This window comes from Apium graveolens, chromosome 4 (assembly GCF_009905375.1).
Source record: "Apium graveolens cultivar Ventura chromosome 4, ASM990537v1, whole genome shotgun sequence".
NCBI classification, from domain to species: Eukaryota; Viridiplantae; Streptophyta; class Magnoliopsida; order Apiales; family Apiaceae; genus Apium; species Apium graveolens.
The window spans coordinates 217,978,352-218,122,530 of NC_133650.1; the positions used below are offsets into that span (position 1 = coordinate 217,978,352).

At 35.8% G+C, this 144,179-nt stretch overlaps 5 protein-coding genes across 10 annotated transcripts; 3 read left to right on the top strand and 2 right to left on the bottom strand.

The window, feature by feature from the left end:
• Window positions 1-11,465: 11,465 nt before the first annotated feature.
• LOC141720617 (soluble inorganic pyrophosphatase 4) lies at window positions 11,466-15,488 on the top strand. 2 transcript variants are annotated; one of them, XM_074523124.1, is made up of 9 exons: window positions 11,466-11,624; window positions 12,741-12,885; window positions 12,990-13,018; window positions 13,613-13,678; window positions 13,766-13,873; window positions 14,425-14,490; window positions 14,570-14,690; window positions 14,817-14,898; window positions 15,141-15,488. In XM_074523124.1, exons 2-9 carry the CDS (start codon window positions 12,750-12,752, stop codon window positions 15,181-15,183), a joined length of 651 nt encoding a protein of 216 aa, XP_074379225.1. In that variant the 5' UTR covers window positions 11,466-11,624; window positions 12,741-12,749; the 3' UTR covers window positions 15,184-15,488. The 2 variants fall into 2 exon arrangements, with proteins under 2 accessions (XP_074379225.1, XP_074379224.1); XM_074523123.1 differs by lacking the exon at window positions 11,466-11,624 and adding an exon at window positions 11,692-11,842.
• A 4,066-nt stretch (window positions 15,489-19,554) lies between these two features.
• LOC141720618 (putative pentatricopeptide repeat-containing protein At1g17630) lies at window positions 19,555-51,997 on the bottom strand. 4 transcript variants are annotated; one of them, XM_074523127.1, is made up of 10 exons: window positions 49,664-51,996; window positions 49,333-49,391; window positions 49,073-49,142; window positions 48,571-48,651; window positions 48,397-48,485; window positions 47,677-47,780; window positions 47,480-47,572; window positions 47,042-47,126; window positions 19,993-20,163; window positions 19,555-19,884 (listed from the first exon to the last, which is right to left on the bottom strand). In XM_074523127.1, the coding sequence occupies exon 1, from the start codon at window positions 51,739-51,741 to the stop codon at window positions 49,678-49,680; it is 2,064 nt and encodes a 687-aa protein (XP_074379228.1). In that variant the 5' UTR covers window positions 51,742-51,996; the 3' UTR covers window positions 19,555-19,884; window positions 19,993-20,163; window positions 47,042-47,126; window positions 47,480-47,572; window positions 47,677-47,780; window positions 48,397-48,485; window positions 48,571-48,651; window positions 49,073-49,142; window positions 49,333-49,391; window positions 49,664-49,677. The 4 variants fall into 4 exon arrangements, with proteins under 4 accessions (XP_074379228.1, XP_074379229.1, XP_074379226.1 ...); XM_074523128.1 differs by having other exon boundaries at window positions 49,073-49,333; window positions 49,664-51,997; XM_074523125.1 differs by lacking the exon at window positions 49,333-49,391.
• Window positions 51,998-63,118: 11,121 nt separating this feature from the next.
• LOC141720619 (uncharacterized) lies at window positions 63,119-65,512 on the top strand. Of its 2 annotated transcripts, none has more exons than XM_074523129.1 (3): window positions 63,119-63,710; window positions 64,267-64,719; window positions 64,859-65,512. In XM_074523129.1, the coding sequence occupies exons 2-3, from the start codon at window positions 64,291-64,293 to the stop codon at window positions 65,294-65,296; spliced, it is 867 nt and encodes a 288-aa protein (XP_074379230.1). In that variant the 5' UTR covers window positions 63,119-63,710; window positions 64,267-64,290; the 3' UTR covers window positions 65,297-65,512. The 2 variants fall into 2 exon arrangements, with proteins under 2 accessions (XP_074379230.1, XP_074379231.1); XM_074523130.1 differs by having other exon boundaries at window positions 63,119-63,475.
• Window positions 65,513-70,921: 5,409 nt separating this feature from the next.
• LOC141719367 (secreted RxLR effector protein 161-like) lies at window positions 70,922-71,598 on the top strand. The gene is made up of 2 exons (XM_074521740.1): window positions 70,922-70,925; window positions 71,024-71,598. The coding sequence occupies exons 1-2, from the start codon at window positions 70,922-70,924 to the stop codon at window positions 71,596-71,598; spliced, it is 579 nt and encodes a 192-aa protein (XP_074377841.1).
• Window positions 71,599-73,072: 1,474 nt separating this feature from the next.
• Window positions 73,073-80,329, bottom strand: LOC141720621 (arginine biosynthesis bifunctional protein ArgJ, chloroplastic). Its single transcript, XM_074523132.1, has 17 exons — window positions 80,105-80,329; window positions 79,901-80,035; window positions 79,619-79,742; window positions 79,342-79,415; window positions 79,001-79,045; window positions 78,698-78,748; window positions 78,516-78,584; window positions 78,267-78,325; window positions 78,002-78,071; window positions 77,498-77,578; window positions 77,326-77,412; window positions 76,578-76,700; window positions 76,121-76,183; window positions 75,525-75,602; window positions 74,917-75,062; window positions 74,296-74,366; window positions 73,073-73,427 (listed from the first exon to the last, which is right to left on the bottom strand). Exons 1-17 carry the CDS (start codon window positions 80,159-80,161, stop codon window positions 73,345-73,347), a joined length of 1,416 nt encoding a protein of 471 aa, XP_074379233.1. The 5' UTR covers window positions 80,162-80,329; the 3' UTR covers window positions 73,073-73,344.
• Between the last annotated feature and the right edge of the window lie 63,850 nt (window positions 80,330-144,179).

The window sequence follows — 144,179 nt, forward strand, 5'->3', positions numbered from 1 at the left end:
CCCTATGGTACATTGCAGGACTTGGTTTTGAGATTGAAGAAAGAATCTGTTACTGAAAAACGGTTGGCCAAGTTAGAAGACAGAGTTCAAGTTATTGAAGATTCTGTGGCCACCATTCTTCACAATCAACAATCTCAAACCAGTCTCCTAATGCAGCTGGCAAAAGCACAAGGCTTGACCCCTCTCCTTGATGATAACAAAAAGGGGGAGAGTAAAAGGGAAGGGGAAGGAGAGCCATCTACAAAAGTCAACATATCTAAAGTGCTAGTTCCTGCCATCACTACTTCTCCAATCATTCAAATCAAGGGCAAGCCTGATGGAATTGATTTGATTCAGCTAGCAGCAGCTGAAATTCAAGTGAAAGAACAAAGGAGGAGAATTGATGAAAGGTTGCAACTGTTGTTTGGTTCTACTCAAGACAAATCAACATCTGTGAAATACAGCACAAAAATTGAACCAATCAACATGGAGCTCATGCCAGTAGGGAGTCATAAGGATGGAGAAGCTTCTTCCAAAGAACTACAAGCTATAATTCTCAAGCCCAATGAAAGATCCAATAAGGACTCAACAAAGAATCCTTTAAAAGAAGTGGACTTTCCTCCTCCAAAAGCTGATGAGAACAAGATTTTAGGCAGGAGTATTGCTTATCTCAAAAAGACCATGGATGAGGCTGTAAGGAGAAATAGAGCTATTATCATTAGAGAGGGAAAGAGCATATGTGTGATGCAAGGACATCCCAAATTCTCAATAGCCAAGAAGGAAGAAGACAAGCAATTAAAGGCTGACAAAAGAGCACAAGCAAAGCTTGAACAACAGCTAAAGTCAAGTCTAGTTGAAAAAGAAAAAGGGATTGAAGTCAGGGGTGAAGACAAGACTACAAACCTAGATGAGGTTTTAGGGAGTATATTTGGTGAGAGTGTGGAAGAAAGAGAGGAATGGCAGAAGGGAAACAGAAGAAAGGCCAAGGCACATAGAAGGAGTGGAGATAACACTGAAGTAACCAAATCTATATCTAAACCACTACCTTCCATACCTGAACCCCTTGTTGCTGATCCCACAATAAACATCCATGGTGAACCAATCATTCCAAAAGAGGAACCTATTGATTGGGACACTATCAAATTGCCTACCTTTCTAACCACTCTTCCACTACCAAAGAAACAGAAAAGAAAACCAAAATCTACACCTCCCATAACCTCTAAGAAATTCACTCAAAAACAAAAACCTAAGCCTAAGTCACCCATTTCTAAAGATGATTATGTTCACATCTGTGACATAAAAGAAATTTCAGACATTGAACTCTATCTGGATGAGCTGGAGGATGTAAGGGGAATAGCTGCCTACAGACAGCTACCAGAGAGATTAGTGTTCAGATATAAAGGAGCTGGGGAAAGAACATGGCCTCTCCACAGGATTCTGGATGAAGGCTACTCTACCTTGATTAGAGTCTATTCAGCTATACAAAAGGATTCTGGCTTTACCAGAACTGCCAAGACTGAAATTCTCAACAAGATAGCCAATATAAGGAAAACTTGGAGGGAGCCCAATGCTTTACCTAGGACTTTACTCATTCAAGAAAGGGAAATGAAAATTCACAAATCACCTCATTGGTTGATGGAATTTAGAGATGATAAAGGAGTCAGAAGATTTTTCAGACTTGAAGACCAACTCAAGATTGCCAGCAATGAAACTCTCAAAGAAATGCAATCTAAGTTGGATGTCAGTGTTGAAGATGAAGCTGAATTCTTCAGACAACTCCAACTCCAAATTGAGGAAAATGACAAAAGGCTAGGAAAGAAAACCAGGGAACAAAGAAGAAAAAGATGATTTGCTCAGACTAAAGGAGTGTCCTTGGAAACACTGTAAATCTTCAATTATCTCCTAGTACATACACTTTTGCAGCATTTTTAAATTTCTACTTAGTTTCAATTCATATATCTGTTAAGTGTTTTGTTATCATCAAGTTAACCCTGAATTTATGCCTACAATTCTTATAGACATAAATAGGGGGAGATTGTTAGGAATGTATGTGCATTAGTTTGATGATATGTTTAACAAAATACTTAAGTAGAAATTTAGTGTCTGTAGCCTCAACGGATAAGACCACTTTGGCTATCCGTTGATGGTGTAGCTTTACTTAGAAATAAGTCTAGTGTTGTAGCATATTTCAGTCTCTGTATTTAAAATGTAATTCTTGGAAGTTGAGAGAAACTATGAGTCATGTTGACTACTAGATGATATGCAGATAGGAAGGCCAATTGTAAATACTTCATGCCTTGTAATTTTGTATAAGTGAAGTGGTATCAACGGATGACTTAAAAGACCTTCAACGGATGAGAAGCTAAGCTTCAACGGATGTCTCTAAAGCTTCAACGGATAAAGTCATCAACGGATAACATCCTTCAACGGATGAGTGCATCAACGGATGAAAGCTTCAACGGATAACATCCTTCAACGGATGAGTGCATCAATGTATGAAAGCTTCAACGGATGTTCTGATGATTAGCCGTTGATAAGGGGTAGTTGTACCTACAAACAGAGGCACATGGGTTGATAGAGACAACTGAGATGTGGTAGCCGAATTTCAGGAACAACAGAAAAAGCAGCCGTTCTTCTTTAGTACAAAGATGCAATAGTCAACAAAGTACTGGAGTGAACAGGAAAAGAAGCAAGTGAAGATCTTATTTTATTACTGTATTTTATATTGTTCTTCACTTGTACACTTGGTAACATATAAACCAAGTAGAAGCTAGTAATTAGAAGAGAGATTTTCCAGAGCTGTTAAGAAAAATATTGAGAGAAAATTCATCTAGTTTGTACTAGGATGCAGCTGTGATCAACATTGTTTAATCACAGATTTTCTAAAATACCATCTCTGGTGGAACAACAAATCCACCAGAAAAGTTTTTAAGGTCTGTTGTGTTCTTTACATTTGTGCTTGAATATATATCTGTCTGTATTAGCTTAAAGCAATTCACACACTTGTTCTTCTTGAACACACAACTTTCATAAACTGCTCAAAACTTGAAAAAATTTTGAGATTTACATTCAACCCCCCTTCTGTAAATCTCATTGTTAGTCCACTAGGAATAACAATTATCAAGAGACTCAATTAGAATGAGTTGCAAGTTACTGTCAAGTGAGACTTTCTCCTTATCTGGTTCAGTGTATGTAGATGGATCTTTTGGAGCATGATGACCATTAAAACTACATCACCTTCAGTTGCTTCAGGTACCTTCACCATAGGAATGAAGGGTCCATGTTTGAGAATCTCAAGATACAGTGGATGAGCCATCCTCATAAGCATCATCAGCTTCTTTTTCCTCAGTATATTTTGCTTTGTCAAAGACATGAATTTTGATACTGCTAAGTTTTAGGGATGACAGATTAATCCGATGCGACAAATATCCGATCTGAAACCTGAAATTTTGGATATACTGAACCCGAAATTTTGGATTTGGATTTCAACTATACCGAACCGATACCCAATCCGAAATCTGAAATCCAATCTAAACCCGATCCAAACCCGAAATCCGATTAAAAACCGACACATGTATTATAGATTATATGTAATATTTTAGATGTAATACATATAATTTATAATTTTTATTGTATTATTTGAGTAGTAGTAGATTATTATCAAGATTTTCGACACTTATTTATTGAATTATAACTTTTAATTTCAAAATCAGCTTTTATTATGTAAGATGTACTTTGTATATATTTATACAAAAAAACTAATTTGTGTGAAATACAAAATATTATATTATTAATATATTTTAGATATTACTCACCAGTCACCATGTCAACCCATAATATAATGTATTAAACCACTTATTAGTTAATGTATTTTAATTTTAGCTATCATATAAATATAATTAATAGTGTTTGCATGTATAAATAATATTAAATTTGACTACATTATTCGTAAATTTGGATACCCGAAAAATACCCTATTCGACCTGAAACCCGACGGATTTGGATTTGGATAACTCGAAAATATTTGGATTTGAATTTGAATTTTACAATACCCGATCCGACCTGTTGCCATCCCTACTAAGTTTTTGTGCACTCATACTTCCAAAATCTAATCTTTTTACTTTCAGATTTTGCCCTGATACCACTTGTTAGGTACTAAATGCACGGGCGGGGGGGGGGGGGGGGTAAATGTGTGTTTCTTGATTATTATTTTTTGGACTATGAATTACTTTCAGGAAAATCAACTTTCATGTTCTTAAGGTTTGGAACTCATCAGGCTATGTAAAATTTGTAGTGATAATTAATTGACTGTAAATTACAGAGAAAAATAATTATCAAAACTTACTTGATCTTTATTAAGAATCAAATTAGTTGTGCTACAAATCTGTATTTTTGAAATTTTTAGAACACAGACACTTCTTGAGAGAATACAAGAATTTCTAGATCTGTTTTGTTATTACTCAACATTCACAATTTACAGATTTTGTACTAAAATAGACTAACATATTTTCTAAAGTCCTTTTGTTTATTTATATTTTAAGTGCAACAAATTTGTATATGATCTTCTAGTTCTGTGACCCTCCTTTGTCTAGTTCATTTTAACCCTTGATATTACATTCATCAAGCTGTATTTGTAGACTTTCCATTTTGATTATAAAATGGTTGTTGAAAGATAATCTTGAATCTTAAGGGTTGATGTTTTCTGTAATTCTTGAAGTTGTTATCGAGATCTTCATATTGTATAGAGATTTCCATATCAAGATGTAGAATAGCTTGTCGCTATCTCCAGTTCTCTACATGTATTTTACCTTGTCGATATTTCCACTTCTCTACATGTATTCCGACTTGTCAATATCTCCACTTCTCTACATGTATTTTGACTTGTCGATGTCTCAACGCCTCATGTATTTGACTTATCGATATCTCTACTTCTCTACATGTATTTTGACTTGTCGATATCTCCACTTCTCTACATGTATATTGACTTGTCGATATCTCCACTTCTCTACATACTAAACTGACTTAGCGATATCTCCACTTCTCTATAGGCCAAATTTACTTCTCTACAAGTAAAGTGACTTCTCTACAAGTGAAGTGACTTCTCTACAGGCCAATTTGACTTCTCGATAGACTCATCGATATAACTTGATCTGTGATTTCTTTACATTTGACTTAGAATATTTTTTAATTTAAAGCTTTATTCTTCACCAGGCAGTTCATCTTCATTCTGAGCCATGATCAGGCTTGATCTTCTTCTAGAAATTTATTCATACCATGTTGGTTGTTTACTGAAAAATACTCCAGGCTAGTCTATTCAAACAATTTTACAGTCTCAAAAGACATCATTACAAATTATATAAAATTATAAGCCAACTAAATCTTAAAATTATCAATATGACTTAGAGGTCGTTTGGTTGATAGAGATTTAGATAATGCCTGTACAACGTGGGAAGTTGGTCACCCACCCCAACCTAGGTTAATCACACTTCCCATGTTTTTTTGTTAGGGTCACACTTTACATGTCTGAATATAAAATCAATCCATATATTAAATAATTAAAGCCTAAATTTAAGTTTAAATAAAATATATTTTTATTAAAGTTATATAAAAATTAACAAAACCTTACTCATTATTTTAATAAATTATAGTATAGGTGCTAATAATATTTCATAATATTAATTTTAAAAACCATGTAATAATATATGATATTTAAAATTTTAGTTAGCATACAGGTTTGTAATTAAAAATATAATTGTTTTAATTCAATTTTTATTATTATTCAAATCAACTTATTTTAAAATTTAAAATGTGCATTTATAATTTATTAAAATATTGATTATAATAAAAAAATTCAAGTCATATGTTAAAATACTAGTAATTATATTTTTAATACATTAATAAAAAAATAAATTGAAAAGATACATAACTTTGTATAATTATTTATTTATTTATAAATTTAAAAAAATAAGATAAACAACGAGATATATATTGTAATGAAAAAATAATAATTAATAACACGAAATAATTGTTATGAATAAATAAAATAAGGAAATTAAATAAAACATAAAAATTGAATACATATGAATTACATGTACCTATAAATGTCAATCAAATAAGTTTATTATAGTTTGTCGGAAGTGTAGCTAGAAAGGAAGTACAACTTCCTAGGTAAATTAGCTTATGTGTAAAACCAAACAAGCACTTAGTCTTGTTATATTATGGCATGTCTTGCACAACGGTCCTTATTACATTAATCATCTGATGCTACTTTTAGTTGATATTTGGATAAAATCCCTCTTATACCTATTATGTATAATGATATAATATATCATATCCGACAATTTATTACAAAAGTTGAAATACGCGACAAAAAAAATTAGGTTTGTATTAATATTTTGGGTACACGACACAAAAATACACAATCATGAATCTACATGATTAAGATTAAGTGTCGATTTTGTATTTAGTCTATGAGTACACAAATTACGACATATATATATATATATATATATATATATATATATATATTTGCTTAAATATTAATATTTACAATGAATATGTACTTATAAAAAATATACGCATATTTTTTAAAATAATATTGTATATAAATGTAACTTATTTCTATTTTTATGTTCAATTTTACAAGAAACGATGACATGAAATATTTTGCACGGGTTTCTTCGACTTTCGAGTACACTTTTTGTTATTCTCAAATTTCGGATACACAATTTACATCATTTCAATTCTCGAATACATATTTTGCATTCAAAAAGAGCCCTTCCGTAACGGTATTTAAAATTAATAATTATTCATAAAATATATTTTATTTATCGTAAATAACCCACAATCACTATCTTTAAATACGTTCCGAGTAAATTTCACGGTTCACGCAACAACCTTCAAAAGGCTGCACAAAATACGCTTTTGTTGATGATACATATTTGCGATTCTCAAATTATATCTGTACAAGTTGCACAATTTACAAATTTCACGTATATGTCTTACATTTTAATCCTAAAAAATGGTAGTTTAGTTTTCAATTACATAAAATAAAAATGTAGTTGGACAGTCAACGTACCCACGTCGTTGGATTATTTGACTGGTAAATAGTAGCCGCAGCCTGTCGCTCCTTACAAATGGCACAAGTATCAATATTTTAACCTAGTTCAATTTGATCAAAGGTGGTTTTACTTTTTTTGGGGTAACAGGCATATTTATCACTGTACTCGTTAAAAACTTTCAAGTGGGTCACTAAGTTAAAAAAATTTACAATTACATCACTGAACAGCTAATACCTATCAATTACATCATTGTAGTTGCAAATAATTGTGAGTGACGTTAAAATCCTTGAACTGTTGACGGAGAGCCGTTAATTTTTGCCACATAAGTATCCATGTCAGCAGATTGGGTTGCACAATTATTAACTAAACCCGACTTGGTTAAAACCCCTAAAATAAAACAAACAATTAGCCCCTAAAAGAACAAATATACGGTGACAAAAAGTATGACGAAGAGAGAAAGAACGGCGATCGAGAGAGATGAACAATCAGGATCGAGAGAGATGAATAATCAGAGGGAAATCATGTAAGTTCTCTATCTTTTCGTCATCCTTGCTATTTCTTATGTTTATTTTTGCTTCCAAGCGTGTTTAACCAAGTAATTCTAATTCTACAAAAAAACCTAATTTCATGTAGAACCAGAATTATATGAAACACTGGATGATGATGTATATTATATGTATTGTCTCTTCGTACATATGTATATTATATGTAAATGTACTTTATGTATTTAACAGGGATGAAACTTATTTGGGGAATGGTAAGGAGGGAGGTGATAATGATTTATGGGCTGAAGGTCAAGGTGATAGAGATGATTTATGGGCCGGAGAGAATGATGAAGGTATGTATGAAAGCGAAAGTGATGAAAGTGAATATTCTATAGGAGATGGTAGTGAGTCTGACTTCTCTGATTGTAGAAGAATTAGAGAGGAAGTTAGAAAAGAACAAAAGGCACTGGATGAGGAACTCGACGAAGAAATAAAAAAGAGTTTGCTGAAGTATAAGAATAAGGCTGAAGAATTTGATTCTGATTCTGATTATTATGGTTCTTACAATAGTGAAGATGAAACTGATGAGGATATTGCATATGCCGAGCCCCCTAAATTCAAAAAACAGACAAAGGTGAATGAGGTTTTCAACATGAACACGGCTGGAAAGGATATAAAGTGGGTTCCTGGGCTTATTTTTTGAGACAAAAGTCAAATTAAGGCAACTGTAAGGAACTTTTCAATTGAATCTGGAAGACCACTTAGATATCTAGTTGATGATAAACAGAGGATACAAGTGGCTTGTGCAAAAGGATGTCCCTTCAAAATGTGGATTTCTTACATTCAGATACGTGATTGTTGGCAGATAAAGACTGTAAATGACGTGCATAATTGCATCTACCATTATTCTAACAAACTTGTCACCGTGAAGTACCTAGTAGATGTGTATGGTAATAAGATAAGAAGAAATCCAAGCTGGAAGTTGAAAGAAATGCAAGAAGAATTCAAAAAGGTATTAAAAGAGGGGCGTGTCCTAATAAGCCGGCTAATTATGTTGAAAAAACAACCAAAAAAAGGGATCCAAATAGAAAGACCTTGAATACAGAGGAGGCTGAATTATTTGAAGAAATGAAAAGAGCTCAACAAGAGGTTGAGACTGGTGAAGAATATTTAATGGAGGAGGCCTTCTTTAATGAGACTGGAATAATTGGCCCATCCACAAAAAGCCAGAGGCTTGTTTTTGTAAGTTTTAAAGGGCTATTCCAATTCTTTTTTTTATTTATTCCTATCATTAATATATTTCTAATTATTCTCTCTAAAACAGATGCCCACACCTAATCTTCAAACTGCACATGGAGTTGGTTCCAATCAAGAGGGCCAAGACAGTGATGGCATTCACAGCACCAAGACCCAAAAAGAAGTGAAAAAATGCTAATGAACTTTATTTTAATATTTATGTTCGTGTTTTTTATTGCAATGTCTATGCTAGAACAAGACAATATGACCTAATATTTTGTGACTTTAACTCTTTTGTGATTTGTTCAATGTCTTGAACGGGGGCTTTAAATATTACTATTTTTTATCATTATTTTTGGCCTTTAAATATTGCTTTAAATGTTTATCATATGTGAATAACAAGAAGCAAAAATGAAGAATATGCGCCTGTAAAGGAAAACCCAAAAAATGAAGAAAAAATTTATTAAAAAATTAACCCAAACACACACAGCAATGATGACAAAGAAACATGTAAGAGACTGGGTCGGGTAAAAAAGGTTTTTTCATTTTATTGGATACTTTGCCATGTAATCACTCCAAGTCAGCAAACTGTTAAAAATTGTAACGGGACTGACGGACATGACTAACTTGAAAGTTTTAAGTTGTTCAGTGATGCGATTATAAGGTTTTTTAACTTAGTGACCCACTTGAAAGTTTTTAACGAGTACAGTGATGAATATGCCTATTAACCCTACTTTTTTTTAAGCAGGTGGTTTTAATTTTATAATTTAAAATTAAACATGAAAAGATACAATTTTAAAGGTAATATATATTAAAATGTAAATACACGTAAATATATATTTTATTCTAAATCTGGAATAGTGGATATACATATGTAGGTATGTAAAATTAATCATAAAAGAAATGAGCATATGTATTTTGAATGAAAATGAATAGATAGTGGAAAAAAATAGTTAAATTTACAATTATGTAATGGCAAAAATGTTAGTGTCATTAGAGTTGAAAATTTTATTTTATAAATAAAACCAATCTTTTTGCGCCAAATTATAACAATGATATAGTTATTTTATATTTAAAATTGAACTTGTTCCTAAAGATTTTATGTCACCAATCATAAGAACATATATCATTTTATTCAGTGATATTAACGAGATATTATTTTGATCACTAACATTATATAAATATCAAATAAATAGCTATAAATATGTCTTGAGAATATAAATATTATAATTTATTGAGTTATATATTTTTGTATAATGTTACTGCAATTAAATGAAAAGTTGTGAATTCTAATATTTTAGATAATGGCCCGTAAGGATTAACTCAGTTGATTAAAGATGGATAACTATCCTCTTAGTTACATGTTCGAATCCCACGAGAGAAGAATTTATGATTATTTCTCCCGAATCTGAGCCTGTCGCTCTGCACACCTGAAAGGTAGCGGCTGCGGTTATCTACGATAAAAAAAATTAGATAATGTATATAGATTTAATAAGAACTTTTTACTAATTATTTTAAATTACTAGAATAAAAAATTTTATTTTTGAGTATAGTAGCTTTGAAAAAAATGTATAAAACTCAACAAAAGATAATATTTAATTTTCCGGCACATATTTAAGATATTTATTTGATATTTATATAACTATAATAATTAAAATAACATCTCATTAAAATCAGTAAACGAAATGATATACGATATTCACTTTAATAACCAATTTGATATTAACACTTTATAACAACATGTTCACTTTAATTTTTGCTGAAGTATTCAAATTTCTAAAACAAGTAACTTAACCTATGGGAGTACAAATGATTTATAATGTGAATAAACAACTTAAACTAAAAATGTAAAATGTCAGAATCTCCGAAATCGTTAACGTATATGAGTACAAATGGTTTATAACGTGAATAAACAACTAAAATTGAAAAATAAAAAATGTCATAATCTCCGTTACCAAAATGATTTTCGAATCACGATATGTTACTATATTAGTGGTCAATTTCTTTTAAATGAAATGAACCATCATACATACATAAGAGTCTTATCAATAAAAAGATGTTATATGTTATTTATGAATAAATTTGGAATTTATTTCGAAAATAAATAAATTTAAAATTCTTTTCGGGGTACATAACAATTCTTTTAAAATTTTACTTAAATTATCATTAAAATACACTCTTTACTTGTGTACATTTCTAGGGCATTTTTCTCAAAATATAAATAGTCGAAAGCTAAAATTAAACAGACACGGTCAATCAGTGAGCGGGTGATGACCAAAAATACCATTTTTTAGAAGTTGTAACAAGAATACCACTTTTTGGAGTTTATGACCAAAAATACCCTTCTAATACGCATTTTAGAAATGGGTAAATCTATTACGCATCTGAAAAATAGGTATTACATAAAAAAATTAAAAAAAAAAATGAAAAAAAAAGAGAAGAACATCTGATACGCATGTCACAAATGCGTATCACCAGAATCAAATGGGTGATACGCATTCTGTGAATGCGTATCTTATTTTTTATTTTATTTTTTATTTATTTTTTAATTTTTTTTAATACGAATTACCCATTTTTAAAATGCGTATTAGTATACCCAACTGAAAAATGCATATTAGACGGGTATTTTTGGCCAAAATTTTAAAAAGAAGTATTTTTGTCCCAAATTCTGAAAAAAGAGGTATTTTGTCATTTTTTCTCAGTGAGCGGGAACGTGATTAGTTTAGGGTCATATTCAGCTTCCTCTCTGTTTCCTTGTGTATATAAACACACATCTCTATCACAAAACATACATACACATTCCCTTGATTCTTGTAACTTTCTTTCTCTACAGATCTGTATCTATCTCCTCACATTGTTTCAGGTACTTTCGTTTTCTGTATATACTTGTTAATTTTTTACTCAATCTATTCATCCTTTTAAGCTTGCTTTTGCTCCATTTGTATCTGTTTTTTGGCTTAACATTTCACGCTTTCATTATATACTCCTTCGATTATATGTGTAGATGTACTTGTGTTTACCGAATTACAATTTGTTTATGGAGAGTAGATCATTTCAAATTACGATTCAGCTCGTTGATCGGTGCGAATTAGTATCTTGTACACTTATTAATTTATAGCTTAATTTTTATATTAGTTCAATTAGGCTTTTGTCTAATCATCATTTTAGTCTCAACTCTAATTTCACAAATTTTAGGCTCGTCTTGTTTGACATATTTTAATTTAGAAAATCGGCTAGAGGACTTTGTTACGACTAACTGGTCTCGAATTACATATCCTAGTCGCAGATCTTCCTGAATTGTTCTTATTTACTCCTTATAATATTGCGACAAATTTTAAGTTTCCGCCTGATTCAACTCACTTAATTTGAGTCATATAGATATGATTTAGGCGACTTAAAGTATTGTTTGATACTTGCGGTATAAGTTTGTTAATTCATCCGACGGAGATCATACTAAATAATCAGCTTGTTGATCGGTGCAAATTAGTATCCTGAACTCTTATTAATTTACAGTTTAATTTTTGTATTAGTTCAATTAGGCTTTTGTCTAATCATCACTTAGGCTCATCTCTAATTTCACAAATTTAGGCTCGTCTTTTTAATATATTTTCAAGTTTTAATCTAATAAATTGGTGGAAGCTATTAACTCGTTAGCACCAACTGGTCTTGAATTACACATCCTAGTTGCAGATCTGCTTGAATTTTTCTTATTTACTTTGTATAATATTGTGACATTTTACTTTTCCGCCTTATTGAACTCACATGATTTGAGTCCTATTGACATGATTTAGGTGACGTAAAGCATTGTTTGACCAAACAAGTTTGTTAATCCTTCAGACAGAGATCATACTAAATAATTGGACTCAGAATGTGATCATTAAGCATGTAGATGATTTTGTTGTTTAGTATAGCTGTTAAACGGACCTTGATTTTCATTTTTCTTACACTTATAAGTAGTTGTTTAAACTTCGTTTTGCAGCTTACTATAATGACTCCACCTATCGAAACTCATACCAAAGCAACCATTTCCCACCGTTCTCCACATCCACCTCTCAATGAAAGGATTCTTTCCTCCATGACCAGGAGATCAGTTGCTGCACATCCCTGGCATGATCTTGAGATCGGTATGTTATTTTATTATTATATAAGGCCTTATCCTAGATTATGATTTCTGTTATTGTAATTTATTGATATGCTGATATAGATAATATTTTTTGACTTTTTTCAGGACCTGATGCCCCAGTAATTTTCAACTCTGTAAGTATATAATTCAATTAATGAGAGTATTTTATTAGAATCAGTAATAATATTAACCAGCAACTAAATGAATTTCACAAATTACCTAAAGGCCTAAACTATGGAGATATTCGTGGTTAATGGCTTGATGGACTAGTGTACGATATTTCTTTGAAACTTGGTAAATTGCTGGTTTACGCCTACGGAGTCTAGAGCTTAACCATCTTCAAGCAAACATTTTTTAATTTAGATGGGATTATGAGCCGGGGTGAGTGTTAATGAACAATCCTCGAAACTTCATCTTTAACACAAGAAATCTTCTAATTTTGAATTTTATTTTTGAAGTTAAAGTGTCAGAGTATCGAAAAGGGGATATTTCTATGTGGTCACTACATGTAGTTATTTGGTTCTCTGATTAGATTAAGATTAGCTTTCATTTAAACCCAAGCCAGTATTATGTAATATATAAATTTCTTTGTCCCTGTACATATAAAATGATTAATGATTAGTTCTTAAATGATCTATAGTTAATATATCTATTGCTGTTTGTCAAAATTTGAACCAAACCTATCACCTTATCAAGGTATTTTTTATTTGAATGTTTGATTGATGCAGGTGATTGAAATTAGCAAGGGTAGTAAGGTGAAATATGAACTTGACAAAAAAACTGGCCTTATAAAGGTACCGCACTTAGACATTCAGTTGAATCATGATGCCTTCTCTCTTTAAATATTTTTTCATCACAAGCTTCTAAAAATTTTTGTGCAGGTTGACCGTGTTCTCTACTCATCTGTTGTGTACCCCCATAACTATGGCTTCGTGCCTCGCACTCTCTGCGAGGATAATGACCCTATAGATGTACTGGTTATCATGCAGGTAAACCACCTCTCTGCGCTTCTTAGAAAACTTAGCATTTAACAACTTAAGAAAACTATGTATTCATGTATAGCTGGAGGTACAAATGGTTAAAATTATGTGTGCACCAGAACCATATTTTGAGACTGTAATGATTCTAAGAAACACATAATTAAATGTATGTACCCACACGGCTTATATGTTGCATCCGATTTGTTTAATAAGCCGTGTACTCACAAAACTAATAAATGACCTTCAAAACTGACTTTGAAAATACACCTTCGAAAGTAGTTGTGTTTAACCCATGTCTATTTATATCAGAGGATTGATATTTCTGCAATATTATTTTTTTGAATTTTTTTACAAGTATTAATGATCTTTTGATGATTGGAGTACAAACTAGCAATGCATAAGTTAGAAGGTGCCTATTTGTGGGGAATGACAATACATTTTGTAGAATTATTACTCCCATTTGGAAAACTGAAACTTTACCTGTAAATTTTTGTTATTACTTGCAAGGGTTTAATTTGAAAAAATAATAAAATGCTCACAAGGTTTTTTACTGGATGCAGGAACCAATTCTTCCTGGGTGTTTTCTGAGGGCCAAGGCAATAGGCCTAATGCCCATGATTGATCAGGTCAGTGTTTCTTGAAAGAAAAAACATGTTTCCTTTTCTCATTGGACATATTACAATTGTTCAAAATGCAAAAAAATAGGGAGAAAAAGATGACAAGATAATTGCTGTTTGTGCTGATGATCCTGAGTACAAGGACTACAATGACATCAAGGATCTCCCACCGCATCGTTTAGCTGAAATTCGTCGCTTCTTTGAAGATTGTATCCTTTTACATGTCCTAACAGTAACACGGAGTTGACTGTATATCTATATTGACCTATTACTTGGCAATGAAAAAAAGAAAAGAAATTAGAGTAGTTTTCTCTCAAAATGTAATCACTAATCAGACAAAAAAAATGAGAACAAGGAAGTTGCGGTTGATGATTTTCTGCCTGCCACAAAAGCCTATGAAGCTGTACAGCACTCAATGTAAGCAATGAAATCTTTATCTCTTTCTTTGCCTTTCTAATTATATTTCAGTACCTGGTGTAGCATTTTGGTCCATCTCTTTTTGCAAATACGTGTTTTTTTCCTCTATCATGTTTACTTCATTCTACGTTGCCGAACAAATTTGCCATTCTCATGGATTATAGGTTTTTCTTTCTCTATTTGCCATTCTTCTGAATTAATGATTTCGATCTGAATCAATTACGTTTCAATATTCTTTACAGGAATCTCTATGCTGACTACATTGTAGAGAGTTTGAGACGGTAGTTTCTTCATTTTTGTGCAAATGATCTTAAGTGGAACTTGTAACAGTTGAAAGGGGAAAAATCTGTTCTGTGAGCCCATTCATTTCGAATAGGAGATCTGCCTCTTATTGCTTGTGAAATATTACTTTTTTCTGTTGATTCTTATAGTTGTTTAAGAAATTTGATATGATACATGGTGAAAAACATACCTATACCTTACGAATATAACCCAGGTGCATGTTTCCATTCGACACCTGTGTATATTTTTACTCGTTATAACGTATGTAGTTGACAGAAATGAGCTTATGGTTAAGGGGTTGTCTGGTATTTCCTGTTTTCTTTCGTTTTAATCTTCCGCTTCATTGTCGTGAAAACACACATGATATAATAGCAAAGAGAAATGTTGTTAATTTTCATTTGAATGGAGTTACCTTGTTTCAACTTTCAAGTTCAGTAACTGAATTTTTTAGAAGCTAATGCCCAGAAGATGGTGAGACTTGAGCTGAAATTTTCCTCCAAATTTATAAATGCCAATTGGAAGGAGCGACATGAGTGTGAATTTTTAAAAGTATCCGTAGTGCGAACGTTTTTTCTTCAAACTGCAAACTATCCTGCATATATGGTTTAATTAAATTTCCATTTCCAATTTAAGGTAATTAATCATCTGCTGTAGATGGTCAAAATATCTCTCATCTCTCTTTTATCAGCAATTTCTTTTGTAAAATTACTTTCTTCAAGTACAAGAACTTAGATATCAGCCATGGGAGATGTAGTTACTATATATCTTGCGCTCAGAACTTCCGTCAGAACCAATACATTGTTCAAACATGACCACAGTGGCAAGCATGAACCAATCAATGCCTTAATGGATATGCACACAAAATCCAAATCGACAATACCATTTTCATTAGACTCTCAGTAACCCCATCCCCAATCTTATAATAATAATAATAATAATTATTATTATTATTATTATTATTATTATTATATGCCTCATAGGATTCATCAGACTCGATGCATGGAATTTGGTTCGGTAAAATTCAAATAAAAATAACAATTTCTACATATAAAATTTTACCTATTAAACTAGTAGAGATAGAGATAGGGATACTTGTTCAATTATGTAGGATAGCAGTTTAGATATAATTTAGAAGTGTCTGGAAATAAATAGACCCAAACGGCACCTGAATCAGGATAGGTAACACTATACTTCAAATCAAACGGAAGGCCGGAAAATTTGAGATAATTGTGAAGAGGCAAACAAGAAGTGCAGGCTGTTGGAAGGCCAAAGCAAGCTTTCTAGTTTCTTCATCCCTCCTGCAAAGTATGCATCATAAACACAAGTATTACCTAATGAGCAATTATTTGGACAACCTAGATGTTGGACACTTGACAATGGTGTCAAAAAACAAACCATTTGCATTGGTGCATGCAAGAAAAGGAGTACATGTCATCCCTTGATCATCAACAATTCAACTAAACCATTATAAAGAGTCCATAACAACAATATTTAAAATTGAACATGTAAGCAGTAACCACAAAATCTTTCTCCGATCGATGTTCAAAACTCTAACAGTACTAGTGAGTTGAGTAGTTGAGTTCTGTATATTTTCATATTTAAAAAAGTACTAACATCATATGAAGCATGGCTCTAGCACAGTACAAAGAAAGGTCCCATTAAGGATCTGAAACAACAGATTTAACATGTTTTGTTACTAAATGAAATGTGCATCCCAAGTTATGTAATCAAAATGCATGATATGAATAGCAATGAGTAGTATACTAGTATGCGGAAAGCACAAATTTACTAGTGAACACGGTTCAGAGCTGGTTCATAAAGCAAAATAAGTTCGCGCATTGTAATTAATTTATGCCCATAAAAAATAAAAATGCAATGATTTGTCCTTTCATATACAAGGGAAATAAATTCAAGGGAAATTATCAATAGTATCATTTTATTAATGGCTTTCGTGAGTGGTACTACCGAACCTTTTTGAATTACAGGTAGTACCACTATGTATTTGCCTATTAAATAAAAATAGCAATATATGAAGTAAACTTTTAAAATAATAAGAAATGACATGTAAACAAACTGGAATTCAAAATTCTCGGGATTTTAGCCTTTGCAATAATCTAACTTAATAAAAATAGGGGATCAAAAGACAGGAGTCTCAAAAAACATTAACATCCACATGTGCAAACAAAAAGTGTCATAACAATTGGTTAAGTCTGACAAAAAGCTTAGCGACAAGCATAAATAAAACAAATCTAAAGTTGTTGCTGAAACTGAGATTCTGGGCGCTGTGAACTGTTGGCCTGCGAACTCTGAGTTGTTGCTGCCGCCTTTGCTTGTTTTGCTGCATTAGATTGATCCCTCACTCTAAATTTTGATTTTTAATGACAAGAGTTTCCCACTTACTTGCATCTCCTTCTTTGCTGCATTAGATTGATCCCTCACTCTTTAATTTTTAAGAAAAATGTAAAAAACAGTAGCTCAATTGAAATGGTTTCAGATTCAACAGAAGAACATAAAACCCTTGAGTCTTGATTAGTTTCAACAACTACCCTGGCATGCTGGTAAATGAGTATAAGACTCATCATGACCTCCAAATAGCTTGTCAATGACAGACTTCTTCATGACATATATTGATGCCTGCTTCATGTATACTACATATCTCTGAAATAAGAGCTCATTTAAAGCCTTTCCTATAATGTCAGAATTGGCTCTAATATCCTCCATTAACTTGGCTCCAACCCACATAACATTGCAAATTGGACTGCAAGTCTTCAAACCCCTACAACTATGCTTGTTTGGTTCAATTTTTTTGATGGCCCAAGCAACTCCATTACTTAGCTTGCTGGTATGGAGCCTCCAGTTACACACCTCTGCTGAACAAGTGCATCTATACATCAGCAACAAGAACTGTGATAGCAAAGCTCTCTTATTAATGTCGTATATCACTCCATTTTATATAACCTCTGATAGTATTCATCATCATCATAGTCATCTATAAATTCATGCCACTGCCCAGGCTTCCATATCACTTTGACCTTGACAACTGAGCCATCATCAGCTTCATCATCATGGACATACTCATAGCCCTTCTCTCATCCTACATCATCTTCTGAACTCAGATTTAGGTCATCATCATCAAAATCCTTCTTCCTTTTACTTGATTCCCCCTCTACCTCAGCCTGTTTCTTCATCCCCTCCTTCGTTCCCTCCCTCTTCATTAACTATCACTATTTTCTGAGAATAGCTATACAACCCATATAAATATCAATTCTTTCTCAGAAATCTTCTCAAACATTAAATCTTTATATGTTATGAGGTATCGATAATCCATCTTATAGCAGTATGAGAAGCATGTATAGTGATATTTCAATTTCATACCCAATTTTTTTGCTTCATCTTCATAGTCGATGACAAGGTTCAACATATTACATTTATCGACATCTACCTTAAAATCAATTTCTTTACCCCTCCAATGAAATCTCAAGGTCTTAGTACTATCACCCATACAGCAAATACGTATACATTAATCACTCATTATAAATAAAGAGCGAACATATAGTACCAATATTATTGTGTGCGTATTTGTGTGTGTATAGTAGATTATGTATGAATGCATATCAAACTTCAATTAAGATAGATGTGTGTATATGAATATACATATAAGATAGATGTACATACATGTAATCGACTGATTAAGAACAATGTTGTGATAGAAGAGACTGATTGAGGAGATGGGTTTTTGATCGCTAAAACCCTAAAGAGCGAGACTTTTTCTTGTTCTTGTTTCGTTTTCAATTAACCCCTGTTCCCTTTAGTTAAACAACCCGTATAGGCCTAATTGCATTTTAGCCGTATTTTTATTTATTTTTAAACAAAATACACACTAATTACAGTATTAATAATGTTTACTTAACATTGATTGGACGGAGTGCCTGATTACTTGACTGATTACATTCACAGTGGTACCACCTCTAAGTCAAAGAGGTTCGATGGTACCACTCAGAAAAACCAATAACAAAAGGGTACTTTTGATAATTTCCCTAAATTCAAAATCATAGGATTTAAACATAATAAGAGCCATGCATATTATCAGGATTCTTTGCTTTTGCGCCTATTCAAGCTTAGTTTTGTTTCTTCTGCCAGTTGCGAGCACTGAGAGACGCGAGCGAGTCTGTGTATGCTCCTCACATTCACGAATTATGTTGTACGAACTCACTTTAATTTCAAATGCACACATTTCCCAATAATTACTTTCAGCCGCATGATGAATTTGTGCCATGGTTTCATCTGGAACGTGAACAATTGATACGGGTAGTTATGAGATAATAGTGGTATATTATTTTTAAAATATTAATGAATGACAGTCGGTTAGCTTCCTTGTTGAACAATGTTAAGGGTGTTGTACGATATTCATCCTCAATGCCGAAGACCACTTGTAACTGGACCAAACAAATATTTCTTAGTACCCACATCTGATTCTAACATGCTAATACGAAGAGAGGAGCTTACTTATTTATGCCCAAGCAAGCTGAAGGTAATTGTAAAATAGCATTTACTCCCAGCTGTCAGACGGAGCTCAAATATGCCCTCGAGCAGTGTTCTGAATTATTAACATCTGTTACCGATGTGTGCAAGGATGTGCCTCCTCGGCGCAAATTCTGCAGTAGAATATTCACTCACCATACGAACAGTGCGAGAAATTTTGGGCTGCAAATATAACACCACCCATTTCTTTTGAGGAACTATATTATTTTTGCCTTGCAAAGAAAAAGTACCAGCTGCAAAGTAGTCCTGCAACATTAAAATGATGTTTACCTGAGATTTTTTAACCAACAGCCCAAAGATGACAAGAAAGATAGCTGCATCCCGTGCCACTGCCAGTGAGGCCCGGAACTGGTATGACATGTCTTCCCATAAGATCACTCCCATTTTTTCATTCCTCCTGGGACAAGTTGCAGGGGGTGGTAGGAAAATTTGATAAACTACCTGGCACATGAAAAAAGGAGATAGATTAAAAGAAAGTTATTAGGCTAATAAAACCTGACTGATATAGGGAATGTTTTTAAGGAAAGAGAACAAAGAAGTTATTAGGCTGATAAATCCTGATTTAGGGAATGCAATCAAGAAAATCATATTCACATGATACGTGCTCTGTATAATTGCAATGTAAGCACTTTACATATTCGTTGGCAACTAAATTATATATAACAACCACTGAATTATTAGTCATTTTCCTAATTACCAAAAGTCAATGATGGGTAAAATTAATTGATCTGATAATACTGATTTCGCTAAAATATTATTTGTAAGATATACGTTAGCTAGTCGCAGGTCGACCACAATTACAAAGGATTTTTTAAATCTTGACATGGTTCAACCCAGCTGCTTAGGAGGCGTAGAACAAACCATAAAGTCTCCTAGTTCCTCTGGTATCCCGGAGAAATTCAACATTTTAGCCCTTCCTCCTACACCGGACGGGTTCTCCAAATTTTTGGTCTTCCATTCTTCACTTTGTACATTACAAGTGCAAGTTTAATCTAATACTACCACCTAATATAAGTGCAACTAATGTAATCAAGTATTTGACCTCATTGGGAAATCTAAGAGATAACAGAAAAGGTTGTTACAAGGACTAAGAAATTATAGACAGCTTAGAAGACCTACAAATAAGTTCAACAAACCACCAATAAGCTTGCCTGAGATGGATGCTGATGAAGAGATAATGAAGTTGTGTGCTCTTATGGTAAAATGAATCACAAGGATTGCATACAGAAAATTCAGGAAGGGAAAGAAATTTTCCAGGAAAGGTGCAAGTTCTGATAAGAAGAGTTTCAGAAAATCTGAAGGCAAAGGAGGGAAGTCTGACAAAAGAGATTACACAAATGTCAAATGCTACAACTGTGATGAGAAAGACCACATATCTCCTGATTGCAAGAAAGTGAAGAGTGACAAAGGCAAGGCTCTTGTCACAAAGAAGGAAAGCTGGACAGACACTTCAGATTCTGAAAGTGAGGTGAACTATGCCTTGATGGCAAATGCTGATAGCAGTTCTGATACTGCTGGCCTAAAGGTACCTCAAATTACTTATGCCTTTCATACTGATGATATTACTGAGTTGAGAAGATATCTTAAAACCATGTTCATTAGTTATAGAGATCAAACTTTAACATGTGAAAGATTAACTTCTGAAAATCTTGCTTATAAAAAGAGGAATGATTATTTAGAAAAAGAGTTAGTCATGTTCCATCAAACTCAGAAATGTAGAGATGATGCCTTTTATGTTAGGGATGAAGTGCTTAAAATGAATGAATCTCTAAAAACTGAGTTAGAAATGGAAAGAGGGCTTAGGTTATGGAGATGATAAGAATGATAAGGGAACCGTAGAAACTGAGATTCTGAAATTTTCCAGGAAAGGTGCAAGTTCTGATAAGAAGAGTTTCAGAAAATCTGAAGGCAAAGGAGGGAAGTCTGACAGAGGAGATTACACAAATATCAAATGCTACAACTGTGATGAGAAATGCCACATATCTCCTGATTGCAAGAAAGTGAAGAGTGACAAAGGCAAGGCTCTTGTCACAAAGAAAAAAAGCTGGACAGACACTTCAGATTCTGAAAGTGAGGTGAATTATGCCTTGATGGCAAATGCTGATAGCAGTTCTGAAGCTGCTGAGTTAAAGGTACCTCAAACTACTTATGCCTTTCATACTGATGATATTAATGAGTTGAGAAGATATCTTAAAACCATGTTCATTAGTTATAGAGATCAAACTTTAACATGTGAAAGATTAACTTCTGAAAATCTTGCCTGTAAAAAGAGGAATGATTATTTAGAAAAAGAGTTAGTCATGTTCCATCAAACTCAGAAAGATAGAGATGATGTTTTCTATGTTTGGGATGAAGTACTTAAAATGTATGAATCTCTAAAAACTGAGTTAGAAAAGGAAAGAGAGATTATCAGGACCTGGACTAACTCTGGCAGAACAACTCAGAATTTGTTAAGTAGTGGAAACTGGAAAGAGGGCTTAGGTTATGGAGATGATAAGAATGATAAAAGAACTGTACAAATTAAGCCTATAGTTATTAAACAAAAGCCAAAGGTAAAACCTGTTAAGTTTGTAGCTGAAAAGTCTGATACTGAGAAATCAGAAGTTAAATAGGAATTAACTTCTGACAAACTAAAACAGGAAAAGCCAACTGAAGTTAACGTAGGCTTAATGACAAAGAAGCAGTTTAAGTATAAGCTGAAAGATGTTAAGAATGTAAACAAGGTAAAGTCACCTAGGAAAAATAGGAATGGAAAGGAATGTGTAAATAAAAGTAATGATTTTAAGCCTGTTCCTAATGCTCCTAGAAAAGCATGTCATAACTGTGGAAGTTCTAACCATCTGGCTTCTTTTTGCAGGAAGAATAAAAACATAACCTCCTTACCCTCAAAGTCAGGAGTTAAGAGTCAGTCTGTTAGATATAGGCCACAAAATCCTTGTTTTCATTGTGGTAGTTTATGGCATTCCATTTATACTTGTAAGGAATATCATAGTTTGTACTATGATTATTATCAAATAAAACCTTCTTTAAAGAAAGTTAGCATTGTTCCTTCTAGTGTAAGTTCTGATACAAAGTTTGATAGTGTAAATGCTAATAAAAAAAATGTTAACATAAACTCTGATGCTAAAACCGCTGCAAATATTAACAAACTTAATAAGGCCAAATGATCCAAGCTAGTCTGGGTCCTTAAAACTAATCATTAGTGGTCTTTGTGATTGCAGAGCAACATGTAAAATATCCTAGTTCTGGACAGTGGATGCTCAGGACATATGACTGGAAATAAAGCCCTGCTATCAGACTTTGTGGAGAAAGCTGACCCAAGTGTTTCTTATGGAGATGACAACATTGAAAAAATACTGGGATATGGCAATATCAATCTTGGGAATGTCATCATTAAAGAAGTAGCTCTGGTCTCAGGACTTAAACACAATCTGCCGAGTGTTAGTCAAATCTGTGACAGATTATCATGTGGATTTTTTTGAAGAACACTGTGAAGTTGTAAGCAAATCTACATGCAAAGTTGTTCTGAAATGATACAGACATGGAAATTTTTATCAAGCCAAGCTTTCAACAAGTACTGATGGTTCTACAATCTGTCTGTTAAGTAGAACATCAATTGAAAAAAGCTGGAATTGGCACAAGAACTCTCTCATTTAAATTTCAACAATATAAATGAACTAGTCAAGAAAGATCTTGTGAGAGGACTGCCAAAATCAGTATTTGCTCCTGATGGCCTTTGTGATTCATGTCAGAAGGCTAAGCAAAGAAAATCTTCATTCAAGGGCAAGACTTAATCATCAATTCTTGAGCCTTATCACCTACTACATGTAGATCTATTTGGTCCAGTGAATGTCATGTCTATTGCAAAGAAGAAATATGCTATGGTCATAGTGGATGAGTTCACCAGATACACATGGGTGTATTTCTTTCACACAAAAAGTGAAACTGCATCTATCTTGATTGATCATGTCAAGCAACTGGATAAATTGGTCAAAGATTCAGTGAAGAGTTCTGCAAAGACCATGGAATCAAGCAGGAATTTTCTGCTCCTGGAACTCCACAGCAAAATGCAGTTGTTGAAAGAAAGAATAGAACTCTTATTGAAGCTGCACGGACAATGCTTGATGAAGCAAAGCTACCAACCTATTTTTGGGCTGAAGCTGTGCAGACTGTTTGTTTTACTCAGAATGTTACACTCATTAACAAGAATGGAAAGACACCATATGAGATGGTGAAGAAAAAAAAGCCAAATCTGAAGTATTTTCATGTATTTGGATGCAAGTGTTTTGTTTTTAAAACTCATCCTGAACAGCTATCCAAATTTGATTTAAAAGCTGATGAAAGAATTTTTGTTGGATATCCACTTTCCACAAAAGCCTTCAGAGTCTACAATTTAAGAACAAGGTTTGTTATGGAATCTATCAATGTCTCCTTTGATGACAAGAAGATTACTGAACTTGAAGATTTCAATGATCATGATCAGCTGAGATTTGAAAATGAAGACTTAAATTCTGATACTGAAAATCCTGACAGTCTAAATCCTGATACTGCAAACTCTGATGGATTAAACTCTGATGTTATTGAAACTGTGGTGACTACGCCAAAGGAAGATGTACCTGTGCAGGGGGAGCATACTGAAGATACAACCACATCTCAAGAAGCATCAGAACCTATAACTGGCTCTTCAAGTTCTGATTCATCAAGTTCTGATGAGCCAAGTTCTGATAATTCTGGAAACTCAAATTCTGAAGGATCCAACTCAGAGAGCATAATTTCAGGGGGAGTATCAGAAAATATTGATGAAGATAGCATGGATCATGGGGGAGCATCCAGTTCTAGAGAAAATCTTCCATCTGCAAGGAAGTGGACTAATTCACATACACCTGATTTAATAATTGGAAATCCTGACGCAGGTGTCAGAACTAGAACAACTACTTCAAGTGAATGTCTCTATAATTCTTTTCTTTCTCAGACTGAACCAAAGAAAGTGGAAGAAGCTTTTCAAGATGCTGATTGGGTGCAAGGAATGTAGGAAGAGTTAAATGAATTTGAAAGAAACAAAGTCAGGACCCTAGTGCCAAGACCAAAGAACAGATCTGTTGTTGGTACAAAGTGGGTGTTCAGAAGCAAAACTGATAGTGATGACATAATTACAAGGAATAAAGCAAGACTGGTTGTAAAAGGATTTTCTCAACAGGAGGGAATTGATTATGATGAAACATTTGCACCAGTTGCTAGATTGGAAGCCATAAGGATATTTTTAGCTCCAAGAGCATGGTATGAGGCTTTAGCTCAGTTTGTTCTGGAAAGTGGATTTAACAGAGGAACTATTGACAAAACTCTGTTCTACCTCAACCATGGAAAAGACTTACTTTTGGTGCAGATATATGTTGATGATATCATTTTTGGTTCTATAAATGACAGACTTTGCAAGAAATTTGTCAAACTGATGCAGTCAAGATATCAAATGAGTATGATGGGGGAACTTAACTATTTTCTGAGCCTTCAAGTCAAGCAGAATGAAGAAGACACTTTTATTTGTCAATCCAAGTACACCAGAAATTTGCTGAAGAAATTTGGAATGCAAGATTGTTCAAGTGCATCCACTCCCATGGCCACTGCAATAAAATTGGATAAGGATACTGGTATATCAGTAGATATTACTGATTACAGAGATATGATTGGCTCACTACTCTATCTAACTGCTAATAGACCGGATATCATGTATGCTACCTGTCTTTGTGCAAGATTTCAAGCAGATCCAAGAGAACCTCACTTAACAGTTGTGAAAAGAATTTTCAAGTATCTTAAGGGAACAACTGATCTGGGATTGTGGTATCCCAGAGAATCAGATTTTAAACTAATAGGTTACTCAGATGCAGATTTTGCAGGATGCAAAATTGACAGGAAAAACACAAGTGGGATCTGCCAATTTCTTGGAAGCAGATTGGTTTCTTGGTTTAGCAAGAAACAAAAGTCAATTTCCACATCAACTGCAGAAGCAGAGTATATTGCTGCAGGAAGTTGTTGTGCACAGATTCTTTGGATGAAGAATCAGTTACTGGATTATGGGTTAACATATTTTAAAATCCCTATTTATTGTGATAATCAAAGTGCTATTGCTATGACAGGTAATCCAGTTCAACACTCAATGACCAAGCACATCAGCATTAAGTACCACTTCATAAGGGAACATGTGGATGAAGGTACAGTGAAATTGCACTTTGTTCCAACAGATCAACAACTAGCAGATATCTTCATAAAACCACTGCGTGAAGCTACTTTTACAAGATTGGTAAATGAACTTGGAATGGTTTCAGGTTCTTTCTCTAAGTCTGCTTAGTTTATGATTCTATTTCATCAGACTTTATGATCAGTATTTACAGATATTACTATCTTTATGTATTCTGTGCTTAATTGAAAATTGTTTAAGTACTGATTGTTGTCTGATGTGAATTTCTACACTCTGATAGTGATATGAATGTTTCTGTGACTATTCAATCCAATGAGGATAATTGTGCTAGATGCTGACCTAGTAGTCTTTAATATACTAACAAGTCCCATATTTGAAGTAATTGTTTATGTGGAAATCTTTTAACACAAGTAAATTATGATATTGAGCTTAGTTAAGTTTACTTTGTCTATCTTATTACTAAGTCAAAAACTAGAATAACGATTCTTATCTGTTAAGTTCTGATGTTAGTAAATCTGGTGAATGTACTAAGTGTTGATAAGCCTCACTTATCAAAAGAAAAGGAAAAGAAAAAGAAATAAAAATCAGGTACTCCTTTGAGATCTAGAGTAAAAATGTGGAAGGGAAGACCCAAGTGCATTGCTGGTATTAAGTAATATGCATCAGAAAAGCAAAATAAATATTTTTCTTAGTGACTTTTCACACTCTATGATTACTGGAGAAATACTCTGATAATAGCATAAATTCTGATAAGCAGTCGTGACTCACTTATACTGAGAAGCCACTGTAAAATGGAATTTCAAAAGATGCATAAAATGAGCACAAAACAGTTGAGATGGATTCATGCATGAACTCATTCTAAAGTAGCCTTCAGAATCATGACAGATTTTGAGCAAAGTTCTTAGTTATGCCTTATTTCTAAGATATACTGAAGTGAATTAGACTTTAATCTTTATCTGATATTTAGCTTACTGCACATACATATACTCCATATGAATGATGAAAATTAATGTGGTGATAAATGTTGTTTTAGATGAACGTTTAAGTGTCAGTTGCATAAATTCTGAGGACAAGTAATGATGGAAGTTCTGATGATTAAGTTCTGAAGAAACGAAATCAGAATTTGTGTGAAGAATTACAGAAATAGGCATTCACTTTTCGAGTTAAGGAATCATGTTCTGATGACTGTTAAGTTCTTATATAAGTCTAAGTTCTGATATTAAATTCTGATCCTTTACTTGACTTATTCGTGGTTAAAATCTGAAACAGTCTTATTTAAAATCAGAATATGTTTGGGTGAGATTAACAGTCAACATAATTTGGGTTAGTGGTACTCGTTTATGCACAATAATTTTTACTTATTTCGTGTGCGCATTAAATCCTGTTTTAAGCTTCCAATGGCTGTTATTATTCTCATCAGTCTAGGGAGACGAGGTATAATTATTTCTACCTGTAACCATTCAATTTTCCTTGTGTCTCTTGATATTCTATTGGTTATATAAACCAACGCCTCATTCCAGCCAACACATCTCTCATTTTCTCTCAAACTCATTTTTTACTCATAAAAAACATGGTTCATTTCAACTTAGTTCTGAACTCTGACACTTTCACTATCGAGTTGAGGTGTACTGAATGGCAGCAGGAATGGCATGTCACTGCCATTCCTGATGAAATCTGGGACTCAGTTCCCCAAGAGGTTCTCACAGACCTCTTGTTCTTCTATATGGACTATCATCGCCATCTTGAGCGTCTGGAAGAGGAAAGGAGAGAAGCTCTCCGACAGCAGGAGCGAATCATTCGTCTTGCTGTTCTCTTTGTTGAGAGTAGAGAGAAGAAATAATTGCAGCTATCTGTTTCTCTTCACCGTCAGCTTTGTCCATCGTCTTAGACTAGGACTAAAGCTGTTGATGTTAGGATTTGTAGTTTAGGACAATCTTGTAATTTTAAGCATGTAATTTAAATTTCATGAAATGTATTTTATCAATATATTAATGAAATTTTATATTTATGCAAGATTTTGTCTCTGAGTCGTTTGATATTCTGATAATATTATAAATGCTAATACTAACCATATTCCGATGACCTTTTTAGCTCTGATACAAATCAAGTTCTGATTCTGACGTGACAGTATTTATTTACTTGGTTTATTTATGGTCATTCTCTCATTGGTCATATTTTTACAGAATATTGGTAAAGCAGTAATAATAATTTATTAAGTTGGAACAGTTTTAAAATTTAAAATAAAACTGAACGTCCTTTATTAATGGGATTATTTGGTAAGTGAAACGGTTTTTCCTTGAAAAACTACATGTGATAAGTAATGATTATTGAATACCTGTGCCCATTAATTATCTTTTACTGCTGCATGTCTGACAGGTGTCTCAATGGTTACTTTTTCTACCGTGTATAAGTAAAAGAGAGAAAAGATTGTAAATTTTTTTATTTACTTTCATATTTTATCTCTCTCTTTTTACTTTTATTCTCTCTCATCTACTGATAATTTTTCATACAGACATTTTCTCAAACACCTTACAGGCAATTTTCTTTCTCACGAATTCTCATGGCACCCAAGGACATAATTTTTGATGGAGCTACGTTTGTTCCTAATAACTTCTCTGCTATTCTTAGCAAGTCAGAAGCCCCATCTGAACTTCACTTCATTCAGGACTTTCTTGCTAGTTCTGATATTGGGTATGCTCTGACTGAACCCGAAATAGTCTCTGGTACTCAAGTACTGGAGTTTTGGAGAAGCGGTGTATATGATGATGGTGGTGCTCAAGGGTCCCCAAGTATTATTTTTTCATCAGGGGAGGATGAGTATGTTGTGACATTGTCTACGGTTCGACAAGCACTGCAGCTATCCGAGAACTGTGTCTATTGTACTGTTGAAGATCCAGTTCTTCAAAACATGATGGCCAGTCTGGGATATGAGAGGACATTGGCAAAGCTGAGCCAGTTGAAGAGATCTTTCATAAGGAGGAAATGGAGTTTCTTCTTTGATTGCATAACCAAGGCTTTTACAAACAAATGTTCCAATTTTGATGCAATTCCCATATTCAGCCAACAAATCGGGTATGCTCTCATAAATCAAACTGATTTTGACTATGCAAGTGCTGTCTTAGGCTTTATTGGGGACAAAATGAATGAAGATAGATCTACTGTTTATTTTGCTAGATTATGTCAGCTTATCTATAGTTATAGTTGTGATAATAAGCCCCGAAATGCTAGTGAATTAATTTCATCATTCAGAATAGCTAAAAGAGCTTTTACTGACTTATTATCTACTGATAATAAGAAGGTTGTGTTAAGACCCCTCTTAATTCCTTTATCTGTCAAATAAGCCTTAATAACCTATGATCCCGTTAAATACACTGCACTATATCCTGATGTCCAACCGTCTGCACCTCATCCATCAGCACCTACCACTTGTACTCAACCACCTCTAACTTCTCAATCTCAACCTTCAGATCCTACAGTGCAGCCTTCATCTTCCAAACCTAAGAGGACTAAGAAAGTACCTGAGACACAACAGAAGAGAAGGAGATTCATTCTGCGAGATGAATCAGATGTTGAGGAATAGGTTCCTGTATCAGAACATGTTGTTCTAGAAGTTGAGAAGGTCTCTTCTCATGAGGATGTTGATATTGGGAGTTTTAGGCCCCTAAAAAGGCTTAGAAAGCGTAATTCTGATGATACAGCTCCTACAGTCTCCTTAAAAGCTAAAAGATTCAAAACATTGGCAAAAAGGCCTGAAAATTCTGGTAAAGGAATGGAAGCAGCAGCTAAGGAAGGGGGTCAAGAATCTCTGATCTCACAAGACCCTGTTGAAGCTCACAATTCTCCTAGTGCTGATCCAGACCTTCATGCAACTCATCAATCTCCAGTTCATGCTGTTAACCAGGGGTCAAGTGATGAAATTGACATTCATAACTTGGAAGTGCCTCAGGTTTTGAATCTAGAAGCTCTACCAACTCAAGTCACTCCACCAATAACACCAATTCCTGATGCTGATTTTAATCCAGATTTGCCTACAACACCTTCTCTGCATCTAGATACTGAAGATCAGATTTTAGGTGAGCATCAGAATATGGCTGTTGATCAGAACATAGTGGAGATCAACACTTAGAGGATGATGTTAAAGCCTCCATAGCCTCTCATACTGTTCTTTTATCAGAGGATGATGAAGATGTTGACTCTGTAAGTTCTGATGCTGCAAATGTTGATGATACTTGTATTGCTGCTACAAATGCAGATACTGATGCAGCTGATCCTTCTGGACATGCACCTCTACAAGCTCCTTCAAAAGCTGAGATAGTCAAGAAGTTTGTTACAGGGGAAGCACCAGTCCCTTGGATTGAAACTCCTAGAGGACAAGAGTGGACTAAAGAATGGAACTCCGTCAGTTTTGTTCCTTCTGAAAAGATTCTTGCTCAGCACTTGGCAAAAGCTGATGCGATGCTAGTCAATGATGATTTCAAGACACATCTAAGAGTTACTGCACTTAGTACAAGGCACCTTCAAGGTCAACAATCTGTAACTCAGGCCAAGGTGAACAAGATTCAAGAATCCTTGAATCAGCAAGATACAGTTGCCAAGCTGGACAAGAAGATGTTTTTCAAACCTACCTTTGACAGAATTGCCTACATTGAGATAACCCAAGAGAAGCAACAGTCTCAGATTGATGAAATTTTGAAAAATCAAGCTTCTCAGCAAGATCAACTCAATGAGATCCAATCCTCAGTGGAATTGCTTGTCTCTCTTCTTTTACCTGTTGATGCCAAAAAGGGGGAAGGTAATTAAGTCCAAATGCAAACCTGTTAAGACACTAAAGGGAAAGGATGATGGTAATGACCCGGGAAACTCTGGAATGGGTGGAGGTCATGGTCAAGGTAAAGATCATTCATCAAGTAAAGCCGGAACTACAAGTCATAGAACAAGTTCTGATACTGGGAGAAGAATAACTTCTGATACTGGTAAAAGGATAAGTTCTGATGAACTTTTGGAACTTGATGAAGAAATTTCAAGACAGTTATTTCTGAAAGAAAATCCAGGAATGGACTTTGAGAGTCTAAAGGAAGAGGAAGCTAGACTTAAGTTAGAAAAAGTCAACCCCAAACCTGAAGCTTCTGTTGTTAAAAAGAAACTTCCTAAGACCAAAGGCATTGTGATAAAAGAAAGGGTAAATCCTGTGGCAACCAAGGCCAAATCACAATTGCAGATAGATCCAAGGTCCAAGGGCAAAGAAAAAGTTGGTGAACTTGTAAAGGTTTATGTGCCTCCTATGGATGAAGAAATTTCTGATGAAGATGCTAATCTTACTCTGACTTCAAGGAAGATTTCTCAAATAACCTCTGACATGACTCAAGTTGTTCCGAGTCAAGATATAGTTAGTTCTGATATAACTATGAAGCAAGCAACCTCTGACATAGCTCAAGTTGGCTTGATATCAGAAGATAAGTCAAAGGAAAGTTCTGACATTGCTCATGTTAAATCCTCAAAGTTACTCCTACCAGGATTCACTAAAGCCAAACAGACTCAACCTTTGAAGACCGCAGCAAGTGGTTTTGAAGCAAGAGTAATTACTGGAAAGGAAGCAAGAGATAAATCTGGATTGGGTAGTGTTGATGAAAGAAGAGTGCAAAACACAAACAATGATCCAACTTGCTTAAGTGAACCAGGTGTTGGAGTAACTCCTGAAAGATTGAATCAACTTGAATCTGTACAGATGGTTTACCATACCTTCTTGAAAGAACACATCTTGTTATATTTTATGACAAATGGAAGGGTTTACCATATAAGGGAAAATGATATACCACTGAAGTATTTTGAGGAACTAGAACATGTTTTATTCTTACTTCAAGTGAAGGACAGATTAACAGAAAGTGCTGCAAATTATTTGAAGACTCAAATTATGAAAGGCATATGTCATAGCCTACTCGTTTATTCGGGTATTTAACTCAACTCAAATAAGAATGTAATAAGTAAATAGTGGATCAAGCATCAGAGAGATCTCACAAAGTAACATCTGTCAAAGAATAAAGGAACATTGTTCATCTGCAGACTTGAAGATTCACTGGAAGAAGTTCAAGAATTTGATCATGCCTCAGTGATATAAATCAAGATCGTGGATTTAATCAAGTGACAGAGATCTCGTCAAGGTATCATTTATTACAAGGATTCAATCATAACAACAAAGTCAAGACATGAAGAAACGTCACGAAAGTTAGTCACTCATGAACCAGACAGTACATCGAGTGTCAGCATTAAAGTGACGGAATTGATTCATAAGTCTCAGAGACTTTCAGAAGATTGTCAGAAGAATGGATGCTGCTCAGGGATAGTATTAATTCTCTATTAATTAATTAAGTCATATAATTTAATTAAGAGAATAAATTATATCTGCAAGGATTAATTTATTGATTAATTGAATTAAATTGATTAATTAATTTAGAATTAATAAATGAGGATTTTCAGAATGTTAATTGATTAAAATCTGTGATAATTCAAAAAAAGACAACTGATTGTACTAGTATGACAATCGGTATGACAATTGATAGTCATACCGAATGTCATGCTAATTCAGTTGATTGTATTGATAGAATTATTATTTAGATTAAAATCAATTATTAATTCAGTAAAACAATTTCATTTGAACTAATATGACAATCGGTATGACAATCAATAGTCATACCGAAAGTCTTGCTAGTTCATTTTAATTGTCTTGCTAGCTCTAATAGATTGTCTCACCGAAAGTCTTTCAAGCTAAAAAGGATTGTCATTCCAGTTCTTTTTCTCTCGGTTGGATTGTTAAATAGAAGAAGAAGCAGCAATTCAAAATATCAATCAATCAAACAGAACACAACATACAGAAGAACAAAAGAGAAAAAGAAGCAGAAAAATATTACATCTATTCTGCAACTTCAAGATCAATTTTCTAGATTGTAAAGTTAAATCCAATCAACTAGAAATACTTATCTTGTTCTTGTGTATCTATCTAGCGGATTAAAATCCCTAGAACTTAATCTCAAATCGCTTTTAGCATTTGATCTTTTAATTACAAAAATAGAAAAAGTTCATGTCGAATTTATTCTAAATTTGTAATAATTGATTTGAGATTAATCCCTTGTAACCGATACCGTAGTTGTAACACCTTTCAAGTTTAATAAAAGTTTTATTTAACTTGAATTTTGTTTCACAATTTTATTCCGCATTTTATTCGACGAAACGGTATTGTTTGCATTCAACCCCCCCTTCTACAAACAAATTGGGACCTAACAATTGGTATCAGAGCTTTCTGATTAACGTACAAATCAAGATCCTAGACTTTTGTGTTTCTTTCACTTCTTGAATTTTTATTCACTCAAAAATTCATAATGACTACACAAAAAGTTGGAACCGTTAAAATTCCACTTTTCGATAAAGAAAATTATGTGATGTGGAAGAAGAAGATGCTACTGTTTTTACAGGTTGCTAATCCCAAATATTTGCAAGTGTTGAAGAAGGGTCCAAAAATTCCTATGGTTATTGAACCAGAGGTAATAGAGAATGATGTGGTGATCACCAAAGCGAGAACTTATGTGAAGGATCCTGAGGACTTCTCTCCTGCTGAAATAGAAGAAGCTTCCCTGGATGCTAGCCTTCAATTAATCTTAGTAGATTCCCTTAATCCCCTAATGAACAGACATGTGATGAATTGTAAAGATTCTAAACATATCTGGGAAACTATTGAGATTATTAATGAAGGCACAGAGGAAGTTAGGGAGAACAAACTAGAAATCCTAACCTCTGAGTATGAATACTTTAAATCCAATCCAGGAGAAGGAATCACTGAAGTGTTTGAGAGGTACAATGCATTGATCAACAACCTGAACATTAATGGTAAATACTATTCCATCAGGGAGGTCAATAAAAAGTTCCTTTTAACACTGCCAACTCATCTCGAACATAGAATCACTGCCATAAGAGAAGCAAGAGATCTGAGTGAGATTTCTTTGGAAAGGCTATATGGTGTGTTAAAGACTTATGAGTTGGAGCAGATTCAGCAGAAGGAAGTTTACGGGAAAGGAAGAGTGGTCAGCACGTCTACTGCTCTGGTAGCTGATGAACAACAACAACAACCACTATATCAACAACAATCTCAACAGTCAGATAGAATGGTACAGTCTTCCAAGGTTGAAGATAATGTGATAGTAGCAGAATTTGATTCTCCTACTACAAATCAATCAGGAGATGATTATTATTCCTTGGAAGAACTGGAGCAATTGGAGGATGAGTCAATGGCCCTGATTGTCAAGAGATTCTCAAATGTCAGATTCAAAAGGAATCCCAAGTTCAAGTACAAGTCCAACTACAACAGATTCCAGAAAGGTGGATCTTCATCCTCTAACACCAGCAGTGGTGGGTATAAAACAGGGATGGTTGATCGAAGCACCATTCGATGCTTCAACTGTAATGAGTTGGGACACTTTGCCACAGAATGCAGGAAGCCAAAACAAGCAAGGAAGAACTCTTACGATTCTAATCAGAAGAGTAAATCTGAAAGGGCGTACCTGGCAAAGGGAAGAAGCTGGGATGATACTGACAGTGAAGATGAAGAAGTTGGGAATCTTGCTCTCATGGCTAGTGATGCAAGCACCTCATCGTCAAGAAAAGAGGTAAAACTTTCTGATGCTGAAATGGTTTATCATCTAAGAGGTAACTTAGATTGTGTTCGTCGTGATAATGAATTGTTAAATCAACAAATCAAAGACCTTGAGAAAGAGGTCAATGAATTAAGACTTGTGCACATTAATCAAGATAAACTTAAAGACCAAGTATCTTTTCTAGAGAATAGAGTTGACTGTTATAGACAACTCGAAACTATTCTCAAAGACAAGATCACCGGTCTTGAGGCTAAGGTTAAAGCTTACTTTAATTCTTGTTCGAAGTCCAAAGAGTTTTACAATAAGCAAGCTGTTAATCAAACACATGGAATAGGTTATGATTACAATGCTGCTATTGGAAAATTAGGCATAAACTCCCCTCCTCATGTATGTGCTAAAGGCAGGGAAGTACCACATGTGCTTAAGGGTGTTGATGAACCCCTCTATAAGGAATCAATTGCTGAACCATTTGATGAGACCTCTTTTATTATTCAAGAAGAAATCCGTGCTGAAGATAATGCTAATGGGAAAGCTGTCTCTAAGTCAAGTGTGTCAAAAGTTCCAGTCAAGGTTGTGAAAGCAACTGAGACTAACTCAGACACACATGAGTTGGATAACACAAATGCCATGTCTACCATGCATAAGTTGCCTATTGTTAATCCTTCTCATAAAGCATGTGGTGTTCCTGATTGTATGTCTTGTGCTTTTAATCTGTTGTTTGCTTATTTTAATGGTAAGCATGCTTCTAATGATAAGACTACTCCTCGTCAGCATGTGAATAATAGAAAGCATGATAGGTCTAAGACTGCTAGTCCTCCTAAAGCTAGAAAGGAGACATTTGTGCCTAAGCCTAAACATAAATCTGATAAGGCTGTTTTAAAGGTCAAATGTTCAGTCATTGAGAATGTTGAGAATAGTGAAATTAAGAATGTTGTTTTGCCTGATAAAGGCCAATTTTACAAGTATGCCGGACCCAGCCAAGCTTGGGTTCCGAAGAAGTTCTAATCCATTTGTATTGCAGGGTATTAAACAGGTACAACCGGTAGTGTGGATTCTTGACAGTGGATCGTCAAGACATATGACCGGAGATAGAGCCCTGCTATCAAATGTGGTTGAGAAAGCTGGCCCAGTGGTTACCTTTGGAGATAACAGCAAAGGTTTAACGGAGGGATATGGCTGTTTGCAAGCTGGAAATGTTATCATTGAAAATGTATATCTTGTGCAAGGACTTGAACACAATCTGCTTAGCATTAGTCAGTTCTGTGACAACGGCTACAATGTTTTATTAGACAAGCTGAAGTGTCAGATTCTGCACAAGAAAAGTGAAAAACCCTCCTTAATGGGAATACGGAAAGGAAATCTGTTCGTAGCTGACATGAACTCTGGAAGCAATCTTGAAGTCAATTGTTTCTATGCAAAAGCATCGTCAAATGAGAGTTGGCTATGGCACAAGAGACTTTCCCATCTCAATTTCAAGACAATGAATTCTCTTGTCAAAAGAGAATTGGTAAGAGGTCTGCCTCAGCTGGAATTCTCTCCAGAAGGACTATGTGAGGCTTGCCAGAAAGGAAAGTCAAAGAAAGCAAGTCACAAAGGCACTGACACATCTTCCATAACTGGTGTTCTGCAATTATTGCACATGGATTTATTTGGTCCAGTTAATATCCTTTCTATGTCAAAGAAGTGTTACTGTCTTGTGATAGTTGATGACTATTCCAAGTATACGTGGGTTTTATTTCTTCACTCTAAGGATGAAACACCACAAGTTGTGATTGATCATATCAAGATGATTGAGTTAGATTCTAACGTCCCTGTTAGAGCAATAAGGTCAGATAATGGAACAGAATTCAAGAATGCACTTCTAAATGGATTCTGTACAGACAAAGGGATTACCAGACAATTTTCAGCTCCTAGAACCCCTCAGCAAAATGGAGTGGTAGAAAGGAAGAATCGTACATTGATTGAAGCTGCAAGAACGATGTTAAATGAATCAGGTCTTCCAATGTACTTTTGGGCTGAAGCTGTCAATACTGCATGTTATACTCAGAATCAAACTCTAATCAACAAAGACTTCATGAAAACTCCTTATGAGATTTTGAATGAACAGAAACCTTCTATCAAATACTTTCATGTATTTGGTGCCAGATGCTTCGTGCTCAAGGATGGAGATGATCGTCGTGGTAAGTTCGAGGCAAAGGCATATGAGGGTATTTTTGTTGGATATGGAAGAAGATCATATAGAGTGTATATCATTGATCAACACAAAGTAACTGAAAGTGTCAATGTTACATTTGATGACACTAAACTCCCTAGTATCCAAACTGAAGATCCTTCTGAGAAACTGAAGTTTGATGATACGTCAGATTCAGAGTCAGAACATGGTCAAGAACCTGAGGTTGTTGCTGTTGAAGAACCTGTTAATCCTGATAATACTCAAGGTAATAGTGATGGAAACTCTGGAAACAATGGAGATACCACTGCTACTGACGGAGAATCTTCAAGTCAACATGGCAACAACTCAGGGGGAGATGCTGAAGGATCATCTAGTAGGACACAACATCACAATGAATTTCAAGGCGAATCATCAAGATCAAATCTTCCAAGACAGACTGTCTGGAATAAAGCTCACCCTTTTGAGTTGATTATTGGTGATCCAGATGTTGGAGTCAGAACTAGACGTGCTACTCAAAATGAGTGTCTGTTCTCAGGATTTCTTTCTGAGATGGAACCTAAGAAAATTGAAGAAGCACTGACTGATCCAGATTGGGTGATTGCTATGCAAGATGAACTCAATCAGTTTGAAAGTCAACAAGTCTGGAAACTGGTACCTAGGCCTGTACACAAGAAAGCTGTTGGTACAAGGTGGGTATTCAGGAATAAACTAGATGAAGATGGTGTGGTTACAAGAAACAAGGCAAGACTGGTAGCTAAAAGGTATTCTCAAGCTGAAGGTATTGATTATGATGAAACCTATGCTCCAGTGGCTAGACTTGAGGCCATCAGGATATTTCTGGCATTCGCAGCATTTTCAAACTTTAAAGTTTATCAAATGGATGTCAAGAGCGCCTTTCTGAATGGAAAGCTGGATGAAGAGGTATATGTAGAGCAACCTCCTGGTTTTGAAGATCCAGATCATATGGATTTTGTCTTCTTTCTTTTCAAGGCTATCTATGGGCTAAAACAGTCACCAAGAAAATGGTATGACACTCTCTCTGAATTTCTTATTGAAAATAGCTTTATTAGAGGTGTCATAGACAAAACTCTCTTTTCTAAAAAACATAAGAATGATACTATATTAGTCCAAGTCTATGTGGATGATATAATATTTGGGTCTACTAATGATAATCTCTGTAAGAGATTTGCTAAGTTAATGCACAGCAAGTTTGAAATGAGCATGATGGGAGAGCTGAAGTTCTTTCTTGGATTACAAGTAAATCAAAGGTTAGATGGAACATTTATTTGTCAATCCAAGTATCTCAAGGAACTCCTCAAAAAATACAATCTAGAGGATTCTGCATCAGCAAGGACTCCATCAACTACAGCTGTCAAGCTTGGACCATGTGAAAACTCCATTAAGGTAGATGTCACAAGCTACAGAGGTATGATTGGCTCGTTACTCTATCTTACTACAAGTAGACCAGATATTATGTATGCTACATGTTTATGTGCAAGGTTCCAAGCGGATCCTAGAGATATTCATCTCGTTGCTGTTAAACGAATCTTAAGATATCTTAAGGGAATACCAAATCTAGGTATTTGGTACCCTAAAGAATCTGGTTTTAACCTTGTCGGATATACAGATTCAGATTATGCAGGAAGTGTTGTTGATAGGAAAAGCACCTCAGGAAGTTGTCAATTCTTAGGAAGCAGGCTAGTCTCATGGTACAGCAAGAAACAGCAAACAGTTTCCAACTCAACGGCCGAGGCTGAATATATTGCTGCTGGAAGCTGCTGTGCTAAGATCTTGTGGATTAGGAACCAACTACGAGACTATGGCTCTGTATTGAACAAGATTCCTATTTTATGTGACAATACAAGTGCAATAGCCATCACCAACAACCCTGTGCAGCACTCGAGGACAAAGCACATTGACATCAGGTATCATTTTATTAGAGAGCACGTCATGAATGGTACTGTTGAACTATTTTTTGTTCCAACAGAAGAACAAATAGCAGATATTTTCACTAAACCACTTGACGAATCCACATTTACCAGATTAGTTGGTAAATTGGGCATGTTAAATAGTTTTAGTGATTAATTTAATTAATATCTGGAATCTGTTCTTGAATGAATTTACAAATGAATTTTTCATAAATGAAAAATTCATTTGCAAATTTATTTTATCATTTTATCATATTTCTTGCTTATTTCTATGTAATATATATTATCTTATCTATGTTATTTACTCTACTTGTTAATTTAAAATATCTCAGAATATTTTATTTCCTCTAAAGATATTTTTCTATGAATTTTATTTGCTAAAATTCAACAGAAATCTATTTTTGGAATAAAAATAATTAATTCTGAAATATTGTCTTTGTCTCTGTGAAAATTTTAAGTGTTTATTTCAGTTGTACTATTTTGAAATATAGCTTCAGTACATAATTAGAGGTCTGTACATATTTATTTTGTTTTTCTACTGCAAAGACAATCGGCAAGACAATTAAAATTGTCTTGCTGAAAATCATTTCAGTACACATGTAAATATAAATCTGTTAATGCTTATTTTATCTTATTCTAGAAAGACAATCGGCAAGACAATTGAAATTGTCTTGCTGAAAGTCATTTTAGTAATAATGATTGCTTATTTTAAAATCAGATTAATTTTATAACTGGCAAGACAATCGGTATGACTATTGATTGTCATGCCAGTAATAAAATTAATATCAGAATTATATTGTTTTATTTTGTACTGGTATGACAATCGGTATGACTATCAGATTGTCATACCAGTTATTTATTTTTATTTGTTTCTTTTCCTTCTTTTGCCTGGTATGACAATCGGTATGACAATCCCGGATTGTCATACCAGCTGTTATATAAAGGCTGTTGCTGTTTTGTTTTAAACCATTTCAACATAGCAGTTCATTTCAAAAATTTTGAACAGTTTTTCACTCCCATTTTCTCTCTTCTCTCTCCTCGAACAAAAAAAAAAAAAAATCAGTCACCATATTTCCTTGCTCGAGTTTTCACTCAGCAAACTTAATCATCACTTTAGTGATATATACTTACAAGTATATATATAAAGAGATGCTGTTGAATTTTTCTTAAATAAAAATTATTATAAAAAACGCAAAAATAAATTAAAATCAGTTTGCCCCTTCAAATTTCATTTGTGTTATTGAATTTGAACTTTTAATTTTAATTTTAATTTCTTATTTGTGTCTTTTGGTTTGTCAAAACTGTGTTAGTGATTTAAGAATTTTAACGAGATACATTTCTGTCTAAATTTTTCGATTATAATTAATTTAATTCGAATTATTAAATTAATTTAATTAATTCGAATTTTCTTAAAATTATTCTTAAAATTCTGAAAAGCTTGTGTCTTATTATTATTCTTTAAAAAAATGGCTCTCAATTTCCAAATTGTCGCGCATAATCAGGTTGGTTATTTTAATCCGGAAAAATGTGATGTTGAAAAATTTAAGCCTTGGATTAGATTTTTAAATGATCATTCGATTGTTAGCTCTGCTATTAAATCAAATGTGATTTTAAACGTCGATCTACTTAGACTGATTTGCACAACTTCTACTGTGGCCGATGATTCAAAATCTTTTTCATTCACCATCGCAAACACACAGTATGTAGTTGATGAAACAGTCGTCAATCGTGCGTTAAATTTTCCACTAGACAATTTCTGTAATTTACCCTCTGAAAATGATATCACAAATTTTTTCAATGCCATTCACTATCAGGGGGTGATCAATTTAACCAAACTTTCTAAATCAAATTTGGTGTCTGAATGGGATATATTCTTCGATACACTTTCCAAAGTGTTTGCCAACTGCACAAAATCTAATTTTCATAACATTACTTCCACCCTGCAGTATATTGGTCTTGCGGTTGTTTTCAATCAAAGGATCAATTTTGGCAAACTACTTTTTCCCATTCTCTTGAGACGTCTAACTTCTGCTTTACGTGATCATTCTACAAATCGTAGGGTATCATGTTACTATGCTCGTTTTCTTATGCTTATAGCAGATCATCTACTCACCCCTGAACACAAAGCACTTTTTGCTAACTCTGCTGTAACCGAACCCCCACCAGTTAGCAAAAAGATTTACACTCGTCAAGACACAACCTTCAAATTTATGCAAGTACCAGTACTTGTATCTGCTTTCATGGCCAATTATATTCCCTTACCTATTTTTAATCTACCCGGCCATGAACAGCAACCTCAACCTCCAGTGGTTCAAGCCACCCAGGCTCTTCCATTACAGGTAGTAACTCCTCACTCTCACTCTCTTCCTACTTCTGTTAACAGACCCTCAGTGGTTGATAGGGCTGACCATGAAGTTGTAGAACCACAGCTTCAATCCCAGGTCATAGAGCCAAACACAGAGTCTCATTCTATCTCAACCTTTCCCCCACTGTCTAAAATGTTACCCAGAAGATTACTAGGAAGTAGTACAATGTCAAATACGAGTGAACCCTCAGCTCTGCCTCCTCCTAAGAAAAGAAAAACCTATTCTGAGGCATCTGAAAGCCCATCCTTGTCCTCCCAACAGGACATGGACTTTGAAATGGCCAATGAACAGTTACTAGAGGCATTCTCTCAACATGATGCATCTATTGAAATTCGCCATAGGGCCATGGCATCTTGTACTGAGTCAAGCACAATTCCATTACTCACAATGGAACCATACACTTCCCCAGATAATACTCAGGACACACAGCGAGGAGTGCACGTAGAGTCGGTTACAGTGCCTTCCATAGTTACGGCAGAAGAGCAGTCACATGCTTCAGAGGGAAAATCTGACTCTCCGCCATCTTTAATAGAGTCATTTTCTCCCCTCCCAGATCCAACAACTCTGGCTCCCTTATGGGATTCTCCACTCGCAGATTTATCTGGAGAAAGTGGAGGGCAACTCGGTCAATCTATCCCTGAAGCAATTCAGACATCTATTCCAAAAGATTTGATAGCATTGACTGAGGATCGGGACTCGCGAATTCCCATTGCACCACCACTGACCTCTCTTGAAGAGGCTAGGGTGATTTTTAATGCAGGTACACAAGAACAGCAATTGGAAGACTCCTCACGAGCAATCATATTGAGAGAAACACATGCACGTGAGATGAGTGAACCAAACACGAGTGAACTTCAGGTGAGAGCACACACAGACACTGATACTGTCAACCTGTTAGCTCAGATTGCTGCCCTGAAAGAAGAACTTGCTAAAAGTCAAGCTGAAGCTCAAGCATTCAAAGCACAAGTGGTTGAACGGTCTTCTTCTTCCACCTCTGTCGACAATCAGCTTGCAATCATAAGGAATGACATCTCAGATTTAAAGACTACTGTAATACCAAAGCTCAATTCTATTCAGGACACTCCAAATTTATCAGCTGATGACATATCCAACTTCTGCTCCCTACATACAAGAATGACTTCTCTTGAAGACCTCGTTGAGATGAATCATTCACTGGACAACTCAAGATTTCTAAAGATAGAGACGGGCATGGAACATCTAAATGAAGGCATGAAGCACTTATATTACATGATCAAGAATTCTCATTGCCCTAATGAAGAACAAAGAGCTTATTTTGAAGGACCGTCTGGTGGAGGATCAGGCTCTGGAAGTGGTGGAGGTTTCAAAGGAAAGTCAGCAGAGGATCCCTCAACTAAGGGGGAGAAGAAAGGGAGTAGTTCCAAAGGGAAAGAAAAAGATACTTCTGCTGGAGATAAAGGAAAGGCTGATGATGCCTACTACAGTGGAGAACAGGATGACTTCGATATTTTTGACATTCCCACTGAACCAGTCCAGGAAGATAAAGATGGGTTATTTGAAGCTGAAGAAGAAAGTGATTTTGAAGATTGGGAAGAAGAAGATACAGTGGATCCTAGGTTTGAGAAAGAATTTCAGAAAGAGCAGTCAGAGATGCAAAGAAAAGAAGCTGAACTCAAGAAGGTCTCACAGATCATTGATAGGAGAAAAGACATACAAAGAACAGAAACTCTTCAAAAGCAACGTCTTCATGACATTAAAGCTCAAGAAAGGAGAAGAGATGTCAGACTAAAGATTGGTGGAAAGTGGGATGAAGCTAGGAGAGTACTCGATATGCCTCAGCTATGCACTAACAATGATAGGCAGTTCTTACATCTTCTTGACAAGCTGGAAATCTCAAATCCTAACAATGACATGTACATGAATGCTATCAAGACTGAAGTCTCAAGGATCACAGCTGCTTTTGATAGATCCCTAAATGAGATGAGCATTTTTGTATATTGTCAGAGTGAAGGATCATTCAAGGTGTCACTTCATCTATTTGAGAATCGTTCGTTGTCAGAGATTTGGGTTCTTTTAAACAAAGTGAAAAGAAGCTCAGAGTTGAATGAAGTTCTTCGGGAAAGGCTTAAAGAGTTTGCCAGCAGGGCTAGTCCTCAAGTGGTCAACAATCCTCATCAAGTGAGATTCTTTAAGTCTGATTGTCTTCAAATCTGTCAGCTAGATGTACAATCTCTTAAAGACTACTCAGCTAAGCATCTGGTCTGGATGGAACATCATTTGAGAACTGCTGGATATTCATCCATGTTGAAGACTCAAGCTGCTGACTTGATTCAAGCTTATTGTGAGAAGAATGTTAAAAGGTACAATCAACTCAAGAATAAGTTGAAGACAGTTGGAGTTCAACCAGTCAGACCTGCAAGCTTCACTTCAGAAAAAGATCGTATCTTTGACAAGGAATTGCTTCAAGATTTAGAAGAAGGTGAAGTCAGAAGAGAAGACAACTAAAGTCAATTAGCTCAAAACTCAATGTAATATGATTAGAGCGTTATGAATCAAGATAGACTAATGTAGTTATATGTTCAGGCTAGAGGAACATCTATCTTGTATTCACTTGTAAATTTCATTTGGAATCTGAAAAATGTTAAATATAATCCAGAACTTTTCTGCTATTTACTTTACATTACTGTTTATATCTTTTTCTTATTTGTTAGTTGAGTTATCCTCTAGGTATTTGCTGTTATTGTCTAACAAGCAAATAGGGGGAGATTGAAAGGCATATGTCATAGCCTACTCGTTTATTCGGGTATTTAACTCAACTCAAATAAGAATGTAATAAGTAAATAGTGGATCAAGCATCAGAGAGATCTCACAAAGTAACATCTGTCAAAGAATAAAGGAACATTGTTCATCTGCAGACTTGAAGATTCACTGGAAGAAGTTCAAGAATTTGATCATGCCTCAGTGATATAAATCAAGATCGTGGATTTAATCAAGTGACAGAGATCTCGTCAAGGTATCATTTATTACAAGGATTCAATCATAACAACAAAGTCAAGACATGAAGAAACGTCACGAAAGTTAGTCACTCATGAACCAGACAGTACATCGAGTGTCAGCATTAAAGTGACGGAATTGATTCATAAGTCTCAGAGACTTTCAGAAGATTGTCAGAAGAATGGATGCTGCTCAGGGATAGTATTAATTCTCTATTAATTAATTAAGTCATATAATTTAATTAAGAGAATAAATTATATCTGCAAGGATTAATTTATTGATTAATTGAATTAAATTGATTAATTAATTTAGAATTAATAAATGAGGATTTTCAGAATGTTAATTGATTAAAATCTGTGATAATTCAAAAAAAGACAACTGATTGTACTAGTATGACAATCGGTATGACAATTGATAGTCATACCGAATGTCATGCTAATTCAGTTGATTGTATTGATAGAATTATTATTTAGATTAAAATCAATTATTAATTCAGTAAAACAATTTCATTTGAACTAATATGACAATCGGTATGACAATCAATAGTCATACCGAAAGTCTTGCTAGTTCATTTTAATTGTCTTGCTAGCTCTAATAGATTGTCTCACCGAAAGTCTTTCAAGCTAAAAAGGATTGTCATTCCAGTTCTTTTTCTCTCGGTTGGATTGTTAAATAGAAGAAGAAGCAGCAATTCAAAATATCAATCAATCAAACAGAACACAACATACAGAAGAACAAAAGAGAAAAAGAAGCAGAAAAATATTACATCTATTCTGCAACTTCAAGATCAATTTTCTAGATTGTAAAGTTAAATCCAATCAACTAGAAATACTTATCTTGTTCTTGTGTATCTATCTAGCGGATTAAAATCCCTAGAACTTAATCTCAAATCGCTTTTAGCATTTGATCTTTTAATTACAAAAATAGAAAAAGTTCATGTCGAATTTATTCTAAATTTGTAATAATTGATTTGAGATTAATCCCTTGTAACCGATACCGTAGTTGTAACACCTTTCAAGTTTAATAAAAGTTTTATTTAACTTGAATTTTGTTTCACAATTTTATTCCGCATTTTATTCGATGAAACGGTATTGTTTGCATTCAACCCCCCCTTCTACAAACAAATTGGGACCTAACAAATTCAGAGACAGAAGAAGCTTTATTATGTGAAGTCTGACAGCACATACTGTCCTAAGTACAGAGATCACAAGGGTGATATTGTTGATATGAAGCCTAATACTGCAAAGATCAGAACATATCTTGGTATTAAGGGACTTGAATTCAATCTAGAGTCTGACAAAACCTATATCATCATACTAGATCAGGAGTTGATAAAAGCAAAAATTAATGATATCGGATATGCTATCTTCCAAACTGGTGAAGATACTGCAGAGCTTAAAGATGCTAAAAGGAGGATGATTGATGAACTCAGATATGCTGAGAGATGTTTGTTAAAGAACTATCTCAGAACAACTCCTGATATTGAAGAGATCAGAAAGTGAAGCCAAGTCAAGATCTACAACTGCTCAAATTCTGATGTGTGTACAGACTAAAGTTGTTATCAGAAGTTAAAGTTGGTAAAGCTTTAAGGACTTTAAGTTGTAGTTATCTAGTCAAATTCTAATGCATTTGTACTTAATGTTTTTGACATCATCAAATATCTGTTAAACTTGTATATTATGCTAATTTATAAGTTGGGGGAGATTGTTAGATATATTTGATAATGTCATGTCTAATATGATTTGTGTTTAGTTTTCAGATCTTACTTGAACATGACAAATCAGTACTTAACTGGATATCAGCACTTATACTGAAGACAGAACTTAAGTTATCAGTACTTAAGGCTCAGGAGATATTTATCAGGAGATAATATCAGGACTTAAGGAAACTTTCAGATAAGGAAGGCGGCTGATTGAAAGGAAAGAAGATCAAGACAAACGCAAGAAGAGATATGCATGAAGAAGGAATTCTATAAAGAATAGAATACTTGGAAGAAAAGATATCTGATTGATATATTTTAGGAAGCAGAATTATATTCCATATCAATTAGCAATTATCTTGTAACTGTGTAGTATATAAACACGGACGTAGGGTTTACACTATAAGTGTTATCATTATCGAGAATAATATTAATTGTAACCCTAGCAGCTATCGTGATATTTGTTCATCACTGAGAGAGGACAGTTCTACATTGTAACAAAGTTTAATAAAATTTGTTTTCTATTACTTGTGTTCTTTAAATTCGATTTGATTGTGCTATACACTGTATTCAACCCCCCTTCTACAGTGTGTGTGACCTAACAGAACCAGTGAGCATATATTTTTTATTTCATAAGATGTAGAAATGAAACATCCCTTCACACGGGTACCCGGAAAGGATTTATGGCACCTAGTACTGATAAGTTTATCACTAATATGCCACCACAAAGCTTCGACATAGGATTTTGGGGGACAGTCTAAATAAGAGAAATTGTATTCAATTTCTATATGTAAATGCCGAAAGAGAATGATACATGCAGGTCAACATTACATGTTTGCGAGCGAGCACAATAGTTTCTGCCTTGTAAGTTGGGTCACAGTCTTGATCTCACAAGTCACAAAGTCACAGGTGCTAAATTGCTACTAGAAGATTGTCCCTTAAAGTTAACCACGCTTTAAGTAGTTCTGCTTTATTGCCTCTTTGGCTTAATGTACAGTTCCTCAGGCTGAACTAACACTGTGTTCCAGAAACATTTTGTAGAAAAGAAAAGAAAAGAAAAGAAAATTAAAGAATATATTTCCACTACTTGTTCCGGAATGAATTTTATGGAAAGAAAAGAAACTAAGCTAAAGATTAGGAAGGGAATCCTCTTTATATTTGTCTCCAAAAGTTTCTTTCCACTTTTAAGAAGATCGGGAGAAAAGAGAAAATTAACCAGTTTCTATTCTTTTCTTTCCTTTGCCAAGTTCGGGAACACAGTGTAAGTATTAGGATATAGAACCTCAACCAGGCATGTGGATCCTTCTCCGTCTTAAGCTACTGATTTTGCAAGACCCTGCATTACCTGATTAGGGGAACATGTTATCATCAAGCTCAGTGCTTATCTGTTCATCCACACTATCATCATCCAGAGATAAAGCATGCAAAGCCTATAAGAACAGAATCAGATGTGCAAAGTCAGGAGCAATTTCACAAAGAAAATGCAGTTGGAGCCCCGTTTACATCTAAAACTGAAGCTTCAGAATAAAGCGGGTAGAACTACAATGAATTAAGCAGTTTTTACAAGATTAATATTGGCCATCTTTTGGCACCCAGATAGAGTTAAAAAGGCATATAAATAAGCTACCAACAGACCAAGGTAAATAGTATTGTGCAAGCACCGCAAGTCAATACATCAACACTCATAAAACCTTTTAGTATGGTAACAGCATAATGCAGATACAACAATAAATTTAAAGGCAAAAAGACATATCGCATCAAGGCACATTTGTAAATGTCTTGCCTCAGCATTATTTATAGAAGAAATAGGAATCGATCCAGATAATCCACTAGGCAATGTAATAACAGCATCATTGGTACTGGTATCTCCATTAACCTGCAACAAATGATACCTGATCAAAATTTAGATTTCTTACTAGTTTTGAAGGAGGTGAAAGTGAATTAGATAGCATTTTTTAGGCACATTTGTAATTGTCTTGCCTCAGCATTATTTAGAAATAGGATTCAATCCAGATAATCCACTAGCCGATGCAATAACAGCATCATTGGTACTGGTATCTCCATCAACCAGCAAAAAATGATACCTGATCAAAATTTAGATTTATTACTAGTTTTGAAAGAGGTGAAAGTGAATTAGATAGCATTTTATTTGAAAAAAATATTAAGCGCAGAGAACAAGATATGACATCGAGCAAGATGGATGTGGCATGTCCGCACTTTCAGAAATATATAGTTTTGGTTTGTAGTTGTCTAAATTTATGAACATTGATTACGGGGAGAGTGTCCAGTTTTTAAACACGGATACAATTATATAAGACTAAATACAAAAAAACATTTGAGTATACAGGGAGCCTATAATGATTTTTAACACAGGCAATAAGATTTGATATTAAATTTATCAAGTATCATTTAATAGTAAATAATTCATCTTGTTCTTTACTGCATATTAAGTGTAAATAATTTTAATTAGTAATCATTAGGGAAAAAGAACAACCTACTAGAGAACAACCATGAAAACAAAGATAAAGGAACCGTGTCATCGTTACATCAGATTGAGAATTTAGTAGATTTTTAATATAATGCTGGTTAATTGAAGCTCATATAGTTTAAACTTATTGCTAAATGAAGTCGATGTAGCATTTCGAACAGATAGAATAATTACAAGGATGTGGTTAACCTAAAACAAGTCAATGATGGTACCTAGAGTAATTTGATTAACACTTCGATTCACCGAAACCTTTACCATCTGTCTCCAAACATCACTTGCGACGAGGGCCAGTTGTTACAACCTGGATAATTATAACTTTATTCAAAAAATGAAACAAGGCCGTGAACTTACTAGGGTGGTAACATTAATTCATATAAAAGCATTACACCGAGCATTGTAGCCAAATCGGGATGAATCATCCCAGAACCTTTTTACGTTCCACTAACTCTAATCTGAGTTCCTCCAACCTGCACAAAGCTTACTTTAGAAAGAACTTAGATAAGTAGATGGTAGAAACTGTGACAAATGGTCTTCTCCTAGATTCTTAAAGTTGTTGGATGATGCTAATTTCATATTGTGAATTCTGATATTAATATAAACCAAGAAGTATTTATAAGAAGCCACTAACATTTTTTTTAGGCTTGCTGAATTTTGCGAGGATTATATACTGCAAACAGGAACTGTTAATGGCAGATGAGAATTATTTAATACTCACATATACATATAATGTTAAATAATGAGTTATTAAATTAATTAAGACCAGAAAGTGATAACACAAGGACAACTTGTAAAATTTGATCACATTTACTCATTTGTGCCAGACTTAATTAAATGATTTCTGACCAAAATAGAAAAATTTGTTATCAAAAGGTTCTGTAGTTTGGACACCTTGAATTGAATGGCCACACTCTTGCTCACAATGTCAGTGGTGGTTATTGCAACAGCTGCTGAATCTACCCTGTTAGAGACAAAGATCTTCGTTTCATGATATGAAGATTAATAAAATGATAATGCTATCTAGAGATGGATTTAAAAAACACGCATAGCTAAACCGACTGTCAAAAAATTTCAATGTAGGATAGATCTAACGCATATAGTAATTGCTCTGTGAATCAGTTTTCCGCATGACATCAGCTGAAAAAGTGTACCCTGCAGCATTTGGGGAGAGCAAATCGACTAGTTTTGTTAGTAAGTTGAGAATGGCATCCTGCGTGTAAGATGACAAAAGGATTTCATAATGACTTCCTTGGAAAAAGACAAGGGTGATTAATCTTCCTGAAAAAAAGGGTCCTGAACTCTCCAGCATACTCTCTCGAAATTCAAGAAGTAGGGAATGAACATTAATCAGACGCCCAAAGCAGACTATTAACTTTTGCGCACTAGTACAACATTGATTTCCTAATCAATAAGCTCATTCTTATTCAATTTTGAAGCACATTTCTATGCATTGTAATAAAACCTTTAATGTGATTTATTTACCTGTAGCTCAAGCGTCAAAAATAATATTCAGATGCGTCTTCCTCCATTTGCAAACTCAAATTTTGAAGTATACTGTAAAGTTCATGCATCCCTGTCTCTACAGCTTCCCCGGATGAAAACATCGACACTTTCTTCTTCACCTCAATCCAACTTAGTCCAGCAATTTTCTTCAAACCCTTTGTCCTTGCTGAGATTCTCACCTTTGCAGAATCTTCCCATTTACCGCTTGCAGCATATATATTTGAGAGCAACATGTAGCTTCCGGTCATTGCAGAGCTGTGGCTGTACATAAGCGAAGCAGTTTCTTGTGCCACGTCTGTATTTTTATACATGCTACAAGAGTTAAGAAGGGCGCCTAAAACACAAACATTTGGTTCCATTGGCATGGTTTTTACCATGTTATACGCTTCTTTGAGGAACCCAGCACGACCAAGAAGGTCAACCATGCAAGAATAATGCTCCAACTGAGGTTCAAATTTGAATTCCCCTTTCATCTGATCGAAAAGCTTACGTCCCTCACTAACAAGCCCTGCATGGCTACATGAAGAAAGACAAGCCACAAAGGTAACACCATCTGGTTCATATCCAGATTCAATCATCCGCTTAAATGTTTGTAGAGCTTTCTCACCAAGTCCATGCATGCCATACCCTACAATCATAGTGTTCCATGAATATGTATCCTTGCCAATTATTTTCTCAAAGACTAAATTCCCATACCTAACACTGCCACATTTCGTATACATATTAACCAGCCCATTTCCCACAAGGATGTTACTTTCCAATGAGCCTCGAATCACATGACCATGGATCTCCCTACCAAGGATGAGTGCTGAAAGTTCTGCACAAGCTGATAAAATGCTACAAAACAACACAGAGTTGGACAAGATTCCAGAATGCTGCATTTGTCGAAAGAGATGTAAAGATTCCTCGCAACGCCCATTGGAAGCAAAGCAACCAATAACAGCGCTCCAACTTATTACATTAGGCCTGACAGCTGGATCAATATTTAACTTCTTCAGCTGTAAAAAGATAGCAAAAGCTTCATCACATAAACCAGATTCAGCATAGCATGATATCAAAATGTTCCATGTCACTATATTCTTTGGTTTCATGTCTGAAAACAGATATTCAGCGTCTCTTACAGCTCCATTTTTACCATACATACATAAAAGAGAGTTTTTTACAAAGGAGTAGTCCTCGAAACCAGCTGTTATAGTATATCCATGCATCACCTCGCCCGTACAAAGAGCATTAGAATTAGCGCATACTGATATAATCAAAGCAAGTGCTTCAGCAGTACAATCAACACCGTCCCTTCTCATCTCATTATACAATTCCAATGCTTGCTCAAAACGCCTACACCTGTTATAACTCGATAACAAGGACGTCCAAGTTACAGGATTAGGTTCAAATCCTTGAAGCTTCATTTTCCGAAAAATCTTAAAAGCAGAATCACAATCATAGTTTAGAGAAAATCCAGAAACCATAGTATTCCAAGATATATGCGTCCTGACAATCATTCTGTCAAAAACATTCGTAGCCACGTCCATCCGCCCAAGCTTACCATACATATTCAACAATTCATTACAAACATGAAGATGATTCTGAAACCCCAAGTGAACAACATGAGAAAGTACATTCTTGCAAATACTATCAACAGCCAAAGCAGCACAAGCCCTGATGACTAGCGGAAAAGTAAAAGCGTCAGGGAAAACACGAAAACATCTCATCCGATGATAAAGTCTAAGGGTGTGTTGAAACTCGTCATTTTTGTTATGAGCTCTCAAAATAGAATTCCAGAGTAGAATATTAGAAATGCAGTCCAACGGCATTGTATCAAACACCTTCCGGGCGCGGTTAAGGAGGCCGAATTTCGAATAGGCCGAAACAAGTCCAGCACCTAAAAATGCAGAGGAGGAGGGATGTACTTGTGTGAGCAATAAGAAGACTCTGGTGTGAAGCTTTTGAATTTGGTGAATGGTAATACATTGTTTAAGGAGATGACTAAGATAATCAACAACTTCATTATTATTGGGCAATGTATGTATAACTGAGCGCTTTGGAGCAGCAGAAAGCATTTGTTAGTTTAAAATTAAGCAAATTATCGAAGCTAGCTTCTTAATAGAAAAGACAACTTGAGTTGGTGCAGTGATTTAAGCTCGCGGGTTTGAACCTCACCCTCACGAGAGGTGTAACTATAAAAAGAAATAAAGAGAACTTGTAGCTTGAGCATCGCAGGCAGTATCAAGTGGAAATACATGTTCAGACTGAACAACCTTCTGAGTGGAAATACCTGTTCAGACTGAACAACCTTCTGTGGAATAGTCTCGCCAACCTGAGAGGTATTATGGTCTTGTCATTGAGAATGACAATGTGTCATCATCATGATGACAACTCTGTGACCTATAATGAGGCTATGAGTAGTGTTGACTCAGAGAAATGGCATAGTGTCATGAAATCCGAAATGGAATCTATGTATACCAACCAAGTATGGACTCTGGTTTAGGCGCCTGAAGGTGTTAAGCCTATTGGGTGCGAGTGGGTATACAAAAGAAAGATTGGAGCAGATGGCCAGGTGGAGAACTATAAGGCCGGGCTCATGGCAAAAGGATCCAAACAAAGGCAAGGGATTGACTTTGATGAAACTTTTTCGCCTGTAGCCCTGTTAAAATCAATTCGGATTTTGCTTGCGATTGTTGCTTACTACGACTATGAGATCTGGCAATTAGATGTAAAAATGGCCTTCCTCAATTGGGAACTTGAGGAGGAAGTGTATATGACACAGCTAGAGGGTTCTCTTTTCAAGGGAAATGAACACCTAGTGTGTAAGCTACTGCGAACCATATATGGTTTAAGGCAAGCTTCTCGTAGATGGAACATCCGTTTTGATGAGACAATCAAAGAGTTTGGTTTTATCAAAAACATCGATGAACCATGTGTCTACAAGAAGGTTAGTGGGAGCGCAGTAACATTTCTTGTATTGTATATGGATGACATACTTCTTATAGGAAATGATATACCGATGCTACAATCAGTCAAAGTATGGCTATCAAAGAACTTCACCATGAAGGACTTGGGAGAAGCATCCTACATTCTCGACGTGAAGATCTATAGAGATAGATCTAGAAGAATGATAGGTCTTACCCAGGGTACATACATCCAGAAAGTGCTTAAAAGGTTTAGCATGGAAAACTCCAAAAGAGGTCTCATACCGATGAGCCATGGAGTGTCCCTTTCCGAAAAAATGTCTCCTAAGACACCTGAGGAAAGAGAGCGTATGAGTAAGATTCCTTATGCTTCAGCAATAGGATCTATCATGTACGCGATGTTGTGTACAAGGCCTGATGTTGCTTATTCAATTAGTGTGACGAGCAGATATTAGTCCAATCCAGGTGAAGACCACTGGAAAGCAGTGAAAAACATCCTTAAGTACTTGCGAAGGACTCAAGACATTTTTCTTGTTTTTGGTGGTGAATCTGAGTTGAAAATAGAGGGTTATACTGACTCTAGTTTTCAATCAGAAAGTGATAGCAAATCCATATCAGGGTACGTGTTTACTCTGAATGGTGGTGCAATTCAGATTGTTGAAAGAGGATATGTCAACGTCGAGAGAGTTGACACACATAACAACGTAGCAGACCCACTCACAAAGCCACTTTCTCAGAGTCACTTTGATCGTCATAAAGACAAGATGGGTATTAGATACCAGAGTGATTGGCTTTAGTACAAGTGGGAGATTGAAATAGATATGTCGTAAGTCCAATCATGTATGAGGATTTAGGAATAACTTTTATGTAATCTGTTTTGATTTCATTGATATTAATAAAAGGCTTGTTTTGTTTTTATAGCGGGCTCTATCTATATAAATGTTTAAATAAGATATACCACAGTTTAGAGTAAAGCTTTTTATGGATTGTGATGAGATCATAATAATGAGACCTAAAAGATGATAACTCTAAACTTAAATAGTTCCTGGTCGTAGGATTACTAACTGGTAATTAATAATCCGCAAAGATCGGTACATACTATGTTTGCTTCATTATGAAGGATGTCTGTTCTCATAGACATTTGTGTGGTGACACTATAGCTAGTATGTAGGTGCTTATTATAGAATAAGTTCACTGAACATGACTCACACAGCTGAACAACTGATGGAGTTCACTCACGTGTCAGCAGTTGTTCACATAGTGATAGTTGTACAAGTATCCTTAGACTTGAGGTCATTATAGTCATCTTGTGTACACTGAACTATGCTTTGGTTTAGTTCTTAGTCTCAAGGGACAATTATAAGGGCTCTACTGGGTATAGGAATTTGTACACGAAGATAGTGTTTGATCAATAAAAGATCTACCCCTTCCAGTGTAGGAAGAGAATGTTCAATGCTGATCCACTTATGTTAGTTCAGGAATTTCTGGCCAGAGTGAATGAAATTAGAAAGAAGTTTCTAATTTACATTAAATAGAACTAAGCATAGTGAATGAGAAAGCAAGTGATTAAATAAGATAGGCTTGACACAAGTTCCATGCCTTGTATTTAATTGTGACATTGCAGGGTAGAAGAAATTAATTGTACGGTAACTACTCACTGAATAGGTTCTTGGTATTCTAAGCAGTGAATTCGTATTATCCGGATAGTCGCGATATGCTGAGAAATATCCCTCACGATGTAGAATAAATATGATTAATTAATTAATCATATTTAATGAATTAGAGAATTTATATAAATAATGATAAAATAGTTTTATTATTATTTATTTCTACTACCGGCTTAATATTGAACCTACAGGGTCACACCATAAAAGAGAATGATTTAATGGTGGAGGAATTAATTAATAATGGCTGATAATTATTTATTTATGAAATAAATAATTAATTGGCAAAATTTAATAATTGATTAAATGAGATTTAATTGATTATAAATTAATTAAGAAAAGGTTCTTAATATTATTAATTAAGAATTTAATTTTTGGAAATTAAATCAAGTGAGAGAATTATTTCTAAAGAGTTTAGAAAAAGGATTAATAATTAAAAGGTGTTTTAATTATTAGTGAGAATAATAAAGGGTTAATAATAATAATATTTTATGGGAAAATTTTCAGCTGAAAATTTTGCCTATAAATATACTATTATAAACCCTATTTTTGCCTCAACCAAAAAGATTTACAAAACCCTAATTCTCTCCATCTCCTCCTCCTTCATTACATCGTTTTCTTGGTGGATACCGGTGGAGTGCTTCACATTTGAGGAGCAGCTGCTAAGGATCTCCGTTCATCATTCTTGGATCGCTATTAAAGACCTCCATCTTTCCATTAACGTAAAGCTTCTTAAGGTAAACATACTGAACTACGAATTAAATATTATTTTTTCGCATGGATCCTGCGGAGGGTTTCGGTTTTTTAAGATTAAATTTACGTTTTCGCTGCGTTTATGTGCTAAAAACCCTTCAGGATGGTCCCTTGATTATTGGGCCATAGTGCCTGGGTACCCCATATGTTGGTGGGCCTATGCAGTTGGGTATAGATCTGCACTATATCCTGACTGATCAACTGGTTATAGTGCATATGTTGGTTTCTAGTGTCTAGTCTAATTTATTGTTGATCGCCATTAACGGCATTCTTTCTTGAATAGTTTATGATTACAAAATCAAACAAAGTTTTAATTCAAAGAGATGAATCAGTGAAATATTCACTGTTCTTCTATAGAGAAATGTGATTTATGATTAAAGGCCAATGAGGGCCGATGTTTTCATTCGCTCAACTGTTTTAAATAAATAAAAGTGTTTTAATATCCTTTAAAGATTGTTTCCAGAAGTATCTTTGATCGGATACCTGGAAACCATTTATGATACTTGCTGGACATTTTTGGCTCACTCTTACTTTGTGAATTCTTATTTCTTTCAGTATCAAATGAGGACAAGATTGAATAACTTTTAATAGACAGCAAAAGTGGAGAGATTCCAGCTGAAGGAATTTGGAGGTGTCAGGGAGAATAATACGAGGAAGTCAGTAAAGAGGTAATGAAATTATAATTAGTTATTGTGATTTTGGAAGGTTAGATTCTTGTTTCATACCATAACTTGTAAGCGATCCAGAATAATGAGGGGTTATCCATATAATTGTTTTAATAAAAAGGTAATAAAAAGGTTTATATTATTTAAAGTTGTTTAGTGACACCCAATCCTGACCCCGGATTTGGGGGTGTTACACCAGATATTAGATCAAATGTCAAATCTAGTACAACTATGGTCCATGAACCTATAGAAGTTCAAATACAGGAAAACCAACGGGGCCTTCCCAAGCTGAGACCACTTCTTCAAAACAAATAGCAACTAGGAAACCAACCACTTCATCCTCTCAAAAAGATGAAGTGAGTAAAAAGAAGAGAAAGGAGATAACCCTTACTATAATGAATGAGAGTGGTGAAGAACAAATACCAACTGAGTCATCCTTGGTCAGAAAAATAAAGAAGGCTAAGAAAACTGAGTTGACCACTCAAGCCACCTCTGTATCCTCCCAAAAGGATGCAGTTGTACAAATGGGAACAAAACAGATTCTAGAGACATCCTCTCAATAGGGTGTTTCTATTGAAAAGAGCATTCTCCTAAATGTACCATGTAAAGAGTCTACACAACCATCAATTGATCAAGTACAAATGTATGGAAGGAGAAACAAGGATAATACACACAAAGAGAGTACATCTCTTGAATCTCCCTCATCCATTCAGGGGGAGCTGCCAACACTCAGTCCTAAACTTCAAACTCTTATATCTAATATTTCTTCTTCCTATACTAAAGCACTTGAATCAAATCCTCAAGTATTGTCCCAATCAAGTGACTTGGTTCAAGAAACCTTGCTCACCACCCAGACACTAAATTCGGATGGTGAGAGGCTACTAGCAGGGGTAGACCTTGATGACAATATCACAAACATGGGGGATTCATCAGTTTTTACTGAAGTCCCCATGGTGGTTGAAAATGCACATTCATGTGCAAATCAGTCTTCACATACTGTTAGGTTTGAGGGTAGTACTCCTGAGGGGGAGCTATCTAAATCCTCTCCAATTCAATTGGAGGTTCCTGTTCCAGGAACAACTCCCCTCAAAACCCTGGTTGAATTTACTCTAACAATTGAAGCTGGGAGTACAATTGTCAATGATCCAGTCATAGAGGAGGAAAGTATAACACATATAAGTGATAGTGTGGTGCAAAACACACAAGGGTTTGAGGCTTTTGCAAATGACAATAGAACAGTCAAATCCCCTCCAATTCAAATGGAGGTTCCCATAACTGGTGAGGAACAACACCCTGTCATAACCATAATGCAAACTGTGACTTCTGTCATAGTTGTTCCTGGCTCCTCAAAAATCCGAACAACTGAACCCTCAACTTCTCAACCAACTCATCTAGTCTCCAACTGGCTACCAGAAGCTGCACCTCAATCTAATCTTGAAGATTTCAGGGTTGATCAGCTAGCAGGACTTGCACAGATCTCTCAACAACTCCTAACCTCAAATATGTCTAACCAGGATTACCAAACCATAATGCTCTCATATCAAACAGATGTCCAAGAATAAAAAGATAAAATTGTTAATGAAGCTGAACAGGATGGCAACTGTGATGCTTGGCTGAACAAGGACTACAATCTGGAAATGGAGGGTGTTTTAGCTAAATCCAGGGAAGATTATCTAACTATTTTGGGAAGCTAAAGCCTTAACCCTTGCTGAAGTTTATGATGCAATCAATGAAGTTTCCAGAGCCCAACTCAAAGTTTTCCATCTCTTTGGAAAAGCTCTAGAACTCAGGTTGATTGGTCATGAAGACAAGGTAAGGAAACTTCTAAATGAGAAGATGGATGAGATTATACCTTCTCAAGTCAAGATCACTTCAAAGTTTCAACACTTTGCTGACCAAATGAAAAGACTATATCGGAATACTATAGAAAAAGATGTCAAAAATCTTAGACAATCTTTCATTGCTCTTCATGAAGTGGTTTAACAACAAATCACAAGTTCAAATGACACAAAGCTAAAGTTGAACCATCTTCACCAAAGCAGATATGAGCCTTTTACACTGCTAATGGAGGGTATCAAACAAGCTGTGGAAAACACATTTGGACCTTCTACTTCATCAAGCTCCCATCAACCTGCTCCTACATCTACAAATCTTCAAATTCAATCTCTTCAACAACAAGTCTCCAACTTGCAATCTTCCAATGACTCACTCACAGCTCAAGTGCATACTCTCACTTCAATGGTGCAGAGTCAACAGACAGATATTCAAACCGTGGTAGACTCCCACAAGCACTTAAAAATGCAAAATGTTGTGGCTTTGGGAGCTATCAGGGGCAAGCTTAACATACCTTTGCCTGCACTCCCAGAAGCTGTGAGGCATGAAATTCCTACTCCCCTTCTCATGCCTGCCAACAAGACTAAGGGGGAGATAGAGGCTAGGCTATTAAGATCATCTACTCAAACTGTCCAAGTTGATGACAAGAGCAACACTCAAGAAGTTGATATTGGAATGAAGAGGCTTATTAGAGAAGCTGAGGGACCTAGTCTGAGCAGGGAATTTGATGAATTGCTCAAGGCTCTCAGGGCTTCTCTCAATAACAATTTCTTCACCTATAAAAAGGTCTTGGACAAGACAATAAACTCTATAAGGGTGATCTTAGTGACTAAGGATAATTTTCAGGAGAAAAAGATTGTGATCAACATAAATATCTCAGGGGTAGACAGGTGTATGCAAGTGTCCCTGAACTATCTTATCTCTAGAAGGGCATCTGAGTTGGACATTCTAATAAACAAAGTCAAAAGAGTGATTCATGAAGACACTCTCCTGTTAACTGAGTTAAAGAATGCTCGAGTGGCTTCTTTTCTAGAAGCATACTTACAGCCAAGTAAGGGAGTGACATACATCTGTGCTACCACCAAATATTGTAAACACTTCTAGATCCCTAAGAAATATGTCATGGCCAACAAAAAACTTATCATGATTCTGGATTCGGATTTGAAAGTCAAGAAAAATAAGACTTGTGAAGATGAAGAAATGATTAAGTTGTTGGGAAGATATCTGAGAAATCCTGAAGCCAACTTGCCTAAAACTCAAATCAATAAGGATAACTTGGATGATGATGAGCAGAAGAAAGATGATCAAAAACCTTCTGGCTCAAATCCAGGTCAATCCTCTAAGGAAGCTGGAAGCAAAGATAAGAAGAAGGAGGAGAAAAAGAGAGGAGGGGAGAGAAGGAAAAAGAAAAATAAGGACAGTTCAGGACCACACCAACAAACCCTAAAAATCCAAATGACACAATCTTAACCTACCAAATCACTTAGCTCAAACATTCAACCATCTCTCACCTCAAAGCCAAAATTTCTATACAAGCCAACTGCAAATTTACTTCTCAAAATCTCAATCACTACCACTAAAACCATCTTAAAGAAAATCACAAACCTACCTTCATATAAACCTCCAACCAAGACACACTTTAAATCTGTTGGAAGAAAAGCAAAGACCGCCAGTTATTGAGAGATTATTATAGAACTGTTATGACCAATCTCACTTTCTGCCACTAAATTGGTACTTCACAGATGAATAATATTTTTAACAGCTAGCTGAAGAAATAGTTAAAGTTTGGCTTGTATCATATATGGAAGTCAAAATTTATTATAATGATGGTTCTTTCACTCTACTTGGCAGTGATATAATGGATAGACTTTCAACCACAAATTTCAAGAGAGTGATCAGTTTGATGAAGGATAGAGATACAATCACAAGGTTTTGGAAAACTACATATAGTGTATGGGTGAGAGAAAGAGATGAGAAAATTGCAAGAGCCAAGGCTGAAAAGGAAAAAAGGGATAGGAAGTATGCTGAAGAACTTGCAAGAATGGAGAAAAGATCAAATGATCTTAAAGCAAAAGGGTTGAGTAGACTCTCCAAAGATGGACACTTTCTGAACATCAAGGTTGGCAGATTCTCCAGGTTTAGGGCTGCTTATTTAAATGGTTATTCATTAGATGAGTGGCTCAAACTTGTGGAAGCTTTAAGAGGTACAAAATTTTTAGAAGAAATGAAGTTATTAATATCTCTTAAAGATCTCATTAGAAAAGAGTCAGGATATGAAGACTTCATGTAGTGAATTTCCTGTACAAAATTCTATAACCTCTCAAATGATAAGTATTGTATTTATGTCAATCTTTTGTAAAGTTTAATTATCCATTGTAGCTTGGGGTTAGTCTTGTTAACAGACATGAATTTGTGATAAGCAATCTTCTCACAAATTGGGGGAGATTGTTGTGCAAGACATGCCTGTACAATAACAAGACTAAGTCAAATTGACAACCCTAAGTTAGTTGTCTTGTAATCTAAGTTTGTATTTTGTATTGTACCACTTAAGTTTGGAAAAATGTTCAAGGGCAAACTTGAGTCTTTTTCTGTAAACAGTATCAAGCCCAAGAATTCTATCTGGAAGAAGATCAAGAAGATCATGCCTCAGAAGAATTATGAAGAAGTTTGGAGTTGAATAAATCTATTTTGGGAAAAATATTATAAGTCAAGATCTCTACAAGTCACAGATTAAGTGTTATAGAGAAGTCATTCGAGAACTCCAGAATGACTTATCGACAAGTCAGGAAAAACTACTAGAGAACTCAGAGATTTCGACAAGCCAATTTGAAGACATGAAAAATGGAGATATCGACAAGTCATTTATTCACTAGAGAACTCTGAGTTATCGATAAGTCAATTTGTAACTAGAGAACTCATAGTTATCGATAAGCCAAGTTGTCACTAGAGAACTCAGAGTTATCGATAAGCAAAAGTGAAGACATGAAGATGAGAGATCTCAACAAGCTAAATTCTCTTATTAGAACTCAGAGACGTCGATAAGTCAAAACAAATATAGAGTAATTAGAGATCTCGATAAGCCAATATACTTATCGAGATATCAAGTTCTCTATATACCAAACTGGAGATCTCGAGGTAAAACTCAAAGTACAAAGTGCAGATTAGTTTAATATCCAAGATTATCAATCAACAAACAATCTAATCAGTTGGATTGACAAGTCTTCAAAAGCAGCTTGAAGAGTACAAGATCAAAGGCCAAGATTAACTGGCAAAGTAAAGTCACAGGCGTGCAAGATTAGCAAAGATACACTAAGCCAAAAATAGAATGATTTGATTATTAAAAAATAGGGTTAGTACATGTTAATGCATGTTGTGTAATAACCAGTGTTTACTGTTCTATAAAGTAAACACTGGATGCTTTGTTAGGAGTAAAAATTTAGATTAGAAATCTTGTATTCTCTCAAGGGAGTAGCTAAGCTCTTTATCAACAAAGAGCGTAGACGTTTTGTAGCAAAACATTCTTAATTTTAATATAAAATTAAGTGAGTTTTGAAAGATTTGTGTTCACTGTTTTATCTGTCTAAATTCAATATTAACACATTTCACTAAAAGATATTAATTTACTTTGTTTATCACCATAAACACTTCAAGAAAAGCAGAAAAATATTAAAACACATTCACCCCCCTTGTGTAATTCATTATCTAACATTTATGATACACCGAATTCGAGCGAATATGATTTAAAAAAAAAATTGAACTACATTGATAAGTATTAACTTGAAAATTTTGAAATTTTTACGAGCTCGCAATGGCAGTAGAAATCTCCAGTCTCCACAAACATCTAACAAACAAATGTTAAAAAACACAAATTATATAGTCTATACTACTGAATAAATATATTAAATTATATGGAAAGAGAGTTATAGTTCAATACCAATTAAAATTTAATTCAGACTTAGAGAACATTTGTTTGGTGGCAGTGAACAAAGAGAATCAATGTGGCTCAATCCCATTATTGGTGTTTGTTTTATTGAAAATATCAATCCATTTCCCCATTTTTTAGTTTAAAATTTATCGAATATCCCTCTAAACTCATTTCCTACCCCGTACTTGATTTCCCTTTACTTATTCTTTTTTTTCCAGGTATAATTTAGATTTTACACATAAAAATATATTAATATGTAAATTATATTTCAAAATTTTATAATAATTTATAAATTTAGTTGTTAAGCATTAAAAAAATTGACATTATTTATATCTTAACTTATCTTAAAAATCTATAAAGTTATTAAATAATAACTTTATTAAAATATATATAAAATATATTGTGAGAAATATGAAAATATATTTGAGATTTGATAATGTTAAAAATATTAAATCCGAAATCATAAAGTAAGTATCCTTTCATTTTCGGTTTCGGATAAAACCCAAACAGATAATATAATTCAGGATCATTTATTTCTTTTCCACTACTTTTCTTTTCTAAATTTCATTCCGTTTCCACTATTTTCGTTTATAAAAAATAAACGAGGATTAATTTGTAAATTCGAAAAAAGAATTTCATAATTTATTAAACCGACATTAAAAATGTATAGAAATATTTTTCTAACGTCGGGGGATGATAATGTATTTTTGAACTCGATAAATGAATAACATCTATTAGTGAATAAAATATTTTGATTCATATATCGAAATTTAACTTGTAACTCTGTTATATAAATATAAACAAAGTGAGACAACTCCAAGAGTATCTATTGTATAAAATTAAAAATGCCTCAACTTACGCGGTCAATTTTGTATTATACACTGTTGTTTATATTAAAATCACATTTATTTACGTGCGTACATTTTAAATATGATGATTATGCTTAAATAATTATTTAGGCGTACATAGTTATTTATTTTAATAAAACTTATACAAGGTCATATAAATTTAATATATTTTTTATAAATTTAAAATTATTATAAAACTTTTATCGTATAGATATATATTCAAATTTTATAAAATATAATATGTTAAAAATAAATTAATCACGAGAATCATATGTGATATTACAAAATTGCTATAAAAATATAAGAAAAAGCAAAAAAATTTTTTTTTTTTACATTTTTCTAATTAAAATGATTTTAATATATCTACAAATTTATTCGAGAAATTATTTCGTTATATATATAGGGCCTGTGCCTCACAGACACGGACTTTTATGGACTTTATGCTAGTTATGATATTAAATATCAACAAAATAGTAGAGTATGTTAATCTTCATATATTAAAAGCTAACATGATGCATTAACCCTTAAAAATCTATTTTACCTTTGAATATGATTTTTTTGTTGCTTTACTTTAGAGATATAGTGTGTTTTTATATATATAATAGTATTATATCACAATATCCTGCAAAAAAAGAATATTAAAATTAGAGGACAGAAAGACACAAGAAAAATAATAAATAATGATATTATATTCTTTGTTCACATTATTTACCTGCCGTATTTCACACTGGAATAGATATTTCTGGACTAAAACTAAAACGACGTCGTCTACCCATTACCTTTGTCTGTATTCATTGACCAAACCTTCACCTCCCTATATATACACAAGAATATAGATACAAATCTCTATCTCTATCTCCCTCTCCAAAAACCAGTTACTCCTCATTATCCTATCCATTCGACGTCATGAATCTCCGCTCCGATAATCTCGTCTCTCCGAATCGAGATCTCTCTACATAGATCTGGCCTTAAAGTTTCGATCTTTACATCTGAAATCACCAATTTTAATCAAATCTAGGGTTTTATAGCTATTTTTCTGCAATCATTGAAGAAATTAGGTCTTTGAAGAGCATCGAACAATGCATTCGGTGCCTTCACTTGATGATTTGATTGTGTCTATGGCTTCTAATTTTAATTCATTTCACGGTGCTTCGTGTTCTCATCGTCTGAAACATCTTGAAAAAAGCGATCGTCGTGGTAATCTTTTTAGTTAACACTTGCTTTATTTTTAGATTTATCTCAGGGTTTATTAAGATATATATACATATATATCGTGGTTTTAGTGTTTTGAGAGTGTTTAGTTTGAGAAAGTTACGATCTTTAGCTATTACGAGATTAAACAATCGAGATCTAGAGATTTTGTTCATTTGTTGGTGTTATTAGCTTCGTGTTGAAGAAATATCGGTGAAGAAGAGTTTTGATTGCTTGAAAGGTACAAATTTGGTTATTTACATGTATTTTATTTTCTTGATTTTTATAATTATGCTCTGATAGTGATCAAATGTGTTGTTTTTTGTTTACTGTTGATTTTGATGTAGAAGTGGTTGTTTGTTGACTTTTATGATTATATTTTGTGATTTTTTTATATGGATCTTGCGACTGATATTAGCTGTTACAGATGTTACGAATATTTGTTGCCATCATGAAGACTATTTTCGTGATTTGCTTTGATCTATTAATTCTGTTAGTGATAATTTTGGCTTGTAAAATTTTGCTGCCTGGTATTGAGAAAAAGAGAGAGAATTTTTTTGATAACTGTGATTCAAAGCCTATCTTACAGAATTTGAGGGATTTGCATTTTTGCATTCTTCAACGTTGCAACTCTAATTTGAAATTAAGAAAAAAATATTCCCGGCTGAGCTTTATGATGCATATTTTGTCCGGTTGCAATTGTTCTTTATGTATAAACAATTTATAATCACGGCATATTATTTTGTGCAACGATAGTTCTGTTTATTTTTATTTTATTTATTGCTTTTAATTTGCAGTTTCCATTTCCTACTCATCTGTCTATGGAAATCTGCCCAAATACTGTTGACTCAGCTTCCGAAGGTGCAAAGAATTTTCATCAATTAGCTGTGGATCTGTCGCAGTTGACCTGTGGTTCTACTAGTGAAATTTCTGCTTGTGACCTTGGGAATAACCTATTGAAGTCTTTGAATCTTCAAGACGGCAAAAATACAGCCATCATGGAAGTATGTGATAAGAATGCATGTGGGAAGGAAGATAGTGATAAAAACCCTCATCCCCCGGCCAATTCGTTATCTGACAAGCTCCTTAGCAAATCTGCATCTTTTCCGTGTTCTTTTAATGCTTCATCTCCTGCTGCATCTGTGGATAAAGAAACTGATGGGAAAGCAGGGAATGGTCAGGATAATTTATTGGCACTAAACGGATGTCATAATGATAGCTCACCATACCCGCGTTCACTGTCTTTGCCTGTAAGTAATTATTCTGCACTTTTTTTAAAAAAAAATTAATTAGTCTGCATTTCCTTTGCGCATGGTTGCATTTACCGTTCTGGTATGCTTGATATAACGCTATGTTTTGTTCAACTCATCGTGTTAACACTCATCGTAGACTCTGTTGAAGCCTCTACCTGCTCTCAAAGGAAGCCGGGAGAAATATGGTGTCCAACTTAAGAAGCTCAACGTGACTTGGGCCCCTGATGTATATGATCCCATTCCTACTTCAGTTTCACATGTTGTAACAAACAAATCTCCGAGGCACAGAAATGACAGTAAAAAGGGCAAGAAGAATTCAAAGCACAAGCAAAAGGCTGGTGGCAAGTCTTCTTTGGGTAGCAAGGGAAAAGACAAGAAGCAAGCTCGGAAACAAAGTGGTAGTTCTAACAGGTGTTTCAAACCCCTGGATGATAATGTGAGGCTTGCTGATCAGGTTGAGCGTCATCCTGGTATGGTAGATTTTGAAAATAGCAGCCCTGATTCATATTGCGGGAGTAGTTTTCTAAAAAACAATGTTGCAAAGTTGCACTTCTCGGTAGCTGAGGCTACTTGAGACAATACCGAGGCGTTCTATTTCATGCAGTGTACATACATAAATAAGTTGTGAGGTTTTGGGGGCAAATGGAGTCTGCTAGTTTGAAAACTTTGAACCACATGTCTTGCTAGATTTGTCCATATTTTGTTGTCTGAGTTTTGCCTACTACTGAGTATTGAGTGATTGTAGTGCTTAAAATATATTTGGCGTAATGGTATGCTGGATGTTTTGTTACCTTGCAAGAAGCATATTATCTACTGTGTGTACTTTTACTCGTTGAGCATCTGCTCGACACATTTTGTTACATAGTTAATGTCTTTTGCAAGGTCCTGCTGTAAAATAGAATTAGGCAATTCAATTTACTAATTTATTAATTGAACCCACTATAATGTTTCTAAAATGGTCCGGAGACTGAATCCTCAATCTCCTCTAAATAAATGGGCGTTAGCATTGCAAGAGCCAAGAGCAGATGCCCTTTAATTTGGAAATGGTGTGTACTTGGTTGGGGTTGAAGGAGAGAAACGACGAGATGCGAGTCCTTTCGAGATTCATTTTAAAGATATTGTAATTTATTACTTATACATTCTTATAGTAGATTTCTGAATTTAATGCTTTTAATTTATGAATTATGAAGATTATTTCATCAAGCGAACCATGCTTTCTGAACATAGATGACAGGGGAACCTCACAAGCTAAAAAAGAGTCGTTTGATTGTTGTCTTACTGTTTTATTGAAGTTGTAATAAAATTTTAAGTAAAATTATTCAGTAATATATAATTTGTAAAATATTCATTATTACAAGATCACGCAATTAAAATATTAATCCGTCTAAGCTTTAAAAAATTGAATTTTGTTATAATAATGATTGTTAAATTTTACTAAATCACTAAGAAAGACTCGCGATACTTACTAAAAAAAACTTGTACAACTTCTCAGAAAAGAAACCTAGTAAATAAGAATTTTGATTAAAATTCTATCTTATCTTTTCGTAGCACGTGCAATGTTATCTTATCTTTTCGTAACACGTACAATTCAATCTTATATTTTCGTAATTCTATCTAATATTTTCGTAATACGTGTAATCTTATCTGTAAGTATAAATAGAACCTTCAGTTATTGAAATCAGATACACTGAAAAACATATTTAACAACAATTCTCTCTCTTCAATTTCTACTCTCTCTATGTGCATTTATTAAGTCATACATTATCCAGTAATTCGAGATTTACAACACGTTATTTACAATACGTTATCAGCACGAGTCTCTGCCCGAACAAGCTTTATTTACGAAGGAGGTATTGTCCAAATAAGCTCTATTCACGAAGAAGGTATTACTCGAATAAGTTTCATTTAACGAAAGAGGTACGTTTCAAACTTAATCATTTGATTCTAATTATTATCATTATTTATTTATATTACTGTTTAAACGCTATAATCCCGTCAAGTATTATCCAAAAGTTTTTTGGCTGGTTATGCCGTCGTAACTTTTATATTAATTTTATAATATATGTTATTATTTGGAAATAATTGTTTAAATATATTTGTGAAGCATTACATCATATTTTAATATTTATTTTTCATTCAGAATGAAAAATTTTACAAAATTAGAGTTTGTTGCGTTGGATGTATTTAGAGATAATTATTTGTCTTGGGTACTCGATGCGGAATTACATCTTAGTGCAAACGGGCTAAAAGACATCATGGAATCAGGAAATACCTCAACTGTTGAACAAAATGCTAAAGCTATCATTTTTCTTAAACACCACATCCATGAAAGTTTGAAGCCTGAATATCTAACTGTGAAAAATCCACTCACCATTTGGACCAATCTCAAAGATAGGTTTGATCACCAAAAACTTGTCCATTTGCCTCATGCCCGTTATGACTAAATACATATAAGGTTGCAAGATTTTAAATATGTCGCTGAATATAATTCTGTCTTGTTCAAAATAAGTTCAAAACCGGTTTTGTGTGGTGAAAATATTATTGGTGCTGACATGATAGAAAAGATTCTTTCAACCTTTCACCCCAACATTATGATTAAGGCGCAACAGTATAGGGAGTGCAATTTTCGGAAGTATAGCGAGCTAATATCTCTTCTTCTTATCGCTGAAATGAATAATGAGTTGTTACTGAAAAATCATCAAATTCGTCCCACAAGCTCTGCACAGTTAACTGAAGTACATAATACGTTATTCCAGAAGAATGGGTGTGGGAAAGGGCATAGAGGATGACGAGGTTACGAGCGAAACCGTGGACATGAAAACTTTCGAGGCCGGTTTCAAAATCATTTTAACTCTAGCCACCAGAAGTGACAACGTGATGGTTACAACAACTCTGACCACCAGAAGTGGCAACATGGAGTGTCAAATAAAAGGAAGACACCACAAGAAAAAGATATTAAGAAAATATGTCTCATATGTGGGGCACATGGGCACTACAAACGTACTTGTCGCATATCGAAATATCTAATTGACCTCTACGAGAAAAATAAAAAGAATAACGGGAAAAGGGTGGAAACGAACTTCTCTAGTCATAATCTAAGTGAAGAACCAAACAACATGACCTCAAATGAACTAGAAGTTGGTGCTAATATTTATTATGATTTTCTAAATTTCATTTGTATTTCTTTGATGTTATGTTTTCAACGTGCTTGTTTAAATATTCTGCTTTCATGTACTTGTTTTATGTTCTTATATTATGTACGTTGTTTGCATAATAAAATTGTTGTTCATTTCTATATACACAGTATAAATATGAGATAGATATGCATTGCTGACTGCGCAACCACACACACAATTTTACAAACTCAGAAATATTTCTCAAAGTTGATTAAAAACCAACTCACATGTTTGGACGATTTCGGGAACATCAAATATCATAGAGGATTTTGGGAAAGCCGGTTTTATACTATCAAGTGAGACACAAATTCATATAAATAATGCTCTATATTCTAGCAAATCCACTAGGAATCTTCTGAATTTTAAAAATATTTGTCTTAATGGTTTACTTATAGAAACCACTAAAGAAAATGAAAAAGAATATCTTCTTATCACCTCAATCACCTCAGAACATAAGAAGATCTTAGAAAAATTACAATCAACCTAATCTGGATTATATGCTACCGAAATTAGAGTAATCGGGTCTCATAATATCACTACTCCCAAAATTATAGATCCAAATTCACTCACCCTTTGACATGAAATACTTGGTCATCCAGCAGTATCCATGATGCGTCGAATTATAGAAAATTCTACAGGATATCCCCTTAAGAATTAAAAGGTCATGCTACGTGATGAACTTTCTTGTTCAGCATGTTCTTTGGGAAAATTAATTGTTCAACCATATCCAGTTAAACTTCAAAACGAGTCTCTAGATTTCTTAGAAAGAATTCAAGGTGATATATGCGTACCTATTCATCCATCATATGGACCATTTAGATATTTCATGGTTCTAATCGATACTTCAACTAGATGGTCTCATGTTTGCCTCAACTAGAAATACAGCCTTTGCCAAGCTTCTTGCTTAAATAATCAAATTACGAGCTCAATTTTCTAGATAATCTTATCAACTCAATTTGACTTGATAATGCCGCTGAATTTACATATGTTACTTTCAATGATTATTGTATGTCAGTAGGAATCTCTGTCGAACATCCCGTAGCTCACATGCATACACAAAATGGTTTAGCGGAATTGTTAATTAAAAGACGTCAGCTTATTGCACGACCCTTACTTCTAGGATCTAAATTACCTACTTCTATTTGGGCTCACGCAATACTTCATGCTGCAAATATAATTAAGATAAGACCATCTGCTTACAACAAACAATCTCCTCATGAATTAGTTCTTGGTCAAACCCCTAATATTTAACATTTATGATCTTTGATAGTGTCGTATATGTTCCAATTGCACCTCTACAAAGATCTAAAATGGGACCGCAAAGAAGAGTAGTTATATATGTTGGTTTTGATTCACCTGCTATTATAAGATATCTTGAACCATTAACTAGTGATGTCTTTACTGCTCGATATACTGATTGTCATTTTGATGAGTCCGTATTCCCTCCATTAGGGGGAGATAATGTTTTGTATAAGTTAAATTCTGAACTATCATGGAATGCCTCAGGATTAAGTTCTATGGATCCATGCACTAAACAATGTGAATCTGAGGTTATAAGAATTATTCATATGCAAAATATTGCTAATCAAATGTCAGGTGCTTTTAATGATTCTAGACGTGTCATAAAATCACATATACCTGTTGTTAATGCACCGGAAAGGGTTGAAATCCCTATTCATAAAGCAATTCTTGAAGAATTGGTTGGTAATTCAAAACTACGCCAGAAGCGTGGTAGACCTGTTGGTGCAAAAGATGTTGTACCATAAAAAGGGAAATTGATTAGACATGCCCCTGAAGTGGCAAGTGTTCTAGAAAATACTCCAGAAGTGGTATTGCCTCCTGAAGAGGTTCGAGCCCCTGAATTGGCTATATCAAATACCCTAGAAGCGGTATCACCTCCCAAAGAGGTTAAAATCCCTGAAGTGGCTGTGACAAAACCACCAAAAATGGTATTGCCTCCAGAAGAGGATATTGCCCCAAAAGTGGCACATGCTTCAATAGAAGCAAAGGAAGCTGGAAATTATGAGATCTCACTGAGTTATGTACATAACGGAAAATTATTGGATCGTGGGAGTATTGAGGTTGATGATGTATATGCTTTTATCGTGGCATGTGATATTATTATGAACTCCGATCCTGAACCACAAAGTGTGGAAGAATGTCGACAAAGAGATAATTGGCCAAAATGGAAAATTGCAATACAGAAAGAAATGAAATCCTTGCGCAAGAGAAATGTATTTGGACCTACAATCCAAACCCAAGCTGGTGTGATCCCCATCACAAATAAATGGGTGTTTGTACGAAAATGAAATGAGAGAAATGAAATTGTGAGATATAAGGCACGACTGGTAGCCCATGGATTCTCTCAAAGGTCTGGATTTGATTACCAGGAAACTTACTCTCATGTGATGGATGGAGTTACTTTTTGTTTTCTTATGAGTATGGCTTGTATGGAAAAATTGGAAATTGACAGCCTACCTTTATGGATAACTTGATAGTGATATCTATATGAAAATCCATGAAGGATTAAAATTGGATGAGACTAAGAGCATCTCCAACAGCTTCTTAGTTCATTCCCTAAATTTAACATAAGTTATTGGATCCTAATAACTTAAGACATCAATATATATTCTCATCTCCAACAACATTCCCTATATCCCTTCATTAATTATATTTTATTGTTAAAAAGTATCATTATTACAAAAAATGAAGAAAGAGAAGGTACTTCATTTAAATATTTATTATAAAATAAAAGTTAGAAGAGGAGAGAGGTTAGTTAAAGATAAGGAATTGGAACAAGTTCTTAGTGGATCTTAGTGATTTAAGGAATCACTAGGATACTGTTAGAGTAGCTTTTTTTTCTCTTATTCCTTATATTGTAGTTTAGGACTCCAAATAGCTAAGTTGTTAGAGTTGCTTTAAGACTCGTCATTTATACTCAGTTAAATTACAACGATCAATATATGGACTGAAACAATCTGGTCGTATGTGGTACAACAGGCTTAGTGAATACCTATTGAATGATGGGTATGTTAATGATAAAGTATGTCCATGTGTGTTTATTAAAAGATCTCAAACTGGTTTCGTTATTATTGTTGTATATGTGGACGATTTGAATATTGTAGGTACTTCTGAAAATATTACTAATGCTGCTAATTATTTGAAAAATGAGTTTGAGATGAAAGATCTTGGAAAGACAAAGTTCTGTTTAGGTTTACAGGTGGAATACTTATCTTCGGGAATATTTGTTCATCAATTAACCTACACAGAAAAAGTTCTTGATCGATTTTACATGGACAAATCTCATCCTCTAACTACACCAAAGGTGGTTCGGTCACTTGAAGTTGAAAATGATCCATTTCGTCCCAAAAAAGAAGATGAAGATCCACTTGGACCAGAAGTTCCATATCTCGGTGCAATTGACGCTCTTATGTACCCCGCAAACAACACACGGCCTGATATTGCTTTTGCTGTGAATCTATTAGCAAGATTCAGTTCAGATCCAACTAAAAGACATTGGGATGGAATCAAGCATAAATTGATATATCTTCGCGGGACAATTGATCTTGGATTATTCTTTTCAAATTATTCGAAATCACAGCTGGTTAGATATGCAGATGTTGGATATTTATCAGATCCTCGTGTTGGACGATCACAGACATGTTACTTATTCACATACTGCGGTACTGCTATCTTTTGAAAATCTACAAAATACACCATGGCTGCAGCTTCATCAAATCACGCAGAATTACTAGCAATCCATGAAGCAAGTAGGGAATGTGTTTGGCTACGATCCATAATCCAACATATTCGGCATTCATGTGGATTATCAAATGTTACAGACGGCCCCACTATTTTGTTTGAAGATAATTCAAATATATCAAGGGAGATCGAACAAAACACATCTTACCAAAATTTTTCTACACTCACGAATTATAAGAGAATGAAGATATTGAGGTACAACAAGTTCGATCATGTGATAATCTGACGGATATACTTACAAAGTCACTAACGACATCAACCTTTGAGAAGTTACGAAATAACATCGGAATGCGAAGATTGAAGAACATATTACATCAAGATGTCAATATGTGAGATATTTTATTCAGGGGGAGACTGTACTCTTTTTCCTTCGTCAAGGTTTTTCTCCCATCGGGTTTTCCTTGCAAGATTTTAACGAGGCAGTCAATCTTTGAGATACTCACATATGACAATAAGGGAGAGTGTTATAATAATGATTGTTAAATCTTACTAAGGAAGACTCGCGATACTTACTAAGGAAGACTCGCACAACTTCTCAGAGAAGAAATTTAGTAAGAAAGAATTTTGATTAAAATCCTATCTTATATTTTCGTAGCACGTGCAATCCTCTCTATTCTTTTCGTAACACGTGCAATTCTATATTATCTTTTCGTAATACGTGTAATCTTATCATATCTTTCTGTAAGTATAAATAAGACCTTCAGTTATTGAAATCAGATATACTGAAAAACATATTGAACAACAATTCTCTCTCTTCAATTTCTACTCTCTCTATGTGCATTTATTAAGTCATATATTATCCAGTAATTCGAGATTTACAACACGTTATTTACAATAAATTTGTCCTACTACTTTAGAGCCGTGTTATGAATCCTTAAATGAAAACATCCGCAGTTCAAATAGCTTTAGTTGTGTACGTTGATTTGATCAAATTATGCCAACTACCAAACATATCCAAACCTCCATACTGAAACTAAAACTAAAACCAAAATGAAAACGAAATCCTAAAGTTATGAACTTATGAATATGTACTTCACAGAAAGAGGGGACAACAAACAGACAACGGGTGATAAATTCCGAGTTGAGTTGCCATGAAGAGAAAAGAAAAGGTAAGCAAAGGACTTGTACAGCAAGTTCAAGAGCTCCCCTCAATGAATTCGCAAGTTGCAATTTAGGAAATTGAACACAAAAAAGTGTTCCATTAGCATTCCAGTGACCTAGTGGTTCCCTAAAACACCAAGAACCCCCCCCCTCCCCGGCTATTCACTATCTATTAGAAACCCTCATTTTCGCTCATTTATATATATCACTTCTCTCATTTCTAGAATTCATTTTTCCTCCAGAACATAGCTGGCGTTCAAATTTATTTACAAGAATAAGAATAAACAAGTATAAGAATTTTTAGAGCGACATACAAAATAGTCCTAAATCACTAGGATCCCTTTGTTTATATATTTACGAGCTAGGACATTGTTGGACTGGCCATAATCTACTCATGTAATCATTCAGGTTCCCACCAATACAGGTTGCGTACAGTAATATTTTTTTCAAATTTTCAATTGATACAGGGTTTAACCAGATGTCTAGAGAACAAAGAATTAGGACAGACTACTAACTACATAACTCATCTGTTGTGTGATGCTCCTAGTTTAAAGAAAAATGAAACACAAAAACTAATATACTCCTATGTTGTGTACTCTGCATTTATCTTTACGTAATCATAACTCAAATCACAGCCCCAAGCCAAACTGCTTCCTGCTCCATCACCTATATGAGGGTAATAGTAAAGTTTGTTAATTACTTAATTCTTAGTACCTGATAACAAGCTGTGGGATTTAAGCATGATAAATTGTTACATATTTTCAAGACTTGCAAGATAATTAAACATCAATATAGTAGCTTGATATTAGAACATGTTCAAAACCAATTATGTAACAAACAAACTTACAATTTGCTCTTTAATTGTTACAACTCGATACGCAAACACACCAATACTCGTCAGAATAAGAAACCTAGACATCTTAAAAAATTGAAAGTCGAACTGGAAAAACAATTTCGATTGTAATTTGTGGAAGACGTCGATGAAAAGACAAGCATGCCACTATTATAAGGCCAGTTTGATTTTCTCTCCAAAAGAAAAAAGTTCTAATTTGATCTTAGTAAGGACCTGGCGACCAGAGATCTTTGGTGGCTTTGCATGCAAGGTTAGTGTCATTGCCTTAAATAGCAAATAGAAAGGAGTATCGGAATTATCCAAGGTCTATCATGCAATTTGTTTTCTTCAGTTCTTTAATGAATGAGATCTAGTGACAACTGACTTTCTACAGTTCTCTAATGAATAAGATTTGATGATAACTGACTAACTTTGACAAATTACAGTTGAACCTTGATTAAGTAATAATCGTTAAAGTAATAACCTCGTTAAAATAATATTTTTTTCCGGTCCCAACATAATGGACACAGTGTATTTTTACTCCCGATAAAGTAATAAACTCGCTAAAGAAATATTTTTTCTCAGTCCCAACCCTATTACTTTTAAGAGGTTTAACTGTACATGAACTTTAAGATTCCATAATACCGCATCCAAATTTATTTATACTAACAATAATGCCATTACCAAAATTTACAAACTCACCAATGGATATTTGAATCTTTACTGTACCATGGACCTCACCAGCTCTCCTGAGATAGTCACTCGCTGCAGCCCTGAAATGTTTTGACATTATTAGGTGATGCAAAGAAATAGTTTCATAGGATGTTAATCTAAAACTGATTACAAGCAGCCTATCATCTCAAGAGCTGAGAAGAGGAGATATACAAGTCTCAACTCTCAAGTCACGTGCATCGGCCGGAGCATAATAGACCAGAATGCAACACTTAAAAGTGTTTAGTTCACATGTTCTACTTATTTTTAACTTCTAACCTCTATTTCCGTATTCAGTTTTGCTTGTCAACTAATACTATTAAGGTTTACATATATATTGGTAACCTCGTCTTCTATGTCACTTCTTTTGAGAAGAGAATGCTATTGATTCGAAAATATGCTGTGAAAAGAAAGAAAAAATAATTCAAGGAAAAAAAGAAAGGATTCAATAAACTGATAAAGATATCAAACAAGAGGACAAAGGCCAGGAAAATTGTTCGAAATTACAGTTCTGGTACATGTTGTATAGCAATGATTCATTGCATTTGAAATAATAAAAAAAAAAGATACTGGCACTCCAAGATATGTTAAAAGCTGATTTAAATTTCGTACCGATCAAACAGAATTGGCTGTCCACGGTCCATGAGCAATATATCTCCAAGTGATATTTGAAGAGCGTTAGGATTAAAAGGTACTCCAGCATAGCCAGCAGCACAAGCAATGCGTCCCCAATTTGGATCCCTACCGTACACAGCAGCCTGATAAAGAAAATTCATTAGAGCAAGTCCAATGCTAAAGCTAAAATGACTATAGCTATTGCTAAAATTTGAGACCAAAAAGTGCATTTTAGTGCTAAAATAGGACTTCAACTCCAATGCTAGTTCTATTTTACAATCAAATATTTCCATATTTAGTGAAGTTTTGTTTCTCTCCTAAACTTCATTTAAAACTAACCAACATACATTTTATCTATAGTTAGTAAATGATGTGTCAATGATAGCTATAGCTATCTTTAGTCCTAAATATAAGACCAACTATCCATTTATGCATTTATAAGACCAAGTATAGCTATGCATTGGAGTAGATATTTTTCATTTTGGTCCTATATTATAGCTACAAGACCAACTATAGCTATGCATTGGACTTGCTCTTAGACAGTGTTAAATAAGCAAAGGCTCAATCAGCTTCCTATACCTAATGTCTGTACATGTATATCATACCTTGGTAAGTGAGGAGGACGCTACTGATCGTGCAACCAAACCTGCTTCAGCCTCATTACCTGCACCAGATACTGTTACCTGCACAGATAATTACATACTAAATGAATACTCTAATTTGATTAATATGTTTAATATATCATTCAGCAGCCGAAATAAAAATCATATTAAACAAAAACAATGTCAGTAACTGAGAGATTACAAGGATAGAACTTGGACAGCTACTTACATGATAAGGATAACAATTACTATAAATTTTAAAATGGGTGAAGAAACAATACAATAAAGATAATATTGCTAAAATCTATCTGCAAGGAAAAAGTAGGGGGCATGTGGTCTTAGTTGTTACTCGTCTGTTCTTCTAAATATGGCTGAAGAGAATGATACATGCATGTAATGTTTACATGCACAACAGTTTCTGGCTTCTGTGTTGGGTCGCAGTCTTGTTCTCACAAAGTCAAAAGTACTGAATTATTACTAAAAGATTGTGTCAGACTGTCAGTTACAGTTAACCACACTTGAAGTGATTTTGCTTTACTGCTTACTTGGGTTAACGTACAGTAACTCAGGCTGAACTAACTATTCCGATATAGACAAACCTCAATCAGGCATGTGGCTCCTTCTCCATCCCAAGCTATTGATTTTGCAAGACCCTGCATTACCTGATTAGGGGAACATGTTATCAGTAAGCTCTGCCCATATCGATTCAATCATACTATCATCGTCCAGAGATAACGCATGCAAAGCCCTTACGAACAGAATCAGATGTGCAAAGCCAGGAGCAATTTCACAAAGAAATGCAGTTAATCCGCGTTTACATCAAAAACTGAAGCTTTAAATTAAAGCAGGTAGAACTAAAAGAAATTAAGCAGTTTCCACAAGATCAATATTGGCCATTGTTCGTCACCCAGTTCAAGTTAAAAGGCATATAAATGAGCTGTCAACTGACCTACATATATAGTATTCAACAAGTCATAACATCAACACTCTTAACACCTTTTAGTATGGTAACAGCAAAATGCAGATGAAGATAAATTTAAAGGCAATAAGACATACTGCATCAAGGCATAGTTGTAATTGTCTAGCCTCTACACTATTTATAGAAGAAATAGGATTTGATCCAGATAATCCACTAGCCAATGCAATAACAGCATCATTGGTACTGGTATCTCCATCAACCTGCAACAAAATGATACCTGATCAAACTTTAGATTGCTAACTAGTTTTGGAGGTGAAAGTGAAACGGATCGCATTTTATCTGAAGAAATATTAAATGCAAATAAACAGATATGACATCCAGCAAGATGAATGTGGCATGTCCACACTTTCAGATATACAGTTTTGGTTAATAGCTTTCCGGATTTATGAATATTGATCAGAGGGAGATTGTCCAGCTTTTAAACACGGGTATATCTATTTAAGACTATAAACTATTTTTGTTTTTTGAGTCACAGGGAGCCCTTTTTTTAAACATGGGCAATAAGATTTAATATTTAATTTAGTAAGTTTTATTTAATAGTGAATATTTCTTCTTCTTCTTTACTGTTTATAAAGTGTAAATAATCATAGTTGGTAATTATTAGGGAAAAATAACCTACTAAAGGACTAGCATGAAAAAAAGATACAGGAATCCTGTCATCATTACATCAGTTTTGGTAGGTAGATATTTGGTTTACTACTAATGGTTAAATTAAACTCATATAGTTCAAAGTTAAGTCTAAATGAAGTCAAATGTAGCATTACAAAGAGATATAATAATATCAAGGATGAAGTTAATACAAAACAAGTCAATGATGGTTCCTACCGTAATTTGATTGAAACTTCGATTCACCGAAACCTTTACCATCTTTCTCCAAACATCACTTGCGACGAGAGCATCAGTTGTTATAACCTGGATGATTAGAATTTTATTTAAAAAATGAAACAAAAACATGAACTTACTACGGTGGTAAGAATAATTAATATAAAAACATTACACCGAGCATTGTAGCCATATTGGGATGTATCATCCCAGAACCTTTTGCCATTCCACCAACTCTAATTTGAGTTCCTCCAACCTGAGCAGATCTTATTTTAGAAAAGTTGTTGACAAGTAGATAGTAGAAACTTTAACAAAAGGTATGCGCCTAGATTCTTAAAAATTGTTGGATGATGCTAATTTCATCTTGTGAATTGTGATTTCAATGTAAAACGAAAAAGAATTTTATAAGAAGCTACTAACGTTTTTGTCAGGCTTGCTGAATGTTGCAAGGATTACATACTGGAAACAGGAACTTTAAATGGCAGCTTGAGAATCATTGATATCTTACATTTACGTATAATGTTACATGATGAGTTATTATAGTAAATAACACCAGCCAGTGAAGAGATAAGGACAACTTGTAATATTTGATCACATTTACTTATTTGTCCGGACTTAATCACATGATTTCGACCAATATAAAAAATTTGTTTATCAAAAGTTTAAGCAGTGTGGATACCTCAGATTGAATAGCCACACTTTTGCTCACAAGGTCAGTGGTGGTTATTGCAACAGCTGCCGAATCTGCCCTATTGAAAACAAAGATCTACGTTTCAGATAGGATATGAAGAATAATAAAATGATCATGCTATCTACATCTGTAATTAGAAAAACATAGAGAGCAAAAATGACTGCCAAAAAATTTCAACGGAAAACAGATCCAACATATATAGTAAGTGCTCTGTAAATCAGTTTTCCGCATGATATCAGGTGAAAAAGTGTACCCTGCAGCAGTTGAGGAGAGCAAATTGACTAGTTTCGGTAGTGAGTTGAGAAGGGCAGCCTGCGTGTAAGATGACAAAAGGAATTCATAATGACAACTTTGGAAAAAGACAAGAGTGGATATGAGATGTCTCCAGCTTAAAAAAGGGGGTCCTAAGCTCTCCAGCATACTCTCTCAAAATTCAAAGTTCCATATCAGATAAAAAAAATGTAAACAGCCCCAAGTTTAGTTGTTAGCAAGAACTTGTTACCTTTTTAATTCTTTGACCTATTACACCAGTTGACTCGATTAAAACCTTCCCCGGGTCCACTTGAAGGAGCTGCAACAATGGAGCATCAGTATGAAAACTGTATGAGCCAACTAAGCGAGAACATCCGTTAGACTGACTAGCCAGTCAAAAATGTGCCAAAGGCATGCTGAAATTGGCAATACCTTAGCAAGGGCATTAGAACATTCTATTACATCTTGGTAACCTGCATCCCCCTAGAAAAATTTTAACTTTTTAGTCACAGACACCGGTTCTTTATCACAGTGATAGAGACAATGTATGAAAATAACAAACTTACTTTAGCACTTAAAAAACACATTGAAGATATATGAAATTTCATGTCAATCAATATCTGCACCAGTACCCAACTGGAAATGGAGCACTTAAAGACATACTTTCCGAAAAGTTTTCCAACTTAAATTCCACAATATGTAAAAGAAATAATCCAAGTCTATGAGACAACTTACAGTAGCTGCATTGGCTTGACCAGCATTGATCAACACAGCACGGGCCTGATATAGGGATTTAAATCATCAGAAGACTAATGAAAAAATTTTAAGCACTAAAGTAAGCCCATGTTCGGTGTATCATCTGTAACAACCAATTTTAAGTAATGTTTTTCAAAGATAAAGTTGATGATCAAACTAGGGCAGGTCTGATAAATATTATTATGATGGCAGTGGTTGAAGAGGAAAATATCAGATGAGATTATTGTAGAATGAAAGAGAAGGGATATAATAATATGATTTTTGTGAGCAATGATAAAGAAAATGAAATTGACATTGAGTCATTAAGACAATATGCATACCGTTGTTGAATCCTCTAATACACTCTTACAATATATAACAGGAGCTGCTGCAACCACATTTTTAGTAAATGCACCTGCAAAGATAGACGGGCAGCGCTTTTTAATTCATAATGCCAAAAATATATTTCTTAATAATCTGAATTCTTGCTAAAATTTGTATGCAAGACAAAGTACACATATAATTCAGAAGCAATAACCCATATTCAAATACCAAAGTTCATCAAATGCTGAGAACCCCAGATAAATAAAATGAAAAACCATTGGTCCATTAAATAACCTGCAGCGGTAGCATCAACATCACAAGCAAGTAACGCAAGATCAGGTTTCTCTCCTTTGGCACGTAATCCACCGTACATACCTGCTGCTTTAAACCCCTTGGCAGCAGTAATACCACCAGGAATCTTTAAGAAAAAAAAACAAAATATGACATAATGTCAATAGATAAAAATATCCCCAATTAAAAATCAAACCCATTTCTAATTCGTCTCGAAAGAACATAATAGTAATTAGTTTGAAAGGACAAAAGTTAGAAACTTTAAAAGGGGTAATTGAACAGTACCTGCTTCCAGGGACCTTGAGGCAAGAGAATAGGAGCTGGAGGTACAGAATTTGAAGCAGCTTCATTCTCAGACATTGCAACAGCAAAAACCTTAAAATTAATATTACTTGTCGAAGCACCAAATGGGTTACAAATCTGCATAACAAACATAAATTAATTAATCAAGATTATAAAAAGGAAGGGGGGGTGATTAAGAAAACCAACCTTAAAGCGATTAAGTTGTGAAAAGTTGAATGAATTTTGAGGAGTGAAGAGAGACATGATGTAAGATATACAAAGCAGAGAAGATGAGTGTGTGTGTATAAAAATTTGCTAGGGTTTTTGGTTGGGGGCTTAAACTGTTAAGAGTTTACAGTGTCAGTGGTGGTGAGTCTGGTGACTGTTAAATCTTTTTATTACAAAACAACAATGCCTGGTTTCAGACGAGGGCCAAAACGTAAGCAACCTCAAATTTTGTTTTTCCTTTCACAAAAACTAGCTTTGTCGGGCATGCTCCCGTGAATTGATATTATTTTAATTATAGTTATTCACTGTATATGTTATTTTTTAATAAATTGATTGTTCAAATACCTCCCTTTATAAAATGGTAACGAAATTAACATATTTTGTCTCAAAATAAATTATATTTACAGTAATTACATCAAAATATACAACTAAAATATAATACAAATGATAGTGCACATTTCTCATTAAAATAATTATAAGTCACATGAACGACAATCAAATAAAATAGTAGAAAGTTATTTAAAAAGTTACTACACTTGTTTACGTGATACAATTACTCGTACAATGAATATAAAGTAATTCTTACTTTTCTTACCAGAAAATGTAATAATTAAATATGATTGCCAATATATTGAATATAATATTTGTACAATTAATAATCTGAATACATTTTTCAATATATAACATTTTCTACAATAAATGTATTAATAATTATGTCATTAATCCATGGTTATAGAAATTGAAAATATGATTACCAGAACGTTAAATATAGAACGTTAAATATGAATAAAACCAAACATATTTTATATTATTTTAAAAATAACTATGTAAATAAAATTATATTTGAGATGTCTAAAATTGTCATGTTAGTCATTAAACAACCATACCAAGTTGTAACATGTTTTGTGTGCATTATTCACTAAAATAATAAGAGTCGTATAATTTTTAAGCCTCTTTCTTCATTTTTCCTATCTTCTTCCCTTATCTTTTCAGGTTTCATTTGGCGGCCGTGTAATAACTCGAATTTTTGAGACCTTGTAAAATGTTTAATGAATAGTAACCCTGACAGACGGAAAAAACTTTTGAGCCCACACTACGTAGTGCATGAGAAAATGAGTTTCGGAATTGATATTACGATTATACGTACCAAATGAGTGTATGTAAACGCTATTAGTTTTCGAAAAAAAGAAACTTTGAAAAACGACCGTATTTACGACTTATCGAGGATTACGAGAATCACAATATAATTACGAGATTAAAATCCTACGGATTTATATTCAAGTAGGATAAATAAAAATATAAGGAATAAATACGAAAAGAATTACATCGCGAACCATTACGAGTAAGTATTACGGAGAACGTTTAAGTAACCAAGCGAACGCGTAAACGATTAAATAAACGTAGCGCACTAACTAAACCATGGTAAGGAAGAAACCATGGTTACTTCATGAAATAGTGAGTTAACCATAGGACGACCAAGCTAACTAGCAAATAGTGTGCTAAGGAAGCTAACCTTGTAGTTAGCTTGTAAGCTAGCAAGCTACAAAGATATGTCCATGGATTTGACAACAAAGAATAAACCTAGAATGCTATACTAGGAAGAATAAAATCAAGTTGCAAGATATCAACTCACCTTCCAAGAAGCAACCTATCCAAAGCATCCAAGAGAAGCAACCAAGTAGTATAAATAACCCCCCCCATTCCCATTTGTTCCATTCGGTCCTATTGAAGAAAAAAGGGGAATTCAAATTCCAAACTCCAAGTTCAAGCTCTTGTAAAATCACCCAATTAATTCCCAAGCCTCCTAGAAACTAAACTAAGGTAAGAAAATTCTTTCATCTCTTTTTATCAAGGTTTGATGGGTGGAATAAATTTAAGAAACTCACTAGTGAATAGTGTGAATAGTAACCTCTCTTTGGTTTCTTGATTTCAATGGTGGTTTTAGGTTCTAAAAATCATACCAAGCACTTCTAAGACTCCACCATCCTCAAGAACACATCTCAAGCTTTCAATAAAGGTAAAAATCTATGGACCAACTTTATTTAAGGTTCATTTTTAAGATCCATTTAGTATGTGCTAGTAAACCTAGCTTACTAAGTGTTATTGATAAAAAATCTTGATGATTAAGTTAAGTAGATTTAAGGTTGGTTGTTGTTACCTCAAGAACATGATGTTCTTGAGAGGAGTTTGTGTGTTGATGATGATATATGATTATTGGTGGTTGTGTTGATAATTAGGGCGTAAACGAAACCCCGATCGTAAACGTAACTTCTTTAAAACCAACAAATCGTAACTTTAAGTTTCTGCAGAAAGTCCCGAAGTTGTAAACTGTAGATTATTGAAAAATAACATTTTTTAGGATAGAAAATGTTATAAGTATCGTTTAGGCGCTTGAATCGCTTGATTCCGATTTACTGATCAAAAGTTATGGTCGTTTTAGTAAAAGTGATTTACGCGACAAAAATTGCTACGAATTACGAACTTAGAAAAAATATAAAGGATAGACTTAAAAGTGTTCATAAATCATGAAATTTTTACAGAGAGTAAAATATTGAGTTTCCTAACTTCCATAAAGATTTCAAGTAAAAATAATTATTTCTCAATTTTATAAAAATATCGGAGCCGAGACCGCGCGAGTAGAAACCGAGAGAATCCATAAGCGGAGCCGACGACGATAATGAGAATGAACCCAAAATACTTAGGAAAATGAAGTGACCACAATGTGAATATGAATTAAAGGAATGTTAAGGATAGTATGAGTTGAGAGGGTGCATAATAAGTAGCGCATGAGTGCGAATTGCCGTAAATTAGAACGGAACCTAACGAAATGAAATGTGTTTATGGTTATAGATTTCCGAGCGGAACCTAGGGCATCCTCCACCTCGAGATACCCAGGAAAGTTTACAAACCCAACTCCATTTTTACTGTTGTGTTGTGAAATGATTATTTTACTATCATCGCATAAATACCATGTTTTCCATGATACGTTGTTGTTGAATTTTCGCATAATGTAGCGATGTTGTACGATAAGTATATATCGTGAAATGTTATTTCGCTTTAAGGCGTGACATATTATATAAGACCGAAATTCGGTCGGGATTTAAGAGAAAACCTAGGAATCATTCCGGAAATATTATAGGACGGTTATAAGTCCATAGTAGTACGTTTTAAAGGGACTCATCGTCCACTTACGAAACATTAAAACACCTCAAACTTTTATTAAAACGATTTCCCAACGATCATATTCCCTCAACTATATTTTACTGTTCGAATAACAAATATTATATACTTATTCCTTTATTATGAGAGTAGTATACTCCAACGTTTATTTATTTCAAACTCGATTAATCATTATAGATTATTAATTATATAGACACAAACTAGTTGAGGAATATTATTTTAAATGAATCTTTTAGAGAGTAAACTCATTCGAGGTTTGATTATTATCAATCATCATTTAATTATTTATTAAAGGGTTTATTATTGATTTAAAAATCATAGATCCTGATTTAAAATATACTTTCTGATTTCATAATACTATTCAAATATTTTCAGATCGTCGGTGAATATTATCCCGACATATTTAATATGTTGAATTTAGTTTCGAGAAGAAACTTTTCCCCCTTATTAATTATCTGTTGACAACGGTCAACTCACATCCTTAGTACTTCCTCCGAAATTCTCGGAAGTACGTATATACATATATATACACTTATATCTTAGAGAGATAAGCTATTTCTATCAACAAGCAAAACGCTTGGGGAACTTCGATGTGGTTCGAGTTCTCGAGATTGATAGAATTCTTTTAAAGGACAAGGGAGGGGTAGACTCTGGTACTATGTGTGCTAGATGGACTACCAAAGGTACCGCAGGCGAAGGTACTCAGTGTACTCAGGAACTTGTGAAGTATGTGTATACCCGAAAATGGGACACGTAGCCTGAATGCGGCAAGGGTGATACCCGAGGGATGACGGTTTCGTTCTTCTACTAGTAGAAAAGGTTACTTTATCGCAGTACGACTGATCATCGTATGCGGTGGCTCCAGTGAATGTCCAAACCCTTCCAATTGGAATTGTGATGCAATACCGTAACTCAAGCCTAGGTGCTGGGATTACTATTAAGGTATTCGCAGGATATTAAAATCCCTTAAATAATTGTTTTCGTAAGAAGGTGTGTAACACCAAGGAAAACTATTTTCGAATAAAAACATAAATATCTTATATGATGTTATCATACAGTCATTTCCAGACTGTACATTATTATGCTGGGCATTATAGCTCACACTTGTTTTCTTAAATTGACACAACATAACAGTGAATCAAGATGCCTGCCATGAGAACCACAGCCAGGAAACGGGTAGGAAATGGCCAGCTGTTCCGTAGATTGTTTGGTGTTGTACCTCAGGTAGTCAGAATAAGCTGGAATAGTTTTCAGTTATTTATAGTTCGGCTTATTTATAAGTACGATTTATGTAAGGTAAGAAACAAGAAACGTATATTTGACCGGCGGAATAACCTTACCTAAAGGTCACTCCCCGGTAAGACTAATGATATTTGGGTTATAATAAAATTACTCTAGTTATGATGGTTCATTTCCAAGACAATAACCTGTAAGTGTGTGTGTGATAAGTGTGGGGTCGTGAAGCGTGAGTATTTATATATTGTAGTGTGAGTGTGTGAGTTTAGATGGCGTGGCTTCCGAGACTCCTGACCCCGGGTTTTGGGGTGCCACAGAAATGGTATCAGAGCCTTAGGTTATCAAATCTTGGAAACGATAGGGATATAAAATACGTAGACATGAGAATAATAAAATAATCAATTAGAGATCAAGTCGAGTTCCTCGTCGGGCTACACGGGTAGTCTTGACTATTTTACCCTCAAGGGAATCCCAACTCTAAGTTAGTAACACCTTGCCTATTGTGTCAGGTACCAGTGGAGCCTGGGAGGGAGGTTGATCCGGTTGATGATGTCATAATTCCTGAGCATGACCCTATTCCCGAGCCAGAGAGCCCACCCATTGATGATTCAGATGATGACCCTACTGAGGATGTCCTAGAGAAGGAGACTGAGCTTCCTGTCCCCGTAGCTAATGGCGTAGTATGAAGAGATGTGGAGATGTACCTTCACCAGGCTATTCGCTCTCCTACACCACCCCCGGGGATCCAGAGCCCTATGTCCTATACTGATGATGATGATGAGGAGGCGATACGCGCACAGTTCCACGAGGTCCATAATATATCCTGTAGTGACCCAGATTCACCTCTACCACCACCGACGACCATGCATATAGCCGTACACTACTGGATAATGGGTCAGCTTAACGCTGAGATCACTGCGGCATCTGCTCGCATTGCGGAGTTACGCCAGGCACTGACAGCTAGAGAGCCACCCGACTAGGATACCCAGGAGATTTCAGAGCTGTTTCCCCAGCCATAGCCCGCAGAGAGATCGATGGGATCGAGCTCCGTACCAGGGTTCAGATGAGGATGACATCAGTGGGAGGATACATCCCAGTAGTGGATGCAGAGATGATGATTGCAGGAGCGATGAGGAGGGTGCGTGACCTCACTCGCAGTGATAGTGACTGAGAGACTAGTGACTAGATATAGACCTTGAAGAAGGCTGGGTGACTTGTCACCAATTTTGATAGGATAGCTAGTAGTAGATAGCGTTCCTAGCCCTTCAGGGTACACGACTTATGTATTTTCATTTCAGTATTCAGAACTAGTAGTGATAGATTGTAATCAGACATGTATGAACTCGGCTAGTTGTTTCATCCCCAAGATATAAATGGGAGATCTTATTAATATATATCTAAGCAGTTATTAAGAAATGATGTCTATATTATTGCACTTTATAAAACATGTTAGATAATAAATTACATGCTTACATATGAATAAAATAACCCAACTATTATAATTACAATTATGTTGACCATTTTTCATTCTCAGAACAATGCCACCCCGTAGAAGAGGAACCAGGGCACAGCCCGCAAAATCTGTTAACCAACAATGAGATGACCCTGTAGTAAATGAGGAAAGTGAAGAAGACCTAGACTATAATGAATATGATGAGGAAGAATATGTAGAAGAAGAGGCTGAGGATTCCCATCAGGGAGGGAACCCCATGAATGAATTTATGGAACTGCTAAGAGCAAATCTGAACCAACAGCCTATTCCACCACAACCACATGCTGCCCAACAGACTGCATCTACTGCCTTTAGATCCTTCAAGTCTCTCAAACCCCCGGAGTTTCTAGGATCTGTCGACCTTGTTGAAACACGGGCCTGGCTCAAAGAGATAGAAAAGTCCTTAGAGATACTAGGTGTTGAGGAACGACATAAGACCATTTTCGCTTCTTACATGCAGAAAGGAGAAGCTAACTACTGGTGGGAGTCCAAACGAAACCTAGAAACTGATGATGTGATTCCATGGGATAGATTTACCCGACTGTTCTTAGACAAGTATTTCCCTAGGTTTATGGAAACCTAGATGGAGATTAGGTTTCTGGAGTTGAAACAGGATAAGATGACTGTGGCAGAATATGAGGCCAAATTTACTGAGTTGTCTAGATTTGTGCCTGAGTTTGTGAATACCGAAGAAAAGAAAGCGCGAAGGTTTCAGCTTGGTCTGAAACAATGGATACAGAACTGAGTAACAGTGTTAGAGCTGACAGACTATGCCACCTTAGTACCAAAAATCTCGATTATTGAAGCTGGAAGTGAGCAGATTGTGAAGGAGAAGGAAAATAGGAAAAGGAAGATAGGAAGCCATGGAATAGGAACCAAGAACATGAGGCTTCCAAGCAGGTTCGTCAGGGGAGCGGTGTCCCAACCTGCACGAGGCCCCGGATTCAGAAAGGCCCCGAGTGAGAGCGTTGGCCAGGGTGGCGGACAATCTAGGGCAACATTTCATAGCCAACCACGTGCCCCAATACCAGAGTATCAAACCTGTAAGAAGAGACACCTTGGAGTGTGTACCCAGACAAGAGCCCCTCTGAGATGTTACCAGTGTGACCAAATCAGACACCTTGCCAACAGCTGTATCCGGCCCAATGTAACGTGTTTCCAATGTGGGAAGGTAGGACACATGAAGAAGGATTGCCCAACGTTGAAGCCCCCAGCCTCAGGGATGAGCAAAGCTGCATCCAACCGACCCCCAGCTGCTAGGACCTTCAACATGACTATTCAGGATGCTGTCCGAAACACTGACGTGATAGCAGGTACCCTTTTGTTAAATTTCGAACATGCAAATGTCCTATTTGATTCTGGAGCAACCAAGTCTTTTATATCTCAAGATTTTGCTAAAAAGTTAAAACTTAATGCCATACCCTTACGTGAGATATTACGAGTGGAAATAGCAAACAGAGAAATAATCCCTGTAAATCAAGTACACCCTAAGTGCAAGTTGAAATTAGAAGGGAAGATCTTCGAGGTCGACCTAATCCCATTCGCGGTAGGAGAATTTGATGTAATCTTAGGAATGGATTGGTTATCCAGTAACGGAGCGCAAATAGATTGTGAACGGAAGAAAGTAAAGATAAGAGTGCAGAATGAAAAAGAAGTAGTGTTTAAAGGTCAACGACAGAACCAGAAATTTCTAACCATGCTTCAGGCAAAAAGATTGTTAAGGAAGGGTAACGAGGCCTATTTGGCTTATGTGATAGATACCAAGAAGGAAGTCCCTAATATACAGGACATACCCGTAGTAAACGAATTCGAGGATGTATGTAACACCCCCAAATCCGGGGTCGGGGATCCGGGTTGTCACGAGTTCCATTTCCCTTAATAACACCCAATCTTAATAATTAATCAACTACTCTGTACTGTGACCCCACAATAAACATACACACCACACGTTATAGTCTCAGAGATGAACATCCAAAAATAATCACAAGTCATTTTATTCCACAATTATCTGCCAATACACCTTAAAAGGTTTTCTGAATAAATTTACATTTTCTTTGCCATTATTACAATTCATAAATATACATAATCTGATACATCAAAAGTTGAAAGCCTAGCCTATTGGTAGTTCCTACCTCAGCTACAGCGACATCAACGCCTATAGGAAACTGCGGAACGTTTCCTATCCGCTCGCGAATTGGGAGCTTGGTCCTGTTCATTTTGCCTATCTGATGTTGTGTGATGAAAGAAGAAAGCAAGGGTGAGCAGCAAGCCCACCAAAATAATATTTATAATAACTTATAATATATGAGCATTCTCATAGTACTCAAGAAAGTCTTGGTTAAGAAGAAATGAACCAAGTTGATATCTTAATGCGATGAAGTCACAAAATATTTAGTATATATATATATATACTTTTCAAAATATTGGAAGTCCTCTTCCATGCATAATACACACAGAGTTCCAGTGTATAACTGTATAAAAATACCGTTGCAAGGTGATCTCATATATCTAACCTTGTCTCAACGTTTTTCTGAAAATCTTTGTCATGCATAAGATAATCATTTACTAGATATAAGTTTAAAAGATGAAGTTACAAGATACTCCAATATACTTATATCTTTTCCAAATACTACTTGAACTACCACCGTTCAAGTTATAATTAGTTTCAAAAGTTCATCACACTGATAAGACTACAAGATAAGACTTGAATAGATTCAATCTTTGAAATATTTTGAAGGAAATGAAGTTATGAAATACTTCATTAAGTCCCGATATATATATACACCTATATATATACATACGTTTCCTGAAAACCTCTGTCATGTAAAGTATGAACAGAATTGCAATATCCAATAAATTTGGAAAGGAAAGAATTTTGGCATAAACTTGATATCTTGCTGAGCAGGCAAAGATACCAATAAGTAACCTTTTCTACTAGTAGATAGATGAATCCCCCACCGGTCATCACCCTGGCCACATAAGGACCTTGTGCTGGACCGCCACCCGGCCTCTTACGCGTTGATGGACTGCCACCCAGCCACTTACACTTTGATAGACCGTACCCCGGCCTGTCGCTTATGCCGACTCAATTAGATGGACTTACTTCCCGAACCTTGGGTAAGTAATCAATTCATTTATAAAAACAGCAACCTCGTTGCGAATATAAAATACACCATAGAGCTGGATCCCTCAGGTTTTGAGCGAGTATTTAAATCCTCTTTAAAAGGAAGATCTTAAATATAAAAATGAGTTTTGGGATCCGCTCTAACTTTTAAAAATTATTTTGAAGACTCGAAAATACTTTAAAGAGTGTTGGGAGTAATGCTGATTTAATGAAGTAAATCAGTCCCAATATATTTAGAAAATATCTGAATATTATTATTTAAATAATATTCCCATAAAGAATAATCTTTATACAAATAAATGAAGTAGAAGTTGTAAGACTTATACTTGAAATGAGTATTAAATAACCAAAGATATACTTATATGAAAGTACTATCTTTATTTGAATAATCGAAAATAAGTTTGATTATTGACACCTTATTCTTTAATAAAATAAAGAATATATTTCAATAAATAATCGGAGTCATAGGTCCTCAAATGAATATTCAAATAATATTCAATAAATAATATAAAGTGAGTCATAAGTCCTCGAATGAATATTCAAGTAATATTCATTAAATAATATAAAGTGAGTCATAAGTTCTCGAATGAATATTCAAGTAATATTCATTAAATAATATAAAGTGAGTCATAAGTCCTCGAATGAATATTCAAGTAATATTCATTAAATAATATAAAGGAGTCATAAATCCTCGAATAAATATTCAAGTAATATTCATTAAATAAAATAAAAGGGGTCATAAGTCCTCGAATGAATATTCAAGTAATATTCATTAAATAATATAAAGGAGTCATAAATCCTCGAATGAATATTCAAGTAATATTCATTAAATAAAATAAAAGGAGTCATAAGTCCTCGAATGAATATTCAAGTAATATTCATTAAATAATATGAAGTTATCGAATAAACCTTATTCAATTAATAGTTTTAAAAACTATATCAATATATATATATATATATAAATATATATATATCATATACTCGGGAACATCTACTCCCGGTTTTAGAAAAGGGTTCACCTTTGGGTCCCCTATACTCAGGGTATACGCAACTACTGCTTATCTCTAGCATAGGTATTATGCAACTAATAAGTATTTGAACCAACAGATATATAAATCAAGAATACGAAACATGCATGCATATATACCATATCACATGCTCCAATATATCGCAAGAATTTGCTAATAACAAATATGCATTTATCACAAGATCATGCATATACACATATACATCACAACAACAGTTATACGGGTAGAAAACTTGCCTGAGTGCTCCCGGATAGACTTAAGCTTAGAATGGGTCCGATAACCTATGAACAACAACATAAGTCGGAATTAAACCCCGGTCGCTTAAGAAACTAGACTTTAACCATTTAGAGTCCTAACGTTCGCTTTCGCGCTTAACGATTTACTTAAGTCGCTCGAGTACCCTCGGCTCCCCCATTTTTAATAAATTAACCATTACGAGTTTTATGGCGATTCTTTCGCAAGTGTCTTACCAACTGCCTATTACACCTTACATAAATGTTTCATACTCCAATTAGTCATTTAAGGTCTTTAACCTATGTTTCAAAGTAAGGCGAGGGGTAAGGGTTCGTTCGCGAAACGTCGTTACTTAAAACGGCCGTTTCTCCTAAACCGTACATCGGAATCCAACGAACTACATATCAAAACGAAGCTCGTAACATGAACTATCTAAACATGGCAATGGTTAAAACCTAGCAGGGAGTTCTCGGGTCCAAATGTTATGAACAAAAGCAGTCTAAAGTAAATCGGACATTACGACGGCTATGTTTACGCGATTTCCCAAATTTAAACCAACTCAAAACAACCACAATTCAACCCCAATTCACAACCCAATCCAAACTCCATCCAAAATACATTAAAACAGCCCCAAAACAACTCATTATAATCCATTTACTTACTCCTAAAACTTGAATTTAAACTATACTACATTCTTTAACCAAATCTTAAGATTTCAACAAATCAATCACCACCATTCCAACCCAAACTCTTAAACAAACAAGTTTCAAGCTAATCTTTACTTTAACAACCAAAATCAACCTAATATAAAAATTAAAGCTAGGGTTTGGAGATGATATACCTTCCTTGAAGTGGTGTGAGTAGCTAAGAAGCCTTAGGAAGCCTTGAGGAGTCTTAGGAAAGCTTGGATCTTAAAGGAAAAGCAAGAAAATCAAGTTAAAAACCTTGAAATCACTATTCATTGTCTTCTTCATTGATTTATTGGAGAAGATAGAGAATGAATGGGATGCTTAAACTCATAATATAGCCATATCTATGCATAAGGAATACTAGGGAATTATCTTACCAATTTAGGAGGCTTGGATCTTGGATTTTGAAAATCCTTTCCTTTGAAATAGTAAAAAGCCGAGAGCAAGCTTTTGTTGAAGAGAAATAGATTTCTTTTGTTTTGATGAAATGATTTGTTTGGCTTGGTGGATGAAATTTTGTTTTTGTTTTGGTTAATTACCTTTTTAGCCTTAACTTTGTGTGGTTCTACTTCAACCACATCTCCTTCCTTCCCATGTCATGCTTATGTCATGCTATGATGTCATCTTCCCCTCCTTGTCCTCTTCTCATTGGTTGGGTGATATCATCCTCTCTAATCCCTTTGATTAACTTCCTAATTGTTTGCCTAATGACCGCTGATCTGTTATACGGTTCGCTTAACTTTCGTTTTTGTTTATCGTTTGAGGGATCATACCCGGGATCTTATTACTTAGGTTCCCTTAACCTTTCTCAATATATTATATTCCTTTTATGATCCTCTCTTATAATCCTTTAATTTAAATCCTTTTTATCCTGTTACCTTATACTCAATTCTTTCCGTATCTAGTGGATTTCCAGGAAAATCAAAGTGTTCGGAATTTGGATTCTGACGATCTTTACATACACTTATATCCCATATAAAGTACTAATAAAATCTCAAAATATCCATACCAGAACCCCTACATAGTGTGGCATGAAAAGTTTTCCCATTCAGCAGAAACACTATTCATAAGGGTTTCAAAAATTTTCCAAAAATTGGGGTTATTACAATGTATTCCCAGAGAACTTACCAGGACTACCACCTGACAGAGAAATAGAGTTCCCTATAGAGTTAGCACCAGGAACGACACCAGTATCCAAGGTCCCATATAGGCTAGCCCCAGTTGAGATGAAGGAACTAGCTTCTCAACTGCAAGAGTTATTAGATAATGGAATGATAAGGCCCGGTGTGTCGCCATGGGGAGTGCCAGTACTGTTCGTAAAGAAAAAGGACGGCATTATGAGATTATGTATAGACTATCGAGAGCTGAATAAGCTGACTATTAAGAATATGTACCTTCTTCCCAGAATTGATGACCTATTCGATCAACTCAAAGGAGCTGTACATTTTTCCAAAATAGATTTAAGAACAGGATATCACCAGTTCAAAATCAAATCGGAAGATATACCGAAGACTTGCACTAGGTATGGACATTATGAGTTCCTAGTTATGTCGTTTGGATTAACCAATGCACCCGCAGCCTGTATGGATTTGATGAACAAAGTGTTCAAAAAGTACCAGGATATATGTGTGATAGTTTTTATCGATGATATTCTGATCTACTTAAAGACAGAGCAAGAACACGCAGAACATTTGAGGATAGTCTTAGAAATCTTGAGGAATGAGAAATTGTATGCCAATTTCTCGAAGTGCGAATTTTGGTTAAGAGAAGTTCAGTTTTTAGGACATGTGGTGAGTAGCAAAGTAGTTTTAGTTGACCCTGCCAAGATAGAGGCGGTATCCAATTGGGAAAGACCAACTACCCCGACAGAGGTTAGGAGTTTTGTGGGTTTAGCAGGATATTACCGAAGATTCGTGCAAGACTTTGCTAAGATAGCCGGTCCACTGACTAGACTTACCCGGAAGGCAGAAAAGTTTGTATGGACAGAGAAATGTGAGGAGAGTTTTCAAGAACTGAAAAAGAGGCTGGTGTCAGCACCAGTGCTCACTCTTCCCGATGGAAAGGGAGAGTTTGTGATATACAGCGATGCATCGCTTAAAGGATTAAGATGTGTACTAATGCAGCACGACAAAGTGATAGCGTATGCCTCTCGGCAATTGAAAATATATGAAAGCAGATACCCTACGCATGATCTAGAATTAGCAGCCATAGTATTCGCCCTGAAAATTTGGAGACACTACCTATACGGTGAGAAATGCGAGATCTACACTGACCATAAGAGCCTCAAATATATTTTCACTCAAAAGGAACTGAACATGAGACAGAGGAGATGGTTAGAGTTGATAAAAGACTACGACTGTGAAATTTTGTATCACCCGGGTAAAGCCAATGTGGTGGATGATGCCCTTAGTAGGAAGGAAAGACTCAAGATGATAATGACATCGGAGGAGTTGATTAAGGAATTTGAGAAGATGGAAATTGACGTGAGGATGACCGGTAAGGGAACAGAAGAATTATTTGAGATTAAGCTAGTACCAGAACTGGCTGAAAAGATAGGAGTATGTCAGGAAAAGAAGATGAGTAAGGAAAAAGGAACATTGACCGGTGAAGAAGTGAGATGCGAGAAGGATGAGAAAGGGATCATGAGGTATGCGTCCCGGATTTGGATTCCGAATGTACAAGAGGTAAAGGATGAGCTGCTGCACGAAGGGCACAACTCTAGATATTCAATCCACCCAGGAAGTACGAAAATGTACCGTGACCTTAAGGAATATTATTGGTGGCCTAACATGAAGAAAGAAGTAGCAGAGTGGGTCAGCAAGTGCTTAACATGCCAGAGAGTGAAGGCGGAATATCAGCGACCCAGTGGACTATTACGACCCCTAGAAATTCTGGAATGGAAATGAGAGCACATAGCCATGGATTTTGTGACAGGCTTACCAAGGACAAAGACCAATCACGATGCCATATGGGTTATCATTGATAGACTGACCAAGTCCGGACACTTCCTACCAATCAATGAAAGATACACCGTAGACAAGTTGGCAGATATTTACTTGAAGGAAATTGTAGTAAGACACGGCGTTCTTGTAGCCATAGTGTCAGATAGAGACCCGAGGTTTAATTCCCGATTTTGGAGAAGCTTCCAAGAATGTGTAGGCACCAGACTAAACATGAGTACCGCTTACCACCCCCAGACTGATGGACAAAGCGAAAGGACTATTCAGACCCTAAAAGATATGTTACGAGTGTGTGCCATTGATTTCAAAGGAAATTGGGATGACCACTTACCCCTGTTCGAATTTTCTTACAACAATAGCTATCACGCTAGCATAGGAATGCCCCCGTATGAAGCTCTTTATGGAATAAGATGTCGCTCTCCCCTATGTTGGGACGAAGTCGGAGAACACAAGATATTAGGACCAGAGTTAGTCCAGCAGACCAGAGAAATGGTAGGACTCATCAGGAAAAGACTGGTAGCAGCCCAGGACAGACGAAAGAAGTATGCCGACCAGACCAGGAAAGATAGGGAATATGAAGTAGGAGATTCTGTGCTATTGAAGGTATCTTCGTGGAAAGGAGTGATGAGATTTGGAAAGAAAGGGAAGTCGAGTCCCAGATTCATAGGACCCTTTGAGATTTTGAGGAGAATAGGACCTCTAGCTTACGAGCTCCCCTTGCCTCCTAGTTTGCAACAAGTACACAACGTGTTCCACGTGTCCATATTGAGGAAGTACCATGCCGATGCACGACATGTAATAGAGTACGAGCAAGTAGATTTACAACCAGACCTGACCTACATCGAGCAACCGGTAGGGATAATGGACCAGAAAGAACAAGTGTTGAGGAACAAAACTGTGAAGCTGGTTAGGATCTTATGAAGAAATCAAAATGTTGAGGAATCAACTTGGGAACTTCAAGATGCAATGAGGAATAGATACCCCCACTTATTTTCTAATTGATTCCGGGACGGAATCCTTGTTAGAGGGGAAGACTGTAATAACTCGAATTTTTGAGACCTTGTAAAACATTTAATGAATAGTAACCCTGAAAGACGAGAAAAACTTTTGAGCCCACACTATGTAGTGCATGAGAAAATGAGTTTCGGAATTGATATTATGACTATACGTACCAAATGAGTGTATATAAACGCTATTAGTTTTCGAAGAAAACGAACTTTAAAAAATGACTGTATTTACGACTTATCGAGGATTACGAGAATCACAATATAATTACGAGATTAAAATCCTACAGATTTATATTCAAGTAGTATAAATAAAAATATAAGGAATAAATACGAAAGGAATTACATCGCGAACCATTTACGAGTAAGTATTACGGAGAACGTTTAAGTAACCAAGCGAATGCGTAAACGATTAAATAAACGTAGTGCACTAACTAAACCATGGTAAAAGCAACCATGATTACTTCATCAAATAGTGACCTAACCATAGGATGACCAAGCTAGCTAGCAAATAGTGTGCTAAGGAAGCTAGCCTTGTAGTTAGCTTGTAAGCTAGCAAGCTACAAAGATATGTCCATGGATTTGGCAACAAAGAATAAACCTAGAATGCTATACTAGGAAGAATAAAATCAAGTTGCAAGATATCAAATCACCTTCCAAGAAGCAACCTATCCAAAGCATCCAAGAGAAGCAACCAAGTAGTATAAATAACCCCCCCATTCCCATTTGTTCCATTCGGCCCTATTGAAGAAAAAAGGGGAATTCAAATTCCAAACTCCAAGTTCAAGCTCTTGTAAAATCACCCAATTAATTCCCAAGCCTCCTAGAAACTAAACTAAGGTAAGAAAATTCTTTCATCTCTTTTTATCAAGGTTTGATGGGTGGAATAAATTCAAGAAACTCACTAGTGAATAGTGTGAATAGTAACCTCTCTTTGGTTTCTTGATTTTAATGGTGATTTTAGGTTCTAAAAATCATACCAAGCACTTCTAAGACTCCACCATACTCAAGAACACATCTCAAGATTTCAATAAAGGTAAAAATCTATGGCCCAACTTTATTTAAGGTTCATTTTTAAGATCCATTTAGTATGTGGTAGTAAACCTAGCTTACTAAGTGTTATTGATGAAATCTTGATGATTAAGTTAAGTAGATTTAAGGTTGGTTATTGTTGCCTCAAGAACATGATGTTTTTGAGAGGTGTTTATGTGTTGATGATGATATGATGATTATTGGTGGTTGTGTTGATAGTTAGGGCATAAACGAAACCCCGATCGTAAACGTAACTTCGTTAAAACTAATAAATCGTAACTTTAAGTTTCTGCAGAATGTCCCGAAGTTGTAAACTGTATATTCTTGAAAAATAACCTTTTTTTAGGATATAAAATGTTATAAGGATCGTTTAGGCGCTTGAATCGCTTGATTCCGATTTACGGATCAAAAGTTATGGTCGTTTTAGTAAAAGTGATTTACGCGACAAAAACTGCTACGAATTACAAACTTGGAAAATATAAAGGATAGACTTAAATGTGTTCATAAATCATGAAATTTTTACAGAGGGTAAAATATCGAGTTTCCTAACTGTCATAAAAATTTCAAGTAAAATTAATGATTTATCAATTTTATAAAAATGTCGGAGCCGAGACCGCGCGAGTAGAAACCAAGAGAATCCATAAGCGGAGCTGACGACAATAATGAGAATGAACCCAAGATACTTAGGAAAAATGAAGTGACCACAATGTGAATATGAATTAATGGAATTTTAAGGATAGTATGAGTTGAGAGGGTGCATAATAAGTAGCGCATGAGTGCAAATTGCCGTTAATTAGAACGGAACCTAACAAAATGAAATGTGTTTATGGTTATAGATTTCCGAGCGGAACCTAGGGCATCCTCCCCCTCGAGATACCCAGGCAAGTTTACAAACCCAACTCCATTTTTACTGTTATGTTGTGAAAGGATTGTTTTACTATCATCGCATAAATACCATGTTTGCCATGATACGTAGTTGTTAGATTTTTGCATTATAGATTATTAATTATATAGACACAAACTAGTTGAAGAATATTATTTTAAATGAATCTTTTAGAGAGTAAACTCATTCGAGGTTTGATTATTATCAATCATCATTTAATTATTTATTAAAGGGTTTATTATTGATTTAAAAATCATAGATCCTGATTTAAAACATACTTTCTGATTTCAGAATACTATTCGAATATTTTCAGATCGTCGGTGAATATTATCCCGACATATTTAATATGTTGAATTTAGTTTCGAGAAGAAACTTTTCCCCCTTATTAATTATCTGTTGACAACGGTCAACTCACATCCTTAGTACTTCCTCCGAAATTCTCGGAAGTACGTATATACATATATATACACTTATATCTTAGAGAGATAAGTTATTACTATCAACAAGCAAAACGCTTGGGGAACTTCGATGTGGTTCGAGTTCTCGAGATTGATAGAATTCTTTTAAAGGACAAGGGAGGGGTAGACTCTGGTACTATGTGTGCTAGATGGACTACCAAAGGTACCGCAGGTGAAGGTACTCAGTGTACTCAGGAACTTGTGAAGTATGTGTATACCCGAAAATAGGACACGTAGCCCGAATGCGGCAAGGGTGATACCCGAGGGATGACGGTTTCTTCCTTCTACTAGTAGAAAAGGTTACTTTATCGCAGTACGACTGATCATCGTATGCTTTGGCTCCAGTGAATGTCCAAACCCTTCCAATTGGAATTGTGATGCAATACCGTAACCCAAGCCTAGGTTCTGGGATTACTATTAAGGTATTCACAGGATATTAAAATCTCTTAAAGAATATTTTTCGTAAGAAGGTGTGTAACACCAAGGAAAACTATTTTCGAATAAAAACATAAATATCATATATGATGTTATCATACAGTCATTTCCATACTGTACATTATTATGCTGGGCATTATAGCTCACACTTGTTTTCTTAAATTGACACAACATAACAGTGAATCAAGATGCCTGCCATGAGAACCACAGTCAGGAAACGGGTAGGAAATGGCCAGCTGTTCCGTAGATTGTTTGGTGATGTACCTCAGGTAGTCAGAATAAGCTGGAATAGTTTTCAGTTGTTTATAGTTCGGCTTATTTATAAGTATGATTTATGTAAGGTAAGAAACAAGAAACATATATTTGGTTGGCGGACTAACCTTACCTAAAGGTCACTCCCCGATAAGACTAATGATATTTGGGTTGTAATAAAATTACTCTAGTTATGATGGTTCGTTTCCAAGACAATAACCTGTAAGTGTGTGTGTGATAAGTGTGGGGTCATGAAGCGTGAGTATTTATATATTGTAGTGTGAGTGTGTGAGTTTAGATGGCGTGGCTTTCGAGACTCCTGACCCCGGGTTTTGGGGCGCCATAGGCCGTCTCGTTGTTTTATTTAAAATCGCACCTATTTATCAACTCAAGGCTGAGTATATTTCTTCCTATTTTAGTCAGTTTTTTCTCTGTCAAGCCTTAAATCATGTGTTTAATTTGTCGAATTTTGACCGGAATGTTGTCGATTGTGACCGAAAATTGTCGATTTTGATCGAAAATGGCAAAAATATTTTATACATCGATTTTGATGTATAATATCGTTTGGTTGTCTTCCAACTATTTTTTGGTGAATACGCCAATTTATGTAACACTGTAGTAATCTTATAAATCTTTATTTATATCTCTGAAAAAAATCTTTAAATCGGTTAATGTGAAAAATACGATTCACCTTGTTGTTGTAAAATTTTGTTGTAATCGCAATAAACTTGATATTTTAACATTTTAATATTTTATATCATATATATTTGTTGTGAATATGTTGTGCACTTGATGATTACCTAAACAAAACATCTAAGTAGATTTTACTTAGTGAAATAATGTAGCACTCGACGGATAAGAATTATAGTCCCGGCGGATAACTCAGTTTGAGTACCGACGGATGAGTAATTTATTATCCATCGAGTGAGTAGCTTATATAATGATAAGTTTGTAGCACAGTGTTGTATGCACCTTTGTATAGAATCTGTAGTAGCATATAAGTCATGTTGACTTTAACTAGATATGCAGAATAGGTTGATTAACTGTACATAAGCAATGTCTTGTAATTCTGTATAAGTGAAATGAAGTCAAGTGCCAAAATAGCTATCAACGGATGCTTAACAAAGCTTCGACGGATGATCAAATGACTTTCAACGGATGTTCAAAATAGCAGTCGACGGATGATCAAGTAAGTCATCGACGGATGATCTGAAAGTCGACGGATGATAATATCAAGATTCAAACATCAGTTGAACAGTGAAAGCTGACACACAGCCGTCGAGATTGGATACAAACACTGTGGAAGCCTATTAACTGGGTCATAGAGGACGAAAAGCAGCAAAGATCAAGACTGTTAGATTTTATATTTATTCAGTTCTTTTGACTTTGTAATCTTGGTAATATATATAAACCAAGAGAGTAGCAAATAGAAAAATAACTAAGAAAACTAAGTTAGCTTAGAAACAAACACAGAGAAATCTTTGTAAGCACTATCTTTAGCATTTCCTGTGTTCTTAGTTGTTCTATCTTGTAAAAGCAGCTGTGAGCATTTCTGCACACAGAGTTCTCTCGATATATTAATATATATCTCTGGTGGAATTGTTTAAATCCACCAGAAAGTTTTTAAAGACTCTTGTTTTTAATTACTCTTGTTTTGATTCATTAAAGTTTATATTCCGCATTGTGCTAATCAAAACAGATATATCTATAATCGAGTTGAACATTTTTATTTCAAGAAAAAGATAAAGAATTCCATTCAACCCCCCTTCTATAATTCTTGCTATATTGTTAAGGGACTAACAATATTTAAAATCTTGAAACCAATATGAGTTTATATTCGATTTGACCATATAATAAGAATTATAACTTTATTATAGAAAAATCTTGTAATCCGCTCTTTTAGAAGTATATCAAGTGAATATCTCTTTGTAATTTTTGGGTTTAGTGCTTGATACACTAACATTGTTGATTTCATATTAACTAACATATTAATTTATTTGTTGAAAATAAGTTTATTACATATAGAGTCTTCAAAAAAAATTAGAATTTAATCTATATAGGCAAATATGATTAAACTTTAGAATCAAATAATAGGTTGTTAATATTCAGTAATACAATGGTAACAAATGTAAAATTATTAATAACTAGCTCATTAACTCGTGTAAGGCACAAGTATATTTAAAATACGAATAAACTATGTGATAAATAAGTTCCATGATTATTGATCCTAGCGAAAATATGTATTGTGAGATTAATTATTTCCGAGGAGTTTGTGTCGTACGATTAATAATCCTACAAATTTGCTCAACTGTTTTTTTATATACATGAAAGTTCGATATTTGTTATATATAAATACGTTTAAAACTTTTAGCATTATATTAAATATATCTTTCGATTTTATATTTGTGTACGTTTGGTTTCAGTCGTATGATGAAAACTATGCTTTCTTATAATAGTTTCTTATAACCTTCACATAAAAATAATTTATGCTCGTCACTCTGAAATCTTCGTATTGTGGGATTAATAATCTATGAGGAATATGTGTAGTAAGATTAATGACCCCATAAATTTTCTCAATTGTTTTTCTTATATACACTAAAGTTCGATATTTGTTACATTTATATACGTTTAAAACTTTCAGCATGACTAATTGGAGTTGGCTTGCTCCTTCAGGCTAGACTTTGAGGCGTACAAGTTTATTTTTATGAGCCCCACTTTATTTGTGGTTATTACTAGAAGCCCAGATGAGAGATAATCAAGTTGCCTTGATGATGATATTTTCAATTGAAGAAGCAGCAAAAAATTTCCCAGATATTTATGCAGAGAAAGAATAAGTGGTGCGCCGGGGATGAAGTGACGGCGAGCTTGGAGTTTCACGGTTTTGATGATGTGGCGCGGTACTTAGCGATGTATTTTTGAGGAATTTTGTACATGAATAAGAAACTGAAGATTATGACGATGAGTGTGAAAGCTTGGAGGAGTAGATCGACGATCATTTTTGTGTTTTGTTCTCTTTCGTTCAAATCTATGTAGGTTGTTAAAGATGGATCCATTGCACTAGTTGCTGAACTGGAAAAGGAGAAGGAAGTGAAGATGGAAGCTGTGGAATCAACTTCAAAGGCCTGTGAAAGCAAGGGTAAAGGGCTAGCTGCAGAAAGTGAAGATTCTTTGAGTCAAGATGACATGGAGGACATTGATGAGCACCTAGCATTCCTTTCAAGAAGATTTTCCAAGCTCAAGTTCAAGAAGAACTTTGGAGCTGCCAAGCCAAATAGAAACATGGTGGATAAGTCAAAATTCAAGTGTTTCAAATGTGGCTTGGCAGGGCATTTTGCAAATGAGTGTAGAAAGTCAGATTCTAGTGAGAAGAGATTTGAGTCTGTGGATTATAAGCAAAAATACTTTGATCTACTCAAACAGAAGGAAAGGGCTTTTATTACACAAGAGAATGACTGGGCAGCTGATGGTTTGGATGAAGATGAGGAGATCAGCTATGTCAATCTAGCCCTTATGGCCAAGTCTGATGAAACAGAGACAAGTTCCTCAAGCAATCAAGTAATTACTACAAACCTTGCACATTTATCTAAAGCTGAGTGTAATGATGCAATAAATGACATGTCTACAAAATTGTATCATTTGCGTGTTACACTTAAGTCCCTCACTAAAGAAAATGCTAAAATCAAAGAAAACAACTTGTTTTTGAGTGAGAGGAATAATGTGCTTGAGTCTCAGTTTGTTGAGTTTGAGAAACTAAAAATTGAGTGTAGAATTGCTAAGGAGGAATTAACCGAGTCCTTGAAAAAGGAAGAAATTTTAAAGAAGCAGCTCGATCGTGAACAAGAGGTGATTAAAGCATGGAAAACATCCAGAGATGTTCATGCTCAAATCACCAAGGTTCAAGGAATTGAGTCCTTTTGTGATGAAGCCTGGAAAAAGAATAAGGAGAAACTAGAACCTATTTTGGTAGATGGATTGCTGACAGATGTAGACTCGACGGATGATGAGGACTATCCGTCGGATAACAAAATGTGTTATCCGTCGAATGATAAAAATCCTCATCCGTCGGCTGTGAACAAACCCATTAGTAAAGCCAAATTAACCAAGCTAAATGAAAAGTATGGGTCTGTTTCCAAGAACTTTGTTTCAGGGGAGTCAAGTCAAGCCAAGAAAGGGAAGAAGGCTAATGTTGGTCACATGACTGTCAAACAGTTGAGTGACAGACTTGAGAAGATAGAGGTAAAAACAGAAACTAAAAGGAAAAACAATAGGAATGGTAAAGTAGGGATTAACAAACATAACAACTACACACCTGACAAATATGCTCCTAGAAAAATCTGTGTCAAATATGGTAGTGTAAATCATTTGTCTGTTAATTGCAAATCTGCCATGCCTACTCCCATGTCTGTTCAGCCTCAATTCTCTAACATGAATGCCATGCCTCCTATGCCTGTTAATGCTATGCCTACACAGAACATGAATGCACAGTTTGCTAATATGCCATTTGCACCTAATCCATATTATGCTGCATACAATATGCCTCAAATGCCATTTAGCATGCCTTACTGGAATAACATGTTTGCACCAAGCATGCCATTTCCTGTTAGCCATAACATGCATAATAATTCTGTAGCATCTAGTGGTTTCAAAGGCCCAACCCAAATGACTAAGGAAGAATCTAAAATTCCTAAGTCAAATGAGTTAAAACCTAAGAAACAGAAGAAGAAAGCTAACAGGGCAGGACCCAAGGAAACTTGGGTACCAAAATCAACTTGATTTGATTTTGATGTGTGCAGGGAAACAGAAGGAATCTTTGGTACTTGGATAGTGGTTGTTCAAGACACATGACTGGTGATTCTACCCTGCTCACAGAGTTTGAAGAGAGAGCTGGCCCAAGTATCACTTTTGGAGATGACAGCAAAGGTTATACTGTGGGATATGGCTTGATTTCAAAGGACAATGTCATCATTGAAGAGGTTGCCTTAGTGGATGGTCTCAAACACAATCTGTTGAGTATCAACCAGCTTTGAGATAAAGGCAACTCAGTAACCTTCAACAAAGAAACCTGTGTTGTGATTAATAATCAAAACAACAAAGTGGTTCTCACTGGTGTGAGAAGAGGAAATGTGTATCTAGCTGACTTAACTCAAATAAAGCAGAATCTGTAACTTGTCTTCTCAGTAAAGCAAGTCAAGATGAAAGTTGGCTATGGCACAAGAAACTATCCCATTTGAACTTCAAGACCATGAATGAGCTGGTAAAGAAAGAGCTAGTTAGAGGCATTCCTCTGGTGGAGTTTACAAAGGATGGACTGTGTGATGCCTGCCAAAAAGGGAAGCAAATTAAAGCATCAATCAGGAAGAGACTTGATTCAGCAATTGAAGAACCTCTGCAACTGCTTCACATTGATTTATTTGGACCAGTCAATGTTTTGTCAATCTCAAAGAAAAGATTTTGCCTAGTAATTATAGATGATTTCTCAAAGTTCTCTTGGACCTATTTCCTAAAGTCCAAAGATGAAGCTAGTGAAATCATCATCAATCACATAAGGCAAGTTAACAATCATCCTGATTTTAAAGTTAAAAGAATCAGGAGTGACAATGGAACTGAGTTCAAGAACTATGTCATGAGAGCATTCTGTGAGGAAAATGGGATCCTGCATGAGTTTTCAGCAGCAAGGACTCCACAACAGAATGGAGTAGTGGAAAGAAAGAATAGATCTCTTATTGAAGCTGCAAGGACTATGCTTGAAGAATCAAAATTACCAACATATTTCTGGGCTGAAGCTGTCAACACTGCATGCTACACTCAGAACATCTCTCTGATTAATCAAGCAAAATGCAAGACACCTTATCAATTGTTCAAGAACAAGAAGCCAACTCTGAACTTTCTTCATGTCTTTGGCTGTAAATGCTATATTCTGAGAAATCAAACTGATCAAAATGGGAAGTTTGATGCTAAAGTAGATGAAGGAATTTTTGTTGGATATGCTGTTGGTAAAGCATATAGAGTCTACAATCTAAGAACCAACATTGTTGTTGAATCTATACATGTTGTGTTTGATGATAAAAAGATTGAAGGACTAAAAGATGGAGATTACCATGAGAGCCTCAAATTCGACAATATTGAGATGGTCAGTGAAGAAAGTGATGATGAAAGTGATCAAGAAACAGTGTCTAAGGATAATGCAGATAAATTTACTACAAATGAAGCACAAAACTCAACATCCGTCGAGTTACATAATGCTTCATCCGTCGGAAGGCAATCTGTATTATCCGTCGGAAGACAACCTGCCTCATCCGTCGGTACTCAAAATTCACCATCCGTCGGGTTATCAAAAGGAGCAGGAAGTCAAGGCAGATCACCCATAGAAAGCACCCCAATTTCAAATCAAAGATCCACAAACTCAGGGGTGTTTCTAGCAATCAAAACTCAATCACACATCAAGACAACATTGAGGTCTCTTCATCTAGGGCTAATCTACCTCAACCAAGGAAATGGACAAAAGATCACCCCTTTGAACTGATTATTGGTGATGTTTCTTCCAGAGTTCAAACCAGGAGAGCAACTCAATAAGAATGTCTATACAGCAGCTTCCTGTCTAAGGAAGAACCAAAGAAGGTAGAAGAAGCCTTATTAGATCCTGATTGGATTTTAGCTATGCAGGAGGAGCTAAACTAATTTGAAAGGAATAAAGTATGGAAGCTGGTACCCAAGCCTAAAGGAAAGAATCCAATAGACACCAAATGGGTATTCAGAAACAAGATGGATGAAAATGGCATAGTAGTAAGGAACAAAGCAAGATTGGTTGCTAAAGGCTATTGTCAGCAAGAAGGGATAGATTTTGATGAAACATTTGCTCCTGTTGCAAGACTTGAAGCCATCAGAATCTTCTTAGCCTATGCAGCCCATGCCAATTTCAAGGTCTATCAAATGGATGTCAAAAGTGCCTTTTTGAATGGAGATTTGGAGGAAGAAGTGTATGTAAGTCAACCTCCTGGCTTTGAAGATCCAAATTTCCCAGAGTATGTCTACTATCTATTGAAAGCACTTTATGGACTTAAGCAAGCACCTAGAGCCTGGTATGACACTTTATCAAAGTTCCTTTTGGAAAATCACTTCACAAGAGGTACTGTAGATAAAACTTTATTCTTCAGAAATGTGAATGGCTCTAGCATACTTGTTCAAATTTATGTAGATGATATTATTTTTGGCTCTACAGATGAAAAACTTTGTAAAAAGTTTGCCAAACTGATGCAAAACAAGTATGAAATGAGTATGATGGGAGAACTAACTTACTTTCTTGGTTTACAAGTTAAGCAAGTTAGTGATGGAATATTCATTAGTCAAACTAAATATATTTTTGATCTTTTAAAGAAGTTCGATCTGATGGATTGCACATCTGCAAAAACTCCCATGGCCACTGCAACTAAGCTTGAACTAAACACTACTGAAAAGTCTGTGGATATTTCAAGTTATAGAGGCATGGTTGGCTCACTTCTGTACTTAACAGCCAGTTGGCCAGATATAATGTTTGTTACATGTTTGTGTGCTAGATTTCAGGCTAATCCTAGAGAGTCTCATTTGATAGCTATTAAAAGAATTTTCAGATATCTCAAAGGAACACCAAACCTTGGCATTTGGTATCCTAGAGATTCTGGTTTTGATCTAACTGGTTATTCAGATGCAGATTATGCAGGTTGCGGAATTGATAGAAAAAGCACAACAGGAACCTGTCAATTTTTAGGAAACAAGCTTGTGTCCTGATTCAGTAAAAAGCAAAATTCAGTTTCTACTTCTACAGCTGAAGCTGAATATATTGCTGCTGGCAGTTGCTGTGCACAGATTTTATGGATGAAAAATCAATTGCTAGACTATGGTTTGCAAGTTGATAGGATTCCTATTTTCTGTGACAACACAAGTGCAATTGCCATCACTGAAAATCCAGTGCAACATTCAAGGACAAAGCATATAGACATCAAGTACCATTTCATAAGGGAACATGTAATGAATGGTACTGTAGAGTTACATTTTGTTCCAAGTGAGAAGCAACTTGCAGATATTTTTACCAAGCCACTGGATGAATCCACCTTTTCTAGGTTGGTAAGTGAGTTAGGTATGCTTAATTACTCTTGAATTTATCTGAATTATTCTTGCAAGTTGAAAAGAAGCCAGAAATTTAGTTGATTTTTAGTCTTGGATGAAATTCTGGCTAAGTCAAAATTTGTCTCTCGACGGATGACCATTATCCATCGGGTTGAGTCATCCGTCGATATACAAATTGTAAATAAAGATCAATTACTTTTCTGGAATATTTTAAAGCTCGACGGATAACATTTTATCTTCATCCGTCGAAGTGTCTAAATCTTAACCGTTAATTCCCTGAACATTATCCATCGAGTATACTTACAGTTTATAAGCATTACACGACGGATAATGGGTGGAATTTTTATAGTTTATTTTAAAACGGTAATTTTAGGCAGTTTCTATTGGGTAATTTATTTCTCTTTATTATTTTTATCCGTTGAGTTTGAGCAAAGTATAAAAGCCTATTTCATTCTAATCATTTTCTTTTATCATTCTCAAATTCAACTGTCTTATTTCATTCTCTCTCAAGCAAAAATCCTCTTTCTCTTCAAGCTTTTCTTCCATAACAATGGCACCCGTAGTAAAGATCATGTCACAGACCGGGTTCATCTATGAGAAGAACAACTTCACTGCCGTGGTCAATAAGGGGATTCAGCAATCTGAAGACTATCATAAGATGATGGACTTCGTGAAGAACTGCAAGTTAAGTTTTGCTATGCTGGAATCACCCACAATTTATTGTGAAGTTGTTGAGGAGATGTGGACAACAAAAATCTACAACTCTACTAACAAAACCATCACTCTGACCATCAAAGGTAATGTTTTCTGTATCAATAGTGATGTCATAAAAGCATGTTTCAAGATTCCTGATGACAATGTTACTGCACCACACACTGACACTGATATTGTCAATATGCTAAATTCCATTCATTATGCACTTCCTACTGCAAAACTAAGTGAAATTAGAAGACTAGGTCTTAGGAAGGAATGAAGTTACTTGTGTGATGTAGTAACTAAGGTCTTTTCTGGAAAAATCAGTAATTTTGATTCTGTGAACATTTCCATGCTTAACATGCTATACATGCTAGTTACAGACAAATATTACAACTTAAGTGATCTGGTTGTGTATGAGTTAGGTTATAAACTAGGTGACTTAGCCAAAAGAGGAAAGAATATTTACTATGCTAGTTTTTTTATGCTTTTGGCTAACCATCTTTGTGAAGAGATTGTACTTGAGAACCCAACCAACAAATTAGCTTGTTGGGTTCAAGAGAGAAGAATCATTGCAGATCTGAACAGAGCCAACCATCACAAGGATGTGCCAATGTTCTATTTTCCTGTAATGCTGGCACCTCAGGTAAGTGAGGTAAGTTCATCTACACTCTCAACTATTTCAATCCCTTCTATTTCTTTGACTTCAAGCATAGCTATGGCAACTGTGACAATGACCAAACAGTTGCCTACCAAAGCTGCCAAAACAACTGCAATTCTTAAATCCAAATCAAAGAAAACCCCCTCTGGTATCTCTCAAAAGGTACCAGTTGAAAATCCTACCAAACACAAAAAGGGGAGTGTGAAGGAGGGTAAGATAGGTGAGGGAAGGGGTGAACATCAAAGAAACCCCAAGGATAAGGTTGAAGAGATAAGTGAATCCCAGCCTAGCCACACTGCAGTTTCCCAACAAACTGCAGTGCTTAAAAAGGACAGAAGCTCATTTCTAGCTGCATCCTTCCAAAAGGATGTGGCTATTGAACAAAGCACTCATCCAAGAGCACATGCCAAGAGGGTTAGGGACACAAGCCTACACCAAACTTACACTAGAAAGAACAAATCCAAAACAACTGGGGATGCACAGGACACACACTTAGTGCAAACTGGTGCTAAAGACACAGTCCCTGCACCTTCTCAAATTCAGATTGATGTGGCTCCAATAAATGTGGAGTCACAGCCAAAATCTCTCTTGATAGAAGCCACTGAAACACAATACTCACCAACCAACTCACTGGAAGTGGACATGATAAACACTTCAATTCCTGATTCCCCTTCTTTAACTCTGTTGGGGAAGCCAAAATCTAGTGCAAGTGAGCATCATCTTTTAGATGACCTGTTGGCTCACTTGCCAATTCTTTCTGATTCTATTGTGACATCTGTGCCTCAAATAACTTCAATCAACACAGAGTCAACAATAGTTTCTCTTCCCACCTCATTCATTTCTACTCTCTCGATGGATATTGCTCATCCGTCGAGTAGTGATTGTATCCCGACGGATAAGCTTAACAGCAGTTATCCGTCGGATAGCTTTACCACTCACCCGACGGATATCATTTATCCGTCGAGTGTCTCTGCACAACTTCAAACTTCAATAATTTCAAGTGCAGAAGATTTGGTGGTAATACAATCACTCTTAGGACTGAGAGAGGAGAGTGTATTGAGTGAGAGGCTGGGTTGATCCCAGGCAAAAGGAGAGGAAAAGAGTGAATCTCAGCAATCCATTCATTCAGGATTGGCAAAAGTGAGTGAGAGGAGTCCCACCTTAGTAGGTGAATGTGAGGGTGTGAGGGTGGGGAGCCAGGGTGAGACCCTGATGCAACAAAAGAGAGAACATGAGAGAAAAGCAGGTACTGGAGCAATAAGGATGGAGCCAGCCATTGCCAGTGAGTCAATGATTGTGGATGATGCTGAAAAGGAAAGACAATTTCAGCAACATTACAAAGCTGTAATTGATAACATTTCCTTGGATGCTGACACTTTTACTCACCCTGTTTCAGCCTATCAACTGTTGGCTGCTCAGGGCAATGTGGAGGCAGAGCAGACTTTACACTTAGTGCACACCACAGAATCTCTTCAAAGAGATAAAGCTGCTGTCAAAAGGATGCCTCCTCAAGCTGGAGAGCCATCTGAAGAATTTGGAGTAAATTTTGATGATGATGACTCTAGTTCTTTGAATAAAAGCATGAACTTAGGGGGAGCTGAAGGCCAAAGTTCTGCTTTAAGTTTACCTGAATGTGCATGGGCAAAGGACTTTACACCAGGACAATTTGAGGTGTCCTTGGTAAGACAAGTAACAACTATTCAGCAAGCCCTTCAGGAAGTTTCAGATGCAGGTACCAAGGCTATTCTTAAAGCTCATCTAGACTCCTTGCACTTAATGAAGATCCAACACTCCGGACAGAATATCAGTGTGGATGAATTGAAAAAGGAGATAGCTGACTTAAAGATATACAACTCTGAGAAACTGGATTCACTAATGCCATATGGTATCATGCATGATTTATTACAAAGGTTGAGAAGAGAATCAGATTCTGAAAAGAAGATAGCCAAGCTGGAGACCATAGTTCAAATTATTGAGAATTCAGTGGCCCTATTTCTTCAAAATCAACAGACTCAGACAAATCTTCTCATGCAACTTGGCTAAAGCACAAGGCCTAACTCCTTCACTTGATGATAACAAAAAGGGGGAGAGAGAATCAAGTAAGGGGGAGAAAGGACCAACGAAGGGGGAGAACATTGTAGTTCAAATCAGCAAAGTAATTGTACCTTCAATTACTATCTCCAAGCCACCAGTTACAGATGGTATAGATCTTATAAATGCAGCAGCAGTAAGTTTGAAAGATGCTGATAAAGAAGAGTTGACTCTGATCAACTGGAAAAAGATTGATGAGGAAATACAGAGAAAGTTTCAATTAGTCAAGGAACCAGATCAGTCAGCAATCCATCACTCTCTTGTCAAGCCAATCAATGTGAATGAGATGAGCATGAACTATCTGGAGAAAGGACAATCTTCCTGCATCAAGACTACAAAGGCTGAGATGATTCTTAAACCAATGGAAAACTATCCAAAGTCATCTTTGAAGAACCCTATGGATACTGTGTATGAGACACCCAAGCCTGATGAAAAGAAGCTTCTGTCAAGATCTATTCTTCTCTACAAAGATCCAGCTGATTCAGCCTCAAGAGAGAATTGCAAAGATATTCAGAAATGGGAAGGAAATTTGTGTGGTAGCTGGACATCCATAATTTGCTCAAGCAAAGGAAGAAGAAAAAGCCAGATTGAAGCAGGAAAAGAGGCAAGCTGCTCTAGATGCAAAGAAGTCTAAACAAAAGAAAGAACAGTTTGCTATCCTGACCAAGCTACAGGCTATGAACTCTTCTCAACAAATTCCCTCTCAACCAACTCAAGCTACTGGATCAAAGAAGAAGATTGAAGAACAGAAGAAATCTCCAAGAAAGAAAGAATTGGCTAAAAGAACAAAAAGAAAGTTGGATATTGTTAACAAGGAATTGGAAGATCAATTTCCAATGGAATCCACTAAAGCTGAAACTCAAGCATCAAAGCCCTCTGTGGTATTTGAAGACATAAGGGTGGTGGACCCCTACAGGAACATACATGGAGAGCCTATTGTGCCAAAGGATGAGCCAATAGAGTGGGATAAATTACCAATTCCTGACTTCAACTTGCCAATTCTCACCAAGCCAAGAAGGACAAAATCAAGGGCAGTCAAGAAAGTGAAGCTGTCACCTCTCAAATCCAAGGAAGTAGTCAAAGCTCAACCCAAGATCAACAAGGGAGACTACTTGTACTTGTGTGACATCAAGGAATTTTCAGACCTAAACCTTTATCTGGAGGAGCTGGATGAGGTAAGGGCAATTGATGCATACAGAAACCTACCTGAAAGGATGGTATTCAAGTACAAAGGAGGAAGGGAGATTCAGTGGCCTCTTCACAGGATACTTCAAGAAAGCCAAGTTGTGTTGATCAAAGTCTATTCATCCTTCAAGAAAAACTTTGGGTTTAATGTAACTGCAAGAAGATTAGTATTGAAGAAGATTGAAGAGCTAAGGAGTGTTAGAGCCAAAGATGCACTACCCAAAACTCTTATCATCCCATACACAGGGAGAAGAGTGCATCTAAGGCCCTACTGGCTGATGGAATTCATGGATGACAAGGGTGTGAGAAGATTCTTCAGACTAGAAGACCAATTGAGTATCTCTAGCAATGAGACTCTTTTGGAAATGCAAGAAATGTTAGATCTCTCAGAATATGATGAATTAGAATTCCACAGACAGCTCCAGAATCAAATTGAAGAAAACAACAGAAAGCTTGGAAGAAGATCCAGACCTTCAAGAAACTAGAAAAATCTGCTCAGGCTAGAGGAGCATCTTGAATTGACTGTGAGCCAAACCTTGTATACCTTGTTTAAATTGAAGCACTTTCAGTTTTATCTACTTATCTTTAAAGATATATGTTTAGGATGTTTTGTTATCATCAAGTGTCTCTTAATTTATGGCTACAATTCCAGTAGACATAAATTGGGGGAGATTGTTGTGAATATGTTGTGCACTTGATGATTACCTAAACAAAACATCTAAGTAGATTTTACTTAGTGAAATAATGTAGCACTCGACGGATAAGAATTATAGTCCCGACGGATAACTCAGTTTGAGTACCGACGGATGAGTAATTTATTATCCATCGAGTGAGTAGCTTATATAATGATAAGTTTGTAGCACAGTGTTGTATGCACCTTTGTATAGAATCTGTAGTAGCATATAAGTCATGTTGACTTTAACTAGATATGCAGAATAGGTTGATTAACTGTACATAAGCAATGTCTTGTAATTCTGTATAAGTGAAATGAAGTCAAGTGCCAAAATAGCTATCAACGGATGCTTAACAAAGCTTCGACGGATGATCAAATGACTTTCAACGGATGTTCAAAATAGCAGTCGACGGATGATCAAGTAAGTCATCGACGGATGATCTGAAAGTCGACGGATGATAATATCAAGATTCAAACATCAGTTGAACAGTGAAAGCTGACACACAGCCGTCGAGATTGGATACAAACACTGTGGAAGCCTATTAACTGGGTCATAGAGGACGAAAAGCAGCAAAGATCAAGACTGTTAGATTTTATATTTATTCAGTTCTTTTGACTTTGTAATCTTGGTAATATATATAAACCAAGAGAGTAGCAAATAGAAAAATAACTAAGAAAACTAAGTTAGCTTAGAAACAAACACAGAGAAATCTTTGTAAGCACTATCTTTAGCATTTCCTGTGTTCTTAGTTGTTCTATCTTGTAAAAGCAGCTGTGAGCATTTCTGCACACAGAGTTCTCTCGATATATTAATATATATCTCTGGTGGAATTGTTTAAATCCACCAGAAAGTTTTTAAAGACTCTTGTTTTTAATTACTCTTGTTTTGATTCATTAAAGTTTATATTCCGCATTGTGCTAATCAAAACAGATATATCTATAATCGAGTTGAACATTTTTATTTCAAGAAAAAGATAAAGAATTCCATTCAACCCCCCTTATGTAATTCTTGCTATATTGTTAAGGGACTAACAATATTTAAAATCTTGAAACCAATATGAGTTTATATTCGATTTGACCATATAATAAGAATTATAACTTTATTATAGAAAAATCTTGTAATCCGCTCTTTTAGAAGTATATCAAGTGAATATCTCTTTGTAATTTTTGGGTTTAGTGCTTGATACACTAACATTGTTGATTTCATATTAACTAACATATTAATTTATTTGTTGAAAATAAGTTTATTACATATAGAGTCTTCAAAAAAAATTAGAATTTAATCTATATAGGCAAATATGATTAAACTTTAGAATCAAATAATAGGTTGTTAATATTCAGTAATACAATGGTAACAAATGTAAAATTATTAATAACTAGCTCATTAACTCGTGTAAGGCACAAGTATATTTAAAATACGAATAAACTATGTGATAAATAAGTTCCATGATTATTGATCCTAACGAAAATATGTATTGTGAGATTAATTATTTCCGAGGAGTTTGTGTCGTACGATTAATAATCCTACAAATTTGCTCAACTGTTTTTTTATATACATGAAAGTTCGATATTTGTTATATATAAATACGTTTAAAACTTTTAGCATTATATTAAATATATCTTTCGATTTTATATTTGTGTACGTTTGGTTTCAGTCGTATGATGAAAACTATGCTTTCTTATAATAGTTTCTTATAACCTTCACATAAAAATAATTTATGCTCGTCACTCTGAAATCTTCGTATTGTGGGATTAATAATCTATGAGGAATATGTGTAGTAAGATTAATGACCCCATAAATTTTCTCAATTGTTTTTCTTATATACACTAAAGTTCGATATTTGTTACATTTATATACGTTTAAAACTTTCAGCATGACTAATTGGAGTTGGCTTGCTCCTTCAGGCTAGACTTTGAGGCGTACAAGTTTATTTTTATGAGCCCCACTTTATTTGTTGTTATTACTAGAAGCCCAGATGAGAGATAATCAAGTTGCCTTGATGATGATATTTTCAATTGAAGAAGTAGCAAAAAATTTCCCAGATATTTATGCAGAGAAAGAATAAGTGGTGCGCCGGGGATGAAGTGACGGCGAGCTTGGAGTTTCACGGTTTTGATGATGTGGCGCGGTACTTAGCGATGTATTTTTGAGGAATTTTGTACATGAATAAGAAACTGAAGATTATGACGATGAGTGTGAAAGCTTGGAGGAGTAGATCGGCGATCATTTTTGTGTTTTGTTCTCTTTCGTTCAAATCTATGGAGGTTGTTAAAGATGGATAGATACAGTGATGTGTGTGTATAGATTGGGGGATTTTCTAGATATTTGTGACGCTGGCGGTAATATTCTGTTAGTTGTTATTCAAATGTCTTATTCAAAAAGATCGGTCCATAATATCAACTGGATTATTCACACTTTGAATTGTGAGTAAAGGTAAGTCCGTGAGTGATCAAGGCCGCGGCTCAGGTTTGGCTAATTATTTTATTTCAATTGTCATGAAGGTGGTGGCTGACGGTGGTTCATTGGCGGTGATCGGAGGCAAAATATTTAATATTTTTTGACCTTGACTTACGTTTCAGTTTTTCAGAATTGAATTGTTATTAATGATAGTTATTGTGAGTTAGTGCTTAGATCATGCATGATGTTTGAATTATATCATTTTATAATTATAACTGATACTGATTAGATGTTTTGATTAATATTGCCTTTTTTGATATTCGTTGTTTATAAATCATGAATTGTTTGTGTTAGTATTTTAAGGAAAGAATTTCGAAAATGGTTTTATTAATATCAATTTTTTTGGAGTTATCGTGTAATGGAGTTATTGATGATATGGTGACAGTACGGTCTAATGTGATAGTTTTCTTGGTTTTTATTATTATTTATATTATTGAAATTATGTCTCTGCTAAATATATTTTTTCTTTATTTTTTAATCAAATCGATTCATATTTTTTGAATAACTACAATTAAGGCTTGAGTCGTGTTTTATTGCTTACTTAATGATAATTTGTGCTATCTCCTTAATTTAATGTAGCTGTTATTAGTGAAAGTTTCATATTTTTAAATTATTCCTTTTAATTTTGGTAACTGATGTATTTATGTGTATTTAATGTGTTATTAATTGGGTTTGAAAATTTTCTATAATTATTTTTTAAATGATAAAGTTTTCTTGGCTAGTAATTTTAGGAAAGTTTTTATGTCAAATGGTTTTTAGCTTTTAAAGGATAGTAGTTATTATCTATTTAATGCTCTTATTAAATGATTTTATTATATTTGTTACCTTTTTTGAATGAATTTTTAATTTTTATTAACATCTTTTAATTATATCGGTTTTTGACTTGAATTGGAGCTAATTTTTCAGTAATAGTTTGCAATGATACCTTTTTAAGAAACATTTTTCAAATTGTGTCTTTATTATGTGGGCCATTTAATTTTAAAGTAAATGGAATTAAAACTCAATTTTAAAATGGTGTGTCATGTGAGATGACTTATTTGTGCCAATACGGGAGTGCCATATATGATGGCTTTTGACCATTTATTGGTTTTACGAGTCTTTAATGTCCTTTTATGGGAATTTTGTGTCTAACCAAATATATCGTTTGGTTAGATTTTATTTCATTTAAATGTCGTTTTATATGTACATTGATAGGGAATAAAATAAACCCTGATTGCGTACTTAATATCGCATTAATTGTATTAACATTGGGCTGACAGTTAAGCCCATTAGAAGAGGCCCAAGACCTTTGAATAAGGGCCCAAAAATAGCCCAGGAATATAATTGGTATTAAAGTTAACTAAACCTGATAAGGTCCAACAATGAAGCCCAGTTAGAAAGGGCCCAAAACCCTGATTATTAATTAATTTCGTAATTAATTAATAAGGGAAAAATCAGTTATTAAGAAGAGTCCCAATAAGGACATAAATCCTAGTAGATTAGCCTCCAAGGGACCTAAAAGGATAAGGAATCAGTTTCCTACCACTTAGGACTCCAAAGTCCATTCTAATTCTGAGACTTGCCCACCAAGTCTCCTAACCCAAGTCCAATTCAAGGACTCTCAACATCTATATAAGGGGCCTCACCCCACCAATAAGAAGGACGTTTTAGACTTAGTCCTTGGAGGGCATGAAAGTCACTACGTCCTTGGTGAGCCCTCGCCGCCATAGCCCCGAGGGCAAGTATCACCAAGAACTACATTGTTTGACTTGATCCTTGGCAATCAGCAAGGTACGTAGGCATCTTATTAAGGCAGATTGAGTCACGAAACACAAGAGCAGTCAAATCGAGCCTCGAAGCTCACGTTCCTTAGTAATAAATACAGCAATCATATACCCTAGTTTTTGATCCATAACATTTGGTGCCGTCTGTGGGAAAACACAACAACAACCATGGCGAAAACACGGAGAACAGTTAGAGCCCTTGAAGGAGGAACACCAACGGGGATAACCCAAGTGATTTCTTCAACTGTGGAGGTACCTCCTCATTCAACTTATGCAACCACGCAAGGAGAAGCCCAGATAGGGGCAACTGAACCTCAGCCACAAGGGACGATTCCCTCGGCTATTAAAGGTACAAATCCCCAAGTTCAACAACTACATGCACTTGTGAATTCTCGACCCATTGGGTATGAGTATTCAACTATTATGACTACTAACCCCCCATACGGGATGCCCCTTTACCCCGAGGTTGGAGGAAGCGGACATGCTGGGCGGAGTGAAGCACGAGGGCGATAACCCCTATATACAAGATGATGGAGTGGCCCTAAGAAGGAGGCGTGCTGACAAAGAGCCGATGACTGATGGTCGCCAACGTCCTAGGAGCACCCAAGGGACGAATTCCCAAGAAGTGCAGGAAAGGATCAGGGCTCATGAGGCTGAGATTCAAAAGCTGAAGTGCGACTCGGAGTCACACCAGAACACCAGATCCCCATTACCCCCAAGGGGGAGGAATCCTCCTCCTATCATAGACCTAGATGGTCCAATACAGAGAAGGGCTGTTGTCCCAAGGGCTGATCCAAGTAATCTTCTTCCCCTTGGAAATCCTGATGGTCCTACTCTGCCATTCACTGAAGAGATAATGAATGCCCATATCTCAAGGAAGTTCAAGATGCCCACTATCAAAGCTTATGATGGAACGGGAGATCCTGCTAATCATGTCAGGACATTCTCTAATGCACTGTTACTGCAGCCCGTGAATGACGCTATTAAGTGTCAGGTCTTTCCTCAAACCCTGTCGGGTATGGCTCAAAGATGGTATAGTCGTTTGCCCCCGAACTCTATTAGGTCCTTCAGAGAATTAAGTCAGGCTTATATTAAGCAATTCATCAGTGGGAGAGTGCATGAGAAAAGTTCAGCATCCCTCATGAACATTGTGCAGGGGGCGAAGGAATCCTTAAGAGACTACCTGAATCGTTTCACGAAGGAAGCTTTAAAAGTCCCGGACCTTGATGACAAGGTAGCCATGACAACACTGCAACAGGGAACTAGGGATGAGTTTTTCAAGATGTCCTTGGCCAAACACCCCCCTGAAAGCATGTTGCAGCTCCAGGATAGGGCAGGGAAGTATATCAAGATGGAAGAGAGTATGAGGAAGACAGTTGTGAGCAACGAGCCCGTAGGAGGCAAGAAGCAGAAAACTGATCTGGAATATATTGCTAAGGTGAAGTATCCTAGAACTGAGGAAAATCCTGACTCAACTCCCAAGAGAGGAGGACCTGGACAAAAATTTGCTGAGTATGCTAAGTTGAATGCTCCAAGGAGTCAAATTTTAATGGAAATCGAGATAGATCGAGATATTCGCTGGCCTAGCCCTTGAAGGCCGACCCTGCCAAGTTAGATAAGAGCAAGTATTGTAGATTTCACAAGGATGTTGCTCATGACACCGATGACTGTAGGAAACTGAAAGATGAAATTGAGTTCGTTATTAGAAAAGAGAGGTTGAACAAGTACACTGGAGATGGAGGGGATAGGAATAACAATGGAATAAAGAACTTTGAAGATCGTAGGATGGACCAAGACGATCAGGGGCGGAATCCCCAGCCTAGGGGACCGGTGATAAATACAATCTTCGGAGGACCACGACCCTGAGGGCCTGTGTTAAACACAATTTTTGGTGGACCAACTGCTGCTGGGTTATCCAAGAACTCCAGGAAAGCATATACTAGAGAGGTTATGCATATTGTTGGAGAAGCCCCGAAGAGGGCCCGGACAGGAGTAACAATGACTTTTGATGATTCTGATCTAGAGGGTGTGAAATTTCCTCATGACGACCCGCTGGTCATAACACCAATAGTAGGAAACAGCCAGGTGAAGAGGGTCCTCGTAGATAATGGTGCTTCAGTGGATATCTTGCTTCATGACCCCTTTTAAGGATGGGTTATAATGATTCACAATTAACCTCGACCGATATGCCGATATATGGATTTGCTGGAGTAGAGTGCCCCGTGGAAGGGAGAATTAAGTTGCCAACAACCATAGGTCAGGAACCAAGGAAAGCAACACAAATGTTGGACTTTGTGGTAGTGAAGGCTAGTTCGACTTACAACGCTATCATGAGAAGAACATGGATACATGCCTTCAAGGCAGTCCCTTCTTCCTACCATTCAGTTATGAAGTTTCCCACCCGGGATGGGATTGGAGAAGAGAGAGGAGATCAAAAAATGGCTAGAGGAGATCAAAAAATGGCTAGAGGAGATCAAAAAATGGCTAGAGGAGATCAAAAAATGGCTAGAAGTGATCAAAAAATGGCTAGAAGTTGCTATGTGGCCTCACTGAGGGCAGATGGAGTTAGGGGGCAGGTTCTGCCTATTGAAGATCTGGATATTCGAGAGAATGATGAGAAAAGAGGGAAGCCAGCAGAAGACTTGGTTTCGATTCCTTTAGCTCCCGAGGATCCCGAGAAGGTGACTTTCGTTGGAGCCACACTAGAGGAGCCCCTTAGAGGGAAGTTGATGAAATTTTTGCAAGAAAATAGTGATATGTTTGCTTGGACAACATCTGATATGCCAGGCATAGACCCGGAACAGATTACTCACAAGCTGAATGTGGATCCAAATCGGAAGACAGTGAAGCAAAAGAAAAAAAGTTTTGCTCCAGAGAGGCAAGAATCTATAAAACAGGAAGTAGAGAAGCTCTTAGAGGCTGGTTTCATCGAGGAGATACAATTTCCCGAATGGTTAGCAAACCCTGTAATGGTGAAGAAGGCCAAAGGAAAATGGAGGATGCGTGTGGACTTCACTGATCTGAACTACAGATGCCCTAAGGACTGTTTCCCGTTGCCAAGGATAGATACTTTGATAGATGCCACTGCTGGGCATGAGATTCTGAGCTTCATGGATGGATTTAGTGGATACAATCAGATCAAGATGCACAATGACGACATCCCAAATGATCTTATTGGCAAGACCATGGAAGTTTATGTTGGTGACATGTTAGTCAAGAGTATAGTGAAGACTGGCTATATAACCCATTTGAGGGAAGCTTTTGAGGTCCTGAGATATCATAAGATGATGTTAAATCCTACGAAGTGTGCTTTCGGAGTAGGGTCTGGAAAGTTTTTGGGATTGATGGTCTCCAAGAGAGGAATCGAGGCTAGTCCCGATAAAATAAAGGCAATCCCGGACATGGAGCCACCAAAAACTATCAAAGATATTCAAAAGCTCATTGGAAGGGTTGCTGCGTTGGGACGATTCATCTCCAAGTCTGGAGACAAATGTTTGCCGTTCTTCAAGTCCTTAAAGAAGGTTAAGGATTTTGTATGGAGTGAGGAAAGCCAGAAGGCATTCGAGGAATTAAAGAAATATATGGCCCAGGCCCCGTTGTTGGCCAAGCCAGCTTTGAATGAAGTCTTGTACTTATACTTGGCCGTTTCAGAGAGTGCCTTGAGCACTGTATTGGTTAAGGAGGAACTAAAAATCCAGAAACCCGTATACTATGTCAGCAAAATTCTGTATGGAGCAGAGTTGAATTATTCAACTATTGAGAAGTTTGCTTTAGCCTTGGTAATGGCTTCAAGAAAGTTGTGTCCTTACTTTCAGGTTCATAAGATTGAGGTGCTAACAAACCAACCCCTGAGAAGTATCATTCACAGTCCCATGACTAGTGGGAGGTTGATCAAATGGGCAATGGAGCTGGGAGAATTTGACATCAAGTATAAGCCACAAACGGCAATAAAATCCCAGGCGTTGGCTGACTTCATGATGGAATGTACCATACCCAACCAAGAAGTCGGGGGGCAGGAAGATAATATACCTCAAGACAAGGAGGTTGATAAGGGGGACAAAGAAAAGGATGATAAGGAGAAGGAATATTGGGTCCTCTATTTTGAATTTTGATGGAGCATCAAAAACAAATTCAAGTGGAGCAGGTTTGATTTTACAAAGCCCTGATGGGTTCTTAATTGAGTATGCAATGAAGTTAGATTTCCTGGCCACAAACAATGAGGCAGAATATGAAGCTCTGATAGTTGGCCTCGGCCTAGCAGGGACAATGAGAGTCAAGAACTGGAAGGTCTGTGGAGACTCGAAGTTGTTCATATCCCAAGTGAAGAGAGAGTTTGAGGCAAGGGATGATACGATGGCTAAGTATGTCCGTCTAGTAAGGGCTGTGATGACTCAATTCGATGAATGCCATGTTGAGCACATTTTAAGGGAGGAAAATGATAAGGCATATGCATTATCAAAGTTTGCTTCATCTGAGATAGAGGAAAGTTCAGGAAGTGTATACTTCCGCATTCTGAAGACATGGAGCATTAATGGTAAGCTTGTAGCTCCTATAGGTCTGGGGACATCATGGATAGATCCCATTAAGACCCATATTCAAACCGATTGGTTGCCAAATAATGCTACTGAATTACGGAAGTTGGCTGTTCGAGCACTAAGATACTCCTTGATAGATGGGATTTTGTATAAAAGATCTTATATAGTTCCTTACTTAAGATGTCCCAGGCCCGATGAGGCACGCTTGGCTCTTGAAGAAGTGCATGAAGGTATATGCGGGCAACACTTGGGGGGCAGAGCACTAGCTCACAAGATAACCCGTTTAGGCTTCTATTGGCCAGAAATAATGGCTGATGCCAAAGAGTATGTGAAGAAGTGTGACCGCTGTCAGAAGCATGCACCTGTCGTTAGACAACCCCCCGAGATGCTGACCTCCATCAACTCACCCATCCCCTTTGCTATGTGGGGAATGGATATACTTGGGCCTTTCCCCATGGCCATGGCACAAAGGAAGTTCCCGATTGATCATTTTACTAAGTGGATTGAAGCCAAGCCTTTGGCCAAAATCACAACAAACAGGTTGCGCAATTCTTGTGGAAAAATATCATGTGCCGATATGGAATCCCACGCATCCTTGTCACGGATAATGGGAAACAATTTGATAATACAGAGCATCAACGAAGAGCCTCCCTCTATTTTAATAAAAGGGTTAAAGAAAGGTTCTTTTACCAAAGAGGCTTGATCTTAAGAAAGATTGAGGCTTCAGGAGTTGAAGAGAAAGAAATGCTAATCCCTAACTGGGAAAGACCGTATAAGGTCAAGAAAACATGAGGACGAGGATCTTACAAGTCGAAAACCCTGAACAGTGACAAAGTGCCTCATACCTAGCGCGTTTTGAAGCTGAAGGTTTAATATGTTCAGGACATGAAAGACATGTTCCTGGTACTTAGTAGTAAATGGAGGAATAAGGTCGACCAGTGTACGAGCATCCAATGAATAAAATTCCCGAAGGACCAAAGTACCGAAAATAAAAGACGAATATGAAATCAAACTATAAATGCAGGAGATCCTGAAGGATCAGAAATCAAGTCATGATGAACAATTAGGTTACATACTGAAGATGTTCAAGTCCATGAAGGACCGCAAATAGATAAAAGCCACACACGGCAAACAAAGCCATGCAAGGCCTAAACACTGAAGGACAATCTATAGTCCAAAATCAGATGATTGGCCAATAATGGTAACCTCAGAAACAACCCAAAGGCTAGGAAAGCCCCGCAAATTTACCATATCCGGGTAAGAGCTATGAACAGAGCCAATGGACATATTAACGCATCATCATGGGTGTCCATCATCTTGAATAAGTCTTCCGACCGTCGATAAACGCTAAGAGAGCTCTAGAATCCCAGTCCTGAAACTTTTTCTCAAGTTTCTTCATCAATGCCTCCAAGGCCATGTGCTCACTCCTTCATTTTGCACTCCTAGTGAAAGAAGCTGCGAAGTAGGCGTTGGCCTAATAAGAAAAAGATATTAGAAATCTAACTTCACGAAATATATATGGTCAATTGGAGTCCACATTACAAACTCCAGCCTACCAAAGAAGGTTGATCAGCCTCAAGAGAAAGCCTTTGACCAACTGGAGATCCCTTAGAAAGGGCTCCGGCAGACCGGCCTCCAAAGGATGCCTTAATCCAGCCAGGCTCCTCCTTTAATTTGTGAAGTACTGAAAGTTCTAAAAAGAATAGATGTACCAAATACAAGGCATGAGCCCCACACATCCCCGCCTCATGAAGCTGTTCGCCTAATTGGAACAAACTTAACCAATGGAAAGATAAGAGGGGTTATGCCAACTTTAACAAGGTTCCTTTGAATTATGAGGACCCATCAAGAACACGAACGTGATAGTTTATGTTCGAGGTCCATCAAGACATATTGTCCAAGAAAGCAAAAATGTTTCCCTTTGACCAACCAGAGGAGGCCGAGTAGCCATCCACGAAGATCTTTGACCGTCTAAAGGGTTCTTGGATGAGGTCCCCACCCGGCAAGGCACTCCCTCGAATAAAAAAGAGAGAAGTCAAATCCACGAATTGATATTGAGAATATTGAAGTTCAAGAACTTCCATGAAATAGGATCCCGAAGGGCCCAGAAGCTCTAGACATTAAGGTTACGGCCGACCAGGGCCTCAAGGGCTTGGTCTTTATGGCCGACCATGAGTCCTTGAAGCTGACTCCTCCACATGGAGGGTTAGGCCGACTAGGATGTCCTCAAAGGAACGTCTACAGACGTCTGGAACTAATAGGGATGGCCCCTAAGAGAAGGTTCCAAGAAAACCATGAACTAGAGCCAAGGGATGCTCCTGATGAAGACAAGAACTTCCACGAAAATAAGTTTCACGAAGAGTAAGACGCTCACGGCTACCAAGAGTCAGTGACGCCTAGTCCTCCACAAGGAAGGATTAGGCCGACTAGAACCTTCACAGAGGAAAATAAGTTTTATGAAGAGTAGAACGTTCACGAGAACAAGTACATAACGCTCACTAGAAAAAGGGCCAAACGTCCAAAAAGAGCAGAATTGGCCGACCAGGCCACATGAAGGCCTCATAGCCGACGGGAACCCATGTAGGGTTGATCCAGACCCTCCTAAAGGTTTCCTGGTGGAACTCCTATGAAAATCTTTGAGAATTCTTAAAAAATTAGGCGCCCGACGAGAACAAGTTTCATGAAGACTAGAACGTCCATGAGAACAAGTTCCGCGAAGACTAAAGAGTCCATGAGAACAAGTTTCGTGAAGGCTAAAGAGTCCATGAGAACAAATTTTGTGAAGACTAGGACATCCACGAAAACAAGTTTCATGAAGAATAGAACGTTTACTAGAAAACGATCAGAAAAGCATGGCTGGGGCTAAACACAAATCGATAGTCTTAAAGGAAAAAAAGCCCAGTAAGTTTAAAAGCCCAAAGAAGAAAGCCCCGAAGTGGAACGTTCCAGAATACTCCAAGAAATTCTAAAGGAAATAAATAAACAGGGAAGAAAAATTCAAGAATATTCCCAAGAATTCTAGAGAATTCTAAAGGAGGTATTTAAATATGTTAAAGTCCAATTATAATTAGGAAGAGGTCCGATAAAAGGCCCAAATCTAATTAGGATTTGGAAAAATAGAGGCCCAAGTCCAATTAAGATTTGTAAGGATACAAGCCCAAATCAAAACCCCAAATCCAATTAGGATTTGGAAAAAGAGAAGGCCCAAACAAGGCCCATTCCAAGTTGAATAAAGAAGAAGCCCAATAAAGACCAGGATTGAGGTCGAATTTGAGGTCGTGAATTCTATTCGAATTCTTTCGAACAGACACCCGAAAATTACGGGTAAAAAAGACCAGGATTAAGGTCGAAATCCAGGAAAATAAGACCAGGATTGAGGTCAAATTCCCAAATCAAGCACGATATTTTTCGAGGAAAAGGACAGAATTTTCGACTAGGATCCTGGTCGAAATCCAGGTCGTGAATCCTAGTCGAAACCTTACGACCAGGAATCAAAACAAGGACAAATTTTTGACCTAGATCCAGGTCAAAGGTTCGACTAGGATCCTGGTCGAAATCCAGGTCGTGAATCCTAGTCGAAACCTTTCGACCAGGAATCAAAACAAGGATAAATTTTCGACCAGGATCCAGATCGAAGGTTCGACTAGGATCCTGGTCGAAATCCAGGTCATGGATCCTAGTCAAAATCCTTCGACCAGGATTGAGTGGCTGGCCCAAAATTCGACTAGGATCCAGGTCGAATTTTCGACTAGGATCCTGGTCGAAAAAGGGCTGAAAACTAAAAAAAAAAAGTTTGTGAAAAATTGCAGAAAATTAAGGAAAAATCCCAGAGTTAAGGGAAAAATCCAGAAAATCAAGGGAAATTCCCAGAATGAAGGGAAAATTCCAGAAAATTAAGGGAAAATTCCTGGAAATTAAGGAAAAATCCCTGAATTAAGGAAAAATCCCAGAATTAAGGGAAAAATCCAGAAAATCAAGGAAAAATCCCAGAATTAAGGGAAAATTCCAGAAAATTAAGGGAAAATTCCTGGAAATTAAGGAAAAATCCCAGAATTAAAGGAAAATCCCAGAATTAAGGGAAAATATCCAAAAATTAAGGAAAAATCTCTGAATTCAGGGAAAATTCCAGAAATTAAGGGAAAATTCCTGAAAAATACCAGAAAATTCCTAAAGAAAGGGAAAAAGGTAAGAAAATGATAGGGAATTTCTAAAAAACAACCCTGAAGCCGTGTACAAGGCAAATCGTTGTAAATGTATAGGTCGCTCCACACTTTACGCCAAAACGATACCCTGTAAGGGAACGAATGAACTTAACTTCTGCGAAATCTTTTACGATTTCCTAGGAGTTGGGGGGCAAATGATAGGGAATAAAATAAACCCTGATTGCGTAATTAATATCACATTAATTGTATTAACATTGGGATGACAGTTAAGCCCATTAGAAGAGGCCCAAGACCTTTGAATAAGGGCCCAAAAATAGCCCAGGAATATAATTGGTATTAAAGTTAACTAAACCAGATAAGGTCCAACAATGAAGCCCAGTTAGAAAGGGCCCAAAACCCTGATTATTAATTAATTTCGTAATTAATTAATAAGGGAAAAATCAATTATTAAGAAGAGTCCCAATAAGGACATAAATCCTAGTAGATTAGCCTCCAAGGGACCTAAAAGGATAAGGAATCAGTTTCCTACCACTTAGGACTCCAAAGTCCATTCTAATTCTGAGACTTGCCCACCAAGTCTCCTAACCCAAGTCCAATTCAAGGACTCTCAACATCTATATAAGGGGCCTCACCCCACCAATAAGAAGGACGTTTTAGACTTAGTCCTTGGAGGGCATGAAAGCCACTACGTCCTTGGTGAGCCCTCGCCGCCATAGCCCCGAGGGCAAGTATCACCAAGAACTACGTTTTTTGACTTGATCCTTGGCAATCAGCAAGGTACGTAGGCATCTTGTTAAGGCAGATTGAGTCACGAAACACAAGAGTAGTCAAATCGAGCCTCGAAGCTCACGTTCCTTAGTAATAAATACAGCAATCATATACCCTAGTTTTTGATCCATAACATACATTTATTTTTATGTTTTAATATATTTTTCTTTTATTTGTTTTTATTTTCAGGATAATTGAAAGAGGTTCTACTTTGTTACTTTTTACAGACTTTATAACACAATCTAACGGCGGACCTTGAAGCACAAAACGATTTGGGTTCAAATTGATGATACGAGAGATTCTTACTATTATCGGAAGACACTAGTTATTATGAGTTTTGTATAAAATTGAGGGCACTCTTTTTCCTCCCTGAGTTTTTTTCCCATAGGGTTTTACTCCTGCGAGGTTTTAACGAGGCCCTTTTTGTGGGTTATCTATTTCATACATTAAAATTTTATTGTCTAAACTTTCGGGGACAACTTGCGTGCCTTTCGATTAGATGATAAATTTTATGATTGGAAGATATACTCTTTTGTATTTCGAGATTTTATCAATGAATTATTTCATTCTTGACAAAAAAAAACTTTCAGCATTATATCACGTATATCTTTCGATCTAATATTTGTGTACGTTTAGTTTTGGACGCAACTATGTTTTTTTATAATAGTTCCTTATACCATTCATATAAAAATAATTTATACTTTTCATGCTGAAGTCTTAGTACATTAACTATTTTTTGTCTTAAAAATAATCTTTATATTTAATATATTCACTCAAAATAATAATTTTTTTAAAATTGTGTTAAATTTATGTTCAGTTTTAAAATATATTAAGATAGATGTAATCTATATATATATATAGTTACACATTATTTTAAACGATGAAATAGTATTAAATATATGTCATAATGAGTTAGATTAATTAATACATTCACATTAGTTGTAATTAATACGTGTATATTAAATGAAAAGTTATGAACATATATAATTATGAAGGATATTTTAGTAATTTTATAAGGAATAAAATGTCTCAATGAACCCCCTAATTGCTTTATTATATATATAATAATAGATAGATAATGAGTCAGGTGTAATTAATATATTTTATTAAATATGACAATTATTTGTATTTATTATTTATGAGTAATAATGAGTGAAGTGTAATTAAAATATGTTATTAAATTTGGTAATTATTTGTATTTATTGATGAAGGAGTAAATTAGTAATTTTAAGTGGAATAAAATATCTCATCCAACCACTTATTTGCTTTACTATATATATAATAGATAGATAAGAGCGTTAATCAATTGTTGTTAGATATTGAATATGACATAAAGGGGGTGAATGTGTTTTGGATATTTTTAAGCCTTCTTGAATTTGTTAGGTTGTGTGAATAAAGCAGATTAGAGATGCAGTTATATTATGTTAGCAGAAATAAAACAGCAAACACAATATTTCAAAACTCACTTAATTTTGTATTAAAATTAAGTTAGGTCTTGCTACAAATCCTGGGTTCTTTGTTAGTAAAGAACTCAGCTTCTTCCTTGAGAGATTACAAGATAATCTAAAACTGTTATGATACTTGTGAACTGAGGACCCATGCATGCCTTACACTAGCAGAACGGGTTTACAAAACTTGCACTAAAAAGAACTAAACCAATTTCTAAAGCAACCTTTTTCTATTTCCATTTCTGGATTAGCAAATATTTGTAGAATCTTGCAAGTCTGTGACCACCCTTTGTCCAGTTAATCTTGACCCCTGATCTTGTATTCTCCCCAGCTACTTTGTAGACTTTTCAATATAGTTGATAGATCGTTTGTTGACTGATAATCTTGAATCTTCATTTATTTGCATTCTCTATTTGAGAGGCATGTCGAGATCTCCAGTTTGTTCTATAGAGAAGTGACATCTCGATAAGTATAATAACTTATCGAGATCTCCGAGTTCTCTATAGGTATAATTGACTTGTAGAGGTCTCTTGATATTTGTATGCTAAATGACTTGTCGATATGTCTAAGATCTCTACATGCAGAATTGACTTGTCGATATTTCAGAGATCTTTATATATATTTTGACTTGTCGATATCTCTGAGATCTCTAATGATAATTTGACTTGTCGATATCTCCAATCTTCACATCTTCATTTTGACTGGTCGATATCTCTGGGTTCTCTACACGCAGAAATGACTTGTCGATATCTCCGATCTTCATATCTTCACTTGACCTGTCAATATCTCTGAGACTTCTCTATAAACCATTTTGGAATTCTCGATAAGTTATTCTAGAGTTCTCGAATGAATTCTCTATATTGCTTGATCTGTGACTTGTCGATATCTTGTCTTAGAACATTTTTCAATAAACAGATTTATTCAACTCTAAGCTTCTGTATCATTTCTCTGAGGTATGATCTAACTTGATCTTCTTCCAGAGTTTATTCCCTAGGCTTGAACTATTTACAGAAAAATACCCCAGCTAATCTTCTAACCATTTTACAGACTCAAGTTATACAATACAAAATACAAAGTTGATTATCAAACAACTAAATCTTAGGGCTGTCAATTTGACTTCGTCTTGTTATTGTATAGGCATGTCTTGCACAACAATCTCCCCCAATTTGTGAGAAAATTGCTTATCACAAATTCATGCCTGATAACAAGACTATCCCCAATCTAAAATGAATTACATAAAAATTGACAGATCTAACAAATTTCAACATTTATACATTGAGTAATTTACATTAGTTCAATAATACAACAACTAGGTGAAATCTTCATAGCCTGGTTCTTTCCTAATGAGGTCCTTGAGATTATAAGCATATTGAGTTCTTTAATAATTTATGTCCCTCTCAAGGCTTCTACCACTTTGATCCATTCATCTTATGTGTAATCGTTTAAGTAACCTACTCTGAATCTTGAGAATCTGCCAACTTGTATGTTCAGAAAGTGTCCATCTTTAGAAATTCTACTCATCCCCTTTACCTTGAGCTCATTTGATCTTTGTTCAAACATAGCAATTTCTTCTACATATTTCCTATCCCTTTCTTCCTTTTCAGCCCTTGCTTTTGCTTTTATTTCATCGCTTACTCTCAGCCATACACATATCACAGCCTTCCATGCCCTTGTACTTGTGTCCTTGTCCTTAATTAAGCTAATCATCCTCTTAAATTTTGTGGTTGAAAGTGTATCCATTAATTCCTTGCTAAGTAGAGTGAAAGAGCCATCCTGATAATAGATTCTAACTTCTCTCAATGATACAATCCAAACTTTGACTCATTTTTCAGCTAATTGTTCAAAGTAGTTATCATCTGTGATGCACCAATTTAAAGGTAGAAAATCAGTCTGGTTAAAGCAATTCCAGATCATCCCCTCACCAACTTGCAGCTTCTTTGGTTTTCTCCCAACAGTCTTGAAATGAATCTTGATTGGTGGCCTGAATGAAGGTAGGTTTGAGATTTTTTTTCAAGGTGGTTTGGCTAGAAGTGATTGGTATTTTGAGTAAGGTGTTTGCAGTTTATTTGTATAAAAGTTTAGGATTAGAGGTTAAAGGTGGTTGAGTGTTTAAGTTTGCAGGCTTAGAGGTTTGAGTTTGTGAGATTTGGATTGGTAGGACATTTTTCTTTGTACCTTCACCATCTTCCCTCTTGTTCCTTCTCCTTTCATTTCCCCTCTTTTTATCATCCCTTTTCTTCTCTTCTACTTTGCCGCCACTTGCCTTGGTAGATTGACTTGGATTTGAGCCATAATATTTTTGCTCATCATTCTTTTGCTCATCATCATCCTTGTCATCTTTTGTGTTAAATTGAGTAGTTGGCAACATGGTCTCAGCATTTTGTAGGTATCTCCCCAATATTCTAATCATCTCCTCATCTTCAACTTTCTTGTTCTTCTTGGACTTGAGATCAGTTTCTTGAGACATAATCAATCTCAGATTTCCTCTCACACAATTCTCTAAAACTGTGAAGTACTTGCACTTTTTGGTTTGTGGACATATGTAGGCCACCCCTTTTCTTGGATAGAGATAGGCTTCAGGAAAAGCAACTATATGTGCCTTCTTAAGTTCATTGAGCAACTAGGTGTCCTCTGGAATGACTGGATTAACTCAGTCAATAACTACATCTAGCTCAGATGCTCTCATGGTTTGAAGAGTTGAGAGAGACACCTGAAGACACATATCCAAGCTACAGTCATTGACATTTGCAACTATCCTTTTCTCCAGGAAGTCTCCAACTTTGACAATTACCACTCTTAAGAAGTTGATGTTGTTGGTCAATGCTCTTTTGTAAGTTATGTAGTTGTTGTGAAGAGACATCCTTAGGACTGTTAATAGCTCATTGAACTCCTTGTCTTGACAGGGTCCTTCTGCAGCTTTCTGTAGTCTGTCTTTTCCAACACTTTGAGAGATTTGTATCTATGTAGAGCTTTGACAAGATTTAGTTGTCAATTTTCCAGCCTCTTTAGATTGTATAGATTTACCAGCTTCCTTGGACTGTTGAATCCTACCTTCTATCTCCGCTTTAGTCTTGTTGGCAGGCAGGAGTAGTGAATTTGGAATTTCTGGCCTCACAGCTTCAGGTAGAGCAGGTAGTGGATCATTCAAGGCACCCATAATAGCTCCCAAAGAAACTGAATTCTGTATTTGAAAATGTTTGTGGGAGTCTGCCAGGGTCCTGATGTCATTTTGTTGACTCTGCACTAGAGTGAGAGGATTGACCTGAGCTGTGAGTGAGTCATTTGAGGCTTGAAGATTGGAAACTTGATGTTGAAGAGATTGAATCTGAAGATTTGTTGATGTAGAAGGGGGTTGTTGGGAGCCTGAAGAGAGAGGAGCACCAAATGTAGCTTCAACTGTCTCCTTGATCCCTTTTATTAAAAGAGGTAAAGGTTCATACCTGGCTTGATAAAGTTGATCTAGTTTGACCCTTGTGTCATTGTTACTGGTGATGTGATTCTGGATAACTTCATGTAGAGCCACAAAGGATTGCTTCAGGTTCTTGATGTTTTGCTCCATGCTGGACATATCAAACCTTGCCATTTGGTCAGCAAATTTCTGAAATTTGTTCTTGATCTCTACTTGAGTTAGCACAAGGTCATCCAACTTGTCTTTCACTAATCTTATAATTTATCTTGATGACTATTCAGAGTCTGTTGCAGCGCTTTACCAATAAGGTGAAAAGCTTTGAGTTGTGCCTTGTAGACCTCTGTAACAGCATCATAAACTTTCTGGGAACTGAGAGTTTTGTCATTGCTTCCTAAGATAGTTATATACTCCTCTCTAAACCTAGCCAAAACCTCACCCATCTCTAGACTGAAATCTTTGTCTAACCAAGCATCCACATTGTCATCTTGCTCAACTTCATTGACAATTTTCTGCTATTGTTCTTCAACATCTGTTTTGTAGGAAAGCAAGATGACCTGATAATCTTAATTGGACATATCAGTTGTGAGCAATTGTTGTGTGATGTTGGCAAGGCCAGAAAGTTGGTCCACTAGAAGTTCATTCATTGTTATTGGCTGAGTCTGAGCATCCTGCAGCCATTGTGAGATGAGGTGTGAAAGTTATTGTGTAAGGTTAGATGTAGAAGGAATGTCTGTTGGGTTTGAGGTGGAAATTTGGGATTCATGAACATCACATGTGACAGATGCCACAGTTTTACTCACAGTTAGAACTATGGTTATGACAGTGTGTTGTTCACCAACAATGGGAACCTCCAATTGAATTTGAGGGGATTTGACCAGGTTATTGTCATGTACCATGGGCTCAAACCCTTGCTTTTCTTGTAAAGAGCTGGTACTTGAATGTGCTAAGCTTGCCTCCCCTATGATTGGATCATGGGCAATTGTACTTCTAGATTCAATTGACAAAGCAATCTCAGCTAGAGTTTTGAGGGGAGTTGTTCCTACATGAAGGACCTCCAATTGAATTGGAAAGGACTTAGATAGCCCCCCCTCAAGAGTACTACCCTCAAACCTGTCAATCTGTGAAGATTAATTTGTACATGAAGGTGTATTTGTGACAACCACAAGGTCTTCAGTTAAAATTGATGAAACCCCCGTGTTTTTGTTGGTGTCATCAAGGTCTACCCCAGAGTGTAGCCTCTCACCAACTAGATGTGGTTCCTGGGTGGTGAGCACAGTTTCATGAACTATGTCACTTGATTTTGGTGACACTTGAGAAGTGGGTTCAAGTGTCTCATTGTATGAAGAAGAAATTTTAGAAATAAGATTTGTAATTTCAGAGTTGAGTGTTGGCAGCTCCCCCTGAATATATGAGGGATCTTCAAAAGATGTGCTCTCATTGTGTGTGCCATCCTTATTTCTTCTTTCATAAACTTGAATGTGTTCAAGTTGTGGTGCAGACTCATTACAAGATGCACTAGGGAGAGTGTTATTTTTAGTAGAGACACCCTGTTGAGAGTATGCCCCTAGAGTCTGTTTTAATCCCTCTTTTTCAACTACATACTTTTGAAAGGATGCAAATGTATCTAAATGAGTGGTCAACTCATATTTCTTTGCCTTCTTTGGTTTCTTGACTAGGTTAGACTCAAGGGGTGTTTGATCATCACCACTCTCATTAATAACAATTAGGGGTGTCTACTTTCTCTTCTTTTTACTCACTTCACCCTTTTGAGAGGATGAAGTGGTTGGTTTCCTAGCTTCTAATGGTAAAGAAGGAAGGGTTTCAGTTTGGGAAGGCCCCTGTTGGTGTTCCTGTGTTTGTTCTTCTACTGAAACAGGGGCCATAACTGTACTATATTGAACATATGATCTCATATTAGGCATAGGATAAGGGTAAGTCCTGAATCTCTCCAACATAAATGGAGTGATTCTGAGACTTATAGGTAGCTTATTTTTTGTAATAAGTGAGCCAAATAGAACTTTGGACACCTGTTCTATTTTTGTCCTATCTATACCATTAAGTAAATGAATGTCTTGCACTTCATGAGTTAAAGCAGATATTTTAAATTTAGGAAAAAATATTTCCTTAGCTCTTGATGCCAAAGGCATAGTGAACCTTGTACTAAGTTCCTCCATTATCAGAAGTCCTACATTGAGGTTTCTGTTGTAAGCCATGGAAAACACCAGTTTCTAAACAACACTTGAAATGTTGTCATACCCTGTCTTCCTACAGGTGAAGGCCCTCACAATTGAATCAAACTAGAAAGACCATTCCCTCCTCAAATGTTTCTTGTTCAAGCTTGCCAAGTTGATCTTCTCACTGTAGTTGATGAAGTCCATGAACTCAGCTAGCTCTTCTTGAGTTGGGACCTCCATCAGGTTGTCAATAGGGATGCCCAAAGCCAAATTGACATCATTCTCAGAAAACTCCACCCGTTGGCCTTGAATGGAGTAGTTAACCACCATGGATATAGCTTGATTCTCATGCATTACTGTCCTTATTACAACTGAATTCCAGAAATCACTGAGAACGTTTAAATACAGAATTGGATTTACAATTAGAGCACCTGTAAATTATGTTTCAGAAAGGAACTTCACAAAACTCTTGAAGCTATTAGGAGCTTGGTTAACATCTGTAAATGCAAGGTAGTTTGTGCCCTCCTTTGGGATAAAAGCTCTAATTGTGTTTGATGCCATTTTAAGTGTTTGAATTTGAGTGGGTAAGAGATTGAGAGACAAAAAGTCTGAAATGAGAGACTACAGTTTGGATTTGCAGAAATTAGGTCAGTTTGAGATCTTGAAGGCGTAAAGAGGTGTATGTCAAGATGTTTGGGTATTTATAGTAAAAGGTAAATGACTTGTCGAGAAGTAGAAATAAACGTTTGGGATTTACGTATCGAGAAGTCACGTGTGAGAATATATACATATTGATATGTCACTTTCCTGACTCTTATCGAGAACTATATAGTGACTTATCAAGATGTCAAATAAATACATAGTTTGTCCTGAATGGACTGAATTTTCCAATTTTTATTTGAATAAATCAAAATAAAATTAGAATGATTTTGTATCAAAAGTATTTTTCAGAAATAATTTACTGATTTAAATTATTTCAATTTTAAGTTGTCGAGAAGTATAAAAGTATATACTTGTAAAGAACTTTATGAGTTAACATATATTGAGATCTCTACAATGACTTATCGAGAAGTTAAAATAAGGCTTGTCGAGAAGTCCTTCGAGAAGTCAGAAAAAATGACTTATCGAGAACTCCATCGAGAAGTCTCAAAATGACTTATCGAGAAGTTATTTAGACTTATCGAGAACTCAGTTCTCTAAAAACTTTTGTTCTTTTTGATTCTTTCTTATGCTAATTTCACATATTGAAAATGTAAATTAACACTTAGACAGTTTTCTTAGAATTTGAAAAATTTCAAGCTAAATTTTGAAATTTGAAAAATAAATATACAGAGAATTTTGAAATATTTATAACTCATATTCCAGTTAATTTATAATTAAATCAAATTAATTTTGATTCACTAGAAATTAATCTGATATAACATATTAACTGAGTTCATGCCTTTAGGATGAGGAGTTTAAGATTCCAATTTGTCCAACAAGTCTAGTGAAAGTTGCTTCATCCAAAGGTTTAGTGAAAATGTCAGCTAATTAATTTTCTTTTGGAACAAAAATAAGCTCAATAGTACCATTTGCAACATGTTCTCTAATAAAATGGTACCTTACATTAATGTGCTTTGTTCTAGAATGATTAACTGAATTAGCCACAATAGAAATAGCACTAGTATTGTCACACATAATTGGAATCTTGTGTAACACTAGGCCATAGTCCATTAGCTAATTTCTAATCCAAAGCACTTGAGCACAACAATGTGATGGCCTCAACCCCGGGGTCAGGAGTTGACGTTACTAAACACAACAAACCACAATATAAACTACAAGATTATTATTAATATTATACTAACACGACCCCAAACCAAGATCCGATCCAGGTTCAAGTATGATTCAAGTTACCCATTATTACAAACTATTTATTCAAAAAGTCTGACACACTAAACTTATTCAGCAACTCATCAGACTGCACATGGTATGATACTAACTACCTCTGAGGAGCCAGGTCTAGAAGGGCTGAGACACGGTACTTCCAAGGTCTGACTGGTCTTCTAGGAATCTGCGATATATATAACAGGTTGCAAGGGTGAGCATATAATCGCTCAGTGATACCAACGTATGAATATCAAGATAAAAACAGTAAAGTAAACAATTATAAGAACATAACTATAAATCAACAAGAAATCCGTAATCTGTAAATCATTTTGAACAACATTAAATAAAAGAAACTGGATATCACTGACTAGCATGCTCTTAATAAAACAAACGTAGTTGTGTGTTGTGTAAGTACTAGAGTCCAATTTTAGTATGCTATTCACATTTATTATTCAACTGTATCAATCACTTATCTCCTTACGGGAATCTCAAAGCTAAATAAGATACATAACGGATATGTGAAGACAGCTCATCAGGCTATCAACACCAGACGGCTCCAACTGCCATCCCATACATCTATTCCGGAACTCAGAGACTAGCTAGGTCTCTGACCTGTTGGATTAATCAGTTATGTAACGCGCGCAACCGAATTAGCCTCTTATGCAACCTCAATAGGCCACTCTGGCCCCCATGTATCCCATATCTGATCGTTTTATCCAGTTTTCAAAACACTTGAACCTATCTCATTTCAAAACCATTCATTTAACATCACACATAAAACTGGTTCATAAATCATTTTTATTCGAGATATGTACCTTTCAAAGTTACTTTTCCCCAAAATAGGTTTAAAACAATTATTTATAACTACAGGGGATACATAACTTAAAACGTTTATGTTCCTATACGAGAATAAAACAACAGTTTACTCATATGTACTGAACCATAAAAGAATGGTCAGGGGTACTTGCCTTGCAATACTTTACAGAAACCCTAGGTAGCTTTTACGCTGACTTCGGCTCTTGCGAAACTCGACTGGGATCTACAGTAACAGAATACCCTAATTAGTTATACCGACATGCTTGATATCCCAAAATCTAACAACCCAATTCGATAACCCGACTTGTATAATGTATATACACATAATCACGTAATCAATATTCATATAGGGGTAAAACGCTTTATTTTGTAAATTACATTTCTCGTATTTAAAAATAATATTCAGAAAATTTTGACAACAACTCCTCTATTTGTACGCCTACCCGTCGAAACATCATCGACGCCCAAAATCACAACAAAACAATCCGTAACACGAATTCCAACACGACTTTCAAAATAAGAAATCATTTTCATTTCGAAAATATAGTTTTACGAATCATTTTATTTATTTATTTTATAAATTTAGGACTCAGATAACGATCATCACCGTCCACCGTCCTCTCATCCAAATTCATCGCAGACAGCGGCAAAATTTTCGGGGCACCTGCTTATTCGGGTTCCAACACGAAAATTTCGCGGATTATTTTATAATTCATTCCCTGCACGCAACAAAATTTATTTCATTTTTGAAATATCAATTAAGTTTCAACAAATAATCGAAATCAAAACACGCAACTACAGGACACACGCACATGACACACGCGCGACTAACAGAACCAAGCAGGCGGCTGGAAAATGCACAGCAAATCGGAAAAAAATAAGGCGGCACATAAACTCGACTATACCAAGACAATACACACATATATATGTACACACACATACATATATATACCCAAATTGACCAACAGAGTTACCACAACCGGAGAACAAAGCTCACCGGAAAACAGGAACCACGGCAGCACCGGGGAAGAACAGGAAGGAACAGGCGGCGAAATAGAAGGAGAGAAAGAGACACGAAGGGAGGAGATAGAGAACAGAGGGGAGAAGCGAGAGACAAGAGAGATTAAGAGAGACAACCGAGTACAGGGGTAAAAAGAAAGGGGGGGTTCTATTGTTTTTTTATTATTGTTATTTACTTGACAGGTGTTGCAACCAAACACAGGGAAACAAACACGTGTTCGCGAGGATAAATACGAACCAATAAATCACACATAAATAATAAAAACCAACACACAGCTGTCAAAATTAATACACTTATTTTATTTAATTAATTATTCAACAATTGCACTTTTAAAATAATACAAAATATACGAGTCATTATATCCTTCCCCTCAAAAAGATTATGTCCTCAGAATCTGACTTAACTAAACAAATGAGGATATTTATCAAGCATTTCTGACTCTAATTCCCAAGTAGACTCTTCTACTCGAGGATTTCTCCAAAGTACTTTCACTATGGGGATTGACTTATTCCTAAGGACTCGCTCTTTATGATCTAAAATTTAGATTGGTTGTTCCACATAGGACAAATCTGGCTGAAGCCCAATCGGTTCGTACTCTATAACTGGATTCGAATCGGGAATATATGGCTTCAACATAGATACGTGGTACACATTATGGATATACTACAACTGCGGCGGCAACGCGATCTCGTAAGCGACTTTCCCTATTTTTTTCAAAACCTCAAATAGTCCTATAAATCTGGGGCTGAGCTTACCTTTTTGACCAAATCAAACTAATCCTTTCCAAGGTGATACTTTTAGCAATATCAGTGACCCTACCTCGAAGTTCATATCTTTTCGATGCAAATCCGCATTCTTTCTCTGTCTATCATGGGCTGCTTCTAACCTTTTTCGAATCAATACCACTGCATCTTTGGTCTGCTGAACTAGTTCAGGAGCTAACATTTTCTTCTCTCCTACTTCATCCTAATACAATGGTGATCTACACTTGCGTCCATATAAGGCTTCATAAGGTGGCATTCCAATGCTAGCATGATAGCTATTGTTGTACGAAAATTCAATTAAAGGTAAGTGTTCATCCCAATTTCCCTTAAAATCCAAAGCACAAACTCTTAACATATCTTCTATGGTCTGGATTATTCTTTTACTTTGAACGTCCGTATGAGGATGATAGGCGGTACTCATATTCAGCTTGGTTCCTAGATATTCTTGGTACTTGGTCCAAAACCTTGAATTGAATCTCGGGTCTCGATCTGATACAATGAGAACTCCATGTTTGGTTATTATCTCATCCAAATGCAACCTAACTAGATTTTATAAAGAATACCTTTCGTTGATTGGGAGGAAATGTGCTGACTTTATCAATCTGTCAATGATTACCCAAATAGCGTCGTGATTAGCTCTCGTCTTTGGCAATCCCACTGGGGAATCTCCAAAGGTTGTAACAATCCACTTGGCCGTTGATGTTCTTCTTTTACCATCTGTCACACGTGATATTTGCTAACCTAATTTACAATATCCATCTTCATACCTGGCCACCAGAAGTTTTTCTTCAAATCTTGGTACATCTTAGTGCTACCAGGGTGGATAGAAAACCGAGAGTTGTGCGGTTCATGTTACACTTCATTCTTCAGTTCTGTCATATTGGGAATCTAAATTCTGGAAGAGAATCTAAACATACCTTGGTTATCCTTTTGGGTGCATAGTTCTTCTCCTGTCAGATTATCCAATTCTTGTTCCATAACTCCCTCTTGACATCTTTTAATCTTATCCATCAATGATGGTTGAAAGGTAATCTCTTACAGTTGCTCCTTACTTTTTCTTGGTACTCGAACTTCAATTTCCATCTTTTCCAAGTCTCGTGCTAGCTCTTCTGCAATCTGAACCATATTTAGTTTCTCTTTTCTGATCAAGGCATCAGCCACCATATTGGCCTTACCTAGGTGATAGTTAATTGAACAGTCGTAGTCCTTAATTAACTCTAACCACCTTCTATGTCTCATGTTCAAGTCCTTCTGAGTGAATATATATTTCAAGCTCTTATGATCCGTATAAATATCACATTTTTCTCCATACAAATAGTGTCTCCACAATTTTAAAGCAAAAACTATAGCTGCCAACTCAAGATCATGGACTGGATACTTCTGTTCGTGAGGCTTTAGTTGTCTGGAGGCCTAGGCAATGACTTTATCGTGTTGCATTAGTACACAACCTAAACCCTTTAAAGAAGGGTCGCTATAAATCACAAAGTTTCCCGTCTCATCTGGCAATGCTAGTACTGGAGCTGACACTATTCTCTTCTTCAGTTCCTGGAAGATTTCTTCGCACTTCTCTGTCCAAATGAATTTCTCGTTCTTCCTAGTTAGCTTGGTTAACGGAGATGCAATCTTAGAGAAATCCTTTACAAATCTTCAATAATATCCTGCTAGCCCAAGAAAACTCCTTACTTCTGTCGAAGTATTTGGTTGCTCCCATTTGGATACGGCTTCAATATTCACAGGGTCTACCTTGATACCCTCTTTACTTACCACATGTCCAAGAAAATGTACCTCTGTTAACCAAAACTCACACTCAGACTTATTTTTCTCTTAACCTTTAAAGGGCAATCCTTAGGTGCGTTGCGTGATCTTCTGGAGTCTTTGAATAGATGAGGATGCCATCAATAAACACAATAACAAACTTATCCAAGTACTCCTCATACACTCGGTTCATTAAATCCATAAAAGTCACTGGTGCATTGGTCAATCCAAATGAAATAACTAAGAACTCATAATGGCCATACCTTATTCTGAATGCAGTTTTGGGTATATCTTCAGGCTTGATCTTCAGTTAATGGTAGCCTGATCTTAAGTCGATCTTTGAAAAATAGCATACTCCTTTAAGCTGATCAAATAAATCGTCAATCCTTGGCAAGGGATATTTGTTCTTTATCGTCAACTTGTTCAGCTCCCTATAATCAATGCATAACCTCATACTTCCGTCCTTCTTCTTTACGAATAACACTAGAGCACCCCACGGAGACACACTTGGTCAGATAAATCCTTTATCCAACAGTTCCTGAACTTGCTTGACCAATTCCTTCATTTTTAATTGAGCCATTCGATATGGATCTTTAGAAACCGGTTCTGCTCCGGGTATCAAATCAATGGAGAACTCTATTTCTCGATCAGGTTGTAATCCTGGCAATTTTACCGGAAAGGCATCAGGATATTCTCTTACTATGGGAATATCATTCAGAGTAGGGGTCTCTTTCTTAGTATCCACCACATGAGCTAAATACGCTTCACATCCTTGCCGCAATAATTTCTTTGCTTGCAGTACTGAAAGAAACTTCTTGTCCTGCTTCTGCCCTTGATAACTTATCCTTACATTATATGTGGTATACATAACAACTCTCTTTTTCTTACAGTCAATATTCTCCTTATAAAGAGACAACAAATCCATGCCTAAAATAACATCGAATTCTCCTAACTCAAAAGGTATTAGGTCAGCAGGGAAAGAATGTCCTGAAATTTCTATGGAGCACTTAGGACAGAATTGGCTTACAAGCACTTTATCCTGATTAACCACCTCTATGGTCAAGGGTTAATCTGAGTCTTCCAACATTAATTGCATTTTATTCACACAGTTCATGGATATGAAAGATTTAGATGCTCCCGAATCAAATAGAACGTTAACAGGCACATAATTAAGAGAAAGCATACCTGCAACTACATTGGAATCCTGAGCCGGAGATTTCTTAGTCATTTTAAAAGTTCTAGCTCTGGCGGTACTTATTGCTGGTCCTTGGGATGCATTTCTTCCTACACTGCCCTGGGTAACCGATCTGCAATTTCTAGCAATATGCCCCACTTTGCCGCAGCTGAAACATGTTACTCCTTGGTTCCCGAATTCGCATTCAGTGGAATAATGACCCTTCTGGCCACACTTGAAACAATTGACGTTCTCTTTCCAATGACCACGGTGCTTCTTTCCACATGTCTTGCAGTCAATCACCAGCTTTTTGAACTTTGTCGGAGTAGAACTGACTGAGGTAGTATTGGGCCTAGCTTGTGGGAAATTCTATCTCCTGAACTTCCTGTCTCCATTCCTTCCAAAGCATTGCTGAAACTTCTGACTTACTCCTTCTTGTTCTGACTTTGCAGGCCCACCTTCAAACTTTCTTTTCTTCTCACCTTTTTCCTTAGAAGCTAACCTCTGGTCACTTTCTATTACTAAGGCAGCCTGAACTACTGAAGTATACGTCTTGAGTTGTAAAGCTACAACTCCACTCCTAATCTTTGGCTTTAATCCTTGTTGAAACCACTTCGCTTGATGAGATTCCGAACTCACATACTCTGGTGCTATACGATCCAATTCCGTGAACTTGGCTTCGTACTCTGTGACACTTTTGTCCCTTACTTCAACTCTAAAAACTCCATTTCCATTTAACTCTGGAGATAATCCGGGAAATATTTTTCCAAGAACAGTTCTATAGATCGGGTCAATGGAATAGGACATTCTCCTTCTAACGCTCGCGTAGAATCCCACCAATAGTTTGAATCATTTTTCAGAAAATAACTAGCATAATCTGTCTTTAAATCCTCACTCACCTTCGTGAGTGCAAAAGCCTTCTCCATTTCCTTCAACCAGATCCTGTCATCAACAGGATCCACTTCACCTTTAAATTCTGGGGGTTTCGCAGCCTAAAAAGACTTAAAACTAATAGCTTGGGTTCTCCCCCTCATCTGGTGTTGTTGTTGGATCTGCAGCTGCTGCTGTTGGATTTGTTGTTGTTGTTGTTGTTGTATGAGCTGCAACTGTTATTGTTGTTGTTGCTAAAATTGTTGTTGCTGCTGCTGGAATTGCTGTTGTTGTTGGGTCAGCTGAGTAGACTGCTGACACAACAAATCTATCAATTCACTCAGGGAGGGATCCCCAGCAGATCCATTGTTGGGTTGATAATTCTTCTTTAGTGGCATTCTCCTGAAACATAACAACCATATATAAGAAAATGGATTGCTCCAAATAGTTTATACATATATATATCAGGAGAGTGTTGCCACTAAGACAATATCCTCATCCTCAGTTAATTGGATCCGTCCTGAGTGAATGATTATATTCTAAAAATACCAGCAACAGAAGCAACAATAATAGTAACAACAATAATAACAACACACAAGTGTATATGAAAACTGAACAACATAATAAAGCAGCTACTATATAACAACCAACAGAAATCCAACTGATACAACTGACATTCAACTAGAAACCATCCGAGTACACAATAAAATTGGCTGACATAACAGCCTCCGCCTACTACAAACTACAACAACATAATGTACATATATAAAGAAAACAACTACAGAACTTCTGAAAATCCAACTCTGAGCTTTGTCTATCATTGCTGCCCCTCTGCTCTAACCACTGCCACCAATCGAGCCTAACTCGAACACCAACCAGTTAACCAGGTCCTGTTACTGAATGGCCCTAAACTCTGAGCTAATAAAAGGGTCAATAGACCAAGCTCTCTCAATAGCAATCTGAGTTAAAGACCTCACTCGGGCCTGAATATCAGGGGAAGGGACAGGGATGCCCTGAAAAGGTCCAACTGGCACTCGATCGAGGTACGCGGCCAGCTCCGGGCTCTGTTTTCTAATGAAAGACCTGTTCACCGCCCGGTGAACATGAAAGGAATCGGGGAGGAAGCACCCGTAGGAGCAGATGGAGGGACTGGAGGTCTAGAGGAAGAAGAACTGGGTCCACAGCCTGGTGGAAATTCCCTAACAGCAGATACTGACCTCTGTACCCAATGAGGACGGGCACTAGGTCCTGACATGTCCCTCGGTACAAATGGGGGCACTAGTGGGGAAGGCAAATGAGTCTCCTCAGCTACCACATCTAGGGTCTTCTTTGAGTCGGAACTGTCCGAGTCTGATCGGTTCTCCCGGGATGGAGAACTAGAGATCACTATGGGCCACTGCCAACAAGATAAATATACAGGAAAGACACAACAAGGTTAAGGCAGTTTTATCAAAACATCAATAGGTGCCAGGGTAACGCCGTCAGAAATCTCGACCGACTCTAAGATTTTCTCCTCTACATGAGTTGCTGACTCACACCTTAAGACACAATTTCTATATCTTTTTGACTCAATCCCTAACCCGAATCAGGGACTTGAACATGTAGCTCTGATACCAACTGTGACGTCCTCAACCCTAGGGTCAGGAGTTGACGTCACTAAACAGAACAAACCACCATATAAACTACAAGATTATTATTAATATTACACTAACACAACCCCAAACCAAGATACGATCCAGGTTCAACTATGATTTAAGTCACTCATTATTACAAACCATTTATTCATAAAGTCTAACACACTAAACTTATTCAGCAACTCATCAGACCGCACATGGTCTGATACCAACTACCTATAAGGAGCTAGGTCCAGAAGGGGCTGAGACACGGTTCTGCCAAGGTTTGACTGGTCTTCTAGGCATCTGCGATATATATAACAGGTTATAAGGGTGAACATATAATCGCTCAGCAGTACCAACATATGAATATTAAGATAAAAACAGTAAAGTAAACAGTTATAGGAACAAAACTATAAATCAACATGAAATCCGTAATCTGTAAATCATTCCGAACAACAGTAAATAAAAGAAACTGGATATCACTGACTAGCATGCTCTTAATAAAATAAACGTAGTTGTGTGCTGTGTAAGTACTAACGTCCAGTTTTAGTATGCTATTCACATTTGCTATTCAACTGTATCAATCACTTATTTCCTTATAGGAATCTCAAAGCCAAATCAGATACATAACGGATATGTGAAGACAGCTGATCAGGCTATCAACACCAGACGGCTCCAACTGCCATCCCATACACCTGTTCCGGAACTCAGAGACTAGCTAGGTCTCTGACCTGCTGGACTAATCGGTTATGTAATGCGCGAAACCGAATCAGCCTTTTATGCAACCTCAATAGGCCACTCCGGCCCCTATGTATCCCGTATTTGATCGTTTTATACAGTTTTCAAAACACTTGTACCTATCTCATTTCAAAACCATTCATTTAACAGCACACATAAAACTGGTTCATAAACCATTTTTATTCGAGATAGGTACCTTTCGAAGTTAGTTTTCCCCAAAACAGGTTTAAAATAATTATTTATAACTACAGGGGATACGTAACTTAAAATTTTTCTATTCCTACACGAGAATAAAACAACAGTTTACTCATATGTACTGAACCATAAAAGAATGGTCAGGGGTACTTTCCTTGCAACGCTTTACAGAAACCCTAGGTAGCTTTTATGCTGACTTCGGCTCTTGCAAAACTCGACTGGGATCTACAGTAACTGAATACCCTAATTAGTTATATCGACATGCTTGATATCCTCAAACCTAACAACCCAATTCGATAACCCGACTCGTATAATGTATATACACATAATCACGTAATCAATATTCATAAGTACGTTTCTCGTATTTAAAAATAATTTTTAGAAAATTTCGACAGCGACTCCTCTATTTGTACGCCTACCCGTCAAAATATCTTCGACGCCCAAAATCACAACAATCACAATCCGTAACATAGATTCCAACACGACTTTCAAAATAACAAATCATTTTCATTTCAAAATATAGTGTTAGATATATTTGATAATGTCATGGCTAATATGTTTTATGTTTAGATTTCAGATTTTATTTGAACAGAACAAATCAGTACTTAACTGATCAGTACTTATACTGGAAGTCAGAACTTAAGGGATATCAGTACTTATGTTATCAGGAGATAGATATCAGAACTTAAGTGCTGAAGGACGATCAGATAAGGACAGTAGCTGATTGAAGTTAAGAAGATCAAGATAAACATAAGAAGAGATATGCATGAAGAAGGAATTCCGTAAAGAATGGAATACTTGGAATAGAAGATATCTAATTGATATATATTAGGAAGCAGAATTATATTCCATATCAATTAGCGATTATCTTGTAACTGTGTAGTATATAAACACAGACATAGGGTTTATACTATAAGTGTTATCATTATCGAGAATATTATTTACTATAACCCTAGCAGCTCTCGTGATATTTTGTTCATCACTGAGAGATAACAGTTCTAGATTGTAACAGAGTTTATTGTTTCAATAAAGTTTGTTTTCTGTTACATAAGTTCTTGAAGTTTGATTTGATTGTAATAAACACTGTATTCACCCCCTCTACAGTGAA

Excerpts from the sequence above, each read along its gene's own strand:
- LOC141720617 (XM_074523124.1), top strand. The coding sequence starts at position 12,750 with ATGACTCCACCTATCGAAACTCATACCAAAGCAACCATTTCCCACCGT. Across the intron at positions 13,019-13,612 it reads CCCCAGTAATTTTCAACTCT|GTGATTGAAATTAGCAAGGG; the intron begins GTAAGTATATAA and ends TGATTGATGCAG. Across the intron at positions 14,899-15,140 it reads GAAGCTGTACAGCACTCAAT|GAATCTCTATGCTGACTACA; the intron begins GTAAGCAATGAA and ends TATTCTTTACAG.
- LOC141720618 (XM_074523128.1), bottom strand. The coding sequence starts at position 51,741 with ATGCTTTCTGCTGCTCCAAAGCGCTCAGTTATACATACATTGCCCAAT.
- LOC141720619 (XM_074523129.1), top strand. The coding sequence starts at position 64,291 with ATGGAAATCTGCCCAAATACTGTTGACTCAGCTTCCGAAGGTGCAAAG. Across the intron at positions 64,720-64,858 it reads CGCGTTCACTGTCTTTGCCT|ACTCTGTTGAAGCCTCTACC; the intron begins GTAAGTAATTAT and ends CACTCATCGTAG.
- LOC141720621 (XM_074523132.1), bottom strand. The coding sequence starts at position 80,161 with ATGTCTCTCTTCACTCCTCAAAATTCATTCAACTTTTCACAACTTAAT. Across the intron at positions 79,743-79,900 it reads CTCAAGGTCCCTGGAAGCAG|ATTCCTGGTGGTATTACTGC; the intron begins GTACTGTTCAAT and ends TTTTTCTTAAAG. Across the intron at positions 78,585-78,697 it reads GTTCTAATGCCCTTGCTAAG|CTCCTTCAAGTGGACCCGGG; the intron begins GTATTGCCAATT and ends CCATTGTTGCAG.